A 144,179-nucleotide genomic window follows, 5' to 3' on the forward strand; every position below is an offset into this window, starting at 1 on the left:
CTCAACCCACAGATCAACAAATGAAGATGGAGCAACACATTCATTATAACCTTAGCAAGGTTTTCGCCTGTGGCCACAGACACTTCATACACGCCAACTAGTTCCTCATTTCTCTGACATATTGCTTCCTGCTCTTTTTCTGACACATCTTGTGTGCCTTCCATCATCACAGGAAACTGCAGTTGTGGAAGTGACCTGACGTTTTCGGCAGTTTCACGAACGATTGAGTTGCTGAATAAAATGTATAGTCATTTCAGGAACTCATCCCTTTGCTCAGGCCAGGGTCATCCTCAGACTTGTGTTTTAGTAGCTGGACAAAGAGCTATACTCTGCCTTGCCAAGAACTGCGCAGCACTAATTATTTTTCACAGACAGGTTCTTTCCTCCTCTTGCTGCGATGCCCATACATTAGAAAGTTGCACATCCACTGCTCTATCTTGTGACATTCTGATCTTGCATTTACTGCAAACCAAACAGACGACGATATGTACAAAGAAATTCAAAATTAGAAGAGAGATAATTAGAAGAGTAGAAATTATGAAATATTGGTGGAAATTAATCTCAAATTCACTAAGAACTGTCTCTTCCCACCCCCTCTAATGCTATAGACAAAATACATGCATGTTTTTTAACGCTGGGTAGTAGAATGTTTGCATTTGGGCTCGTTGCTCTGCACGATTTTCGCAAACTATTTATTGTAGCATGTTGCAGTGACTTCTCACTTTTGTTAAAATTCATCATGGTAGTCTTCCCCACAGTAACCCAGACCAGAGCTTGCTTGTAATTATTACAGTAAAGGCAATGATATGTTACTTATGGTATGCTTACTGTGTTCGTGGCTTTTTGTAACTCCATGTTCTGTAGTTTCTGTAACCTTTGTCCTAATCTAGGAGATTGCATTTGTTATTTCATCACCGAAGCCTCACGTTATATTAATTTAAAATCATGTGAACGATGATTATATTTTTCCCAGAGTTTCCCAGAATAGTACTCATATTCTTTACTTAAGCAGAAGTAGAGATTACTCTTTAACTCAAGTAAAAGTAAGAAAATACAGGCTCTGAAATGTACTTTCAAAGTAAAAGTTTTTGCCCTCATTGAAACACAATACACCCCCCCCCCCCCCCCCCCCCAAGTTCTCTCTACCGTCCCCTCACTCAGCTTCTTCCTGTGGTTACCTGCCCCCCTTCCCACCCCTCCCTCTTTCCCTTTCTAGTCTGTCTGTAGAGATTTTTTTACTTTTTATTTTTTTTAAGTAATGAGCCTGTTTTTACTATGTAAGGAGAAGAAAGTACATTTTCATTTATAAATGCAGGGAGTAAAAGTAAAAACTCGTCAGAAAAATAAATACTCAAATAAAGTACAGATAGCTTAAAAATCTACTTCAGTACAAGTATTTATACTTTGTTACTCGTCACCTCTGATTTTTCCCATATGCAGTTGTAAGCATATGGATTAACACATTGATTCTATTTATAATATCTTAATAGAATAAATACATGAAAGCACTTTTAATTAAACATTCATGGTAAGTTGTGTTGTGTTCTGGCACTGTAAGTTACATTTCTGTGGCACTAAAAATGTTTTTCATTTTTGAAGCTTCATGAGTGGCAACCTGGCAGAGTTGATCCCAACCTTTGAAGGTATGTAATCATATTTAAAACAAGTCCATTAATGGCAGTTTGTTGAATGAATGAACTAATACATTGAAAACAGTAAAACTAAATTTCTACACAGCTGTCTGAGTTCAGTGTATGTCATGTTGTGTTTTGCAGCTCAACAGATAGACAGACTCCTTTCTGCTGGATGGAAATTGCTTGACCTCCCTCATTACTCTTATCAGACCACCACTGAAATTTCAGTATCACTGAAAAATGTTGCTAGAGGTATGCCTTGAGTCAGTGTCAGAATGATAGGTTTCTGGTATTTTGAAATGAGTGACTTCCTCGTTCAAGTCGCCGTCTGTTTAGTAACTTTTCAAGATTCAAGTTAAAGTATTCATGGTATACTGTTTGTCAGTCTTATTTTTATAGTTTTGCCCACTATCAGATCTCAGTTTACATTTAAAGTAGAAATTAAGAGGAATAGCTATGAAGCAACAATGGTCATGAATATCAAATTTGCTCTCCCTGCTCTTTCTACTGCAATAATAAATATTTTAAAATGTGTGCATTGTAACACTGACATTCAGAGCACAATGTAAAAAATAAAAAAAAATGTTTAGAAAAAAATCATAAATACTGACATTGGAGACAAAGATGATGTTTGAAGCACTTTATTTTGACCGAAGCTGTTCATAGTAACTCATGATTGCTTTGCTTGCACTCACAGAGAGAACAGTTAAACCAAAGAAGCCTATTGATCCGGCCACAACAGAGATCATCGTGACGCGCTCTGCCCCTGCGGAGACAAGGAGATATTTAATCAACTCTGTGTTCAAAAAAAATTCTTACAAACCACAAATTGTAACCATTATGAGTCAACGCAAATGCATGTGACCATATTGTAAAGAAATAGATTTGGCAACAGATTGTAATACTGGAAGATAAACTCTTCAGGACACACAGGGACTCACAGCGAGACGGTTCCCCGGATTTCGCTCTTGTGTTGACCACCAGAGGTCCAGCAGACACTACAGCAGCATGTCTTCCTTTTCTGTCCATATGGCTCACCGACCTCTTGGGGCGCAGATGGCTGCTGCAATTCTGCAACACAATCAGCAGGAGAAAAAGGAAAAAAAAAACAAAAAAAAAAAAAAACAAATCAGGGAAGGATCAGGCTGGAATTGAAACACGCATTTACTCTCATATCAGGGGACTCCTTGGCTATTGTATGTCTAGAATTGAGACTGTGTTTGTTTCTTTTCAAACTCATTAGAAGAAAGCAAAACAAGGAGGTTTCTTTTCACATCTGGAGACAACTAACAGTCAATTAAGGTATAAAATTTGATGTTGAACTTTGCAATGTTTCTTCCTGATTAAAGGCAAAATAGGTAGTGATGTAAGAGGATTTTAATGCCAACACTGGCTATGTAGCAAAACTTCTAATTAGCTCCTTCATTAGCAGGTATAAACCCAAAAGCTTGTGGGTTGCATACCCAGATACACACTACATGTCACGTGTTTAGTCTACAATGCAATATGTTCATGAAAACCATCTCTTTAGTTTACCTTTGTACAGACTTCGTGGTTCCCACATACATTGGCCAGGCAGTGGATATAGATGGGCAACCCTTTAGGCATGGTGAACATCTGAACAGAAAATCTGCTACGCTGCGTCATGCCGTTAACAGAGAGCCATTGGAACGTGTTGTCAACGGGACAGCTGGGGCAGAGAGAGAGAGTGCCACATTCACGATCAGTGTCGCTCACAAACTAAAGCAGGTCAAACATATTACATGCTCTAGAGCACCTGAAAATTTTTACTACAGGTTTGGGTCACCATATTGCAGTTAAGTTAATGCCCTCAGAGAAGCACTACCTCTCTGCGGTAGACTGAATGCTACAGCGTCAGAAAAGTACAAGCTGGAAAAACTGGGTCTATCACCTGCCTCTGGAGACAGCTCTTGGCTGCTGAGTGTATGACAGAGTTTTGATGCTGAAGTGCCATTCCGTCTTGGCTGATCAGTAAAGAGCTTTAAATGCTCTTCTCAGCTGTGTAACAATTGTGAAACTTACAAATATGAAATTCATCCATAAAAATGCTATGAAACGGATTAACCGCGAAAATATGTGCTGATCCATCAGAGTCACATTGGAAGAATACAGTACCTATCCTGAAGAAGAACACCCTGGACGGTATCCTGTGGTTCAGTGCTCTCAGTGGCCCAGCATGACTCCACCTGCAGTACCACGTTTGAAGCAAAAGAGTTGTTGGTCTGCAGGTCAACCTGGAAGTACAGAGTGTCTTCAAGACCAAGGCTAATGGCATCGCTGTAGCTGTAAGTGTATGACTCATCACTGAAGAGGCTCATGGTCAGGACGAGCTCCAGTGATGAGTTGAACTCCACCAGGGAGAGGGAGGAAAGCCTGCAACAAGAGGAATGGAGGATTTGTGTATATAGTTCACATTGGGTGTCATACAATTACAAACAGAGACAGAATGAATATTCAATTCCTGACGCACTCCTTCTCCCATAAAATCTCTGCTCCTGGTGTACCTAGAAATTACTTGAATTGTATAGTATTGAATAGTAGTCGGATCAAGCTCACCACTCCATGTCCATGCTAACTTGAGCGTTGCGGAGGTAATGCCGAGGGTAGACACACTTCCAGACAACTTTCAGATCTCGCCGAGTGATCATTTGCTCTTTGGTCAGGGTCACAGTTAAAGTGTTTCGGAATTCAATGTGGGTTTTGTTTACCTGGACAACAAAGACAACACCACATGTTGGGTTCTTAGGGATTTAAAGATCAACTTCTACGTTAAGGATGATTAGGCTTAAAATTGATGCAATGTCTACTTTTAAATAATTCACTCAGATGTAGTTGTTTATATATCAGGTTTATCTGAATAATAAAAATACTACCTAGGGACTGACAGTGAAAATTATTTATTGAAGAATCTACACATGTCCTTCTTATACCTGCACACTCACTGTCCATCCCATAAACTGACCTTTTCTAAACTGACAGTCACTCACCCTCCTCTCCGTTCCACATTCAGATGATTTCCGTGTTGTGTTGAAGTAATAGAACATCTCATTCTCATCCACAGTGCAGCGCCCGTCGTTCAGCTTCACATCAACCATCCCCCCGATGTAAGAGGTTAGGTAAGGTTTAGCTATCCCACCAGTCATCACTTTGTCCAGACAGCGGCTGAAAAGGCCTTGCTCTGGAACAAAACATGTTAGGCTTAGGGATAACAGCAATGGAACAGAACAGGAATGTTTACACTTGTGTTTGTTGATTTGCTTATGTGTTTGAACTGAATGAACCAATTTGCAGCAAATAAAAGTATTAATGGTGTTAAGCTATATGAATGTATGCTGTTGGGACTGACGATAGGTACGATTGTTTAGCCTTGGCAGTTCTACTTTGGCGCAGATACAGCACCAAAAATAAGTGTGGTTTTGTTAATGCAAAAACCAATGTTGAAGCCACATCAACATAGCATGCACTTCCTTTTGTGGCAAATAGATCCAAATTCAAGAAAACCCACTCTGTATGACAAAACATTCAATAAGATTTTTAGGAAGCTGTTATTACAGATACAAATATTTCCAACTCCTCAAATAAAGGTTTTTCAACTGTAATTTACATGAAGGCGTCACTTTACCGTTGCAGACCGGATGCGAAGCCCCCGCAGGCTGGATGAAAGGACTCACATCATAGTACCCATGTTGGCACACACAGGCAAATGAGCCCAGAGTGTTAATGCACACAGAATTGCGGGGACACAAAGTGTGCTTGGAGAAAGCACACAGGTCGTGACCTGACAACACAAAACACAGCAAAATAAAACTCCACTGAACACAAGTTTATAAATGGACTAAATGTGTTATTTGTTAGACTGACAAGGATAATGTCTGAGTGAAGCTGAGATGTTTTTCACCATCACCTACCATCCCAGTGGATAACACCATCTCTAACTTTGACATTGGTTACATTCAGCGAGCCAATGTAATCCAGCAAATCGTCCACAGGCAGGAGCACATCCTCTTCAGCTTTGGAAGCATCAAAGGACATAAACATAACCTCTGTTTTTTCAGGCTCTTCTGCAGGTTCAAAGGTGATCAGCTCAATACGAGCTGGCTGATCGAAATCGCTTAGCAGCTCCTGCAACTAAAAGACGCACACAAACACATGAGGGTCAAGGACTTCAGGGGTTAAGAAATTGGCTGAGCTGAAATGTATCGTGGTGAAGAAGAAAATTGATTTGGTTTGGAAATTCAATGTAGAAGCTGAATTAATAAATAACTGCACCCAATGTATCATTTATTATTCAACGACAATACATCCACATGTCCTGTATTTTTAAAATAAATTGAAGTGAGACATGCTGTCACCTCATGTGGTAATGTTAAATGTTTATGCTACTATGTTTACGGGCTACTGTCAAAATGGTCTAATGTCTTGATTTTTGTTCTGTTTATTGGCATGCTGAGGCTGAATTTGATATGTAGCTCCTCAGTCCCAAGCAAAAGTACCAAATAAAACTTTCACCTGAGATAAGGACCAAATGAAGCTGATTGATCACTACAGTTCATCCTCCCTGAACCATGTGACTGACAACTGAACTTTTAGTCTTGTGGCTGCCATTATGCCAAATGACTCACTGTCAACAAAAATTAAACTTAATGATCCTGTAGCTTAGCCAAACACTACACCGTAAACTGTACAGGATAGTAAATGCTCTCCCACCTTATCTTTGAATATCTTCCCCATTTTTGCTCTTGGTTCTGACAGATCATCCAGCAGATCTTCAGGCAGTGACCATGGCACAACCATGGTGAGACTCACACTAGAGACATCTAACTCCAGTTCTGCAGTAAATGGGGAAAAAAGTAGATAAAGTTTGTCATGAAAGCAGCCATTTAGCATTTATACAACGCAAAGTGACCTGGTAATTAATCAAACAAAACTAATGACGCTCTAAACAAAATCATCACAGCTGCAGAAGTCTATTTGGGCTGCACTTCGCTCCCTCAGACTGACCTAGGTCCTGTCCGGAGGCCCTCACATGGAGCACTGACGTTGAATTAACTCCCTTAAACAACAGGTGAGAATGCTCAGACTCCCACAGCCCGCCACAATCCTCCCACACATCCAGGATGTAGGACTTCCCTTCCTCCAGGCCCGGCAGACGCAGCTTAGTGTCAGTAACACGGCTGCTCTGGACGGTGGTGCCGTTCTCCACAGACAGCTCATACAGAAAGGCCAAAGCTGACTGCTGCATCTTGGGTGTCCACAGGGCGGTGGAGTCGTTAGAGCGATACCTGAGCTCAGACACACCGTGAGGTCCTGTGCAAACACAGATTACATACAGACATTACACACACAAACAAAAAGCAAAGATAGATTGATACTTTATTAATCCTGAAGGAAATTCAAGGCGGAAAAATAAAAAATACTAACCCTAACTTTACTATTTGGCCACAAAACACAAATTAGTTTATCCAAATGTGAATTAAGATTCATCACCAATATGCCATGTATTGCACAACTGACCATTCTCTTCCAGGTAGCCTAAATATCACTAATAAATTTCAGATGCACCATTGTCTTAAGGACAGATGAGCAGCAATCCAACACTTATCTTCAGGAGGTGACTAAACCAGAGACTTTAACCATAAGCTCATTAGTAAACCATCTACTGAGCTGATAAATCATGGGGGCAGTAGGACCATTTCCACATAGACTTCAATACAGTCTTACTTCCTTTTACAACCAGTGGAGTCATGATGGTCATAAGATATAACACAGGTTACTCCACCTCTCTGCCCTATGCAGTCATCACTTTCTACATTACCTGTGTGTGCAGCGACGGTGGCGGTGTCCATTATTACACTGTCTCCACAAAGGGCCTCCACCTTGGCCTGGTGCTGCCGGCATGACTGCAGCCCCCCAACAGTGTAGCTGGTGTGCAGTGTGGTGCCCTGTAGTGCCCCGTCATGGTACACTCTGAACATGGAGATAGATGAAGTGTTCCTGACGTCCCACCTCAGGGTGTAGTTGTCAGGGCCAAACGATGTCTGACGCAAGGCCCAGATGTTGGAGTAGACTGAGGAACAGAGGGTCTGTTAAATATTAACGGCTTCTCTTCACAATGACAAATGAAGAAATCTTTAAATTCAGACCTCTGAGGCCTCCAGCCAGTTCAATAATTAAAACCATGAAAACAATTTGTTTCCTCCTTGTGCTTTCTCACATCAGCCCATGATGAGGAAACAGAACACACACAGCCAATTAAACATTGAAGGGCAGGCAGAATGTACTGAGAACGTTCTTGCTCTGCTAAAAACATGTTGAAAATATTCAGAGCAGCTCAAGTGAAATTGTTTTTCTAGTGCCAATTCAAAAGAGAAGGCAAACAGAGCCATTCTAATTCAGTGACACGCTTCCACTGAAGAGAGGAAACGTATGGGCAATGTCAATCATTGCCTCTCCAACACAAAGATCCAGTGGTTCAGGATCATTTAGTCAGTTGAGCATCCTGAGCAGGACTTACTAGTGTTTCCATCATTTAGGACCATCTTGCTGTAGCGAAGTTCTGTCCCCACCTGGCAGACAGTCTGAAGACCAAACTTCACCCTGCTGCAGGGCTGCAGGTCTGACAAGGTGAACGCAAAGCTGTCCTCCTTGTGCCAGAATGGCACCTCTTCCAGGACATGGTCTGTGCCATTGAGGTAGAAGGTAGTCAGGAGGAAGTGGGAGAACTTGTGGTTCTCAGGGCAGTCCCAGGTCAACGATATGGTGCTGCTGTTCCAGGACTTCACCTCAAAGTCCATGGGAACATCTGGGTCTGAAAGAATCACAAAATTCACAAATATGCTGGAGACAATCACCTCTGAGAGGACACTCAGGTTGAGCCTCAACCATCACATTTTTTTTCTATCTTTCATGAAGTCTGTTCTCTTTAATGAATTTAATAATAATAATAATAAACAAACTCACTGCTGCTTCTACAGGAGCAAGACCTGCTCCTGCTTAACACCTTAAAGACAAAGGAAATGATAGTGGATTCCCAAAGCCCATCTCCCTCTTCAGGAAGTTGACATCAAGGTGGTACACCTTGGCAGCAAATTGGGCTGTTTGCCCAACAGAGTACAGGTCAAAAATTTGGACACACTTTCCTATTCATTTGAATGAAAATGTGTGTCCAAACTTTTGGCCTGTACTGTATATTCACTGCAGAGCTACGTATTTACCTTAAGGAGGAGCAGATCCTTAGACAACTACATGAAAGTTGCTGCGGATGTTGCAGGAAACACTGACAACCTTTCCCTTACTCACATCGTAGTGGATCAGAGAAACCACAGTAGTGGAAAGTTAATGCAATTACGATGCAGGAGGGAAAGACAAAGAGGGTTACAGAAAATCCTTCATTCCCACTGCAGTCACACTTTACAACTCCTTGACACTTAACTCGGAGTGCATGTTCTGTAATTCAACCCAACACCAGTCCATACCAGTCAGAGCTGAGATGCAGGTGAAGGAGTGAGTGCCTGCAACTTCCACACAGGCCACATAGAGGCTGCAGGAGTCCAGAGCTGTGAAGCGGTAGTGGTTATGGATGGTGGAGTCCATGCTGAGGGTGTTGTAAGAGTCCAGCTCTGTGTGGTACAGAGTCACAGTGTGGCTGTCACTGAGACCTGGACTCTTCCCCACCCAGGAGATCAGTAACATGGAGGAACTCCTGGACTGCAGCTTGACAGGGAGATGCAGAGTGTGGCCTAGGATGAGAGGAAAACCATGGTAAAGCCATTCAGAGTGTTCAGGGCTGCAGGGCCTCTCTGCGTCAGAGGCATCAATAACAAACCCGATGAGATACATTTACTGAGATGGTTGCACTTATGACCAGGATATGGAGAGGTCAAGTTAATGTCAAGTTTGGACTGCAATATTTTGCCATTTTGACCAAATGACGTTGCTAGACAAAATGTCAAAGGTCACCAGACATGAAGATTCACTGTAATTTGAATGTGACGAATCTCTGTAGTCAGGCAAATAGAAAGGCTCTTATTTTTTTTTTATGTATAGACCCAACACACACAATCATCACATCATCTCACCAAAAGCAAGAAAGAAATTTTCATCCTGGTGGAAGAACAGAGTGCCTTTTTCACAGGGAAACACCTCAGTGGGACTCAGTGAGTCCAGGAAGACCTGAGGAGGATGAGGGACAACAGACAAAGTGTACAGAACAACATGGATGTACGAATGCGTGGGTATAAACATCAAATGTGACCTCACTGGAGTAAAACAGCAGCTAAATGATTGCTGCATCAGATGTACCTTAGTTGCATTTGTTGGACGCTCCAAAGGTTTTCGTACGCCTCTGATTTTGGTGAACTTTGTCCCTTCAAGCAAGATGAACTTAGTCATTCTGTGTTTGATAACTATGGCGTAAAATATCGAATAACGATGAAGTTTGCATGCTTACGTGGAGTGATAGTTAAAGTCCACTCGTCAACTGAGCCTCCATACTGAAGTGTGAGCTTGTTTTTCACAAAGGGGTGCACGGTCAGGGAGGTCAATTTCCCCTGCTTCCTGATGGATCTTAGAGATGTGTTGTTCAGCCATATGTTTCCATTTTTTCTGAATGAATGAAACAAACATGAAAGTGAACCTTAATATCAGGTCTAACACTAACACTGCTTTTTACCCTGGACTGGAATGAGCCAAGGAAAACCCAACTTCAGTCCGGCAGCCATCCGATACATGAAGTCAGCTGGTCCAAGGTGCATTACGTGGACAGTAAAATGTGGACAGATACTTAGTGATACCTTTTTCTGTGGGGTATTTCTCCAGCGTGGAAGATGCTTTTACAGCCTCATGTTCAACCATCACACGCAGCTTTAATGTTCCTAACTATTTACTCCCACTCAAATGTAACTATTTCATGGAGGAATCTGGGAGAAACATTTTGTCTTACATTTCAATAACTGAATTTATAGATTAGAGTTAAGCAAACAATCAAACTGAGCAAAAGTATTTTGAATATAACAGGACAATATAATGATCCAGAAAATCCCCGCAGTAAGGTTTGACCTGTGGTCGAGTTTTTCGGGTTGGAAATATTAATGCGTGTTTTTTTTTTTAATGAAGTTTTCTTCATAAAGAACACCTTTTCTCAGACCACTTCAGCACGAATGAATGAATGAGTGAGTGTAAGTAAAGCGTTAAACGGCTCCGTCGTGTGTTCACCTTTCCAGAGCATCGTCCTTCATCATCCAACATATAGAGAAGGATATCTGGTCGCAGCGTCCTGGAACAAAGTGGAATATAAAACATTGCCTCATTGTCAGTAACATGTCGGATACAAAAGAGCTTCTCACCAAACGATATGGTCCGCGGAACCAGGAGGAAAAAGATGAAGGAAAACTGAACTGATATCCTGAAAAGGATAAGAAACTGATTAAATACGCCGAAGTGCGGTGATAAAGCGAGAATGAACGAAGATCTTACATTTTCTTTGTCGTTCTAGCAAACAGCATGTTGTGTTTACTAGAAAAGAAAAAAAAACGAGAGCTGACTGAAAGTGACGCTGTTAATCAGTGACAGCTGTGTCGAAGCCGTCAACTCACCTGATGGACAAAGTTAGATTTATTGATCACTTCAGTACACCGTGAGGACATTAAAACTAGGATCCGTCTGCGATGTGCGGCCAAGAAAGTTAAATATGACAGAGTTTGGCTTCTTTGTCAGCGCACAAATCATACAGTTTATTTCTCTTTTGTGAGTTCGAATAAATAAATGGATCGATTAAAAACCAACAGCCGTAGTGATGGTTTTTGTTATAGCATTGGGGAAGTGATGTTTGTGGGAATCACTGCGCCGTATATTCTTTTCAGCTGAGTGATAAATAATTTGGTTTCCTCCGTTTGGATGACGAGCTGCTAGCTTGTGACGTAATGACGATGGTTGCTATGGAGATCACATATATTTCTCCAAGTCCTATCATTTCAAGACATTTCACACCGAGACTTTTGGAGGGGCGACGCCGACAAACTTTCTCTCGACGATTTCTGAACCATTCAAGAACAAAACTACCGAAAAAGGGAGCCACGCCGGTGAGGGCTGGCCCGTATCACAATGTTATGAAAAACGTGACAAAGTGACTCAAGTATATGAGTTTAAGTTGTGAAAAATACTTTTTTTCCGGGAGGCCTCGAATCGTCGCGATATCCACGAGCATATTGTAACACGTGGAGTGTCAACGTCACAGTTCAATACTTACTTAGGAAATAAATGAAAACAATAAAATAAAATAGTTAATATTCCACAACTTTTTCTTCGGCAACAAGCTGGCAACACGTTCCACTTTTGAGTTTGGAGCCATTACTTTGGTGTATCGTTTCATTGCTGTCAAGTTTAATGTGATTTTACAGCCATAGATTTATAAATAAGTAGAAAGAAAGAGAAAGGTTGCTGGCATTTAAAAACAGAGTAGACCCATATTTGTCTAATAAACTGATATATCATCAATAGATAGATACTGTTCATCCCCTCAGGGAAATTCTATGAAGTAGTAAAGTAGAAGAGAAATGTGACCTTTTTTTCCAGTTCAGTCAAATATAACTGAGTCTCCTCCTGACTGCATGTTGACTGTTACAGATATCTGTTCTGCCTTGTCGCCTCCAAGACCACAACTACTGAAGAGAGCGTGGCAGCGCCCACACCAACAGATTAAAACATCTTTCCTTACTGCCCTGGACACAGACAATGACAGTGGCTGTCCTTCTACGTTTAATTTTTCTTATTATGCTGGTTCTGATAGGAAATATTACTAACATTATCTTTAGTTTGTTGCGTTTTTAGGCCTAATTGTCGCTGCTGTTCAGAGACCGGTGGGTGTGATTGTATGATAACAGTTGTTGATGGACTGACTTGTAGAGTGACAGTGCATGCTGGAGCGTCACATGTCTGATTTCCTTTAACCATACTGTCAGTGGCGGCTCAGTGGAGCGGGCCGTTTGGTCGAGGTTGTAACTGACAAGTGAAGTGAGTAAGTATCTGACTCATTCATTCATTCATTCATTCGTTTACCATTTATCAATTTCCGGGTCAATCCCAGCTCACTCTGGGTGAGGGTGGGGTGCACCCTGGACAGGTCGCCAGTCCATCACAGGGCCTACACACTGAGGCAAAGATGGACGACCACTCACGCTCACACATACTGTATGGGCTTGTTCTTGTTTTCTTCTATCAACGCTGAATAGTGGGAGCTTTTGGCGTTGCAAATAGCTTGTTTTTATATGTTTTTAAAGCTTTCTTTCCCAGCTTGAGGAAATGTATCTACACTACTGGACCGCCAGTTCATTTCCAATTTCCATGATGTCTGCTTCAAGGCACAAATTTGAAAGCTTTACAATAGTGGCACCCTCCTCTGTTTCATTCCTTTCTTGAACACATGGAAGCCATAGTTTAATTCACAAGGTCCTCTATCGAATTCAATATGGGATTGTAGGAATTATGACTATTTTACTGTATATTCTCTTTAAATTTGGTCACAAGGATTTTCAGATGATAGCTGAATTTATTCCCAAGTGCTGAAACCAGATTTTGGTCAAGGGTTGATTTATAAATGGATTGAAATGTCGCAGCTACCCCTTCCCCAATGTACAAGAATGTGAAAGTTACAAAACTTAGGTGATTGGGGGACAGACACAGTTTCATTGTTCTCTATTCTGGACAGGTAACCGCTCTGACTGAGGTGCAGAGAAGAGTGTTAAACTGCAGCTCCACCTCCTGGACTGGATTTGAGAATGTCACGGTTTAATTTTCTAGTAATTTTGGTCAGATTCCTAGATATGACAGTGGCCCCCTCCATGGTGGGATGGATACCATCCCCCCTAATTACACCAGGTCTCCCCCAGAAAGTCTTCCTGTCGTCTGTGTAGCACACACATTGTTGCCTTACTTTACAATTACAATTACTTTCTCTTAATTCATATTTATTAAGTTCCTTCTTTTATTTTTTGCCTGTTAAGTTTCCGTTTATATTAAAGCTTTTTTTTAGTTTGTTGAGTTTTCTTTACCCCTCCGAGAATCACCACCTTAATTTGGTGGAGGGATTTGTCTATCCCATCGATCCTTATCCTATGGGAGCTGTGTTGCCGGGACGAACTGCACAAAGATCAGGTGAGGCACCAGACAAGGAGCTGTTGACACAACACAAAATGTGGCACCACAACCAAAAGCTAAGCACCTCGCCCACAGAAACCTTTGTCACTTTCCCTTAAAAGGAAACGAGAATCTTATACTTCCTCATGGTTTATATTAAATAAGTTTTATTTTCCTTTTTTTCTTGTTGGGTTTCCTTTTCCAAAACCCCCACAAAAAGAAAAACAACAACAACAAAAAAAGATTTTTCCTATATCAATCAATTATATTTTCATTCCTTTTCCAAAACAAAGGAAAATCTATTTTCACTTTATTTTTATTAATTAAATGACGTATATATAACGAATTAAGCTTGCAGGCAAGTTACAACTCCAATATAATCGTTGTTTCATTTTTAAAAAAAATAATAAATAAGAAAAAAATGCTCCTAGACTTCTGTTTTATTCTATTTTTTATTAGTTTTTGGGTCAGTTTTATTGCTTTTATATGAATAAAATGTGAAACACAGTAAAAAAAAAACACACACACACATATATAGAGATCGATAGATATATTAAATAGGGACCAGTAGTTGAACACTAACCAGACATCACGTGGTTACGGGAAGAACATTGCTGCGTCACTTCCGTTTCTAGTCAGCAATGGCGTCCTCCACGACGGGAGACGGCGTGAGTGAAGCACAAACAGGGAAAAAATCTAAAAAGACCAAAAACGAAGGTGAGCTATAAATTCTGCCGTGGTGGTGAGTGTTCCCTGAAGCTGAGAGGACGCTCACCGTGAGACCAGACTTCATACTGTCGGCTAGTGGGCTTGTTGTCATCTATAACCACGCTTGGTTTACCCCAAAGCTATCCACTTAGCTGTGCTACGTTGTAAACAGCAGCCGATTGTTGTTTTAAATAATTCGAGGAAACACAACCATAAATTAAGAACTGAGATACTCTTCTGTGTCTGGCTCTGTAGTTACTGTCGTTTTTAGCCTCTCAACGACTAAACATGTCAAACATAACCGATTTAATTCGTCAGGACTAAGCTCAGAATGTCCCTAAAGTTATTATGGAGGGAACCGTGTTGTGATGATTCTGCTGTCTGTATCACGCAGTGGATGAATCTGAGCTCCTGACTGTTCCTGATGGATGGAAAGAGCCTGCATTCACCAGAGACGATAACCCCCGCGGTCTGCTGGAGGAGAGCAGCTTCGCCACCCTCTTCCCCAAGTACAGAGAAGCCTACCTGAAGGAGTGCTGGCCGCTGTTGGAAAAGGCTTGTGGAGAAATAGTAAGTGTAGAGACCACAGAAATACACAATACAGACTATACAATTGAAATTACTTCCGAACCTGCCTGTCTAATTTTGATATTACAGTTGTGAATGTTGAATTTTCAAAACTCAGCAGATGTTTACAAATCCAATATATTTTGATCATCATGAATGAAGTGGTCAATTAGCTGATGTAGTTTTATCAGCCTCTGTTCATTTTGGCATCTGAAGTATTGATCAATGAAAACTAAAGGTATTTAATTTAGAGTTTAGTGTTTTCATTATATTCTTATTTTATTGTCTGTTGCCTCTAAGGCCACCACTGTTTTTAATGACTGTACTTGTTTCGCCCCACTCTGCCCCAGTATTTGAGAAGCACTGCCTTAATCCAAGTTGCAGATGTGTAATTCAAGTGTTGATTGTGCGTGTGTTTTTGTGTTGCTTGAGTCCTTTGTGATGTTGGTCTTGTTCTTCTCAGAACATAAAAGCCTCTCTGGACCTGATAGAAGGCAGCATGACAGTTTGCACCACTAAGAAAAGCTTTGACCCATACGCCATTATAAGAGCCAGAGATCTCATCAAGCTGTTGGCCAGGAGTGTCCCGTTTGAACAGGTACCAATCCTTGTCTGCTGTCCTGAAGGTCTGTAGGACCCCTGGATATGTTGTATGGCTGATTTATTTTTGTGCCTTTGTGCTTTGACAGATTCTTGGGGTCTTATGACAGCTGCAGCTGTTTCTGATCACCAGGTTTTTTTTGCTGCATGCTCACACTGATTTCTGCTTCCAGGCTGTGCGGATACTCCAGGATGACATAGCGTGCGACATCATCAAAATTGGGACCATGGTAAGGAATAGAGAGCGGTTTGTGAAGCGAAGACAGCGGCTGATCGGCCCCAAGGGCTCCACCCTAAAAGTAAGTGTACACTTGAGTAGTAGTTGAATAGTTAAGATTTGTTTTTTTTTTGTTTTTTTTTTTGGTGGTGATTGTGTTTGATTGTCAAGAATTCTGACAGTAACTTAATGTCCATCATGACCAGGAAACGGAAACACATCTAAGTCATAACCTTGGAAGAGTTATAAGTCATTTTGGGGTAATTTTCTATCTTTCCATCTATTTGGATAAATACAAGTAAAGCTAAAAAACGGGGGGAGAGAAAGAAGCTTACAAAAAATTGCTTAAAGTGGTGTGGTGCAGGTTGTTCTCAATGCCTCCAGATGGCAGTGTTGCTTCTCACACAAACCAATTCAAAGAGCTTTACAGATGCACAGGAATATAGTCAAGATGAAACATTAAGATGATTTTTAAATAGTATTTTAAAAACAAGTTTGAATCAATAATAATAAACAGTTCTGTCTCTTCTCTCCAGGCATTAGAATTGTTAACCAATTGCTATGTGATGGTTCAGGGCAACACAGTGTCAGCCCTGGGGCCCTATGGAGGCCTGAAGGAGGTAAGAACATACCAGCTCTTCTTTTAATCATAACCAGAAAATGAACTCTAACTAGTTATTAGTCCAATTCTGCGCTGAAAACATTTCTATTGAACTATAATCTGTATCGACTTTCCTCGACCTATCACATCTAAAACTCTAAGCCAGTTCCTAGTATATGTGAATATGGTCTGTGCACGTGCTTGTGTGTGCTTGTGTGTGCCTGTTTGTATGTGTTCTCTGCAGTGACAACCTCCTCTCAGGTCTAATTAGCCTCTGGTGAGCTCAGACAGAGGTGAAGTCTAACTCTAATGAGTCCTTTTGGGATGTATGGGTGGTTGCAACAGCAAAGAGCAGCAGATTTCTGTAGACAGAATAGAGCTTGTAGGTATGAAGGCCGCAAAATGTTAATACATTTGTATGCATGAACATAACTCATTTTCATAGCTACTTTGAATGTTGTTAATAGGTTATATTTGATTGATTTTAAAATGAATTTTTCTCATTTTAAAATCATGTAATGCAAGTGTTTTACAATTCCAGTAGCACAGGTCTTTAAATGTGCCTTTTTTTAATAATAAAACAAATAAATTGTATTGCGTAGGGGAAAAAAAAAAAAATCAAACATTAATTACCTGCCATGACAGTGAAATCATCATGTTATCATGATCTCACCTTTCAGCCAATTTCATGTCACGAATCTGAAGTTAGAAAGCTAAAGATTTCGCTGCTTAGTTGCTCTTAACCTAACCTAGTTGGTTTTGGTGGTCCCATGACCCATTTGGTCATTCCCCACTTTGAACAAGTGGGGATTTTCAAGCCCCACTTGACCCTGTCGCCCCAACAAAAATCGTGACAAATTACATTTCATTTTATAAAACATCAACACCAAGTTTAAAATGAAAATAAGAGTACAGTTGTGCCATCATAACTGATATCTTGAATCAAAAACAAAAAGTACAGTAGTCAAATAATGAAATAGTCCTTCATTTGCAATCTGTGCAAAAAAAAAAAACAAGAGAATTTTGCCTGTGGCTGCAAAGTGCCTGTTTTGCACTGCACATCCTCTCAAAACGGGGTTACAGGCATGAAACTACCACTCTCAAGTCATGCTCAATGTTGAGCCGAGATCTGTATTTCGTTTTCTGAGAAGCAACAGTCTTTCGTGTGTGGGTGTTCTTTTGTGGTCCGCGTCACAAATTTATCCATGTTGCTCACAGCTACCTGTTAGCTTGTTGTGCCACTGCAATTATCATCCCGTTACATTTTTCTCCTGGTCTCCTAATGCTCATTAATCGTTTTAGCCATTATTACTTTGTTTGTGTGTAGGTGTTTTGTTTGGAGTGATTTATCTTTATTGTCAATAAAGAAAAGCATTAACAGTAAGATAGGCATGAAATTGAAAATTTCCTCCCATTTGTCACGCCCCACCTGTCATGTCTCCATTCCCCACCAGTGGGTCATGGCCCACACTTTGACCAGCACTGACCTAGCCGTAATGAAAGTGTGCAAAGTTCTGCCGCAAGCAACAAGCTTCTAAATAACAAAAAGGATATAATATCGCTGTCTGTCTGTGCATGAAAACACTGGTAACAGTTTTTATGTTTTGGAATGTTTTCGTGTGTTTCTGTATTTGGTTGCGTGTCTCCCCCCCCCCCCCACCCCTTTCAGTTGCACTGTGCTGAGCTTTCAGGGCCGAGTCACAATTTGTCTTCCTCTGTCATTCAGGTGCGCAAAGTTGTGATCGACACAATGAAAAACATCCACCCCATCTATAACATTAAGGTATGTTCAGACTGCTGACAGAAACCTGGCCATGCCACAGATCCACAGCTGTGGTCCTGGACCGGCTCAAACAGTTAGACAAGCTGCCTTCATGCCCAGTGAAGATGTTTTCCATCCTTGTTCTTGATTTCCTGACTGAACTAAATATCTCTGGGTTTGGACGCCAAGGCTGGCTCAACCTGGAGCTGAGGGCATGACACAAGCAGTGATTCCTTTCATAGGCCCGATTTCATGACAAGTGCACAAGGTTTTTAACAGCTGCGTGCTAGGATCACCAGTCCTGAGCTGCGGGCAAGCACTTTACTCATCCTCAGCATATTACATTATATATGAACAGGACATCCCTCTGTAAATCAAATCTTACTAACTCTATTATATACAATTATTAAATTAAATCAAAGCACTTTGATGGTGAGGACCCATGTCAATAAAACACAGGCTGTCCACGCAGCACAACAGTGTCACCTTTTTGACAAATTTTCTTTCCCTTGCTCCACCTGCATCTAAATCCTGCGCTGGTCTGAATTCATCAGACATTGATGATCAAGCGGGAGCTGTCCAAAGACCCTGAACTACGGATCCAGAGCTGGGAACGTTTCTTGCCCAATTTCCGCCACAAGAACCTGGCCAAGCGCAAGGAGCCCAGGAAAAAGAGCGTGAAGAAGGAGTACACACCATTCCCTCCATCACAGCCAGAGAGCAAGGTAGGAAATGTGTCAAGAACTGTTTTTTTTTTTTTTTTTTTTAAACATGCTTCATAACTCATTTGTCAAACTCGAGGCCCACAGGCCACATCCGGCCCAGGATACAACTATGCCCGGCCCGCAAGATCACATCATTTGTGAAATTTGGCCCGGCACTATGAGGCACCTGCAACACTACAAATCCCATAATGCAGCATATCATGCCGAACAATAAGCTACCTGTGAGAACCCAAATTCCCGCCTCCTTGACGACACACTATCTGTGGATGTTTACAAATAACATGGCGATAAATGGCGAATTGACATTGCCAGTAAACCAGTGTGTCGTGTTTGTGGAGTTAATATGGCCGTAAATTAAGAATTTAACAATTACCAAATTTATTTATTTTGTACTAGAGTCTTTTATGGAGAACAAAATATGAATAAGTTCTGTTTCAATTCATATCAGTATTCAAAACATGTTTAGTTGTGGTCTGTTCAATAAATGCTCCTTCCTTTTTGGGGCAACGACCTAAGCTGTGCTTAGAGTGTTTTCTGTGATTGAGTTTGTGGCGCCTTCATTTTATTATTGAGGCATTTTAAAGAAACCTACTATATTTAACACTGACTTATCTCTTTCTTTGTAGGTTGACAAAGAGCTGGCCACAGGAGAATTCTTCCTGCGTGAAAGTGTGAAAAGAAGGAAGAAGATGGAAGAGATTAAGGTGAGTCCGATAAAATTCACGATTGATACCACAGAAACTCAGTCCGGCTAATTCCAGTGAACATTATAATGAATCATACTCTTGAAAATTAAACAAATGAGGAAGATGACATCAGTTTCTGAACTGAATATTTCATTGTGCCTCTTTCTCAGGTCAAACAAGCAGTGGCTCTGACCAAGAAGCAGGAGGAGCGGAATAAAGCGTTTATTCCTCCAAAAGAGAAGCCTTTGATGAAGAAGACCACCAAAGGTATTGATGAAGGAACATTAACATTGACATTACATAGCACAAAAACAGCGCTAATGTGTCTGAGTAGTGTGACTTACCCACATTCCACTTGTGTTGACATTGTCACAGCTCCTCCAGATGGAAAGCTGGACATTGAAGCTATCAAGGACAAAGTGAAAAAAGCCAAAACCAAGAAACTGGGGGCTCCACCAGTGAACCCAGCTCCTCCCAGCAGCACCACCACAGACAAGAAGAAAAAGAACAAAAGCAAAGGCTGACCACAGCCCTCTCTTTTAATGAGTGTAAAGACTGGAAGCATACGGGATGATGGGACCTCCAACAAACCATGTAGGCTTGGATCTGAATGAATTCCAAAACAAACTGTCAGATGTTTTTACCTGCTTTTGTTGTAAAGAACTTTGTGTTTGTTTATTGTAATTCACCTGGACGTGAAAGTGTGAACAGCAGTATATTGTGGTCTTTTTGTCTCACCTGTTGTTTCCTATGAGGTAAGATTGTCCAGATTTTGTATGCTCGGTATTTATAGATGACAGATATTCTTTATCGTCCTGATAAATACTGATTTGATTGTATCTGATGGAAAAAGAAACCTGGCTCTTACGTTTCTGTTGTTCTGCTACATAATTTTTATTTGTGACAATTGTACTGCAGCCCTGTACGGTATTTATGAGTATCAGTTCAGTATTTCATCTTTCAGCTTAGTTTTGGTTTCCTACACCAAAAAAAAAAAAAAAAACTAAATCCAGTATTTATTTTTTTAAATATATATTTACCCAGGTACTAATGTCATCTGGTATAGTTAGAGAGCTTGCCAAACTAAAACCTGAGAAAACCTATGCAAATAGAGAAAACACAAACAAATTCCCAAACCATCTTAATCAATTGGACAGCATTTCATGAAATACATACAACCCAACTAAATATAAACTGCTCCAAATACAGCACGGAGGAAGTGTTTCTAGGGAACACTAAAAGCGATGAACCAGGCTGGGATGCAACTGTTCAATGCTTTGTGAATTTGGAAATTAAACATACTGAAAGACAAGAGAATATGGAAGTATTAGAATAATTATTGTAATGCATTGATGTCATCACTTTTTGTGTCCCTGGAAACACTTCCTTAGTGTTGTGAGCATTTGCAGCTGGAGCCAATCCCAGCTGACGTGAAGTGAGACAGGCACATCCTAGACAGCTCAGCAGTTTATCATTGGGCTGACATGTAGAGACAATGAACTGTTCCAGCTACAGGAAATTTAATCCAAATCATCAGTTTAAAATTGCATTTTTGAGTGTGGGAAGAAGCTGTAGCACCATTAGAAAACATGCAAGCGCCTCACATAAAGTCCCCAGTTGCTACTGTGCTTCCCCACCAGTGCGGCGGGGTGACATGGCTGCTCCTGAATTTGTATTCTGTCTGCATGACTTTGTTGCAATTTGCTGAGCTCTCGGGGTCATTGTAGTTTTGTATAGTTGTTATATTAGTGGAGCTCTTTCGCTGATATTATCAACTGTAACTGAAGACAGCAGTTAGACTGAACATCAAACTACAAAGAACACATTTCACACTATACAGTCCATTGACCAGTTGATCTGCTCATATGAGGAAACTTAATGTTGCTTTGACCGAATTAACCCTAACTCTAACTCATGTTGAGAGAGCTAAGGCGAAAAACAAGCCAGATATTTAGTGAGCAATGAGTTTGTTTTTGAAGTGTTTATTTTTGATGTGTAGCTTTGGGACAGTGGACAAAAAATATTTATTCATTCATCTTCTACCGCTTTTTTGTTTGGGGATGCTGGAGCCAATCCCAGCTCAGATTGGGTGAGGGTGGGGTACACCCTGGACCGGTCACCAGTCCATCACAGGGCCAACACACAGAGACAACTAACCACTCACACTCAGACCTACAGACAATTTAGAGTCACCAGTTAACACAAACATGCATGTCTTTGGAAACTGGAGTACCTGGAGGAAACCCACGCAGGCACAGGGAGAACATGCAAACTCCACACGACCTTCTTGTTGTGGGGCAACCGCCAACCACTATGCCACTGTGCTTCCCAGTGGACATAAATAAAAAGGTTAAATCAGTCTCTTCTTCAACACTGAGTAAATCGGTCGAGGATGATCAGGAGAAAACATGATTTCTACTCATAACAGAAGATGTTAGGGTAATACCAGTGGACCCCATATGCTGTGATGAATGTAAAGATAAGACCAATGGGCCGGACAACCAGTATAATGACATAGTGGAAGTCAGCGGCTTGCTGGCTCACACCATCAGGGTCCCAGTCTGGGGTCCAGTTGTAGCCTGGAAACACAAAACGTGTTTTCAAATTCTGCTGGATTGAATCTTCAAGCAGTCTTAGTGTGTTTACTAAACACTTACTTTTCTGTGAATCTCGTTCTTTGTCACCTGAAGAGACAAACATGACACAAATGGATCAAACAATGGAATATGTGCTTCTTGTGATTCCTTCCTGATATATTTTTTAGGTGTTTATAAAGTGGCTTGTTAAAGCTAACATGTTTATCAGTAGCTGAGTGTTTCTTGAAAATGAAATCTAAATGAAGGACAGATCGTTTGCCTCAAAATAAGATAGAATTCAGTACTCACGGCAGAGGCGGTTGTCACAGGTGCCTGTACATCCGGAGCAGGCTTCTCTTCCAGATACGTACGGCCTGTTTCCATTCATATTGCCTCTGTACAAAGAACCATCAGAACATTCACTCACTCTACGCAGAAATCTAGACTGCAGCAGACAGTTTCCTTATATGAAACTCAAAGGATGAGGTTTCCATTGTATGTTTCTGGTTGTCAGCAGTGTCCATGGAAAGAGCAAGACCAACAATGTGGTGGATCAGGAGGCAAAGAGGCAAGTATCTGCGGCCTCCAAGACACATTTTACAACCACAAATATTAACCTCACATTAAGTCACTAAACAGTGCTTTCCTGCAAAAAAAGTCTGATTCTTTAATGTATTTGTCGGGGACTATTTTCTGCAGTCGGAATAATAAACATTTATCGGTCTGCTCTAACCAGATAGGGTGAGGCTGAATTACAATGAAGGATAGTCATGGGAAGTAAAACAATTTGTCTCACTTATGTGTTAGAGTTCTGTGACAAAGTCGATTTATCAGATAAATAGTTGTTAGAAGTACAGATGGTTTCTGCCCCTTCCTGTCTTTGACCTACACTCATGACTCAGTGACCTGAAAGCTTAAGATGTCTTTGTGCTCTTTGAGCCTCACCTGTGACACCTTCAACTTGTTCATGAGTCCAACTTACGCAGTAGCATAGTTGCAGACGAACATGACAGCCTTCCTCGAGTCAAAGTTCCTGACACCACCTGGGCACAGATGAGCGGCACAGCCGACCTTGTAGCTGCTTCCCCACACGACCTGAAACAACGAGAGCGTTCAATTACATAAGTCTAGACGGTGTCATTTTACTTCCACAAAAACAAACCACATTATCATTAATATGAAAACATGCATGTACCTGCGTATAGTGACCACACATTTCATTGGCGGTACAGGTGTTTTTTTCATAGTTGTAGTCTTTTTTTTCACCCACCCACCGTCCTATGGCTGTTGTCACATCAAATAAGGGTGGGTGGCCTGTCCATATATTCTCTCCTACGGACGAGAAGTTGGGATGCACCAGGCGGACTTCTCTAAGGCGGGGGTTGTGGTCAAACAAACAGTGCCTTGCCCAAGCTCTTGCTGTGACAGCTAAGCCTTCATCCCATGTCTGGAGAGCAGAGACAGAAAAATGAAGCAACATCCAATAATGAGGATTTCTCCCAGTACCCCAGAAGAACAGAAGGAAGTTAAATAAGAGTGTTCTTCCAAAGTACTTTGCCCTAACTAAGCTACAGAAGTTGGTATCAAATTTCTTAACGAACTGTAATTTTTCAGCAGCTTTTATCTCTGTAAATGATAATCAAATGGTTAAATCATTAAATCATATCATTTTTTTTTTTTTTTTTTACAAGGCTAATCACTGTAGTCGGTCAGTGAACTGAATTCAACATTAGCTCAACATAAGAGTTACATTTGTGTGACGGATGTAGTGCTTTGCTGGAGGAAGGAAGGTGTAGTCAGTTAATTTCTCAATTGTATGCTGTTGTCAGAGCTATTTGGTTGCCAGTAGAGCATATGAAGAAATTATTTCACTGTAAATTGAGGCTTTATAAATCTATACATTGTCTTATACATGATACAACAAAACTGCTATTTGCATCCATGTCCACTTCTCAGTAAGAGTCCTACTGTGTTTGGATCCCCACTGACAACAAAATGTTCTCTCAACTGGTTCAGCAATTGGTATTATGGCTAATATGCTGGTATAGCTTCCTCTTTTTTGAGTCTCTCGCTCTTCATTGCCTCGAAATCTACAGAGCAATGAGATGTTTTTGCCATTGGTGTTCACGTTCATGAAATGTCAATATATCAGATCTGTTCAGACAGAATGTGTGAACCTCTTTTAAAGATTGTTGTGACACAACATATATGACAAACAGAAACGGGACTGCGACGAATAAAACCAAGATCTGTTTGTATCACTGGGGGTAAGCATAAGAGTCACTTTGGTTTTGTTATTTGGGTAATATGGCTCTTTAAATAAAGCGTGTGTAAGTATTGTAACTCTGATTGTATTTTTTTAATGTTACTTCTTAGACTGTTTTGCTTACCATGTACAGCATATCAGTCGCAGGTGGATTGACAGATGACCTTGCCTTGTTGTGTTCCCTCAAACATTCGTCAATGAACTTCTGATTTCTGATCTCTGGCAGATCGGTTGAGCAGACCCACGAGTCCAGGATAATCCAGGCCCACAGTATCTTATCCACCCTGCTCCCCATGCTGGCAAGTATAAAACTCCACACAAGAATTCATAGAAGTTGAGCCTCTGTGATCTATATTTGCATCTGTTAAACTGACAGGAAATTCACTCACTAAAGAGGAACAGGATGCATGTGCTGTATTTTTGCTGCAGACTAGCTCTGGTTATAGTAAACATTTGTGTTCTGCTGCAAACTTTGTTCATCTTGGTCATGTTTTCTTTTACAGTTTTTGAAAATTCCACCTCAAGGGGTTTAAAGATATTTCAGAGGAAATTGGTTTTTTTTTCTTATTATACTTAACCCAATGTTAGTGAATGTGGGTTGAGGTGCTTCAGGCATTTTGAGAGGCCTGTGATGTGAGGAGGAAATTTAAAACAAGGTTAGAAATCACTTTAAACAGGGTCAAACATTGGTGCAATTCCCCTTTTCTGCTCAGATTTTCTTTTTAATCATGCCTTGGTTTTCAGTTTCTTGTGAGTTTAATTCACCTGTTTATGACTGAAATGTAACTGCTCTTTGGTTTTCCACGAAAAATTTGGTACTTTAGGTGTTTAAATCATAACGCAGTGTGCTCTGATGGGTTCCCCAAAAACTTATTGATGGGATAGTGCCCAGAGCTATTGCAGTGTTGTATTCATTTAAAGATAGTCACATGGGAGTTCACCAATCACATTTTATACAGAGCAATCTGCAGAGGGTGTGGCTGAGCAAACAAGCAAGCAGCAAACTGCCATGGGGCCGCAACTTATGTTTGTTCTCCCTTACAGTTCACTCCCTTCATTTCTACTCATCAAGTTTAGTGTTCATTGAAAGGGCATCAAATCAAATCCCTGTGTTACTTAAGGGGGCTCTAAATTAAACTATATTCTATGTTCTTCCAGTTGAAGGGCACCCAGACAAAACCTCCAGCTCATATATATAAATATAATGGCAGTCATTCTGCACCATATTGACTGAGGGGTGTGATCGAAAACCACTCGACCACAACATCCTGCATTAGAGCTCATCAACAGAGCCCACTGGTCCTATAAAATCCTGATGGCCTAACTCACTCCTCTGTTTGCACGTTTGCTCCTTTTCACTATGAAGTAATACACTTTGAATTTCTCAATTTGATAGGGACATGTACAAACCCTTCTTTAGAGGGAAACTTTGTAAATAACTAAATTGTCATTGTGCTACTGCTAACACCATTTAGTGTAAATCAAGCATCCCCCCCTTTCTGGCCATCCTTGAGAAAGACTGACCCAGGACACTTTCCCCATCAGTCTGTCATCTCTTCAGATGCTTACCTCCAAATGACGGACTTTATTTCAAAATAATACCGCCGGTTATTTCGTGTAGCATAGCACGTGTCAATTTCTGAGAACTACACAGAAAATCGCAATAAAATACGGATAACAATTAACAGACCCGTTCTAAGGCAGCTGTTGGAGCATTTTCCTGCCATAGGCCATCGCGATCTTTAGGCCAACTGTTTGAGCTTTTTCAGCGGCGGCTTGTATTGTGAAAGGTCGCGACAGGAAGCGGACAGTGTGTGGGTGTCAGCAGAAGGAGCCCAGCTGTCCGGCTGTAATGTCCCACAGTGTGTCTCCGTATGCTGGCCCACCGCCGTTAGTCTCCTGAGGTCTTCTCCCGTTCACACTCATCTTTTCTCGGCCCCGTTTCTCTCTCTCTCTCTCTCTCCTTTTTTTATCGGGCCGGTAATCCGGTGCAGCTCGTGCGTTTGGCTGCAGGATGGTGTTGTCCACATCACAACAAGTCGCCCTGGCGTTCACGGCCGTGCTCTTCACGTTCGTCGTTCTGCCGCGGTTGTTCGGTGTCGGCGGCGGGACCGGGACGAAGGAGAGCAGGTTTGACCCCCGGTACAGCAGAAAAGGTAATGGCATTTCCTCACAGCCATGTTTGTCCGTCTGCTGGCTCTCGCTAACCGCTCTGCCCTCGAGCGCAGCCGTTCTCTTCAGTTCGGTTGAACCCGTCGCGTGCGCAAGTTTTTGCCAAAATAAAAGTCGTTAATGTGGAGTTTCTGGTGCTGTCCATCTGCTGCAGCTAAACAGGAACACAGTAGCAGATTGCACACAGAGCTGATAGCTTATATGTCAGCTTGTTCTATTTGGTCTATTCTTACTGCATTTTATATTCTATTATATTTCTGCTGCTGTTTTGAGATTGGCCTGTTTTGATTCTGTTGATCTTTTTTCTGTACATGTGTGGCGTTCGCTGTGGTAAGCGAAAAAAGAATTTCGTCGTACAGGGAAACGTGTTTCTTTACTGCACACGACAATAAACACTTTTTAATCTTGAAAACACACGCTTCATGCACTGTGCAGACCACATCCGTTGGATCATTAAGATCTATTACACCTTCAACATCACAGTGGTGCCAACAGGGATCTATCCCCAACGATCTCCTCAGCTAGCTGTGCTTCAACAGCTGTAGGGCTCAATCAATTGGGCAGCTGTTGTCAATAGAGGGGGGACACACTAGCTGGGATTCTGTGTTCAGTATCAGAGGGAATGCTGCACTCATGCACTCCACATATTGGTCCAAGTTGGGAAGTCATTTTTCCTACTTTGCTTTACTCAAGTGCTTTAAGTTAACATGCGAAACAGCACGGATGCTACAAAGTATACTGTATTTCATTGGTTAGGGTGTTAAGATGTGTTGCCAGCTGTTTCTGTAACTGCAAACGCAACTTACGCACCTGCTTTACCCTGTGTGTCCCCATGTAGACAAAACTGACTGTGCTGAATGAGCACCGCGTCAATGAATAGTTTGATATGTTGTTATGTTTTGCACAATGCATCACAATTTCTGAAACGTTTTATTTTGGTCACTATGTTTCTGTGTATATGACATCATGAACTTGTTGATTCATGAACCAAAACTTTGATAGGCTCTGAGATGTTGTTACCACTTTCTGGGGCTTTCATTTACATTCAGAAAATTGTTTGTCAAAATGTTCCTATACAAAATGAATGCAGGGTAAGAAAATATGTAAGCTAACAGACAAAAATATGGTTTAAAAGAGCTTTCACCTTGTTCTCCTTAAATAGATAAGGATGACAGTTTTAATAAAATCTACTTTGTTTGACCAATAGTTATGATTGATTTTATGATTTTAGTGGCTCCTAAATAAACCTTATGATCGCAGGCACAACTCCTTCAAAAGATAGCAATAGAAATAATATAACAAAGATACTGATGTTTAAATGTAACTTCACATAGAAGAGCAATGTGCACAATAAGAGATTTTTTTTTTCATCAGAAGAGTGAGTAAATACATGTAATAATGCAAAACTAGACGTAAATTCTTACTTTTCTTAACCTTCAGACTCCAGCTAAATGAAAAATTAAATGGAAAGTCCATTTGTTTTTGTGGCGCCAGGTCCAGGTGCAGTCAGAGGCCAGCCCATCAGCATGAACGCCCCTGGCTCCCCTCAAACCCCAGAAAACATGCAACAGATGAAGAAGCTTATGGAGCAGGAAATGAAGACTGACAAGTACAAATCCAACAGCAACAAGGGCTATGTGTTCACACTGATGCCTCTCTATGCCATTGGAGTTGGAGTGTTTGCAGCCTACAAGTTTTTGAAGGTAGGATAGCTAAATAGAGAAATGCTCACACGAGGGATTTGTGTCACAGAGATGTGACAAACGTAGAATGCGACACAAAATTACATCCCAACAAGTTACATGCAAGACTTATAACACAGAATGACATCAGTCAGCAATCTCACTATTTGATTTCACTTTGATGCTACGTCTCAGGAGGCAGTCATATAAAATGCAAACTACACATTTCAGACATACGAGGCTCAAGGGTGGTGTGCTATTTGTTTATGACACACTTGCGGTTGTAACGCCAGTAGTTTGTGTTGGAAGAGGAGCAGCTGCTGGCCAGGCCGAAGTCAAACTGAGCGGGCTGAGCAATGAAAATGCAGCTCTCTTCACAAGTTTGCTATAAGAATATAGCTAAACTGCCTTTCGTCTCCAGTACCTCTATCCACACCAAACTGTCTCTGTTAGCTTTCTTTGGAAAAGCAAAGAAACAGTTAGAAGATCGAAGAAGAAGTGAGGAAGTTTCATATTTTAATGCAGTTCAGAAGTTACCTGCAGCTAGGTCTACTCTTTAGCATGAGCTATTGTTTTTATTGTGCATTACTCAATTGATGACTGACATTTGAAACTTAATCAATACTCCATATGTCAATATGAGAACCTATTCATTTGTTTCTATCAGCTCTCTTTATGACAGATGAAGATAAGATCCTAAGCATCCAACATGGCTGCCATGCCATCTATAGGACGAGTGAGCTAAATTTCCATCATGAAATTGTAACCCAGAGCTGTTACTAGACTGAAAATATCAACTTGTATTTGAATGCGTGGAGGTATAGTCGTAATTCTATTCACACCTTTGAATGGCAGCCATCAGTCAGTGCTGAGTGTGTTTGTTCTCAACTCCCAGATCAAATCTGCAGATGACCAGGCACAAAGGGACAAATTTGCAAAAGGGGCCAAAAAGTCAGCGGAGGCAGGTGTGTATTCCAAATACTGGGATTTCTGTTTGCATGTGGTTACACATATTTGATTAGCACAAGAAACTTTTATACAAAGTGTTTATCCTCGTGTTTTGGTTTTGGTTTGGTGCAGAAAACCAGTTGAACGAGCTGGAGCAAAGACTGGCGCAGACAGAGAGGATGCTAAACTCCATCCTCACGCAACTGGACCCACTCACTAACTGGTCAGTGTCAGTGTACTCATTCTCTCCTCTCCAGGTGTTCTTGTGCTCTATGTACATATTTACACTGCACTCTCTACAGCCTTTTTTTTCGTAATGAATCAGCTGTCTTTTAAACGCTGTATGTTCTGTGGAGCTTAATCCCGATTTCACATATTGTAATTAGGAAATCAGAAAAGGCTGCAATGTTGAAAATACTTTATGCAGCAAGTCAGACTCAGAGGAAAAGCATAGCTTTCCTCCTTGTAAAATATCCATGCTAAGCAATGGATAGAGCACGCCTGTGTGCTCCCCAATCAGAAGTGGCTCCAGTTGACTGTGTATACACCCATTTGGGAGATGACAACCACAAAAAGTATTCATGCCATCCAACACAAAGGTTGATCTGGAGATCAAGAAAAGTGCAATATTGAAGCTGTCAGTTTCTAGTTTCTGCAGCTTCCTCATTTTTCAGTCCTGGAACTTAATCAATTGTTATTCTTGTCCAAACACCTGCAGTTGATAGCCTGAAAGATACTGACAGCAGCTCACAGTCTCTCATGCATACATTTTTCTGCACTTTCAGTTGAGTGGCTTACGTGTCTAGTACGATCTGTAAATGGATCCACGAGATGTTCTTTTTTTCAGTCTGCCTTTTCATAAATTTATAATTTTTTTTTACCTGCCATATTATTTTCATTACTGGCATGTAGTTTATCTTGTCATAGGCACCTGTTGCAACCTTCATATAAGAGGGAAAGAAAGACTTATGAAGAAGCTTTTGAAATGGGACAGTCTAGAGAGTGGCATGGTCATTCTTTAGATACACCCTCTCAAGCATGCTCCTCTGAGATCAGCCTATTTCTCCTTCTCATCTTCATCTCTGCAGTGTGAAGTCAGTAGCCCAGGAGCAGAAAAACGAGATCATGTCCCAACTACAAACCATCCGTTACTTGATGAAGAAGAGAGGGATGGACTGTCCTCCCCTAAACATCAATGGTGGGCTGATTATTTTCGCTGTGTTCACGCTAATGGAATGTGGTAGTGCTGTGTACACTCACAGTGATCAGGAACATGCAGCATGCTAACTTCACTGCAGGCTGTATGACAAGTTTGTCACTAGTGTTGCATATCCTGTTATTATTAACCCCAATCTGAAATGCAACTCAAGCAGAACACAGATTTACCTGTGTAGAAACGTGTTTTGCATCTAGGTTTAAACCCGTGAATGTGGTTTTAAGTCAGAATTTGCATACAGCCAAAACACTGTCTTCCGTGGAGGCTGTGAAGTTTGACTTGTCAGCGTTTTGCATAAAGCCTGTGATTTGGTAATATGAGATTGTGTATAAAAAATAATGTGCAGAGGAATAAGTTGGATCACTCTGACCAGATGTGTGTGTGGAGGCAGGATTCCATACCTCTGTCACATACAAACATTTACATACTATGCATCTGCATGCACCTTCCCATTCTTATGTTACAGTGTTTAATAAGAGGTCTTTCTGTTACTGTTGTTTTACTTAGTTGGCCATCCCGTTTAATCCAAATGTAATGCATTTGCTGATGAACAAACTCAGCACTTGATGCGGGGTGTTTCACAAGACACATTGCTTATTGACTTTAACTTTGAAAGACCTACAAGATGGGATACTGATGCAAACCATAGATAAACATAAAAGTGGCCATAGATTCTGGTTCTGAAAACTATATAGCTAATATTTAAGTCAATGCTTTATCAGCTATCAGTCACTAAATATCTTCTCTTTCATATCACTTCTGTTGACTCTTTCAGAGGCTTCCTGTGAGCAGAACCTGGACCACTTAATAGAATCCCTTGGGGCCAACGACTCCTCAGAAGCTGGAGCTTCACCAGTTATGGAGCAGAGCTGTGGAGCAGCTGATAAAGTTGATCAGAGGCATTCAGGAGCTAAAGATGAGACTGAAACAGAAGGTGAAGAGTTGAAGGAGCTCGTACCAGAGGATTTTGATACGGAGGTGGAGAAAGGAGTAGATGAGCTGGAAGAAGAAGAGGAAAAACAAAATGAAGAAGAAGTAGAGGACTGTGAGCCCATGCCTTCACTAGAGGACATTCACGAGCCAAACAATGAGGAGGTGTTTCCTGCATCTGGCCTCAGGCGACGCACCCGGCCTGAATGAATCTACTCCAGGACAATGCAGGGAAATGTGCTAGATTATCATTATTTATTGTCTGATTAACTTTCCCTCCAAAATATTGTTATTTATTTTTAAAGGACGTGCAAGAGTGTGTGTCCATTTAGTGTTTTTCACATGCACAGAAGTGCTGGTACAGTGAGTTTGGGAGGAAGCAGAAATACTACATGGGTTTTGTTTCTATGACAACAATATCTTATTAACACTGCTATGAGAAACTCACTTTGCTTTTCGTTAGGATCAGTTTATTTTCTTAGCATGAGGACAGGGGGAGGCCTGTGTTTGTACTCTTTTCCCCACTCAGTGGAGGTTGTGGGTGTGTGACATGATCTATTGGAGATGGTGAATACTATTGTTTCATCTAAGGGCTGCTGTGAAATGGAGTCCTGCTGTAGACTTGTGTCAGCCATTACATTTTGTTGTGATAGTTCCTGTCTGACACCTGATACAGTTCTGGATAGACGGTACAAGCCTCAGTTTCATTTTCTTCGTTGAAGGAGCCACACTGATGCAAAAGTTCAAAAGTGGCTACACAAAAATGCTCTGGAAAAGTGGGTCCCTGTGGTCTCTTTTCATTTGGAACAATAAAAAGAGGACCTGGTGCAGAGAAAGAAAACCATTATCTGGACACACGCCCTAAAACATTAATGAATAACAATAACTTCACTGTCGACTTAAATGCAGGGCTGTATTTTCCTGTTGCAAAAACCAGCACAAACTAGATTATGTACACAGTCGGAGAGGAAATAGTGCATCTCCTCTTCTAAATGGCTGGTTAAAATGGATTTTGTCATTAGTCATCCTGTCTTATTCCCTTTGTGCTAATCACAGTTTCAAGTTGATTTTATATTCATAGTGACATCCAGGATAATAATGTGGAGCTGTCCACATAGTAACTTGATTCTAAGCAGCAGCACCCATTAATTTACAACCACAAATGGTGCTAGTCTGGTACAGTTCAGTACACTTTATGCCATTCACATCACTGATATGTTTGTATTAGATGTTATTTTGAAAACTCAGTTGTTCAAGCTGTGGGGCTCAGGTGTCCAGGGCTGAGTGGAAGAGTTGGAGAGGAGGTGAGGAATGGAGCATGCTGGCCCCTTAAAAACAACAGGAAGGAGGTAATTGTAATCTGACTCTTACAGTCAGATTCAGCCTGATACAATCTTGGAGCCACAGCAGTAGAAATCACGGCCCTACATGGAGGCATTATTTAGTCAAATCTGAATGCACACACAATACAATGTTCATCACAGTTGGTCTCAATCCTCTGCTGTAATACACATTCCTAAATCTGCTTCCAAAACAGATTGATGTGCAACTATACCAGCTAGACTCGAAAATGATCATGTAATCTTTTGCACTAGGCACAAAAAGACAGCTGATACAGATAGACCACAGGTAATTCAATCTTTGTGCTGGCTGGAAAATGGAGTCCTGATATCCACACCTTTCCTCTTGTCTTTTGTTTCGTAACACTAATTGAAAATGATCTGATTTTTGGAATGAAAATACTTTATGTTCAGTTTTGGTTACCACCACTGTCATGAGGTTAGAAAATACCCCTCCCCCCTGGAAAAAAAAAAAAAAAACGAAAAACGAAACACTGAGCGGGTGGTGATCAATGGAATCTGCCACTGCTAATTTGCCTTTACTGCTCCTTTATATTATAGGTGCATCTGCGAACACGGCTCTATTCCATTCAGATCCAGATACCGTTGTAAATAAAAGTTTCACTGACACGTCTTCCAAAAACAAAACATCAGTGATGGGTGATAATTACAAATGTCTGCAGTCATTGTTGTATCATAACCCCGCACCATCAACAGTTCACCCATAGGTATCAATGGAAATAATGTTTAAAAACAACATGCATGATGTTTTCATTTACTTTTTCACACAGAGAATGACAAATCATCTGATTAACCAGGGACTTTAAATTTCATTTTATGGTTTTTGGATTTTTTTGGATTCCTTTAAGTTGTGTCCATTTGTATTTATTTGTATTTATTGGATACCAATACCGCAGAAAGGAATCAGTTGACACTTATGCTTTATATTTCAGTCTTTTGATATTTTGATTTAGAATCCTTGTGGTGAGGCTTAAATGTTGTTTTCTACTTTCAGTATCTGCATTTAAATTTCCAAATATAATTAACAAATGTGTGTAATCTGTGCCAATGTCAGTTAACAACCAATGGCATATTCATGCCAGGAATAACAGCAACAATGGCAGTAACATGAAGCATTCATCCATGTACGTCACATCTCCGTTTTGCAGATGAGGTTTAATTTATGAGAATATTGTAATTTCATATAACCTTAAAGTATCTGAAAACCCAACTGCTGATGTCATAACAAAGTCATAACAAAAAGTTAATTTTTTTGCCAAAATTGGAATTCCCTGTAATATAGAATGTTGTGCAGCCCACATATCATTGCCTTGCCATTGCCAAATCATATTTTCTCTGTCTTCATTCTGATGCTTCATTTTTACACATTGGAATTGTTGCCAAGTCACAATACTACATGTCTTTGCCTTAAATGATCATGGAATAACTTTCTTGACTTTCTTTCCCTTTAAGCATAGTTAACTCTGTGTTCAGTGTGGTATGTTTTATGTGGGCTCATGAGCCTTAGTATAAAATAAAACCAAAAAAAAGTGACGCTTTTGGTCTTGATGAAAATTTGCTCTAAATGTCAAATGTATAGAATGCCAATACTAGAGGCATCTTCTTTACTATGCCATGTAATTTTATTTTTATTTATTTCAAGATTACAGAACCTCACACAGGTGTGTGCAGTGGTTTTCACTGCATTAAGGAGTTTTCACAAGTTGTTCTTTCCAGCAGCTCATGTCAAGCTGTAGCCACGGAGGGAAACTGAATTTCTGATATATATGCTGTAGAAATTTTAGTGTCTGATAACACACAAGTCAAAGCACTGAGACCCAAATTTCCTCCTCCGAACTTCAACATACAGCAGCTTTAAGCCAAGAGACGTAGAAATCATGAGGTTAGTGAACTCCTCGCACCAATAACCATTTTGCAGCCTGTGGTTCCATGTAATGGCTCAAGTGTTAGCAAACAGGTGTTTCCTGGGCAAATGCAGATAAGATGGGCAACATTGAAGCATCTTTATCATTCAGAGGTGCCACCCAACTCTTTTTGCTGCCGTTCACTGACCTAAACATAAACATTTTGAACACAGCCTCACAACTGGGAAAGCTGCAAAATATAAAGGCTGGATTCCATTTAGCTGCTTCAGCAGAACAGAACATTTTGACATATTATGCTTACAGGTATGTAGTTGCACAGGGAGTAGCTTCCACGAACCCCTATAGGATTGTTAATGTACCTATGCTGTATGACAAGTTAAATATCTGCTGTGGAAAAGGTCAAAGTTCACAGGAGCTGTCGGTTGAGACAGCTCTGATTAGGCAAAATAATGCTCATTTGGGGATTTAAAGAAGAATTGGTACACTATAAGACTCGGAGCATTCAATCATCAATTCAAATTATCCCTCCTTTGAAATTTCTGAATTTCAGTCACATGTCACAGTCAGCATGCGGTCCTTGCGGTGGGTTCAGGCAGTGCTGAAGCGCCCTCCTCTTACCTGCAGATGGCAACACTAGAACACCATTACAGCAAAGACACGAAGTGAGAATTTTATCTGGGAATTTGCTGGCTGGAGGTGGCTGAATAAGCAAAGATCAAAGTGTAATACACACTCTGTTCATTAACTCAAATGAACCTTAAGTATTTTGAAAATGTCTCCTGGCGAAATAGACCGCCCTTCTCTAATCATAACTTATAATTAGACATAGAGACTATGCAAATGACTTCCTCTCATGCAGCAGAGAAAAAAGATCTTGGATTCATCGTAAACTAGCTCAGTTCTCAACATTTAATCAACTCAGTTTACTTCCATTGGGATTCCTTCCTAATTCCATCTGTGAGCATGTAGTTAGCTGGATGATTTGTTTGTTTTATTTTTAATTCTACTGCATGGTAGCTGTAGATGGTGTTGAAAGTGTTGGTAGCAGAGCCTCAATATATATATATATATATATATATATATATATATATATATATATATATATATCGATAAAATTATAAAAATAAATTCCGTCCTCTGCTCTCCTCACGGCTGCATTGAACTTTTTGTCTCACCAAAATCGTCCCCAAGGGTGCATTTTAGTCTTAGTGTTATGCATACAGTCCCTGAAATGTTTAAGTCAAACAAACAAACAAACAAAACCCCAAACTAATTTACATTTTTCTCAGGTACACAGCAACATGTCCTTTCCTACATACACTGTACACTTTCTTAATGTAAGTGTGGAAATAGTTATGTGTGTGTTTCAAGGAAGAAGTGATTTATTGTTGCATCACAGGAAGTAACATACAAAGCAACATACAACTCAAATTCTTATGTCTTGGTATTTCAGCTATCTCAGTCAGAGCCCCAGCTGCTGGGAGTGTGGTGTGTGTGTCTGCATTGACACACACTCTTGGAGGGCTATATAACCCGCTCCCCTTCGAGGGCCTTTAGTTTAGAATACATTTTAATGGAACAGAACCTTCATGTAATGCCTTTCTTCTGATTGGCTGACCTAACCTATTGTTACCAGAGCTCCAGAGAAGTCTGAGAGTTTCCATTTTATTTGTACATCACTTGCTTGGAATACAAACGAGCGATTGATTGGATATAATATTCCTGTTAGAGGTAATGTGCGCAAAGAAAGGCCAGGAAGAGGACTGTTAAAGGTATCATGTGTAAAGAACACATTACTACTCATATTAATACTTAATAGTAAACAATAGACAGTCTGTAATTACATTACGTAATCACCGCTCTCTATAGTAACATTCATTGAGTGTGCCATTCCCTCATGATTCAGATTACCTGCCTACGCACAGCTGATTCACTGGAAACCATTCAGCCTAAAATTCAATATAACTTCATCTGATTTCTCAGGTTCACTGTTCACTGGCACGCAGCTGTGTCACATTATGTGCATCAGTGCTAGCCAATCACTTCCTGCTGCAGCACAGTGATTTAGGATCTTCTGTGTAGCTTGCGCTTTGACCTCTTTTAGTCTCTCTTTCCTCCATCCACTCTGAAAGAAGGAGAAGCTGTGCTAAGAAAGAGCTCTCTTTTTTATTCTACTGCCGCAGCGCCACAGAAGCGCTCAGCTGGTGAAGCAGCAGGTATACAGTTCAAATCAGACTTGACAATTGGGAACTGGTAATGTACTGAATGTGAAACAGTGAAGCAAAACAAGAGGAGCCTTTTAAATTTTAAATTTGTATAAAAATGAATGACCAGCCTCAAGGCTCACACAGGTTTAAACAATATAATCAGGGTTATTATGGTTTTCGAGGTTATACAGGTATTATAAACCTTCAGTTATTCTGAAGGTCTCAGCATGTAAGCATTTTACTTTTGTCATTACATGAATGGACATTGGAAATGTTGACTTTTTATTTTCTCCCGCAGCCATAGATTTGTCCTTAGTTCTGAGACATTTTCAATGTCAGCAGGATTATGTTGTCAGGCTACTGGGAGGAGGAGAGAGGTATTGTGCTCCATCAAATATAAACTCAACAGACAGTCTGTGCAGGACAGTGCAGAAAAATCTCCCTGCCCCTGTTTGCCGAGGGCACAGCTCTGTAGTTCAGTGCAAAAGATCCTTAATTAGCCACTCAAACTATGATACAATTCATTTATTGTGTTTGTTCTGTTGACCAAAATGTCCTTTGGCCCATTCTTTTAGAAAAATTAGAAAACATTGAACATAATCCTATGATTTACTATTCCTGCATTTCTGATTAATTCTACTGTGGACCAGAATTGGAACCAGCCAAGGCTGTCTGTCTCGCCTTCAGCCCCTCTGGGATGCATACTGTGGCTCTGCTCGAGAAAAATGGACTGGCCAAGGACCCCAGCTTTCCAACAGACTTTTCTTTCACTCTCTAGATCCTGATAAAGATCAGCTATCCACCTGTTCTATTTTTAGTGAAGATATTAAAGGCAAGGACAAGGGAAAGAAGCATCTGCTATTTTCTTCTTGTACTGGTCAGTACAAAGACAGCTGTTTCTTGGCAAAGACTGTGTTCATCTACCCCAGTCCCCAATATTCGTCTTCTGTGATGAATAACCTGATTAATAAAACATTAAAGAGACTTAGCAGCCCAATTGTGTAAATTCAACAGCTGGTTCATGTTCAATCAATGTGGAAGACAGCAGGTAATGGAAAATGAAAGATTTTCTTGCAGTCGATGCTTTTCCAAGTTCAAGTTTTCGTTCTAAATGACCCAAACTGACCTCAGCTGGTGATCTGTAAGAGTGAGGCTCACTGAAAATGTCACAGAGACACGCTGCAAGGTTCTTGTTGGATCTAGCAGGTCTCTTTGGGGAAGTGAGATGTCATCTTGTGCATGACAATAATGACTGTGTTCCTTCCTCTTTCTTCGTGTTTTTTTAAATAGCTGATACTGCAGGGTTTTGGTCTCCTCTGATGAAAAGACTTTCCTCGAGAGAAAGAAAGAAAGATGGCAGCCATTATTGTAGCAGTTACTATGCACGACTGTCCTTTGGAGAGGACACAAAACCTAGAGTAATTTAACAATAAAATATTAGGAAGTGGCGCACGCACCTTTATTTCACATTTGTTGATTAGTATTGATACTTTATTAGAGTCAAATGAATTGCATGTCAGCACATTCAGGAGCCCATGAAAAGCTGACGCTGCTGGCTCACAAATATCATTGTACATAATGCTGCTTACAAGTCCTATAGTAATTGTGGTAAGTGCCAAAAACCGACATCAAAATTTCCACTGGAAAACTGGAAGATTTTTATAATACCCGAGCTGCCGAGATGAGATAAACTTTGGCCTTTCAACATGGCGGAGCAACGAAAGTATTGTGAATGGTACGCATTGCATTCAGTTAAAGGCTATCTGCTAATGTCAGTGGGTTAGTTTCTAGCCTACATAATGCTGTGGCGTACAGAACTTAATAACATCGCCACTTTAAACTTAAACTTTAAATAGATGGAAAGGTTAGGGTTAGGTTTAGGAAGTCTATTTTACCCAAGTAACAGGTCAGGATAAACTGTGGGTCCGCCATGTTTCACTTCACTAAGACAACAAAAGCACTTGAACACAATGCACTCGTAATTTCCACTTCACAAATGGAAAGGTTCATCTTTACCATACCACATGAAGGCAGCATAAGAAGCCATCAGCGCTCCACTGTGATAAACAAGTGAGTTGGTCTCAGCAGCTGGCTAAAAGATGCATAAGAGAACCACAGTAATGTGGATATTTGTTTACAAAGAAAAATATAATACAGTAAATTTCTAAATATGATGTGGTTGGTATTTCAAATTTTTTACAGATTGCAATCTGGACACCACATATCGCCTTTTTTCATGACTTTCATGAGTTTTATTGCCCCCCAAAACTGAGACACAGTCAATAATGAATGGATATTGTAGTGATTAATTTAAATGAATCCACAGCAGCCATGAGACTAATCTGATTTAAAATTTTCAACGTTTGACAGCCCTAGCTTTGAGTTTAAATGTTATAGCGCCGCAGTCAGCTTTACCGCCCAAGTAAACGTTGTCATAGTTGCTCTGATACTGATGTGAGTAAATATTTGATGGTGCCTAAATACTGGATTAAATATCTGAGAAAAGCGACTGTACATCAATCTGATGTCATATTATTTATAAATCAAGTGTTAAATACTCTAAACTGTCCGTAGGTCTGAGTGTGAGTGTGAGTGGTTGTCTCTGTCTGTCTCTGTGTGTTGGCACTGTGATGGACTGGTGACCTGTCCAGGGTGTACTCCACCCTCGCCCAGTGTGAGCTGGGATTGGCTCCAGCACCCCCCCGCAACCAGTGGAAAAGTGGTAGAAGATGAATGAATGTTATGTTAAATGAATGTTAACCGTTTTAAAACATCAACAATTTGGCATATTCGACTCTGGTCCTGCCACTAAAAGAAGGCAAAGCGTTTATTATGCAAAGCTTTACTCTTAAGGGGAGGCTGATTATTTAACTTGAAATTTGGTATGAATGAAATTTGAGTAAACATTCAATAACAATAACTCGGTCAGTAGGTTATTGTTCCTTTACTAATCGTGAAGCTAAAAAAACCCCATCCTTAGCAGATTTGATCAAGAAGGGAAATGAGTAATTAGGTTACTCAGAGGTTGCAGCTTTACAAGGCAGCCTTACATCGGGGAATAATGATGCATGTAATTATAAGCGGGCTGTCTGCTGTGTTCCTGGCTGATTGAGCTGTGCTTGGATTCCCAAGAGATGTCACTCTTTCCTCCTCCTCGTACATCTGACGTGCCTTCTAGCGACTGTGTTTCTGCTCTGAGATCCAAAAGTACTTCCATCTCTTCGGTCACTTCTGTCATAGTGGTTGTGTCGCTGAACATCACTTGAAGCAAATACCTCATGAACAGATTCGGGAGGTCTGTGGTCCATTTTGGGCCCTTTGGCAGATTTATTAGGCTCTGCATGCCTCCAACTACAACTGCTTTAACTGCTTCTAATAATACTCTTGCTGGTGCATATACTGCCTGCCTCTCTTCTAAGTAGAAAAGTCACTGAGTAACTAATCAGGGGATTAGTACAGGCAAGAGATTCGATGATCAACATGGTCCAGAGGTGGGATGAGGAATTAAGAGATCGGAAATGTGCATGGGACCCATGAGTGGTACGAGTGAACAGCCTTGGAATGTTATGCATATAACTGTTATTGCGGTCTCTCTATTTCTTGTTCTGCTGGTAATATTTCTGGCACTAATTCATCAGAACACTGCAGTTGCTCCATTCATGTTTCACTTCAGTGGCTCATCAACCTGCTGACTAGTATCACTCATTTGCTTTAATGGACTTTATAGCCTATCTCCACTGTTCCTGCTGTTTCCCCACTCCAGCTGTGTAATGACACATTTAGTTATCTAGCAATAGTGAATCCCTTTACATTTAGTGCCTTTGAACGGTGTATGTGGTGTAATAAGAGCGTTATTATTCAGGCATAAAACTCGCTGAATTTTTAAGCTACAGCTCTTACATTTTTATACAAAATACCCACTTTTATTTACTACCAATGGCACCGATACATGTTCCGTCACCACTCACCTGACTGACTTGCCCTTCCTTGTGACCTCATCAGATGCTTTTTTAAAGCATCGGCAGGCACACCTCTCTCTGTCTTATGCTGTAAAATTAATAAAGTCAAGTAATTGTTTTCAGTTTTATGTAAACTTAAAATATATGTTAGTATCCACCCCACCCCTGTCAGCCATTGTTTAGCTTATTGTATTGGCATAGTGGTTTGAAATTAGCAGGGGGAAAATACACAACATTTTACTTGAGAAGCTACAATTGAATCTATTGGAAGTCACACGATTTTATCTGCAGTTGGGTAACTACTAAAAAACAACCACCATGTGAGATTGGGAATGAGGTGGGTAAATGCTAAACTGATCATATGACCTTTCCCTAATTTGTGGAATTGTTGATACAACTCTCCCCATGTAGCAACCTTACCCGCTCTCCCCGAGTAGAGACTTTATAGACTTATGCAGCCTCTCACATTGCTGTACCCCAATAAGATCAGAAGGACACATCACAATTACCCTTCCTTTCTGGCACAGGGTTAGGGTTCCTTGGACAAAAGCTTCTGGTTCAGTCAGCTATGCACTAACATTTCATGTGCATGCACCCACTTTGACACACATGATGTCACATAACATAAATTTAATTAAAGCAGACAGGGGGCAGTTATTCCTGACCCCATTTCTTTTAGAAATTTAGATGATCTGTTCAAATGTAAGGGACAGTTAGCCTTTCCTCAGCATCTTAACTTGGTAATTGTAGTTCTTTGCGATTGTTGTAGTTCAGCGAATCATGTTCATATCAGGATGGAAATTTCCCCTCTAGGTCGTGACTGGTTTATGTCTGGAGAAAACTTCGCTTTTTTTTCAAGCTAAGAAACAACAACAACAACAACAACAGCAGTGTGCAACGTGGGACTTGTTTTCCACACATAGCGATGGGCATAGAGCCGGCATTACTTTGTTTGAGAGGAATCTCGGATGTTACATATTGTGAGTAACGAGCCCGGCGCTGACGAGCGCTGGCGCGTCTTGGAGAGGGCAGGGACGCCAGAGACGCGCAACGGCGGCAGCAGCAGCGCAGCAGTCGACTTGGAGCCGCCGGTTGAAATCAATCCACACTCCAAGAGCAGCGACTGTCTGAGCTGACTAAGGCGCTCACGTCGACGACCCTCACATTTAGCCAAACAAGCGATGGCCATCCTCCTCGCACCCCGAGACAGCCACGAAAGCGTCGGGTGAGTGCAAACTAAGATGCTGCGCACCGCGGCCAAAATCCTGGAGCTCCGCTGAGCCGAACTGTGGGTGTGTGTGCGCGTCGGGATCGCCGTTACCTCCGGACTGCACTCGCCAACTTCCCCCGCTTTCCATCAAGTCATGTCTGATACAGAGCAATGGGCAAGTTTGACGACAACGAGAGGATAATCCTCAACGTCGGGGGCACCAGGCACGAAACCTACAAAACCACCCTGAAGACCCTGCCGGGGACGCGACTGGCGCTGCTCGCCTCCGACTCGGACATCGACTCCGTGCTGGATCAGCTGCAACAAGTCCCCGGCTTCATCGAGTACAACGCGCGGACCAACGAGTACTTCTTCGACCGCCACCCGGGGGTGTTCGCCTACGTGCTCAACTACTACCGGACCGGCAAGCTCCACTGCCCGGCCGATGTGTGCGGACCGCTGTTCGAGGAGGAGCTCTCCTTCTGGGGAATCGATGAGACGGACGTGGAGCCCTGCTGCTGGATGACATACCGGCAGCACCGGGACGCGGAGGAGGCTCTGGACGTGTTCGAGCTCAACGTAGACAACGGGGACGAGGACGACGAAATCGGGAAGAGGCTCGGCATTGAGGACGTTGCCGCCGACGGTAATGTCAGCCTGTGGAGGAAGTGGCAGCCAGTGATCTGGAATCTATTCGAGGATCCCTACTCCTCCAGGGCGGCGAGGGTAAGGACGAGCCGCTGAGTCTAGAGATCACCACACACCCCTCTTCCTCCAAATTCACGCCTTCAGTCTATAAACACAGAATAAAACTATTTAAGAAGTAATGTTATTGACAGCAAACAGTCTAAATAAAATGGTGAAGTCTTAAGAACTGAATTCCTCTATAAAGTGAGAGGTTTTGCTTCCCGTCACTGTCATTTTCTCATCATATGATCCCATTTATTTCGTGAAATGTCCAAGCAACCAGTCTTATTCTTATTCACCTCGACTTCTTTAGTGCTCTTATGTGAAAACAGTTGCAGCAGAATTTTCCACTCGTGAGCACACACAGCGTTAACTCTGTAAGGATGGATATTCATAGCAGCATTGTATTTTAGGCGTGTAGGTTTGTGCCAAAGAAAGGCTCTAGCCTACATTTGTTGCAGTCTGATGTTGTTTATTTGAACAGCGCATCCTATATCTGTCTTCCTCTAGTTTTCCCAATTCTGAAAAGATGAAGAGATATTTGGAGCATTTATCTTTTCCAAAATGAGTGCAGCTCAGCATGGAAGGGGGAGGAGACATGGAAACTTAGTGTCTGAAAATGTCTGAATGTGTTGTCACGTTTTGAAGTGTCGCCGCCTTGTCCTGAAATTAATGAAACACATTTTTCCCCTCATCAATCTACACTTCATTGTAAATGTCGCACTTACGTCGCACATAAGTATCCTGACATTTCGTTATGACACTTGCCTTCCATTCCTTGATCATCTTAGAGACGCTTGAACATCTTGACTAGAGTCCACATGATTGGCCACACTGTGAAAGAAACATACCTCTATAAGTTCACACAGCAGTGGAAATTTTTTTCCTGCATGAAAGATTCCTAAGAGCTCAGTGGCCTCGACCAAGACTCCGAGTAGAATAGGAACAACCTGGAAGAAAACAGAGCCACTAGGGGAGACGAGTTAGAGGAAGTAACCAAGATAGTCTTTCCAGAAGAAACTTCCAGACAGACAACCGTCGCTGTAGCTCTACGTTAGGCTTTTTGACATATCTACACAAAGCCTATCTACAGTCCAAGTTCGGTTCTGAGACGGTGTAAGGTCCCGTGGTCTGATGACACAAGACTGAATTGTTCCACCAAAACAGGCTCTGCCATTTCTAAAATACTGTCACTTTGTCGTTGTAGATTTGTGTCAGGGGAAATGAATTGTTAATAAAGGGCCACGTGAGGCATCATTGCCATTTTTACACACACGGTGGTAAATTCTGTGACAGATGACCAGTTTAGATTACCTGCCATTCATTCAAGTGTGGATGCGCAGATTAGATAGTGGGCTGTTAGAGAGTGGCAGCGCACAGAGAGCATCATCAAATCATCAGGGTTGAAATCAGCTCAAATTTTGTTACCATTAAATCAACAAGCCTTTCTTTTACAAGGCTGGATGCCTGCTGGCTATGATGGTATGTTCTGTCAATGGATCTCAATGCTGAACAGCTCTTTAGATGACTTCATTGTGTCGCAGGCAGCATGACGGCTGACACAAACCAATAACCGTTAAAGCCAACGCGTGCTGTGACATCGCTGACTGGGGTGTACCCAGAGGGAACCAGGCCTTGCAGCTTCTTATTTGCTGTTGACTATTGGATCAAATGTCGATTAACCCCTGAGGACCGGTGTATTTTGAATTTGGCATTTGATTTTCTCGTCTCGCAGCTTTTTCGTTTTGCAATGATCTTAATTTTGCATTGATAGATCTGAAAATAGTTTGAAAAATATTGAAATTGATTTACAACCTCTGAAACTGATAAACATCATTAAGTCCATCAGAGGACACTAAAAGTCTTCCCTAAAGGTCAGTCTGATTACAGAGGCAGTGGCAGGAGGACTTTTTTTGCTTTACATAGCAGTATGACCTGGAAATACGTTCAATATCAACAAGTGCACATCAGCCAGAATACCTTGTAAGGTCTCTTAGCATTTTGTTCATATATGGTTGAGCCCACAATCATTGGAGAAAATATTAGAAGCTGTAAACTATTGTAAACTTCTCCACGGTCCTGTCATTCAACTGGACTTCTACATTTGGTCCGGTTGTGGTGTTCTATACGACGAGGCACAATTAGGGTCACTGTCTTGCTGTAGTTCTTTATCTAGTGGAAACAGAGTTTACTGTCGATGAACTCCGCCTTTATTTGCCAAATATATTTTGACACACATTTTTGAGTAAATAAGATGAGAACGTAATGTACTATATATACTATTTAACGGCAGACTTTTCTTTATTCCACCAAGAGCTGAAACAAGAGGAGCAGCAGCACCAGAACTGTTGTCATTTGTGCTGTGATTACATCATCCCTCCTCCTCACTGTCTATGGGTGATTGTGTGAACAGGATTATGTGGACTTTTATAGGAGGTTGATGTTTGAGGAGAGAAAGCAGGGTTGGTGTTTTAAATTACACTAAAGCACAAAAACAAGTTCCAACACCCAAATCACACAGATGGATTTTTTTTTTTTTTATAATTTTTTTCTGGGGGTTGCGAAGGGGGGGCGGTGAGCATGAGGTAGTGCACATAGCAGTCTCAGTTTGGTCTTTTTCACGGTCCAGCAATCTTTTTGTTTCATGGTTGTATCCTCTTCTCATGTTTGTCCTTGAGTTGGACTTGGTTTCCCCAGAATTTCTGTAACTGTAGTTTTTGAGATGAAATGGTTAACATCAGTGATCAGCCTAGTGTTTATTCAATCAATATTTAATTGTTTCTGCTGTTGGCCGAACGTGGCTTTTCCCCTCTCAACGTTTCTAATGGAATGGGAAGGACTGCTCTGAAGGTGTGAGTGTGCGCTTGTTTGAAAGGTGTTCTGGCATTGACCTCGCCATGAATAACTAATTCTCCTCTCGTAGTCCATCACCAAACTATCACTGAAGATGAGGGCAAGTATTTGTCCTTGTGTTAGAACTTTTCAATGAATATACTTTTTAGTCTAATATTAAGCTATTCTGAAACCCGCTTGAACAATTGAAAACACAATACTTTTTATTTCATATTTTTAATGACAACAGATTGGTGAGGGAAGAGTGGCTTGCAGAGAGAACGCTGACGGTGGCAACACAAAACCACAAATTTCAGCAGGACTTCAGCAGTTCAAACAAAAGTTTAAAATATGGGACCTTTGTATTTACACCCCTAAAAAAAAATCTTCTAGAATTGTGTTGGTATTCACACACTTCAGAGGAACCAGGAGATAGAACAAAGCTGAATACTGAGTCAGTCTCAGCTATGCTACAGTGTCAGGGAGAACTTGATGGAGCTGAGCACTCACCCAGATTGGTTTCACAGAAATGAAGCCACACCACCAGAACGCAGAAGCATTAGTTTGTATAAACCCTTTCAACTGTGCAGGAGCCGTTGCAAATGATGCTCTGTCTTCAGACACATCAGGCCTAGTTTGGCTTTCTCTGTGTTGCTCAAATGTTTTCTCTTTTTAAGGCCATCTGGTTTTTGATTAACCTTTAATGCAAACCTGTGGACAGAGAACGGCTCTGTGTGTAGAAAGCAGGAGTGAAGCTGTGTATGGAAGTAAGCTTGTATGACTAAAGGAAGTCCATGAGGGCATTAATATGGCTCCTGATTAAGAATAAGCAGAGGGTAATGTGGAATTATCCTCTACGGAAATGAAAGGTGTGATTTCAGCTTGCCGACGCACACCAGCTAAAATCTCAGTCCTCTTAACACAGTTCACCTATGACCCGGACATCACTGAGCTGACAGTTTAGCTGTAAAATGCTCCTTAAATGCCAGGATCCGATTAATCATCAGGGTAAATATAAATATCCTGCGTGAATCATGAAAGGTGATCATCATGCAACAATCAGTCGCCGTTTTTAGAAAGGCTCCCTCGTATTATACTTACAAAGATGGGTACTAAAGACTTAAATAATCAAACTCAAGTTGACAGTGTATTGCTTCTTTAATCAGCACAACAGTTTTCAATTGTGTCATCATAACAGCACAAGAGTTTGTTTTCATGATCTGTTAACCTTGTAACCTAAGTTTGAATTAGGTAAAGCCAGTGGAACACAGCACTGTAAATGTAGGCAACTGCAGGCAGCTGACCAGTGATCAAAAACCAACAAAAAGCATCTCAGTAATTGTTTGACGTCACTGCTCCCGGTATTGATTCTCTGAGCTCTGCTGAACGAATGAAACATTCTTATAAAAGATATCCCTTAATTTGCTGGAAAGGTGATGACTCACAACAACTTGGTATTGATTGGCAGTGACCCACTCCCACTAAGGGGACAAGTGGACCCAAGTCATAGTGCAGCAGAGCCACCTGATCCCCTTACTGTAGAGGTCAAACATTCAGGCCAGCGCTATTCTCTCTGCTCACACACTTGTAGAGAATATGGTGATAGATGACTCATCTGACCACTGATCTGCCTTTTCCACATCCAGTGTCTGTGATGACTTTTGCCTCACCGAACTCACAGATGCGCAATCATTTTTGCAATGAAAGCTTATGGTGTCATGTTACCACAACATCCCTCTCTATATAACCATTGATGAGCTGTTGCCGACAGATCACATCCTGCATCCAGTCACCCGAGGAACATTTGATTGTCTCTTTTTCTTTGGTTTCCTTTGGTTCCTTTAGAAGGCACCGTCACATGTGCATTGACCACAATGTCTGACCCAGTTTCCTGACATCTGCATGCCAACAATGAACCCAATCTCAAAGACACTTGGATCATTTCCTCTTTGTTTGGTTCTAAATCAGAGTTTTCTGGGTCTGCACAGGATTTTCATACGCAATGTCACCCATTTAGTCAGGTTTTTTCTTTAATTTGTCAGCATCAGTGACATCGAAGCCGATTTGATTAATGACGGCTCCCAGAAGGGGGAAAAAAGCTTTCTAAGAAGAGAATATCATCCCCATTATTGAGCAGGGAAGCTTAGTTGTGTCATTTGCTATATCTTGCGCATGACAATAATGACTCAACACAACTGGAGAAATTAGCCTACAGGGAAGTGTTGAAGTGTGTATGTCTGAAGAGCTACAAAAAGTTACCGGTTGCGGTGATTGTCTCAACAGCAGGTGAGACAAAATATCAGGATAAAGATTTGGCTCGAAACATTTCAAATGTAACATTGAATAACAAGCGGAGCATTATTCTATATGAAACAGAATAGTCTATACTTGCTTTGCTGTCTTTTATGTTGTGTATAATATACTTTCCCTGTGCATGTGTATATAATACACATGCACAGGGAAAGTATCTAAAGAAAAAAGGAAGTGGCTGACAAACACACACAGAACCCTAACCCAAGTCACGACACTGACACCACAGTACCACCAGCAGTGCTAGAGTGCACATAGCAACAATAAGCTGCTGAGTCTGAGCTACTAGTCAGGTTTCTGATTATTGGTTTGTTTGACAGTTAAACAGCAATCAAAGAGCGCTGTCCTCTCACATCACAAGCATTCAGTAACTAATGCTAGCTTAAAAACTTGTTCTTCAACTGACATAAAGTGCACTGTGTATTTGGGGAATGCAGCTTTAATTTTGGATTAATCTGTCTTCATCACTGCTGCACAACTAGTTTGACGCCTCTCCATACACAGCTGTCTGAGCGGTGTAAAAGCTGACGTCAGAGAACAGCTTGGTGTCAGCTCAGTCAAAAACACTTTCATGGTTTTTTGTTTTTTTTTTTTTCTCTCCAGGTAAGCTGAAAAACCTCTGATCTGTCCCTTTAACCAGCTCATCTACAAGTGTTCGTGTGCCAGCAGTCAGCGGTAGCGGGCGTGTTTCTCTGGGCTCCCCACGCTGTTTCTATTGTTGTAGTCATCCTTTTCTCTCCTCACTCTCAATGCTGCTCTTTAATCTGCATGCAGTGTGTTTTAATAGCGGCTTCTGGTGTGTTCACTTGTCTGAGTGAGAGACTGAGCATTCCTGTTTGATTTACCTGTGTTTCTGTCGAGGAAAAGACTCAAGACTGTGTCTGTGTTCGTGTGTAAGTGTAAGTGTGTTATCTTATGTGTTAATCTATTTGTTTGTCCCTCTCATGTCTCTGTAGTTGGCCATTGCTGGATTGGGATGGTAACAAAAAAAGAAGTGAGAAAAAAAACAACACCAACCACCTTTTTCATTTCCCATGTCTGTGCTCTGAGGCAGCGGTTTAACTAATGCCTGACTTGGTAGCCCCCCCTTAACACAACTCACCACACCCACGCATCCCTCCCCTTCCTCCCATGATCCCATCTGAGACTGCAGCTTGCTTTCTGCCACTTAAGAGGTTAAAAACCCAAACCGTCTGGGTGCTGCCTGCTGCACGCCTGAAGATACCAAAGCCAGGCTGCACGCTCAGCCTGCCTGTTGTCATGGCAACATCATCGCTCATCACCACGGCCTGTTTTCATTGAAATCCGCCTGGTCTGTGAAACTGATTGATTTCAGAAACCTGCTCGACCATGAACCCTTATTGCTCAGTAACCCCTTGTGTGCTAGCTCGTTAGTCTTGAAGCAATGATGTAAAAAAAAGAAGGGGGGAGTTGGTGCGTCACTAACACAACTGATCCACGTGTGCATGTCCCTTTAACTGCTTTCTTATTGCTGTTGGAGGTAAGATATGGTGATATGCCTCTGCATCCTCACTTTTCGATCTGGTTACTCCAGGGCTGCAGGTGCACGAGGGCCTACCTGGCTCATCAGAAGGGCCATGCTGAATGACATTGTGCAGAGTGACTCAGGAGGCCAGGAAATGTGGCTGACGACAAGGCCATGCTGAGTAAACAGTCTGATGTGTAAACAGCAGCAGACCTGACTCTGGGTAGGAGAGCAGGGAAAATAGCTGCCCAAGTATGGGCGGTGACGGCACGCAGCTGGGCATGTTTGTAGCTGCTGCCAGTCATGTTAATATGCCCCACCGAATCAATTTTCTGTGCCGCTTTGGTTGACCATAATAGCTCAGTGCACAGGAGTCTCACGGATGGCTGCAGCTATGTTAATTAAGGAGAGAGGTTAGCATAAGTAAGACTTTAATTCCAAAAGGTCCTTTTGAACGTAATGTGGATTTTTTTTTTTTTTTTGAGAGAAGATATCCTGTCAAAGTAACATTCAAATGAAAAGTTGCACAGTATGGTTGATCTAGCAGTACTGGGAGCGTACGGTGGCTGATGTTAGTGCACTTTAAATACATGCTGTTGTGATTGCTCTCTAACTGTGCCATAGTTTTGGATAATGGATAAAGGGTTTGGTGGTTTCATCATGAGTAAAACCAGGTGGCAACATGCAGTATAGATGATGTGTCAGACAAAATATATGTACATGACACTTCATAATTGCATTTGTATTTTATACATTCAAGTTTCATTCAAGCCATGAAGCGCTTTTAATTTAATCCTTCCAATGTCTGTTTCTATGAGCCCTATGAATTTATCATTGATCATCCGTCTGACATTGGAGAATGACTGATGGAGGTGTTTTTCCAAGGATTTATGGTGAACTATGAGGGTGGAAATAAAGCTCGTGCATGTGTGCCTACTTCGCCAATGACAGAAATCTGAAAACAGACTTTACACATCCGGCACAACAATGCACATGCATATTTTAGTCATGGCTCAACAGATCAAGCATCTGGACTTACAGTTGTGTTTCATTTTCTTTGTCACGTTGATTCAAGAGAATCATGGGGACTGAAGTGAAGGGAAATACAAAGTTTTTTTTTTTTCTTTGAAGTTAACAGCAATGTAAACGTGTGTAGTTGCTTTGTAAACAATTTAAAAGAGACTTGATTAGGACTTGGCCATCTTGGCTTGCACTAAAGGGTGCCCTAATGGAAAGACAATTCTTATTTTCAATCTTGAATCTTACCATTATCTTCTGCCGTTTTTTTCCCCATATAAGATAACGTGACCATTTCCTCTATATTCTATACTGGGACCTCCAAATACAGCATTAAATGCTGATCTTATGAAGAAATGAAAAAACGAAGTGTGCATTCCACAAACGCTGCCTGTTGTACCCTGATGAAGGAACAAGTTCACCTTCAACCGACCAAAATTCTATTTGCGCTGCATAATTTCAGACTTACATATTTTAAGAAATCCAGCTGACTGATAACTTCTTTCAAGATTTCTGATCTTGAGGATTCATGTTTCTAGACCTATTAGACACATGTTACAGAATTATCATTTGCAATTGCTCTTTAAATAAATGGCTCATATTAATCATGTGATGTGTGGAGCAACATTGAGAACAACAGTTCCCAGTGGTTTCACAGCGTAACACAGAAGAAGAACTCATATTTGGGAAAACCGACACCTTGAGGTTGTAAAAAGACGATCAATGCATTATTTGGTGTTTGATCGGTCTAACCTTTTAGGCCAATATAATCATAACCAAAAGAAAAGAGGACAAGTATGAAAGGAGGATCCATGTTACAAGCAGCAATAAACAACCTCAGCCACCTGCACTGTTTGTGTGGTTTCATCACCTATATGAAAGCACCAGTGGATGTTTAGCCAAGAAAATAAAAGATTAAAAGGTGACAAATATTATATCTGATGAATTATTGAAATAGATGAGCAGGAAAGAAATGTATTCCTACGATTCAGTGAGCAACAACCATCAACTAAAGTGATAAAGTGCAGACTATATGCGCAGAGAAAAAGAGAGTCCTGTCGGAGAGTTAATGAAGCAGACTTGTTCAATATGCATGATTGGATCCCGCTCCTTAAGATTTCTTGCCATATCCAGAATCCCATCAGGCTTTGCTATCTTTGTCTGTCTGTTGGCCCAAGTGTTTAAACTCCCAACATAAACCTACGTTGATATCTTCCCCAAAATGAACAAGCTTACTGTCTTTGCCAGGCAAAGGACTCTTGAATTATTACACAGTTGATCGAAGTGTCAGACTTAGTGTACATTATGGGCTTCGTCTGATGCCTCCTAGACTTTTGGGTGGCCTCTTTGCGTTGCAGGATATTCAGTGTGTTTCTTAAACCCTGGGATGGCATCAGTGACCCAACATGAACCAATAAAACACCTCTAAAGCAGCACAGTCCATAAATTATTCAACATAAATATAAATAATCAGGACACTAAATCAAGACAACAGAATACACAATTAAATCAGAAGAGGAGCAAAACAACTCAGGCTGAGAGGCAGCAAGCACAACAGTCTCCATATCAGGAGCCTCTGTTTCCACTAAGGGTGGGACAAGTGCTTATAAGGCCGGCATACCTCCCCAGTTTTTATCTTGCTGATGATCAAAACTACAAGTAGACGTGACAGGAGAAAACTGAAGACTCCAGAAACACATAGGTCTGTAACATAGTGTAGAGAAAGATGTTTTAAAACGGGAAATGTTAGATGTTAAGGAGTTAAATTAGTTTATTTTGAGTTTTAAAGCCTTAAAGTCTTTCCTTCTAAAATCTGTCCTACAACTGCAGTGCAGGTCTGTTCATCTTTGGTGGAAAAGCAGTTTTGAGATGTTTTTTCTCCCCCCCCCCCCTTTTTGAAAAACCAGTCGGCATGATGCGCATTTGATTCTGAATGAAGCATTTTGAAGCATGAAACAAAAAGTGCATGTATGAATTTCCATGACAGCAGCACTCCTCTTTGCCTTGTTTAAGGTTTCTCCAGGTGTTAATTCAACAGAGCATCTGACGCGAGTGGTGCACTTATTAACCCACTGCCATCCACTGCCCTCCTAAAGCAGCTGGGCTTCTGCTGCCGCACATCTGAGCAAAGTACCAGCACACAGGATTAGTCGCCTGACCATGTTAAGTGTTCAAATGTTATGTGCACTGTATATAGAGGAAACACACGAAAGGAGCGTTACAGTCATCTCAGAATGGAAGACAAGGGGTGGGTTCGCAAAAAATGCTAAATAGGGCCGAGCTTTACTGCTCAATTTCAGATAGAAATTGATGTCACCTTAAATGGAGACGTGAAGAGCACTGCAGAGGTGGAACTGATCAAAGAAAAAAGATAGATCTCTCTGACAGATACTGGATTATACAGTAGGTAGCTGCGCTTCAGTCAGAAGTGCACTCAGGAATGGGTTAGATGAGAGTTCTGTATCATGCATGTATGGATGTAATGGCCCTCTAAAGGTGTGCTCTTCTCATCCTCGGTGCATTGCCCATCCACTGCCAGGAGGGGCCTGGTGCGGCCCCTGGGCTTCGTCTGCTGTAACAGATGTGACGCTTGTTTAGGTTGAAATCTGAATAATTAATGCTCATCCATTCACTCTAAAAGATTGAACTCTTCCCCAGGACAAAGGATTTACTGAAAGTTCTTTCTCTGGCACCGTTTGCACACCCCTGAGGCTCATGCATTAAAAGGTAATTAATAAATCAGACTTTCAGGCTTTTTTTTTTTTTTCTTATTCTTGACTCTGTGCCCCAGTTGGCTGAGTGTGGCTGAGTTGCCGTCCATGTGAATTTAACCAGGCTAAGTGTGGGTTTAACTACCTCAACCTTTGCGTTTCCATTATTTCATTTCATTATCTTAATTTGCTCTAAGTGCAGATTTTCCATTTTGCTTTGTGTATTTCATGATTCAAGTCCACTTTACTGGTGCAGCAGTTTGCTAAATAAGAAAACAGCGCAGAGTTGATTCATTCTATTCAAATTCCCTTGTAACTGCAATAAAAACAGCGTTTGAGGAGACTTATCTAGTAAGTGCTTATTTAGTCTTTGTGTGTTAACTAGCCAACAGTATTAATCCAAGGTCCTCTTGTTTGTGCTATCAGTCACATCATAAGTTCTTTGAAAAAAAAAAAAAAAAAAAGATTTCGCATGAAGAACTGTAGGTGACATCTTCTAAAAACTATACTCATAGAGTGTAATCTGTAGAGCAGAGCTTTTTTTGTTTTTTTGTTTTCTTTACAGTCGCATGCCACTCCTGCAAAAGACAGTGAGATTAGAGTAAAACAGGTGAAAACAAAACTAACATCTCTGAGATGCTAAAATGAACTGTGAAGCCAAGGGGAGCTGAAGACTTGATGATGATGATGATGAGCTTCGATTGGATTTTCACTGCAAGTGACACCTTACCACATACCCACATACAGAAATTTTAGATCATATTGATATTGCATTTCATGTCAACTTTAAAGGAATTTGATGAAACACATACTGTATATAATATATACATGTATCTCCTCTGCGGCAAAATTTCTAAATGTTATCTGGCATACCATTGTTCAAGCATATAAACATATATATTTTATTTATATAAGTAAATATATTAAAACATAGATACAACATCTATGTTTCACCCTTTTTTATTCAATTGTGTATGACATGAACATCTAGTTGGCTTTATTGTTACTTTTTTTTTTTTACATTATATCAAATTTTGTGTTCTATTTCCCACATGTTCATATTGCATTTGCACATCAATGTTGCAACTTTTCTAATTTTGCTACCCAGGCATGGTATTGACAAGACGATAGGAATGGGAACTCTGCGGTGTCAGTAACAGTTTCAACAGAAGTGCATTGACTATATCTCCATACAGCAAAATCCTGCTTCACACAACAATATGAAAACTAAGTTGTTGTTGTTTTTTGTGAATGGTGAGTGTTGTAGAGCAATTTTGACCTGCCAGCAATAGACACAATCATTAATACAGAAAAACACATAGATTCCTATCTAAGTCCTTTGTCTAGTGTTTGATAACCCGTCACTTAGCAACTGAAGTCTGTTGCAGTCTAATAAGCTGCGAAGCCTTTAGACTGCCTATCCTTTTAGCCAGAGTAAGTAAAAAAATCCTTCCCATTGCATAGATTCACTTGTATTTTAGAGAAATGTACCCAGAAAGCCTTCCAGACATGACAGGCATAGATCAAGCCACATTCTCACAGAGGTGTTCATTCTCCAACTTACTGCCACATTTATAGCCCACCGAGGCTCTTGGGTGACAGCTTTGCAGATTTGAAAACCTGTTCCCAGGTAAACATGGTGGGAAACTCAGATGAGGATCAGGCTGCAAACTGAAAATGTCAAACCAGCAAAGAGATGACAGGTGCGTGATGCTCACGGAAGGAGTTGTCAACTTGCAATAATGGTTGACTAGTTGTGGGCTGACCCTCATTGACAGTTCTGGTTGCAATTGAAGGTGTAAAATACGCCTCGACAGCGAGGCATGATAATGAACTGGATACTGCAGTTTTCTTGGTTTCTTTCTCTGATACTAATTGCATGCCTGGTAACCCTGCTGGGTCAACCCCTGGCTTTCAGCTCTTCCGCTGATCATTTACACTGGTTCAAAGACCAAGGTATTAAAGCAGATCCACTGTTAAATGTAGCCACATCTGAGTGAGCAGGGCTCAATTAGAGGGCCCGTTGAGCTACATCAACACACCAAGAAACAGTGGTAGATGGCAAGATGTGAACGGCAGGAGGCATAAATAGTGGAAAAAAGAAGGAAATGAAATGCAAGATAACATTTCTTCTACATTATTACTGGGCAAGAGTCTAAGTTTCCCAAATCATCTCAACACGTAGCTTTAAAACTTAGGGAAAAACCACAAGAAATGCTTTTTTTTTTTCTTTTTCAATGTGCTGTATAATCTTAGGAATTCTAAAACTCTATTTTAGTCTTATAATCTAAAGTTAGATGTCTTTGATAAAAAAATCAGGTCTAGGTCTAGGAGAGTAATCACCCAATATGAATGCATGCAGCCTAAAGAGCCATCAGGACCCCTCTAAATTTGTCATTTGTCATTTGAAAGTAGACACTACCCAATGCGGAAACCAAGATCAAGATACTAAATGTTTACCTGCAGTATTTTAGTTGATGGCTTGTTTAAAAAATAAGCAAAAAAAAAATAAAATAATAAAAAATCAGCCAATAGGAAGAGAGGAGATGTAAAACTACACTGAAATAGCTTTTGATGCTTGAAGCCACACAGCTTATTATGATTTGACCTATTAAATATGAAAACACTGGAAAGTCACTAAGTCACTATTGAAAAACAAAAGGATCTAAAATAATAAGTTAAACATGTGGGACTCCTAATCTTAGCTTCACTCACCTGATAGATGCTCTGCTAGATAACATAGGTGATAAGGCTGCTTTCAGACTGCGAGTGCTTACCTCTGCCACATCCAGTGCTTCTCATGTAGCTGTGGTGGTTGCTAAGGTACCACAGTTATTTTCCACTGCCATCAGTGGTTTGAACTTGCAGAGTTTGTCACGGTGACTTGTTTTGTGACTATGGCAACAACAGAAAAACTGCACCTAGTTAAATTTTAAAAGCATAATGGCAATCCAGCATCTAATGCAGATTAGCAGGGAATGCTACATAGGCCTACAAGCATTTACCAGCATATCGCTTTCTTTCAAGAACAGACTTCACATGTCTCTTCCCAGTTCAGCTAATGTTTACTTAAAGCAAAGAAAACACTCAGACTACATTAATAGTTTTATTTTCAAAACTAATAGATTTTGGTTAGTTTAAACTTGGCGTCATGATTGCACCAGATGATTTCTGACTATCATACGGTGCTGAAAGAAGAAATGGATAGTGACCAAAGGTCACTTAGTGAACAATCACAATGCCCAACGTGAAGAGTGTGTGGCTCATTTATTGCACTTTATCAAGGAAAAACAGTTTCACATTGATTTGAAATCGCTGAGAGTGAAATAGAAAATTGGCATAACCTGTCAGCACTGTCTTCAAATGTATCAACAACTGAATGCATTTCCCTTGCAGTGTTTAACTGTAACAATGGCATTTGTATTATAACATTACAGGCAAGACCAGCTCTATAATAACAATAACATTTTACAGTAAGAAATCATCCTGTTCTCTTTGTTTACGTCTAATTCAGCTGTGTTTTCATTCTTGACTTGTGCCATCCAGTGAGCATGAAAGACGGCGTGGCTCAGTGAAACAACATGAAACATTCAAAGCTCTCTGAGCAACCTCAGAGAACATGCTCACAAGCCCCAGCCTCTTTCTTATGGAACTGTATTTGTACTATTAATGTAACTTCTCTCCGAGCTGTCAGGGGTCTCTCTGGCTGATGATGATGACATATGGTAATGCAGACTCTGCCAGCCTGGTATCGACTGCAGTTAGTAACAGAAACCTCCCTGGAGGTTATCTCTGTGGAGAAAAAAAAAAAAAAAAAAAAAAAAAGTTAACTGTACAAAGAGTCAGTGTGCTCTCTCTGCCCTCTGGCATGAAAGCATAGTCAGTCTTAAAGTGGAGCTCTGGAAAATGTGCATATTTTTTTTCTCTTAGCTTTGCAAATTTCCAAGGGAGAAATCTGCAGGAGATTTAGAACATATATTAAAATATCAAGCATTACGGAAGTGTTAATACTGACTGAGATTTAGAGCTAAGACTGTGTGTACTAGCCTCTGTGCCGAGGAGGCTTTTGCGTGATGTAAACATCAGTTGCCCATGCTGATGAATTTAGAAGACATAATTTCTTCCCCACGTGCCTGCTTCACACTTTTCCTCGTGGGACTTGCAGCTTGTTTTATTTGAAGCAGAGGAAATTGCTCGGTGGATGAGCTTCTGAAGAATATTCCTCATCTCATCAAACCTCTCTTACACTGTGATGTCCACCCCAATGCGGTGTACTATCCACTGTATACTTCTCTGCTGTACTGAGCATCTATTTAGGGAAAAAATGCCATCAAATGGTCAGTGATATTTCTTTCTCATAGATGGTACAGCCTTCTACTTCTAATTTTTATGGGCCATTAAGCATGACACATACAGACAATAAAAATTAACACTTTGGGAACACAAATATTCACATTTGAACAAATATCTTCAAACAATTGTTATTAATTTGACTTAGCTCTAATTGCTTTTTCACTGTTAAAGCTAAGTTTAAATAATTTGAAGTCAAATATTCAACATAAACAAAGAGGCTAATGGAAGTTATCCAGTTACTGTTGCAGTTCATTTGTGTAGAAACATCCTATTGTAGGAAACAGAACCAGGAGTGACTCTTAATAAACAACACTGCCCCATGACTGCTCGACATACTCTTAAATAGAAACTAATCCTAGTTCTAGTTTCTAGAAAGAATGGATGGCGTAGCAATATTTATATTATAACGTGTTTTGTTGTCCTGCAACTGGAACAAACAGTGATGAGATTCAATTACACTTGACAGTATGGAGCAAATAAAATTAAATGTGCCATTAAATCGTAGTAATCTATAGTAATCCTAAAGTTTCTCTGTTCAGATGGTACATTTTGTCTGCATTATTTAAAAATAAAAAATGAACTTGATATGTAAGTAAAAAAAAAAAAAAAATGTCATGTCAGGTTCAGTTTCTCCTAAGTATTGAAATGTTTTTCTGGGTTGAAAGTCTTCGCTACAGAAGAAAAAAGTGAGTTCTTCATGTGGGGATCAGGGCTCGCAGTCTGAGGACACTGTGTGCTGAACATATTAAATAAAGAATATATCTCAGATTTATTTTTAATAGAAGCGTGACATCTTTCTATCCCTACGAGCCTTGGGAAGCCGAGCTGTGGCATTGGGCTGCAGCACGATGGTGCTTTTGGTTTCGGCTAGATGTAGGAACCTTTTTAGGAAAGATATGTTGTACTTGGGAAATACTGAATGTTTATATTTGAGGAGAAATTGCGCTGCCACAGGGGTCAGTTTAAAAGGGTATATATTTTTTTAACCTTTAAACTCACCACTAAAGATGAGGAGTCGTATTTCGAAATGAAGAAAAAGCTACACATTTTTTGTTCTGTTGAATCGGCTTTTGAGACCAACTGAAGTAAAAGTGAGCTGACCCCATCCCCTCCAGTGCAGCGCAGGACTCTTTGTCTGTCTAAGTCTTCTTCTCTGGTTCACTGATATCGACCCGGCAGAACCAATCCTATTAGTAATTCTCTGCTGGATTGAGGCTCCTGGGAACCCAGAGGAGCCCTCCATTGTCACAACCCTCCTCCGATTCACTGGGTTGACAGACAGAGGAGGATATTCACACCTGAGTGCTCTTGCTCTTCTGTAAGAACCACTGGGGGCTTACTGGTACAAAGATAGCTCCGTCTCTGAATGAAGAGGTTAAAGGGCCCACGCCGAAGGAAATTTTCCGCAGACGGTGTATTGTATGTATGCAACAATTGCAAACTTAAGGCAGACTGACATTTAACACTTTTAGCTCATGTTCTCATTATCCACAGTGGTAAAGCTCCGCGGACCATATTGTGTGTAACAGTCTGAAACCAAGAATCTAACACTCATGCCCACTGGAGCTCCTGTTTACTCCTGTCGATTTTTGCTAGAGCACAGGACTGTAAATGCCCAGTTTCACAATGGATTACATTTCCTTCCTCACTTACAACTGGCTATGAGTGCACTATAAACACTCTCCTTTTCTATGAGATCAGGTGACACGTGTTGCAGACCAGTTTTAAGCACGTTGTAGCTTTAAAAGGACTTGGTCCAGTTTAGGGAAAGATTGACATTGTGTCTGATCTAAACCACAGTTGACCGTTTTACAACATCACCTTCACTACTGAGAGAGTGCAATCAGCATTTTGCTTGGTTAGTACTTGGTAAGCCTACAATTTGCAGTGTGTCTGCCACCAATTTGGTTAATCAAAACCATATTTGGAGTGGAAGGTCGAGCTGAGGAGGAGTGAGGGCTGGTTTGTCCTTATTGTCAGGCAAAACAGTCTTTCAATCTCACAGTAGCCATGTTGTAGTGCGTCCTCTGCTTTCTGGCCTCTGGGACAATCATTTTAAAAATAGCTATCATGTTGTATTGAAGAAGACTTGAAGCTGGAGATTGAGACCATATTCATTCAGAAAATATTTACTGACCTAATAAAACAAAAGAACGTAGGACAATTTTCACACAGATTTAATCCAATCTATGATCTTCTCATAACACCAACTAGTTTTTGGATAGAAATCTAATCAAATGTTGTTCCTGTTGTTTGTTCGTTACCATGACGACAAACGCTGATTACTGACTCATTATAGGTGTTTCCTATGAGAGCCATAAAGGTTATTTATAGTTTCCAGTATTACTTCTCTGTCGTGAGGTGACTAAAGCAGTGCCACTACTGACTAAGACAAACTATCAAAATAACCAAGCTACATTGTCATGAAGCTAAATGAATATTACAATATTAGCTAATATTAATTACAAATGCCTCGGCAAGATGCCCCCCCCCTTCTGTGATCTCATGCTTACCAAAGCTTGTGGTTTTTTGTGTGAGTGGACAGCCCATGTCCATATTTTCTGAACCAGCACTGTGTACAGCTGTTACAAAAATAACCTGCATTATCGGGTCAGCAGCAGTTTGGGTGATACAAAAGTGACCTGCTTCTTCCACTACAGCAATGACCCAGTTAGCACAGGTGATTAGAACCAGTTTGTTTACAGTAACATCAAAAGCAGTGTGTAATTTTGTTTTTACATAGCTGAGAGGCTATAATCAGTAAAACGGTGGAAGCATCTGTCAGACCACTCCAACATGAACGCTAAACTCTCCCTTCCTTAATGTGTCACGTGTTTCCTGTTTATTATTAGCCTTTAGCATGAACATCATCCTTTAATATCAGAAAAAATACTTTAAAAATACTTTCAAAACATGAGTGGGAGAAACACATAGACTGAATTACAAAAACTGCCCTTTTAAGTGCATCTTGGTCTTAGCAAAAATATTTTGCAAACCAAAGTGATGAGAAGTACAGAAAAGAGGAGTGGGTTTTTTTTTTTTTCTTTTTTTTTTTCCCCGCATGTGTCAGAAGTACAATACTGATTCACTCCCACACCAGCAATTTTGTCATTGACTTACAAATCTTCAGTGTTATAGGAACCACGCCGGGATGAGAACATTACCCCAGGCCCTTTCTATAAATGACTGTAAAATTAACCTCATCTATTTGGTGATGATACTCTAAAAGTCATTTACCGGACAAATGCCTCTGTCCGACCCAGTGACGTCCAGGCTGCTGCAGGTCACTTCAATGATCTGTCCCACCTGGCTGAAGCTTTTCTAGTCAGTGAATCACTATCCTGCAGAGAAGAAATGTGACCACAGGCAGGGCAAAAACATTTGTTTACTCGCTCATAAATAGCATTTGGATATTACTAAATCCAATAACAATTTCTTTTGCTTTTTTCCCTATTTTGAGTCACCACAGCAAGTCTGTGAGATGCATGACTGATTTTGCAGTGGAAGCCCTTCCTGCTGAAACCCCCCCCCCAATTTACCCAGGCTTGGGACCCGCACGCTGGTTTGCGTTGTGGCTGGGGTTTTGAACCCCGAGCCTACTGTATGTATGCAAAGCATGCACTCTACCAGCCAAGTAACTATTGTAAGTATGAGAACAAAGATTGTCTAATGGTAAAAAGTGCTTATTTTAACTGAAAACACCATCTTTTCCCAAATTAACCAAGAAATGGGTGTCCTAGTAATCATGGCGACAGAGTGAGGTACACCACAGTAACTGTGACAACTAAGGTCTGGTAGTGCCTAGAAGCAGTGATATTTCATGACTTGTTGGGAACAAAGACCAACCTGACAGGCAGGAATACAATTTCACCTCAGTCCAAACAGGCAACTAAGCAATTAAAAATCTATTTCTATTAAACAGCCATAGATTCGTTAGGACAGAATCAGAAGCTCCTTGTTTAGAATGATGCAAGCAGCCTAAACTAAACCTCTCCTTGGTCTGGCTGTGTCTTGACCAAGAGTCAGATGTGCTTTTGATAGCCAACAGTGTTGATTTTCTTTTTCCCAGTATACTCATATTAGCCCACAGGCTTCACACAACATGTTGTTAGTATTGCAATCAACCAATTGCAGCTCTCAGAAGTTGCAGTTGTAAGGTTAACTAAATGCTAAAAATTGAGATGGAAACATGTCACAGGTCATCACAGTGACTCTCTGTCAATCTAAACCCACCCACCTCTTCCTTGAGTACTGGTTTGGGCCAGATACCCTGAATTCTGAGGGAATCCGATGGGGCCTTGGTTGAGGGCAACCAAGCATCTGCTCCTGCAGGCTGAGGAGCCATTTTAAGAGCTTGACTTTGGCGCTGCTCAAGCACAAGAAATGAAGCCTCTCAGTAGATCGCCTGCTGTCATCCAAGGATGACTGTCTCATGCTCTGCTCTGTGGAGGGACAATTCCGGCATGTGTGAGAGTCCTCATCAGAGCCAATGTGCGCCACTGTGTGCCAGCTACTAATACCTCCTGGCATGTGATGTGTCTTAAATTATCGCTGCTGTTTACTGTCAGTAAGGACAAGGATTGTTTTAAGTCAGCATGTGTCCCAGCTAAACGGCTGTTTAATTTACCACCTGGCTCCACAGTTCACTTCAGTGCAGGGCGACTCCAACGCAAACTGCTGTGGAGGAGTTTTTTTTTTTTTATTGTACAAGCACAATTCAAGTAGGAGTAAGTATTGATAAAACACAACATTAGATAGTAGTCTGCGGTAACCAGTGCTAGGGAGTGGCTGAAAAGATGGCTACATCCTGATGTAGAATCTATGTTCATCTTATTTCATCCTGGAGAAACACTGGTTTGCTGCACCCTGTCCTCCAGTTTAAAAGTTATATGCTAGACACATGACAAATCTAATTTGCTGAATTTGATGATGTGATAGTAATCCAAATTAAGTTGCTCTTTCAGTCCTCAATGGACTTCTCCTGGGGCATTTTATTAGACATTCTGTAGTGCAGTTCAGACCACCTTTGAGTGCTCCTTTCATTGTGTTTTCGGTGTGTGCCCTCAAAAAATTTCCAAACTCAGTACTGCCGCAATCTACGCTAACCTCCCTGCTTCCGCTCAGTTCAACAGCTAACACTACAACTGCTGAGAAAAACAAGAGCCTGAAAACACCAAAATGTGTGTTGTGGTTACTAGGTGACAGGAGCAGTGCTTAGTGAGCAATGGTTAGGGTAGTACAGCATGTAGCAATCCCACGTAGAACAGACCATTTTGATTCATTAGGTCTTTACCACATGCAACACATTTATTAACATTTATTCCCATATGTGTTGATGTGACTTTCAATTCTCAAGAGATACTAGATGAGTTTAAAGGTTCGGCAAATACCTTAAAATAGCACAAAGTGGTTTTAATCAGATGCTAAGCTCTGTGACTCAAATTTAACAGAACTTGACCTAAACCATCCCTGACTAAATAATGACCCTGAGGGAGAGTACAGTAGATGAGCCGCGACTCATGTTGTTTTTTCCTAACGCGCTGGAGCTCCATGTGAAGGTACGTGCCTTTTAGTGAGCACCGTCCCACTATTTGTTCAGTGAGGTTTTATGGAAGTGAAAACAATCAGGCACTGCGTGAGCTCTGCAGGTTTAACACCGGCTGAAGTGTCACATTTAAATGCTGTGGTGTGTCTGCACGCGCTCACAGCCCAGCATGTAAATATAACCTTCTCCTCTGGAGCACCCTCGTATTCCCGCCCTCCTCAGACACAGGCAATTATGCTATTCACTCTCTGCCAAGCTCTGCCTCAAACCATGACGCTCTACCCATTAGAAGTCACTCAAACAGTGTGCTGGAGGAGGGCAGTGGAGCTGCGGAGAGAGTCTTTTTCACAAGGAAGGACACAAGAGACCCACACTCATGGTAGTGTGTGTAATTGCCTTTTCCAAATTCATTTTAGCGAGAGATGAAGAAGAACCATCTTCATCTCACCGTTCAACTCCTGCCTACTTCACCTTTTAGCATGTGGTTAGATTGCACACAACATCGATTCATACCATCTCTGTTTACTCTCCTGCTGCTGCATTCAGAGATGATTAATATCTTGATTTACTGAGTTCGTTTTTGCGAAGATAAACCAGTTGATAAAATGTAAACGTAGTAAGGTGTTAATGAAATTTGAGAAACAGAACAACAGCATGCTCATTGAATCCTTTTCAAAGTAGAAGAAAAATATCCCTCAGCGTTACATTCTACACTCTTCCCTTTAAATGCATTTAAATCTGTGATCCAGTCTGGCTTAGTCTTGACATATTTCTGATGATTCAGATGTTTTCTGGTTTCATGGTGCGCGATTGGTTTCTATCCAATGCATTACCGGGATGTCTGTGACACCTGAGACCTACAGTACAGTAGATAAGGTGCTACATTTTTATTGATACTGATATAGAAAATAACTGCAACTATAAATTGGATGAGGCTTTATTTGACACAGTAACGTTACAAATTCAATTAGACTTCATGGTTTGTCATGAAGATGGTTTGACATGTACACCTTTTTTTCAATTGTTATTGTAAACCCTCAGGAGAATGCACTCAATATATATGTTGGTATAAAGTCAAGAATTGTGATAGTAGTCGTAGTAAGTTCATTTATATACCACCCGTAGAGGGTTTACACAGTGCTTTGCCACATGAATCAGACATAATAAAATGCAGAAATAATATTACATAAAAAATATATAGGAAAGAAAAAGAGAACAGTGAAAAGTTGAGTAAAATGATTAACTTGAAAGTCTGTAAATAAAGTCTAGAATAGCTAAAAGAATAGAAAGAAGCTATTAAAATATAAAGACTGAAATAGATTAAACATACAAATCCAGAAAACTGGTCACATTATTGTCAAGGCATTGCTGAAAACCATATCATTAAGTTATATCATAAGTTATATATATTTAAAAGTGTAACATAGAGTTGGGTAGTTTGTTTTCTTTGCGTGCAACAATCTTTAATGTCCCAATTTGGACATAAAAATCCAGTGAAATTCAGAGTGACTTTTATTTATAATTTATTTATGGTAACGTTATATTTTAACGTCACCATGTTTGGCTCAAAAAAATTTACAATAAACTCAGGGTTACAATAATCATATTAAAATGTGTTATCACATACAATGACCTGTGTCATGTTTGTGTTTGAACATATGTATATACACACACACACACACACGTATTTGTGTACACATAGGAAATCAGCTGGAAACAATTGAAATAACGTGAAGTAAAATTTTGAAAAAGCAGCTAATAAGTAACTATACGGCTCCTCTCCGTTAGTCATGAAAAGTTAATGGACCGATAAAAAGAAACCTTTCTGATTAAACATTTGAATAACTGTGGTATTATTGAAAACTTGTGTGGATGATCTTATTAATAGGTTAGGGCAAAAAAAAAAACCAAAACGTTATCTGCATCAATCTCCTGTTAGCTCAATCGTTCTACGTTCTATACAAAAAGATAACAACTTCCTTCATCTAATGGATGAAAAATAGAATTCCTGTAGTTTATTACTGTTTGCTGCTTATCGTTTGCACGTGATCTTGAAATTGATTGACTGGGACAGAAACACCACGACTGAATCTCTTCCTTCCGTCCCTTGCAGGTGTGTAAACACCTTTGTACTCCGCTCGACCTAAGAACAGGGACGCGTGTGTATCATGTGCAGCATCTCCCTCTCCCTTTTGATCTCTGCTCCCCGTCTGTGAGCGCTGATGGCAGGAAGGCTGTGACACTGGAAGAGCCCTGCCTTGACACCATCTGTGCAGCTCTGGCTCTCCCTGCTTGATGTCCCCTGATGACACAAACGTCACTGAGCCGCCTTCAGCAGCAGACAGGCGTGCGTTTACAGTACACGTAGGCATTTACAGTACATGTAAATCACATTTATGGAAGACCAAAACCAACTTTCAGCCTGGCCCTGTATGAAACATTAAACAGCCACTTCATATAAAAGTGCTGTAGATGGGAGTGTCAAGTCAAGTCCATTGGAGCTGCTAGTTTTATTCTATACGATGGGCTGCTGCCGACATTCAATATAGCCTCAAGACCATGTGATATTGGTTAGATGGCTATTTTTGACTTCAACGTCAACTTGTATTTCTGCCTGTCATATGCCTGTCTCAGCGTTTAGAGCTACCAGTCCTCTAACCTGAACAACCACACAAATAATGAAATAAGGCCGCTACCAGGCGTGTTGGACCTCAGTTGCCATGGTCATTATGATAACATCCATGGTTAGAATATAGGATATAGGAGTTCAAATGGTTTACAAATAAAAGATGATCTTTCCAACAGTGGCAGACAACCAGAGCAAGCAGAGTCAGAGTGAATCGGACTAAAGTGACAAAAAGGACAGAAGATTCAGACAGATTTAAAAGCTAGTGGCTAACCAGTTAGACGCTTAGACATGTTGGAGGAGGGTGAGGCAAGTCAGTATACAGTAGGTGCTAGCTGGAGAGTCACCTGATGACCTTAAGTCTTTGTCTTTTATCCAACCTTCATCACCACGAGCAGACTCCTAACACTGAGGAGTGCCTGTTCATTATCCATATGCAGTTTCTGCTCCAGAGGTTGAGCAATCAAGCATTTAGTGAAGGTCACAGTTTTTAAAAAACCATCAGCTTGTTTTCAGTCACTGAGGTTTGGGATTTCATGGTTCAAAACTTACTCAGCAATAAAAAAAAAACAAGCAATCAAAATGTTGTTTTCTCTCCTACTGTAAATGTCTCACATTTTTCTTTGTTGAAAGATGAAATCTATGCCAGAGTTTTCCTCTCTGTGAATATATGGGGTGAGTCATCACCCGTGCCTTGCCAACTCCTAAAACATGACTCAGTTTGGTGTCCCATTATAGTCAAAACGCTTTCTTGGAAGTGTTTCTATCTTGACGGGAAAACACTTCTACGGGAAACATTAGATGCTTCAGTATTAAAAATGATTTTTAGCTATTTAAAATATCAGTTTTACTCTTTTACATTCTAATGTCCTCACGTCACACACGTTGGATGTTGAGCCTCCATCAAAACAAACGAGAGAAATAAATGCATGCCTGCCAAATGTAAATAAGACAGACATTGTCATTTTCATTATGCACCTCAAGCCTTTGGAGGCTCCTGTTGCTTCGACAAAATTTTGTTCCCATCCTTAATTAAATGTTAATTATATTCCTTTTTCTGTGAACAACAACAGCAACAAAATAAATTGAATCATGTCACTGTATTACATGCGAATGAGGATTTAGAAACGCTAATATAAGCAGGCCTTGATTCTGCGATGTAACATGGACTTCTTACCCTTTTTGCTTTGTGTATACGCATCAGTCCAGTCAGCTCTTTGACCTCAGCACACTTTCCAACTGTGACAAACTGCAGGCTGCCACATGTAAACATCCCTCTCTGTAATCCCATAAACTCCTGCACCGGGGAGGTGTTTCAGCAGCTGTATCTGCTCTATTGCCACTGCTAAAAAAGCACAATCGGCTTTAGGAGGAGACTGATACTTCTTTTCTAAAGTATCTGCATTACTGAGAGGCCAAGTTGCCCCTTAATCTCTGAAGTTTAGTTGCGCATTCAAACCGCCAAGCCCCGAAGAAGGCTCTTTGAAAGTTGTTCTTTATGGACTTGCTCATGGGCAGAGACAAGGGAAGTTACTCAGCAGAAAGTGGGAAAATGGAAACGCCCTGGGCACACTGACATTCAGCAGCCCAGTAAATCAGGGGACCGACAACAGGAAGAAAAGTTGTTTTCAGACCTCACAGCTGCAATGCATTTAAACTCCTCAACTCTGCAAATCTGACAAACAGAAAGGCAGCATTTCACATTGGAAACTTCTACAGTTACGGATCTTTTATTTAGATTATTTTAGATGTAGATAAAACATCTACATTTTATTATTTATTATTATTAATATATAATTATATTATTAATATTATTATTAATTGTGTATTTTGTGCTTAAGTAGGGCAGCTTTGGGTCTGACACCTCTGCATTAATGGTTTCTATCTAAAACGTGGTGGACTGAGATTGGAGGGTGAACTCTGTCACAGCTTTCAAGATCAGGCTTAAAACTTTACTTTATGACAAAGGCGACTGTTAAAAATTAAAGTTTTAATTAACCTTTTTCTTTCAGTTGTGCTACTATAGGCACTGACCCCCCCCCCACGCACCCTCTCTCTCTCTCCCGTGCATGTACATTACATCATTCCATGTCTCTAACTTTGTTTCTTCCTGTAGTCTGTGTTCTGTCCCTCCTGTCCCTGTCCTACAGGTGCTGAATCATCTCTGATCCATGATTCTGCTCAGTACCTGCTGCTGCCAGAGTTTCCTTTAGTTATTATTACACTCTACTGCTCACTTCCCATTTTAACCTCTTCTTCTCCTCTACTGCTAATGTTTACTTGCACGCATTTCGAACGACAAGGTTGCAATTTCTGTATGTTTTCTGTTTGTTTCTTCTCCTGTTCTTGTTCTCTCTCCATCCCTCTACCTAGCACCCCCCCGCTCCTCTCCTTTGCGATCGTCACTCTGCTCTGCTTCTCTCTCTGCCCCCCACCCCCACCCCCCTCTTTCAACCCAACCAGTCGAGGCAGATGGCTGTCCCGATAGCCCGGTTCTGCCTGAGGTTTCTGCCTCTAAAAGGAAGTTTTCCCTTCCCACTGTCACCTAGTGTTTGCTCTTGGAGGGATATGTTGGGTCTCTTTAACAACTCCATAAAGAGTTTGGTCTAGATGCACACTGTGTGTACAGTGCCTTGATGTAACTTGGTTATGATTTGGCGCTATATAAATAAATTTGATTTGATTTGACTTCATCTGATGATCCAATGAGGTGACATATATCAAATTTTTGGGTGTTATTTCACTTTGAGTCTGGCTGCTTTCCATCTGTCCAAATCCGTGAATACTTTCCTGCCCTGGACTAAAAGAACAGCGGCATTCAGGTGAGACTGCAGTTGATCCCATGTTAATATGTGCTAAAATACCACTGAATTTGCATAGATATTACTCCTTTTTCTCCACGGAAATGTGCCTTTCGGTGTCACGCTAGCCATTTGTATCTGTGTGGATGCTGTCAGTCATAGTGACTGATTGGTTTGCAGCAGCTCATAGTTCAACATAGAACATATAAGATCACAGCAGCAAGGTGGAATTTTTCTTCCTCGGTGTATAATGTCTTTCAGACAGTGTGTGTGTGTGTGTGTGTGTGTGTGTGTGTGTGTGTGTGTGTGTGTGTGTGTGTGTGTGTGTTGGTGAACTGTTAACCAAAAGCTTTAAGATCAACTCCCAAAATAGTGTTGGTATTAAGTAGTTCAGGAGGACGGGGAAATAACCACAGGGCTGAAGAAAATAGGGACCCGTAGACCCAGTTAGGCCAGAGCAGAGGATCAAGCCAACATACTTTCCAGTTCAGCCTGTTTATGTAGCTAATACATTTGATTCATCACTTGAACCCCCTATTTAGTCTTCTCTGTTGCAGTTGTAGGGATAGTGTGTCACCCACTAAATCTCTCTCATGCAGTTAAGTTTTAACAAGGGATTCAATGGGACTGACTTCCAGTTAGAGCCAGACTCAAGTGGACATCAGAGGGACTACAGTGTTCTAACCTGGGGGTTGCGGCCTTGCTCAAATCTGCTTAAGCATTGATTCATTCATTCATTTTCCAAGGCTTATCCATTTTTCCGGGTCACAGGGGTTGCTGGAGCCAATCCCAGCTCACACTGGGCGAGGGCGGGGTACACCCTGGACAGGTCACCAGTCACCAGGCTTAAACAGATTTCAGAAATGCAATGGACTGTTAAAACCATCTGCATCTCAGGGGGGCAGTTTTGGGATCATGTTTTCATAAGTGCGTCATTATGCCACAATGATTTGAGCTGAGACATGCTGTTCTTTCACATTAAAGTGGATAATACTTTAATGAAGGGTGAAGGGTTGAAGAGAAGCAAAGAAACGATTTGGATACACTGCTGCTTTCTCTGTGAATGCTTATCAATGAATTCTCATCCCCCAGCCGTACTTGCTTTACTCCCATTAACTACATTGTGTGCTGTTGCAGCCATTCACAGCACCTGACTCAGATGTTAAATGCTTGCATTCCCAAAGAGGAGAAATATAGGTGTGAGTTTATTCCAGTGAAAGAAGGATGTGACCAGTGAGGTGCAACAGATTTTAGACAGGGAACTAATGAATGCAACTCAAATGATTATCAAATAATCAGATGAATATATAGACTATATATAGATCACCTCTATATTTATGTATACATAAAATAAAGAGACTCTAAATCACCTTCCACACAATCCAAGGATCTTCTTTGTCGTAATGATTTCTTTCATTATTATGGTTTTCAGTAATTTTTATTCCTACAAGGGGAATTTTTAAGGTGATAAGGTTGATGTCAATTTTTATATTTCAGAAATATACAAGCTTCCATGTTGTGGTTGTTCTTTGTTTTTTCAAACAGGTTTTAACAAATATTCAGTTTCAGTTTCAAGATATTGATTCAGTAATCAATATCTTGTTGTCGTGTTCCTTCTTGATCTTCCGAACAGTGACTTTGACCACAGGCTAGGACATTCTCTTGCCCTTCATGTGTGTTCCCCCCGCCCCCCACCCCCTTTTCACTTTGCTAGTCTGTGGTTATGCATGTCTATTGTCCCTGAACACAGTAAGGTGTCAGAAGGGACGTGTAAATCTGTCATACTGGAAATAGAAGGCACCTGCCTCAGAGGACAGTGATTAGAACCTCCCAAAAGGTCATTTTTTATGGGCCCTACTTAAACCCCTCCAAATAGAGGTTATTATGGAGGAGGGTGCAAATCCAGCAATTCACTGTCTGACCACAGTGACTTGTGTTCTTCTCAACCTGACACTCTGATAATAATAATCACATAGCCTTTTATTGCTTTGACACCAAAGCTGAATGTATCATCTATTGCCTGTTTATTCATAACACCTGGCTAAGACTTGTGCAGCAGTCCTTCAATAAACCCTCCTTCATCAAGGTGACAGTGTCCAGTGTGTGTTGGAATTGTTGACCTCTACTGCATTACACAGACAGGTGCTTCAATTGTTTAGTCCCCTTTATTTCAATCAACAAGGGCTTGGTTAAACAACAGAGAGCAGCAACTGCAACACAAACTGCAGCTTCCAAACTGATCTTCCAGTTGAATCAACAGCTCTATAACTGTTCCAATAAACACTAGGCATAAAATGAATGATTTATTGCATGACTCGTTTACCTGACTGCATTATTATCAGCCAGGAGACAAGACAAACAAACGGTGCACCTGTTGTTATCGGCAACCTGTTGTGTTATCAGACATGAGTGAGAGCAGGAGCTGATAGGTTGGCCGGTGCTTTCGGTGCTGTGCAATTCGCCTGTGTGCTTGTTGGAGATGATTTGAACCAGTCTTAAATTGTCCATAAAATCTAAACTCAACGAATTTCTTCCCAAAGATAAAGACTTTTCCTAGCTGAGATTCATTATAAACTGAAAATGCCATCTCCGGACTTATTTGGACCTGAGATCTTAAATTTTATTTGGCTGCATCTCTTCAGGAGCGGGATGCAGTTTGTGAAGATTTGAGCCCTCGTGTCATCTGTCGGTTATCATGACCTCATTATTAGCTTTTGGTGCTAGGCAACGTCTTGTTGTTGTGATAATGATGACAGGAGCAAAGGGAATGGTGCAGTGCACATTTTACATGGAGACAAAGTCCACATCAGGAGGAGGCTGGGGTGGATGGATGTGCCAACAAAACACAGGAATATGACAGAGGAGAGTGGCATTCACTTCTGATGGAAAAGAAGCCGTTTCTTGTTTCTTTTATCCATCACTGCATTTCCCAACATGATCATTATTATTATTGTTCATTCATTCATTCATCTTTTACTGGATTGCAGGGGGTGCTGGAGCCAATCCCAGCTCACATTGGGCAACAACGCGGTACACCCTGGACAGGTCCCAGTCCATCACAGGGCTTATTATTATTATTATTATTATTATTGGAACCATGAAAATAAAAGGAAAATGTTCATGATATACGCAAATTAGCATCCATGACAGTTATAATAGTATCCATGGTAACAATTAGTGCAATCTGCATGTTTATTACTGTAAATGTAAGTCCGGTATTCCTGCTACTGCTCTTTCAAAAGACAGTCCCATTGGCTGAATCAGAGGGCTGAAAAAAACAACCTGGTGTGGTTGTTCAGGTTTGGGATGTGTTGAGAGATTTTCTGACCTTCACCATTTACCATCTGTGATAAAATATTTCCCAGGTGGGGAATTTGGTTTGGTTTGGTTTGTTTTTTGTTATCTCTGATATCACGTCTTCCATTTAAATGAACATAAATTAAAGACTCCGGAGAGCTAGCTTTGATTTGAACCAGCATCTGAGCCACTGTGTACTTTGGCCAAACGCAAAGTGCAATTGCAAAATAACACTAGTGTTTTCACCTTGAACCCCAGTCCTGGATTCCTCGTCTGTCAGCAGCTTCTAAACTTCCCCCTCTGGCCTTTCCGCTTAATTCAGGATCATTTTATCTTTAATGCCACATTGGCAGCCTTTAGGTTTGGTGTTATGGCTGCAGAGATCTTTTTCCTACCATGGATTAAGTAATTAATGGGTGATTTACCAACCTGTAATAAGAAACAGTAAGGACTGCAACATCAACAGAATTGAAGGTTCCAGTGGGAGGGAGATCTCAGAGTTTTACATTGACTGCATGGTGCTGAATTAACACATTGGCCAAGTCGTACCATTATCCAACATGATGTCTGAAACAAGATTTTAACGATGTGTCTTTGTCCTTAACCCATTAATTGCAAAAATAGAGCAATACATCTTCAATACAGTCGTTTTGGTTATACAAATACAAAGTTTAATAGTCTGAATCAATGACCATGGAAGTGGTCACTATAGTGGTTATATGCTTTAAATGTGGTTAGGGTTAGGGTTAGGGTTCTCCCCAGGCTGTTAAACTTTTCCAACTCTGAGCTGAATGCACACTTTGTAGCCACAACAGGGACTGTCAAAAACACTTGTGCTCAACGCACTGATGGCACAAGTGTCTAAGTTAAGATGGAAGTCACAGCTGACTTTAGGAGACATTTTAAATCAGTAGTTCATTTTTTATTTTTATTTATTTATTTTTTTTAAGGTAATGTTAACGCCAACCATGATCCTGTTGTGAGGTCATTTTTCATTTTATTGCTCTTTGTGCATTTAATTGCCCTTTTGTAAATTTTATTGCTTTTTGGGGCCATGCATTCATTGCCTGGAAGCTCTTTTGTGCATCCAGGCAATCAAGACACAGGTGGTGATATGCATGCCGATAAATTCGGTCACCTTGTTTAAAAGTCTATTTTATGAAGGAAGACATCAGTGTCTTCTTTTATTTTAAAATGGGATGCTTGAGATTTATTGGCTGCCGATCATTATCGGTTGGTTTTCACTCAAAACAGGTATTCAATTGAAGCCAAATCCTGGGTCTCTGCATGCAGGGAAATCAGTCGGCATAAGTTCTCCTGTCATTCGGTTTTTCAAGATATTAGTAAAAAGACAACAAACTTGCTATACGTAATGAAATCCCTCATATTGGCTTAAAGCCATCAACAGCATTTATAACATCAGACATCTGAGAACTGATCACCCGACAGAATCTGACAAGTATGAAAAACAAGCCCAGGCAGAGCGAGTCAAGTTTGTCTCTGCTAACTCTAACTCATCCATCCATTATTAATGAAACCTGAAGCTCTTTTACATTTTTTCTGGATATTTTTGAGTACATTTAGATTTATTTCTTCAAGTGGTGTTCAGTGCTAGACAGTATACAGGGGTTTGGTAACTTGAAACAAAGCAGTTACTGTCCTCAGCCTAGTCTCAAGCCCCATCCATCTTTACCTATGTGCTAGCATGAAGCCTGTTTTGTTTTTGGTGGGTCACTTAGAAAATAATCAGCAGAGAGTCTCAGATACTGTATTCTGATTGGCTGGCAGAAGAAGCCTGAGAGCAGGGATGTAAAACTTTACTGAGATTTTTGGACCATAAAAACAAAAATATATCCTCTCACGGTCTTCAGCATTTTTGATACACATACAAAAATACTTTTAAAACAGCAACTCAAACAGATGCCGTACTTACTTGCCTTTTCTTTTTATAGCGTTCCAAAATGTAGGGTTCCAAAAAAATGCTCTCCAGTTGTGGAAATTAAACCTGATTTAAAGTTAATGGACTAAATCCTGCAAAACCACCAGCATGATCTTTTAATTGGTGCAGACATTAACGGAGGAAGTTAAAGTGAGATGTAAATAAATTATGGCGAGCAAGCAAGACATTACTAGCTCTGTAGCAAAGTAATTTGTCAGAACTCATTAGAGTGATGGAAGCTGGTGGGACAGTCAAGTTTTGTGTGGGAAACTGGCTGGAGAGAGGACCTTTGTGGAAATGTCCCACATTTTTTTAGTTCCCCCTGTTTCACTCATGACTGGGCACAATTGCTATCTACTACCCTGGTATAGCCCCACATTGTTCTCCGTGTTGTCACGGCGGCTCAAATGTATTATCAGCTCAGGTACTGGTGAGCGCAGTGGAGCAGGTGCCGTTACCTGTAGAGGAAGCAGGGGTAATCAGTCAGGAAGAGGAAGAACACCATCGCACAAAAGACAGACTCACAAGGGACAAGTCTCCTGGTATTCTCTTTGTGTTGTCTCACTGACTTTGTCCTACATTCACAACATTTTACATAAACATGATATACTTAGACGCAGTCTATCCCTAGAACATCATTTTTTAGGAGGGGAATCATCATAGTGTGTTTCTCAGTGGACACAATTTTCCAAAGTTTTAAGTTAGCAAGCAATTGTTTCTGGGTTTATTTCTCACATGAGAGCCCTTTCTCACATCTTCCCACTTCCTGTCCTCCCCTCAAAAGGGTTTTTGTGGCGCGTTCGTTCATTGAGGAAGTGATAATATGTGACAAAGTGTAAATGGTGGACACTCAATGACCTGATCAGTGAATTGCTGCTAATGGTGGTCATTTTGTGTAACCCCTCTTTGCTTAAGGACAGTGTTGCCATTTCCCCCTGCCAGCATCTGTAAGCACAGTCAGGGATGCACATGGAATGCATCATTCAAAACCCATCTCACCCCACAAACTTCCACTGAACTACTCTCTTTGCTTCGTTTGTGCTCTTCTCTGTCCTCCCTTCTACCCTCGTTGTTCTTCCTCTGTGTCCCTTATCTTCTGTATAATCCTCACTGAAATGGTACACACTCTCCCACCATGGGAGGGTATGTAAGACAAGATGGGTGGCAATATTGCTCTGAGTCTGCCTGGCATTGATCCCGCTGGCAGAGCCTGTTCTTCAGTCTCCTTTGAAGGAAAAGCTTTTGTACACTTTTTAGCGAGACAGTGTGGCTCTGCTTCCCTCCCTGGCTGCACATAGACACGTAAAAACACCAAAGATTCCTGTGAGGACGCTTGTTTGGCTGTGTCTTCCTGCTTCACACAGCATGATTCTTGGATGTATATCCAAAAATCCTTTTTGTGCTTTTTTTTCTTCAGTTGTTTGCTGTTTAACAGAGCTGTTCCGCTCACATGGCTTCTCTGTTTTCACACCTCCGTACCCCTGGAGGTGTGCTGTTGTTTGATTGTGGGTATTTTTGGAACATTAATGAATTGAGTTAAGGTGTAAAATGGCTGCCACGGGAGGTCAGACACTGGTCATTTGTCATCAAGATGAAGTAAGTCAGCTTGAAAGACGGAAATAGCTTTGTTTTGAGTGCCAAGTCATCTAAAGCCAATCTACTAAGGGACTGGTATTTTGCAGGCCAGGTTGAGGAGCCAAGCTCTCCATCTCCTCTAGAGTCTCCTTTATCATTTCCTGTCACATGTGGCCCTAAGGCACTGTCCACCAAATGCAAGACATAAATATCCTCCATCATAAGAACATGTCTCTCCTGTATAATAATGCCTGTGAGCATTGTACAGTGGTGTATAAAGTACCACTGGTCCCCATGGTTTCAACAAGCCTCCAGCAAAGCATGTTTTCCTTTTTGTCCAACAGTTTGCAGGTATTCTACCCGCTCACTTTTACCTCCCACAACCAGTTACTGCAATTGAAAGTCAATCTTTAATGTTTAATAGAAGACAAAAGACGGGTTGAATTAAAGGGCGCATTCACAAATGATGAATTCAGAGTAAACACAAGAAACTTACCCCTTGTAACAGACAATAGCAATATTTTATAATATTATAAGTGCAGAATTAAGCATACCTGCACAATAGTACAGTTTTTTGTTTTATTTTTTTTGCCAAAGAGCGTTTACTACATTGAAAAAGTGTCCCTGTCACTAAAGAGACACACTGGCAGCATTTGACCTCAAAAATCTCCACGGGGCTATTTGGAATCGAATGGCTCCTGTTTTAAAAGTCCAACTTCAGATGTGGGAATTATGGCTGAGTGGAAAGATGATGAGGCGAGAAAAGCAAGACCCAAAGTTTTGATGGAAAACAAAACAGGTTAAATGTAAACTCTGTGAAATCGATCTGTCATATCATTGTCACACTACAGAGATGCATGTGCACCTCAAACACAAGCAGCCAGGAGCTGGGGTGTCACGCGTTACTGTTCAGGATCCCCACAGGCATCAGAAAAAAATAGTCTTGACCATGACAAAACGCTCTGTTAACAAAGTTAACTCCTCTGTCCTCATTTAGAGCTAAACTCAAACTAAATTTAACTCTAAGCAATTTCTCGCACTGAAGGAACTCACTTTAGGGAAATTTCTAACATCAGACATTTGACCATCACTAGACTGACCATTTTATTGGTGTACCAAACAGATCGTTTGCATCACCATCCTTGCTAAAAGGAACCTCCCAAATCAAATCATGACCTTGAAATCATGAATTGAACCTGACACCCCTCAGCATAAGAAAAACAAATATTGAAGAAATAGCAGAGGGAATTTTGAAACAGGAACAACTTTTTTTCCAACTTTAACCTGTTCCTGTCAATGATCTTTGATGTCTGTACACAAGACTATATGAAGGTCACATGTCACAACTTAGTGTCATGGTGCTGCTATTAGCCAAATTGTGAAACATTCTTAGGATTGCCTTGCCTGTTTTGTCTTTGGATTCAGATTTTTTTCGCTTCAGATTTGTGGTATGACTTAATTGAAGATATGGCATAATCTCATGACAGTGAGTCCAGAAGTGGCCATAGAAACTGGACAGGACAGCCAGGCTACAGTGCAGATGGTATGCAGATGGTACTAACATCCAGAGCGCGAATGGATGAGGAAATGAATGAGATTGGTTGAGCTGAGAAATAAGATGTTTATTGCCAAAATAATGTACATTCATGCCATGATGTCATACATTTGCATTCATTTGGTGGCGCTAACGTAGCGTCTGGTTGCTATGGGTAACTGATCAATATTCTCCCTCAGTCATCCTGTAGGTCAAATGTCAAAGGCAACAATGATGAAAGAGACTTCATGTAAAAAAAAAGAAGAAAAGGAACTTGCTCTTCTGTTTACCATCACCATGGCCACAGCCCTGGAGGGTCTTCTCAGCCTTGCTTAGAAAAACTGCATGTAATTGGAAGGAAACCCAGAGGAGCTAGAAGGGGATGATTTGTGAGGTATTTTGGACTCCAGCTGCACTGAAGCGCAGAATCCGCTCCACACCGTATACACATGGAGAAGCCTTTTGGTTACCAGTTATTTATCATGTTATGCAGTCTTAAAGAACCTGATTCCTGCAACAAATGGTCTCCTGACACCAATCCTGTCCCTCGCTCCTTCCACCATCATCCCTGCGCTTACTGCCCCTGATGCCAGGTTCTCTGCTGTTGGAACTTCTTCAAGTAATGTTGTGATTCCATCCTCAGTGTACGTTTTCAGTCATTTAATTATGACTCCAACTACTCCGACCATTACTGCAGCTGCTATGAATTTTGTTGTTACAGCTGCTACAACCACTACAGCTGTCTCCACAAGTGCACTTGTACACTTTAACTGAGATTACATTTTCGGTGTTGATATTCATTCGTGGTTTTAGGAAACAACGTTTCAGTCAGCTAATCAGGCAAGAGAATCAGAGCCTGTCATCTTTTGACAGTTTTCTGGATGATGTGTATTTGTGTGCGTGTGTATAAAGAGCAGGTTGGATGGTGGGTCCAGGTGGGTGGGTCTTGGGATATTTCTATAGACAGCTACCGTTGATGGATGAGTTTCTGAGTACAGGCTGTGTGCATTTCACTAAGTATTAATGTAGAGGACATAGACCTGCTTTATATCCAACAAAGACATTGCCACATCACTTCTCACAAAATGGGAAGCTTTTTTTTTGTCTAAAAGTCTTAGACTAATCTTTCAACTGGTCTTTAGATTTTTAGAAGTTTTAACAAAACTTTCAACTTTATCACATAATCCTCTCTAGTAGATGAAGTTTGTCGTGCGTAACACGACTACAGTTTGCATTCCATGAAACTTCATCAGTGTCTAATTATCTTTATTGCTGTTATACTTTAAGTTAATTTGGAATTTAGATTGCTTCAGATGAACAGTTTTATTAATTCAAATTATTGTCATTATTGTAGTTGTAAGATTGCTGGATTCAATTTGTCAATCACCATCATCTTGTAAAACACTGTAGCACGGTCATTGTGAGAAAATAAGTACCTGATAGGAAGTATCCACTTATAAGAGAAGCACAACTCTCTCCAGAGTTAGTTTTCTCCACTTCATTGTACTATACTTGTTAACCTTACATGAAAAACAATATCTTTTAATCAATTCTGAAATGTATTATTTCTCAAAATGATCAAATTCATTATGGAGTATTTATGCAATAGCACTTCCACTAATAGAAAGCTTTTTTTTTTTTAATCTGCCTCTCATTTGCCTCACAGAAGAGACAGCTGCTTAAATCTTAAATCGCAACAATCTTAAGTTTATTTTATCAATTTATTTTGTTTGTTTGTTTTATAATAACTTTTTAAGGCGTTAGGATCTACTATTATCGATCAAGGCTCCGAGGTTTATTCCCCTTGCCCACTATGCAGGACAGAGAACTAAGAACAGCCATCTTATTTTCTTCCAGAAAATTCCTCCTGTAGTCTACTTGAAAACTACTTTCATCTATTCCATCCTTTTGTTAGCCAGCCTGGTTAATGGAGGTTGAGTTAGTGTGGTTCATATATCATTGTCTTGTAGCTGGAATACTTTGTTATGAAAAAGCTTTAAGTTAAATGGAATAAAATATGAATGCATTGCAATTTTTTTTTTTATTATTATTATTTTTTTTTACTTTTGTCTCATTGGAAAACAATGATCTTGTCCTGATCTCCATCAATATGGAGGACAATAGATATATAACCGATAAAGACCAGACTTTAGGTCTTTATTGGTCCTTAGTCTTAGTTCAGCCCAACCACCCTCCCCCACCCTGTGGCCATGAATAGCAGTCACCTTGAGGAAGCAGAGTTTGGAAATCATAAACCTGTTTGAGAGTCGAGGGAGGGATGGATGTCTACAGTTTCTGTACCAGATCTCAGGCCTCATTTAGAAGTTATGGAGTGAGAAGAAGGGAAGTGTGTGCTTTCATTACAGAAGATGATACCCAAACCCACTGAAAGGGGAGAGAAAGACAGACAAGGGGAGTAATCAAAGGCAAAAAAAAGATGTCTGCAGGATCCCTGATGGCGGATATGTAATGTGGGAATATTCTTGTTGTCTCCCTTGCTTTTCTTTTTCTAACTTTAACCTCTTTGTCCGTACTTTGCCCTCTCCTGAGTTACACACAAACACAGCAGTGATATTCTGATTCCACCGTTCCATTTCTCCACATCAGTGCCCAACTCATTCTCCAAGCTGACCATTCACAAGCAATACATGTACCCACATATACAAATGCTGACACACACTACCACAGCATCTATCTCTGCTTGATCTCTTATCATATCCCAGAACAATATATGGTTTCAGTCCTTCTGGCAATTCATTTCATGTTAACCCAACATCAATCTGCAGGGCTGACCTCTCACTCCACACATCCATCCATTGCAGCGTAGCTTATCTCAGCCATCTTCAGGGAAAACAAATGATGTTTTTATCCATCCTGCCACGCCGCTTAGAACACCTTTATCTGACTGTGTGTGTGTGGCTCTTGCGGCAAGCAGGCTGCCATACAGTAGGTGTAGGCAAGGACTCGATCTGTCCTGCCTGTTATAGACGTGATAGTATGGAGCCATCATGTTAAATGTTCATCCAATACCATGCTGCATGAAGGTGTGTAATTTATTTTAAGTGCTTGAACTAACGGGCAACAAGGAGGCATAGTGGTTGGCACTGTTGCCCCATAACAAGAATGTCACGGGTTCGGTTCCCAAACCTGGGGCCTTTCTGTTTCCATGTTCTCCCCATGCTTGCGTTGATTTCCTCTGGGTGCTCCGGTTTCCTCCCACCGTCCAAAGACATCCACGTGTGGGTTAATTGGTGAATTTTCCAAAGCTTGAATGTGAGTGTGAGCGGTTGTTCATCTCTGTCTGACTCTATTTGTTGGCACTCCGATGGATTGGCGACCTGTCCAGGGCGTACCCGGCCCACGCCCAGTGAGAGCTGGGATTGGCTCCAACACCCCCCCGTGACCTAGAAATGGATGACCTGTACAAGATGAATGATTGCTTAAATCATCCTTCTCATTCCCAATTACAAAACACAAATCTACTGTACTTGCAGATGCCGAAGACAGAACTTCACGTTAAATCAGTTCATCATTAAAATCATGCAAATCTTTCTGTGGCCTGAAAGATTATTGAGGCTTGTTGAAATTTCTCCCACACATATACAACGAATATAAATTTACTGAAATGTATTTTCTTTTATTTTCAATTTTCCAGATTTTTTTTTTATTCATTTATAATGCCAGTACAAGGCTGATAATATCAGGTCTTAAATGCCCCATAATGTATAAATGCAGATGTCCATGTCTTGATTATAAATCAGGTTATTTTGATTCTGAAAACCACAAATATCTCTTCTTGCAGACATCAGTACTTCAGATTAAGCACTAGAAAATGTAAAATATTGGACCTTGGTTTGGTGGGAATATATTAAATCCACCCACCAGCCCAAGAACAAATAAAACAAGAAAAGAATATTGCAGATGAGGCAACAGCAGGTTGGAGTTGGCAAAAATCTGATTTTTAAGTGCTTGTGTGCTTCTTTAGATCAATAACATAGAAGTTGTTCAGTTAGAGGTTAAATGCTGACTGAGTGACATTCAAATTCAGGAGCATATTTTTATTTTTACTGTTAGATGATGAGGTTTTCGGGTTCTGGTGGTGTGTGTTCTGTTTTAATCAATACTGCAAGGTTTTCTTCAGTGCACTATGTGCTATTCCTCTCAGTACCCTTTTATGCAATGGCTCCTTTTACTCCCTACAGGCTAATTGGCCCTAACTCGATCTGAAACGGCATATAGGCTCACCCATAATGCCTAGCGCTGATTTCTATCTGCTGGTGGCTTCGCTTCTGTGTGTGTGTGCCTGTGTGTGTGCCTTTGGGACTGAGAGGAGGTGGCAGTGAGATGAATGTGAACCTTGGGTGTGTGTGTGCTGGTTGTGAAGTCATTTTCGTTTGTGTGTGTGTGTGTCTGTCTACAATTGTGTGCCAGAGTGTCTGCATGGTACAGTGCTAATACATCGAACGTTGGCTGCTCCCAAATGTCAGTTTGTGCCGTGCAGGTTGCCTGGCAGCATGTTGAGGTTGAGCGAACTAGCTAATTTGATGAGATGCCACATTGTAGTGAATCTGATGAATATTTTTCCTTTCTATCCAGATGATCATAATTCAAAACCTTATTATGTAAGATTAATATAGGAAATCATAAATTACATTATGTTAATTGCTGTAGTCTCAGTGCGTCTGTCACAAATAAAAATAATAATATTATTATTGCTGTTCTCATCCAACAGTACAGTGTTTTCACCAACTATTCAGACCTTTCAGTTTTGCAGTTGTCGTTTTTTCAGTCTAGTTTATGTGCATGTTTATGTGCTGTTCATAGATGTATTCATTTGATTTAATTCATCTGAGAAATATCAGTTGTTTTTATAACTCAAATGGTCATATTCTGTTTTTGACATGAGGCACGTGAGGCATTCAACAGTTTTACTAAGAGTTCCTGATGAACATTTTGGCTAAAACTGAACAAGTCAAAATATTGTTGAGGTTTTGAGGCATGAAAGTGTGAGACACTGAAAATGCTGCTTTGTGAGCACTGAAAGCAGCTGAATTTAAAGTCCATCAGTGTTGAAACCATGAAAGCAGCTGAATTGTCAGTTAATGACAGAGGTCTAGTTGCTAAATTGATGAGTTTGATTGAGCCAAATTGCCTGGATGCTTATTTTAAACAGAGGCAAATGTGTTTTACTTTGGAACAAATAATTCCGTAAAAATTAATACCTGTATTGTATTAAATGAGATTCCTGTTTCTTCTTTGATTGTTAATCAGGTCTAGGTTTTATATTAATACTGTGAAAGTGCCAAAGGTCTCAGTCCACAGAGAAATGCTCTGAGTCTGTTTTCAGAAACTGAGCCTTAAGCGGAGCTCAATCCACCATCTAAACTTTCTGCATTTGGTGTCTGTTTATCTGAAATCTGCCATATTTTTATTAGAGCACTCATAATATTACAAATATTTCCTGTATTGAATCCATAGAATTCTTCAGAAGCATACCACATTTGTGGTTTTAAAAATCAATAACCATCTTAGTGTAGGTCAGTGACTCACTGACTTATTGTTACTAGAGTTCCAGAGAAGAGCTGTAAAGCATTTAAACATTTTAAATAATGGACCTTTAAAATCCAGCAACCAGAATCAACCACAATTAGTCTGTGTTGAAAATGAAGACTTCGTCGAAGATGTGGAAACAAAACAAGACGAAAACACTTGAATTTGAACAACTCTTGCTTCTTCTGGCCAAAGATTTTCCGAAATTCCAGAAATTCCATGACCGTCCAGGCACACCTGCGGCGTCTGTGCTGTTGTGTCTTTGTTGGACAGCATAGTGGACAAACAGAGTGAAGGTGAAATATTTGACCTTGCTTGTGTATGGTGTGTGCAGATGGACCCACCTTTCCGCCAGAGCTGAAGCCTTTTTCCTGCTAATAAAAGTCAGAGCCTCACAACTGTTGCAGCTCAGCTTCACGTCCATCCCTTCATGTGTTGCTCATGGTTTCTCAATAAGTTGGTGTGACGGTAATGGGAGTTACCTCATTAATCATTAAACACATTTTTTTCCACAACAGAGTGCGATTTGGCTAAATGGATGTGGGGGATGAGAGCTTTTCCATCTTATCTGTATTATTTAAAGAGGAATAGTTGGAGAATAGCTAGCTAGGATCATGTCAACCAAAGCAAGAAGCCACATTCATTATCATCATCCCCTGCCTTTCTTTCTATCTCTCTGTTTCATCTTTCATCATTTCTGTTGTCTTATTTTTCACTCACTCTTCCATTCTTCATGCCTTCCTTTTCCCGTCAGTTGTCATTCCTTCCTGCATGTGCTGTTCCTTTTTCTATGGCTCATTCTTTGCTTTTGCACCCAAGCGGTTTCTATCTAATCAACCTACTGACTGAAATGCAATTATTGTGCTAGTGGTATATTTTTTCCCATGGAGCTTTTTGGCATGTTGCCATGACACCGAGGTCTAAAGTTGCTTTAACCGTAAAGCGTGACTCCAAATTTAGATCTAATGACCCAAAAAGTAGAGGTCCAAAGCCTTATAAGTGGGCATTTAGACCTGAATGTAGTGCTTAATCTGCTTAACTACAAAATGTCAAAGAAATGTATTTGCAGCAATGCCAAAATATGTTTTCTATGAGAGTGAAATGATGAAGTTCAGGCAATATACAACTATTAGAGGGTGTTTTTTAAAAAATGCATCCTGTAATTCACCTTTACACCTCTACAATTCAGTGAGGGCGTCAATCTGACAGTGTTTCCTTAGTGATCAGTCGGGACCAGAATACACATCTGATATGAATAATTCAGCAGGCAAGCCACAAATAGATTTACTGTAGTGACAACAGACGTAAAGTCTTTGATCCTTTTTTTGAAGAATAACCAGCTGCAAAAAAAAAAAAAATGGTTGTTTCATCAGACATCCCATAGTATTACTGATCAGCAGTGCTGTTGGAGGTCACCTCGCCTGAGCGAGCATTTTCAACATTTTGCCATTGAATTGTCTTGATGCATTCAGAGCATTGCTGTCAGATCACCATGTAAAGTCATTTATTTTAGTTTTTTAAAATGATTTCCAAGTGAACCACCAAGACACTGGGCTTATATTGATGAACTGGTGAATACCAGTCCCATAAAATTAAGATATGCACCCTCAGTGCAAGGTCTTAAGACACCACAACAGATAAATAATTCATCTTTTGGCCAATTATTTAGCACATAGCTCCCATGGGTGGAACGCAAACTGAACGCTATATTTCGTTTTGACACAAGAAACGAGGTGTCTCAGATCGAAGAGAAGGTGTTTCACATTTAGCTTGGGGCCTCTCATCAGTCACAAGACCCAGATTGGAGACCCACACAGGGCTGAATTATGTTAAAAAAAAAAAAAAAAAAAACACGTCTTGACCTTCACTTGCTTTAACATGCAGGTTTCTAGGCTTCCTGTCTGCCTGTGTCAGTGTGTGCATTCCTGGGGCTGTTAGAGGTGATAGGCTGGTGTGTAAGATGAATTTGTTAATTGTTAAGGCTGTTGAGCCCAGGAGACCTGCAGAACCAGTTCAGGCCGTCTTTATTTGGAGACCTCAAACTCCACTTTGGAGAAAAATTTGATTCATGGTGGTTGACAGTGAAAATTTGCGTCATACTAATAATTGTATCATTACAGCTGCTGTGTCTGGATGTCAGAGTTGACCTTTATAAAGTCTGAAATATGACCTCTGTCACATGCGGTGTCAGAGTAATTTGATTATGCTGGGAGTGTACGGAATACAACCTGGAATTCAGCGATTATTAATGACAGGAACATTTACTCCAATAGAGAAGTTCGTTTAAAGGTTCATTTAATTGTCACGGGTCAGGAGAAACAGCTACGCTTAGCTGAGAAACAGGATGCCTCGTGTTGTTTTGAAATGGCATCGACACATAACGTAGTTTAGACGTGAGGATTTGTTGAAATGCAGATGGCACAACATGTGGGTGTGGAAGCTGCGCAGCTTTTAACAGGCACCTTTAATGTGGCACCTACTGCTGGGCGGTCTGCGACAGTCTTTCGAGATTTCTGTTTCAGTCATTTTATGACAAAGAGTCACAGATTTAAAGAATATTCGTGTGCAGTCCCCGTCAAATGTTTGGGCAATGTTTAATTCAATTTTCCCAGAACAGTAGGTTGCAGTAAACAAAGCAGCACAATGCAAAACTACTAAAATGTATTTTAATAAATAGTATACTATATCAGCTATTATCAACAGTTATGGTATATTTATATAAAATATGATTCTACCAAAATATATCTAGAGATGTCAGACTGATAGTAACTACAGTTTTACTAAATGAAATATTTGTACTTCCAATCACATGCTAATTTTTCCAGATGTGTTTATGTGTTTATTCAACACATAACACATTAAGTTGGGCACAGTTCCTGACTGTGGTTCTTCTCCTAAACTGTGAGCGACACATCCAGTCTGTCATTTGTCTGTTTTTTTTTTTTTTTATTATTATTTTTTTACTGTGTGTGGTACAGACTGTCAAAGACACAGTAGGGTTAGTTACTCTGCTTTATGGTCTATCCATCCATCTTCTACCACTTTCTCAGTTTCCAGGTTGCGGGCCTGCTGGACCCAGTCCGGGAAACGAACCCATGACCTTCTTATTGCGGTGCGACAGCGCTAACCACTATGCCGCCATGCTGTCCTGCTTTATGGTCTATTTTCCTCTAAATGGGAACATCATTTTAAAAATAACCAACCATCATGTAGAATTAAAATAGGCCTTGAATGAGAGACTGAGACCATAAACTCATTAGAAAAACATTTACAGAGTTAGTAAATCAAGAGAGAAATGGGGCCCTTTTCCCAGAGACTTCAATAGAATTTGACTTCTTGTTACAATCAGTGGAGTCGCCGCCTGATGGTTATTTGACAGACTGTTTAAGGCTCTTCAGCATTAACTTCATTTTACAAGTCTATGTCAGCTTTTATAGTCTGGTTGTGACTGTGTCAGTATAGTCCTGTGAATGGGAAAACTGGCTCCCTCCCACAGTCTAAATCCATGCAAGTTTGTCTCTGTGGATCTCAATGATACAATAATCACCTTTAAATAAAAGATTCTCTCATCTTCATATGTAAAACGAGTGGAAAACCATCTCAACCATCTGAACCGGTTATTTCGGCTTGTGAATGTTACTTTTCTGTTCCACATGGGGAGTGTGGAACATGATAACGCATGCATTGAAAGGAATGTTGGAAGTTGTTCAGGCTTGTATTTTAATCTGGCATCAATAGTGAAACTCAAGCTAATTATGACACTCTATATACCGCCTGTATTATATTCCTTGTCACCTTTAGGGGTCAGCAGTAAATCCAACCAAGGGTTATATCACATACCAGACTGCTCTATATGGCGAGCTCATAGCTTGCCTGTGGGAGAACAATGTTGCTAAACATAACAGCAAAGAGGGGCTTGCAATTTCAAGTTGCCTAAGGAGTTGGAGAGATGGTAGCACAGCAGTGAGGTCTTCCCTGCAATCAGCCTTTAGGAGGGTCCCCCTGCCACAGTCCAGCTGGGGACGCACACATGAAGGAGCGAGGCGAGAACAGCAGTAACGCTGTGACTGGTTTATCGCACTGATTGTTGTAGGATATTTTCCCTTTGTGGCTTCAGAAAGGAAAGATGATCAGTTCTTCCGCTTGTTCACGTTATGTATTGTGCTTTGACCGTTTCACTCCAATTTAACTCCTTCAACTGGATTTAGAAAATGAAGATATTTAGGTGGTGACACTTGTTTTGTGTTGTTTGTTTTTCATTGTTTGCTGCTGAACTGTTTTAGTGTTATTTGCTGCCCCTGTTTTCATTTCTGGCACACATTGAATCTTGGTTAAGGGCCTATCCATCAGCGCTGCCATTGCCTGGGAAAAGAAGATTATACGCTAGATATTATTATTTTTATAAATATATGATTATTATTATTTAGTGAAATAGACAAGCAGTCAAAGTTTTGGCGTAGAAGATGCCCCTAATCTGTTGTGGAGAAACTACCAGAAGTTCTCTGAAGCTGTCCAACCATAAGGTCTATAAAGGAAGTACACTGGTCTCCTAACATTGTCACTTATGCCAAGATTCCCAAGTATTAAACTCCTTTCTCCAGACAGCTACGAATGGCGACTGAGTACATGTGACCACTGACAGTTTGTTCACTCGCTCACCAAGTGAGGATTTATTGTTGTCATGATAACACGAATCCCCAACATTGTTGTTTCAAGTCAAACAAAGATTTGACTTGAAAATTTTGAGCAATCCGTAGCATCAGTACATATACAGTACAGGCCAAAAGTTTGGAGACACTTTCCTATTTCCTATTCATTTGAATGAGAAGGTGTGTCCAAACTTTTGGTTTCCAGTTTAAATGGACAGCATTTTCATGCCATAAATTTCACACGCAGCACTGCAGTTAATGGGCTGCAATTATCTATACTTATATTTTTTTGGGCTTTTATTTTGGCGCAGACTGTCATATCCCCCACACTCAGTGTCCAAATGTCTGGATGCGCTCTGCTTTTAGTGACTGTAATGGGCACCGAGCGCTGCCAGACATAATGAGAGCAAAGCATCCCAGGTATGAGTCTCTGCTTGAATGTTGGTTTGAGACCGTTGTGTTGTCAAAACACATCAACATTCAGCTCAGGGACGATCAGCATGGCGTTGTCAAATCTGGCCTTGTCTTTTGTCACAGTGCTTCTCATCCGCCAATTTCACGTTGCCTGTCACCATGGCAACAGTGGCTTTCCCTACCTCTTATTTCAGTGAGAGCCGCGGCCCTGACGATGGTGAATAATGCTGATCTGCAGTGGGGAATTAGAGAATGGAGCAAAATGAGATAGCCACAATTCAGCATGATTCATTTATTTTCACCAGGTTTCTTTAATGGCTGATGTCATGTGAGTTTTTTGTGCTGAAAATAATGACACGCACAGAGATAGGAGCCTTGGGATGCAAGTTCATATCATGAACTCACAAACGTTTGCCGTGAACAGGCAAATTCCCAAACAATGAATCAGTGCTACATAGAGATAGCTGCTGCCAAACATTTATGGATTGCAATGAGAAATGCTCAAATCTATTTATACGCATTGCATTTGTTTGTTATAGAGTTTCCATAAAATCAAGGGTTTGATTATAAATCTGCCTGAAGAACACATGACGTACTTGGAAAAATTATGTGACACTGACAATCCTCATCACATGTAGTATGTTTTACAGTTTATTCTTGACCTTTAAAACTGCAACTTAAAGGTCCATACAGTGTAAAGATAGACCACAATGTGGTCTTAGATTATAAGTGAACTCCAGGTGCTATTTTGTACAGTAAAAGTATCAAAGGTCTCAGTCCACAGAGTAAATGGCCACAGCCTATATTCAGAAGCTGAGCTTTAAAAGCAGCTGTCAGGACCTCTGGGACTTTTCTGTGACGTCACTGCAAAAAAACAAAACATCAACAGATCATGTCTTGTCCTTGGCTGGGTGACCTTTTATTTCTACGATGCCAGAGCGAAGCCTGAGAGATGAGATATAAAACTCCACTGAGATGGTTTTTTTTTTTTTTTTTACTTAAAATGCACAGGAACTTTCAGGAAAAATTTTTTTCAGTTCAGGAATTGAGCCAAGGTTGTCAGAGATGATGATCTGGCTCTGCTCGAAAACTGACCTTTAACCTTCCACCCTGTTATTCTACTGTTTCACAATCACACTACTCCTTGTCTCGAGTCAAATCTAGTTTATTAATATGACTACTACAAAACTGCCTCCCTGCTACAGAACTTTCAGCTTTGACCTTGAGCCAGAGAAAGAGCTTCACCAACACTGGGTTTGAATATCAGCAGTCTGGCATGACATGTACCATAACATGGGAGAACCTTTTACCCAAACTGCTCTGTTTTGGGCGCTGGTCGCCCAGCCATTTGTGTGTGATTCACTTTTAGTGCAGCTTTTGGCTAAATTAAGTCAATGAAATCTGGAACAGGAAGCTCATCAGAAAACCGATAACAGACTCATTTACTGGGGAAGACACAGTTGTGATTTGAAGGGACTGGCTGCAGATTTCTGTGGGAGCTTATCTGTATGTGTGTGGAGTTGGTCACACACAAAGCTGGTATGTATAGCGGTTTGACTGGGCTTGTCTCTCGCTTTTATTCCCACTCTCTATATAATTGCATGTTTGTTTCTTTTAAATGACAATAATGTATTCATGTATTCAGGAAATCTTGGGATGGCTGAGCAATTGCCTGCCAACTAGGCTTTTAATCACAACAGGAAAAAAAAAAAGCCCAGATACTGACATCAATTTCTCCACTCCGGCACGGAAGCAAATACACACGCGGTGCACAAAAACAACATGCACACAGATCTATGTTTCCCTCTACTTGTGTACAAATGGATATGAGAATGAAGGAGCACTCCACCGTGTATGCTTCCGAGCTGAACAAATGACCATACAGCACCCATGACACGGACTCCCAACATTTTAGGTGCACCAACTGTTACATGTATTAAAACTGTGAAATTAGGTGTGAAAAAGTAGACATATAAAGAAGCCAAACAGTGAAAAGGTAGGCCTCCATATTATCTTTGATTATGAATCAGGCATTGGTTCTGTATTAATGCGGTGGAATTATCATTGGGGAATTATCGGGGGATCTGTTGGGTCTCTTTAAATAAATTTATAAAGAGTTTGGTCTAGACCTGCTCTATATGTAAAGTGCCTTGATGTAACTTTGTTATGATTTGGCGCTATACAAATAAATCTGATTTGATTTGATTTGATTTGATCATTGGTTTCAGTCCACAGAGAAATGCTCACATCACACAGATTAGGATTTGCAGGATCTGGTTGAGTGTTGAAATCTGTTATATTTTTATTATCTGACTAAACCAAATAGAGGTCTAGTAAAAATGTAGTTTTGATAATCACATTCAAAGTTAATTATAATCTTTCCAGTATCTGCAGGCTGACCATTAAACTCCCAGTGGAAGTTTGTTTTTCTTTCTGTCAAGTCAAAAGACATTTAAATGCTTTGTCCTAATACTATAATACCAAAGTGATGTGCCTATGTTTTCTGTCTTACTTCCGTCCTACTTTCTTGTTCCATATATATTTCTCGATGTACCGAGAGGCCAAAAAAAGTCCCTTTGACCATGTAATTTTCTCAGTTCCTGATTATTTATTTATTTATTTATTATTATTATAATTTTTTTTTTTTGCTAAACTCACAAATGCGGAGCTTATTCATGTCAATCTATTGATCGCTGAATTTGATCCCTTTTTTTTTTTTCAGGTGACACAGGTGTGCTTCGTACGCATCATTTTGCACTCATAATGAATGTGTTCTTTTTAATTTGTATTTTGAGACATGTCTCTTCTTTCAAGCAGATGGAAACTTGGATCTTTTCTGAGGTATTTCTGTTTGTTTTGATGGGACTAGGTAGTCAAAGTGGTGAGGGATAGAATTTTATGCCAAAATCAATCCTCTTGGAAGTCTGATTTTCACAGCGTGTCTGACTCACCTGGTTGTTCAGTTTGTCAATATTTTCTTGACAAAATAGTCAATGTTCAAATAACCCAAAATAACTCACCCAAAAACGGAAACAAACTAAATCTGCTTCACACGTTTTCAGTAAAAGCTGCTTTTGCGTGTCGGCCTTTCCTCACCTCAACCAGCACAACAGATCCCCTTGTCAAACTGGGCTTCCTAAGCTTGAGAGACAGCCGTGCCCCGGGTGCTTTGTGCCACACTGAATCAAACATGTCGCAGGCTATGGAAATATCAAGGCTGTTGCGTCAAATGAAGCTATTCGTTGTCCATTCGAGCCTTGTCTTTCTGATCCTTCTCTGCTTCAGATTATCATGTCAGGCCCTCAGATGTGTCCCAGCCTTGAAATATAATTAGCGTCACATTTGGTCTCTGAGGATTTGGGAGTGGGGTTTCAGAGTGGAAATAAAGAATTGCCTTTTATCGGGGAAACGAGCAGCCACTATCCTCAGTATCTAGGGCATTTTTGGTCTGTAAAGATTAGGGGAGATTTTGGATTAAATAATAACTTCAAGTTTTAGGTGGCTTGGGGACGGGGATTCAGGAAAGTAGTGATGAAATGTTGACAGACTAGATTTTGGGGCAATCCAAAAGTTATCTTACCCAACAGTGACAGCATCTTGACTCATTATTTCGCTGACTTTTACTCCAAAATAGAATTTGAATCCTATAAAATCATTATATATATTGCTTTGGAGAAAAGGTGACGGAGAGTCCCATCAGGTCACCTTTTCCTCTCAGAGGGAGAGACAGGGAAAAGACCAGAGACTGCTGCACCCAGGTTGAGCTCCACACACCTGATGGAGACCTCTGATCCATCCACCTCCTGCCCAGGCTGAGGAGAACAAACAGCTCCAGAAGTGGGAGTGTCTGGTTTGAGTTTAGGGGGCGAGTCAGCCAGAGCTGTAGTGTGTGTTTGTGTGTGTGTGTGTGAGTGAGTGAGATTGCCCCCCGAAACCAGCCCAATTGTTATCCATCCACCCAAACCCATTTTTTCCCGCAAAAAAGATTGCAAACCAAACCCTAACCCAATCCGGCAACCCTGCTGTTCGACGTGTGATCGACTGTGACTAAACAAAAAAGCTGCTACGTAATTCACACACTGTTGCGGGGATGTGTAAAAACATTATAAAGAGGTTCTTTTAACTTCATATGAGAGGATGGTTAGTGAAAAAATCCACATCGGCCAATTATTGGACTGCTTAAAGACGTCCGGATGATTTCGTGTTCTGAAGTCCAGACGCACAACCTATTTCGTAAGTTTTATAGACGTACGGATCTGGGGCCTCATTCTTAAAACTGTGCGAAATCTTTACTAGAAGTGTACATACGCCCAAAAGCCAAAGTTTGCGTACGCCAATTTTTTTTTTTAAGATTTATAAAACCCTGCACACTTAAAGCAAACTTTCCTTTATAAATCACAGACTGACTAAAAGTGCTGTCTCGGCTTCATGTCACGCCCCGTACGCGCCCATTTTTAACCATAAATGGCCAGTAAAAAGCAACTCATGAATGCGGCCTGCATATAAAATAAGACTCAGATACAAGTGTTATGTCTTGTTGGAACCGATGGCGGATGCAGGAAGAAAAAGGTTAAAAAAAATAAATAAATTCTGAGGCAGAAGTCGGTGAGGAGGAAGCATTGTTCGGAGGTCACAGCGCCGGAATCGCCAATGTTATTTATACTGAAGTGTGTGAACATTCCCCTTTTCTTTCTGCCTGGTTTGTTATGAAAAGCATCCAGTGGAGCTGACGAGCTGAGAAATATAGTATCACGAATGTTAATGGCTTTGTTTTGCACACTTAGGATTTCATTGGCATTTGATTATGTGCTCACAGTATCGCAGGAAAATATTATGTTATTTACACACGTTGGCAGATGCTTTATTCCATGCAGCCGCGCCGTCCTCTCCTTCTGCGCTCCGAGAGTAGACAATATGACGGAGAGACGGTGGTGATTAAATAAAGAGAAGGGATTTTGATTTAGAATTTTCGCTTAGATTCTAAGGAGATGTTTCCGAGACAGCTGCTAAGTCCAGTGCGTTGAATTAAATCATTCTGATGACATGGCTCCAGCGCATGATGTGAAGGGCAATAATAAAAACATAATCGTTCTTCCCACTCTTCATTTCTTTAATCTGACTTCAGTTCACCAAACTGTGCGTACGCATGGGTCAGAGTTTGCTTAGTGGTGTGCACAATTTCTGTCAAGTCTGGTTTTTTTTTTTGTTGTTTGTTTATAGAACACAACCTTTGCGTAGAAATGACGTACGCAAGTTGGTCCCGTTTTGTGCGTAACCTACGCAACGTTTATAAATGAAGCCCCTGGTCCTGGACCAACCGACGCTGATTTGGCGGTCCAATAGACACGGATGTTTGGTGGGATGTCTGGCAGAGAAAAGGAAATATGTGTGAAAACCATGTTCAGACACTGGGCAAATGATTACACGTGTACTAAGACTTACAACAGAGGATAATAGTGGTAGGCCTACTGTGAAAATTAACTAAATGAAAGAATAAAAAAAAAAGAAAAAAGTTTGGTTTTGCAATCAGGAGCCGAAATGCCTCCTCACCATCACCATCAGTCCTGTCATTCCTCGCTGACACACTGTTTATGAAAGGAGTTTCACAAAGCGCATCAGCGCAGTCATTGCTAATATTGATGCTGCCTTGCTGCAGACATCTCTTTATAAACATCAGCTTTCATGAGTCAATGGCACATCTGAGCTATAGGCAGAGCGCTGAAATATTGATGGGCAGATGAACAGATGAGAGAGAGGCATGTTGGTTATACTTAGTATCACAGTCTCTGTGGGACCTTCAAGCAGGACTATTTTAGTCAGACCGGAGAAGCTGAATATGGCTTTTGTTTTATTTTGACTGATGTTACGATAAGATGCTGCTCACTCTAGTCTTTGTCTTAAGTTGTTTGCTCTGTAGCAGGCAGTTTTGTGGGGAAAGGCAGTCAACAGCAAATGAGGAGTAACCGAATTACATAGGACCAGGAGACAGGAAAAAGATATTTATGAGCTACTTTCCGAATTGTTAGTTAGGAATATTGCTCATCCTCACTCCTGACTGCACATCCTGGCACTGGCTTTCACTGTCAGTGCAGCAAGAGCGTGTGTCTCAAATGGTTTAGACAGGTCTTTGGATACACTTTTCCTCCAGAACACCAACCTGAAGCCAGGCTTCAAATCAAAAATGCTGAAGCTTCACGCACTACGTTCAGGCTGAATAAGAGATGACACCCTGTTTCCATTACATATTTATACACAAAAATGTAAACTGGAAACAGCAAAGGCTGAGTTGTCAATTTTGAATCCACAGGATGAGCCACGTTTCAGAAATATGACATTTCTGTATTGCCCAGCCTCTATGTTCATATGCTGCTCATTTTGAGGAAACTCTAAAGCAGCTCAAACTGTCCATACAACTGATATCTCTGCCCACCCTCACATGCGTCAGATATGACAAGCATTAATTTGGATTTAAGGATGCTCCGGTTATACTGAAGTCAGAGTTCACAGTGTTATCACAAAACATACTTTTGGCCTTTTGGGCACGAGGTTTCAGTAACATTTTGGCAGGACTTCTTAAAATTTGGCACACATTTAGAACCTATTGTTTTAGTGGTTAAAGGTACGGCAAAGGGGACTTCTCAACACACTTAGCTGTTAATGAAAACATATTGGTAATTCTATTTTTCTTTTTTCTTTTTTTTCATCGCAAAAAACATTTTTATGGATGTAACTTAGAATAAGAAAAACCAAGGTCAGGGTTAAAAGCCAGAAAATATTTCTTATGTTCAGTGGTTATGATCAGCCTCTCAAAGCTAGTTCAGCTGGGCTAAAGTCAGGACAGATTGTGTTCTTGTCTAAATATTGACAACAGCAGCATTCAATATCTAGAAGAAGATAAAATTTAATGGAAGCAAATCAAGTCTCAAGTTATGAGCCAAGTCAAACATAAGCCGAGTGTTTCATCATGCAAATGTAGTTTAAAGTAAATGTCACATCCTCACATTTATGACTCAATTGTGACATGAGTCATGGGACTTCATAGATAATTTTATATGGTTAGCACTGTTGCCCCAAAATAAGAAGTGGAGTTTGCATGTTCTCCCTGTGCCTGCGTGGGTTTCTTCCAACATCATGTTTAGGTTGATTGGTGGCTCTAAATTGTCTGTAGTTCTGAGTGTGAATGGCTGTTGGTCTCTGTCTGTCGGCCCTGCAATGGACTGGCAACCTGTCCAAGGTGTACCCTGCCCTGACCAAGAGTGAGCTGGGATTGGCTCCAGCACCCCGCAGCGACCAGGGAACGGATAAGCAGTAGATGATGAATGAATGGATGCACAAGCCGTTTAAATAAATCTCCTTTTCTCTGGACTGGTCTGGGGCTAAATGAAGACAACAGAAGCTGGCACGGATTCATCTGTCTTCATCTGTACCTCAGCAAACCCCTACACTGCTCCTTTTCCTCCAACACTGATTTCACTGTCACTTGATGTGACAATGAATTATTCAAATTTGGACGCATGGGAAGTTTTGATAGGTTATTTTTAGCTCCAGCATCTGGCTGGTTGCCAGAAGCTACGGGTTTAGCAGGGTTCCCCGAGTGAGCTTGCTGCCATGTCACAATGAGCTCTATAATGAGGATGGTTAGGAAATGTGCGCGTGAGCGGAGGAGACAGTGATGGACAGAACGAGGGGAGCAGCAAATCCTCCTGTCATCTGGAAACGCTGCTTTGTTTTTGTTCTGCCTTTGGTTTGGAGTCGGGGATTCTGTTTTTGGCAATGCCTGTCCACATCCGTCCTCTGTCATTCTAATTAACAAATAAAAAGAATTAAGTGAATATTAACTGAATAATTCGTTGAAACCTTTATGTCAAGAGACTTATAACACATCATGGTCTTGTTTTGTCATCTATCTGTGAGAGACAACATAAAAAATTGCTCCTGCCATCATGTTCAGGGGGAAGGGCACAGGGAGAGAGAAAGAGGGGAAACCCTCTTCCCTTCCAAAGAGCACATTTCATTTCCCCTCTGCTGCCTCCTCCTTCCTCCTCACAACCTCTCTGACTGTCTTCACACGTGCAATTCACCAACCTTGGCTATTAAAAAAAAGGAAAAAGGTGCCGTTTCCATGGTGGCAGCTGATCAAGGAAATAAGGTGCAGCACTGTGTTCAACAAAAACATGCTTTTGTTTGGGGACTTCATTGTAATGTAGGGCAATTCATTAGTAGCTTCCTATTCCTTCCTGTCTCTGATATTCCCTGGGACTCATCACTGTCCTCCCAGGCAGTCACTTTATTTTTATCTCACTTTGTTTAATAAAAGAAATATCATCCAGCCTCGTCTCTATAGGATAAGGCTGAGATGGAAATCAATTACTTGGTGGTATAATTATGTATGCACTATGATGGTCTTTAAATGAGCCATTCCGCTAACTACACTGCATAATGTTGATTTAACCACTGTTTAATTTGAGAATGGGGAGCTTGATATGACAGAACTTTCAAATGCAGACATCATATCACGCCACGCAGGATCTCCAAGCAGAACTTCTATCTTAGATGTGGATGAAGCTAATGGCCCCCCAATTTTAAGAAGACAGCAATCAAAAGATGCAGTTGACCTCACAGGACACGTTAACAGGTTCAGCATTTTTCTTAGCAGATTTTCTTATCGTGGGCAAATTAGACTAAGTGCACACCATAAATAAAAAGAGACCACAACCATTTTCTCTTTCATTCACAATGAAAAGGTCAAACAACTGAGTAAGCTCTATGTCTGCCTGGTACACGTTGTTAATAAAAAAAAGAGAGCCCCCCCGACAAAACCCCTCAGTTGATAAAGAAGATCCAAAAAAGAATTAAGACGGAAACTTTTGCCCTCAGATTATGTCTGTTTATCTCTGGTTTATCGCCGCTATTGCTGATGGCGGAGAAAATGGTGATTTCCTGCACCGTTGTTGAATGATGGTGATTCAGAGAACCATTTACACTGTTTAGACACTGTATGTAGTGGTAGCCCCAGGGATTGAAAGCTATTAATAAAATGTGTGAGTGTGTGTGTGGCTTTCATCACCTCTTCCCTGAGAGTGTAAGACACATGCAGGTGACAAAGACAACAAAAGAAACGACCATGTGACCGCAGCTGTCAGTCTGTTTCTTTGTGTAGATGAGTGGGAGGCTACGGTCAAACCTTAAAAATTGTTTTATTTATTTTTATTTGAATTCACTATTGCCTCCTACAGACTGCAATAAAACACGGATGGTTTGTACATTTTTTAAATTGAGGAATGAAGGAAATGGGTCACTCTTGTGTTTTATTCGGTAGCAAATCTGGGGCAAATGTTATACTGTGAACGTATCAAAGCAAAACCACCTAACAGTCATATGTATATCTTTAAACAGATATTTTAACAATAAATAAAACCCTGTGACAGAGTAACATATGGGACCTTTAACTGCAGTGCTTGCATAAACAGAAACACAAAATACGCTAATCCCACTGTAGTTGAAAGCAGACATTGTATCACAAAGACAGATATTCTCGGAAAACATAATCAGAGAACATTTTCCCGATAAGTTCATAATCAACATTTTAAAACTGAAAAATAATTGTACATTGTTACAATTATCAGGTCGAATAACAGCTCCTATCCATAAAAGCCTCATCCATCTTTTGAGAAAGCCACAGTGGTGCAAAAGGATCATCACTGTTTGATTTTGCATGTCCTTTAGGCCCATGTTTGTATCTTATGTCTACAATATCGCCTGCTCTTTACCCAGGTATATGCACACAGGCCTGAGTATATGGGTCAAATATCTGATAAATTTGAGCTTAACTCTACCAGCAACAAAAACGGTTAATGGTAATGAAGTCTAAATAGCTATTTGTCTTTGGTTTAAAAGTGACAATTTGTTGGTTATTCAGCTGCTTGAGGACATGGAGGGTAGACAAAAGTATTGCATGCAGAGGAAAAGGGAAACTCTTGCTTTTAAGTAGGTGATCAGTGTCGCTTCCTGGTGTGTGTTCAGTAACATGACTCTATTAAGCCAAAGACCAAAGGTTATCGCTGCCTGCAGTTACAGCTGAAGTCCATCTGTGGGACAGACAGAGCGAGGACGAGATTAACTTTGCGCAACACAATTTCTTATTTAAAAAAAACACCAACCTCTGAAAACAAATCATTTATTTTTACATTTGCAGACTAAAGAAAGATTAGAACTTCCAAAACGTTCATGGCAAGGCCAGGCAAGTTTGTTTACATAGTTTCATTTCATACACAACGGCAAGTCAATGTGCTTTACTTACATACATACAAAAAACATACAGAGAAAAGCAGGAACAGTGACATGCATGTTAAAGTAGTTAATATCAGTGGAAATAACTGACAGTAAAAGTAGTAAAATTTGCACAGTATCTTTGATGTCTGTAAATTATTAAAAATAGAATGTTTTGTGCGCCCTTTAAACTAACTGAGACAAACATCTTTAGAGTGGAATGTATCTTGTCTCTTCTCCTCCTCCTTTGCTGCCATTTCTGCAGTTATTCATATTATGAATTAAAATTCAGGGGTGCCGCTTTGTTAAGAGCATGAGCGCTTGCGGCTTCTCACAACCATATTTCTGTCAGAAAAAGAAAACCTAAATAGAGCAGCTGGCAGGGGTAACACTACTATAGCGGGGACCCTATAGCATCATTGCACGTAATCTTTGTTTTAAATTCTGCTGCTGCTCCCTGAACATCCTGTACATCCTCCAGTGCCCGGCGCTGCCAGGACAGATGACTGAAGAGGGGGGTGCCCTGTGTTTTTTGGGAGATGGTGGTTGCTAGACTCCTGACTGGGATAATCCTGTGGAGACCTTGAGTGATGTTGAGAAGAGGCTCAGGTCAGGGGGGAGAGCTGCAGGCTGTTTGTCTCTCCACAGTGTCCTTCACTCCTCTCTTTGGAGCCATGCTTGAGCTTGCCATCCCAGTAGCGTGATGTAAGTTTGCAGCAAGTAATCTGCATCCAGCTTGAGTTTTGGACGTTCCCCCGTCAGGTCTGAAATGTTCTCTAGAGTTCCAAAAGATACTGAAGTCAATAAGCTTTATCCAATGGGCGATGCACGCAGTTGACAACCATGTGTTTAGGCCGAGAAGTCTGCTGAAAGGTTAAATTCCTTTACCCAACGTAGGAATGCTGCCTGAGAATGACACATGATGTGCTTCACAGTGTCGCAGTCAAAGTGAAAAGTCTTTCTTAAGGACCTCAGAGCCAGTTTTCCGTCTTTTTTCTGTCCGTCATGCCGTCTGGATGTCTCGAATGAACAGCCTCCAATATTTTTATTTTTTTCCATTCTTACATGTCACAACAAATCAGTTTGCTCCCTTAGCCACGCCCCAACCAACCCACCATCCAGCCATTCTCTGAGTATTTGACCAAAATCAGCTATATTTTTTATTGGACCATTCATAAAACAGCCAGGTAAAGAGAAGACTAGATCCTTTTTATAATTGACTGACTGACCTGTTGTCAGTAGAACTAGTGAGAAGCCAGAGAGAGGAGATGTAAAACTGCACTGAGATGGCTTTTGGTTCTCTCTCTCTCTTATCTATGTCTGAGCAGTTAAAATATGGACCTTTAATATGTCATAAAGAATTTATTAATTTGTTATACATCAGTTTATAAAATATAATTAAAGCAATGTCAGGTTCCTGGGTTGAGTTTATTTGATTTATTTTTTATTATATCAAAAACTGACTGGTAAAATACATCCACACTCTAATTAGCCATCGGGTCTGCTGTTCCAACTGCTGCTAAGACATTAATAAGGAGCTACTGTTTTATCCAACAGCAGAGGCTAATGTCTGTAATTATAAAGCTCAGCAGAACTGTCCATCAAGACTCCATCTGCAGTGATACATGTTAATAAGATGCCAATGATAACTGGATTGCGGTGCAGATACTCAGTCGACCTTTTTCAGAAGGTCAGTGGTTCATTGGTGAAGCCCAAAGAGAGAGCAAAAGACAAAGCAAGTGTCATGAGGATTAATACCCAACTCCTGCTACACAAAAATTATTAATCACTTCAAATTTGAATGATGTAATGATAATAAAATCTAGATATTGTCTGGCCTGGAAATAACTGACTCAAGGTGGGTTTACCCTCCACACAGTAATAATGTGTGTAGCCTGCATATTGAGCGGAGCGGTAACAGCTGTGTTCATGTGAACGTGCAGTTGATCACGTCTGCAGACATGGTTGTACACAGTGGAAAAGCCCTGAATCCAGATTGAAATCATAAACAAGCAATCACATAGAAACAGAAGGCAAGCTACATACAAGCTCAAGCCCCCAAACCCCCACAGGTTTAATTATATCTGTGTGTGTGTGTGTGAATGACTTGGACTGTGTTAGCACCTGAGGGGTCTCCTTGGCTTGATGACGTCACGGTGTCTTACAGAGGGCTGGAGCAGCATGGCAGTGGACAGCGGGCTCAGGCCAAGAACGGAGTGCACAGCTTCCACTCAGAGTGTCAAACAGATGGTGGCAGTCCCAAGAGGTGGAGAGAGCGGGCACTCTGATTGGTTGAGCCCACAGGGTTGTTTCTGAACCAGAGCCTGGGCAGAGTGGTGGGCTGACTGCTTTCATGTGCGCGGGGGGGGGTTTCAGTGGGAGGACACCAAGGTTCGCCGATCCAATGTGTTGCTGTGCCAAAATATGAAGGGATGTATGGAAATATGTGTGACCCACCAGGGTCATTCTGTTTTTAGCTTTTTGAGTGAGTGCCGGAGCTACTGCATTTAACCATAAAATGCTTCAGACGTTGGTTGGATTAAATGTAGGATTTTGGCAACAAAACAACTCCAGAGTAATTTTTGTTACTGAAGCATATATTTCAACAGTTTCAAAACACATCATCCCTATTCCCAATCAGTGTTATTTTAGATCCAGTTCCAGTTTGGCATATATTCACATTTCAGAGAATCTTCACACCATACTTTCATATTGATTTAATAGAATTATTTACTGTAGGCTGTAGCCAATAAAGCACAAGTGCTTAGATTTGGTTAATATTTCCACTGTCACAGCACAAAGGCCACAGGTCAGTCACATTTGCTTTGTCTCTGATGTTGACAGACCTGTTCCACCACTGCAACCTTTAAGCCATCAGGGATTTCTTTTCCATTTGCATCACAAGGTGGCACCCATGCCAGTGTATCAGTTACTGCATAGCTCCAGTGTCAGGGCTGCGGCCGGCCGGCGACTCTAGGCCTGCTGGGGGATCGTGTGATCGAAGTGGTTTTATTGAGCAATTTGCTCATGTTTCCTCTCTTGGCAGGGGACAGGGAGAGATCCATGGAGTGGTGGACAAGTTTCGGAAAAAAAATATGTGGTTATGAAGAAAGCCTCCCTGCTTAAGGACTGTAACTGTGATCGCATTCCATCAGTGCATGGGCTGGCCACCGGGCCGCTGGCTGAATCTGTTAAGGCCTAATAAATCCCTCTGTATGGACCGTGCATGTGAAGAAATCCACTGCTCATCCAAAGTTATGTGCTGTTTATTTGTGTCTACATTAATTTTTGATTTCCCCGTTACAATGCATGTCGTGCTATCACCTGGCCCTGGCTCTCCTGGCTTACAAAAACTGAGACAGGATGGCTGTAATTATAATATCCAAGAACTGTGTCTATCATATTCATTATTGATTCTTTCTTAGAACATACCTTCCTGTGGGTGTGGACTGATTACACAAATATGAAAACATTCACCTCAGGCATGACAAACTGATGCTGCAACAGACATCAGCAAGATCAAACGATGGTTTTATTTTTTTTGTGTTCATTGGGAAACATGGTGCCAGTTGTAGTTTACAAATGAATGAATGAGAATGAGCAACAACAAATTGATTATTCAAAGGCGGGAGGGAAGAGCCTAATTCAATCATACTTAAAGCAACACTTAAGTAGAATACCTCAAAGACTCAGATATAATTTTCAGATGGACTTCAGTGATGTAACTGACTTTTTACTCTAGCAATACTTGTGGTAACGTGAAGTACTTTTACCAATGTGCTCTACTTTGTTGGTGGGGGGTGCAGCTTTGCCAAAATAAATGCAACTTAAGCCACCATGTAGCTTTTTGTATGCAGATGGGTGACACAGGCACCACAATGTGATTAGCAAGTGGTTCCTTGTTGGCTAGGTTGTATTTATACTTACGCAGTCATGTAAGCCTTCAAAGCGAATTGAACTGGGACCACCCATCGAGGTGCAGCTCAAATCTGATTTGTATTTTAGCGTGGTGTTGCTTTTTGAAACTGACTTCAAGGAGTGAAACACGTACTCATATACTTGTTTTTTCTTGGCTCTGAAGACCAATCTATTTGTTATTCTATCCTCACATCCAGTCACATTAACTGGGGGCTGGGAAGGGAGGAAGGGAGGGAGGGAGGTTTTACTGAAAAGGAAAGCTGAGGGCAGCTCATTACAACATGGAGAAAGGAAGGCGAAATAGCTGATTTGAATTGGTCTGAATGAATTTTGAGTTAGTTCTTTCGACCTGCGAACGTACACAATGCTGGCCGTGAAAACAACGCAGTGTTCCAAAATGATTATCAGGCTGTTATCTCCAGGGGACTACTGACAGCCACAGCCAATTTAAATGCCAACCCTACCAGTATTTCTTCCACGCTCTGGACCAAAATGTCAAACAGATCTACCATCCGGAATTTTCCACCCTTAGATTCTACATGAGGCTGAGAAGTACTCACCCACCTCCACGCCCACTGTCTGTCAGCTACTTCACTGGCCTCCGGGTCAAAACAACAGGCTGCTTTCTGTTTCTGTTCACTTACGGTAATCAGTGAAATCAGCTGCGATGATGTTGTTGTGATTGAAAACCAGGGTGCACGCAGCTCTTCACAGCAAAGTGAGAGTCAGACAAGAAGGTCACAGGGTTGACCTCCGTCACAGCCACCTCGACAGTGCCAATGAGAGAGAAACTCTAAAGCTACAAGCCTGACACATTATGAAAAAGATGGCTGAAGAATGAGGTGTGTCTTCAGGGTAAATTAGATCTGCATTGTTCAGAGATAGACTGCCTGCGCTGTATCAGCTCTGCTGCTCTGCCTTCAAAGAGCGATTTATGGAAGTGCAGGACTTATTTAGCATGCAGAGTGAGTGTGCAGGAGAGGCATGTGCCTGTTGCAATCACATGGTAGGGGAGCAACTTTGTATTTTTAATGGCTATCATAAATAACCTTATGAGGCAGTGTGTGTGTGTTGTGTGTGCAAACATGGGCAATCAGTGTGCGCACTTCTGCATGTGGGTGCATGATGCTTGGTGTCTGGCTGGTTTAATGTGACATGATTCAGTTGTTACTAGCTCTTGTGCATGGGAGAGATGATATATCCCCTACTCAGCAGACACGAACACCAAAAAAAATTACAGCCCAGCACGAGATGGTCCATTGTCATTAGCTGGCACAGCATCCCAACAGCCAGCGGACACGGCTTCAGCAATCCTGCTGGTTGCTTCAGCCAGTGCCGTGACGAGAAATATATGAGATAAAGATACAGAGAGGTCACAACTCCAATAGGAGTCGAATGAAATACACTTCCTTTGGTCACATCCTATGTTTATGTTTCGATAGCACTGTGCATTGACAGCATAACTACATGTCCGTTAACTAATTTAACTGCAGCCTTCGCCTCAAAGGAGTCATCCACACTTGCAACCTTGTTGTAGCAATTTCAATTTTCACTGACAACCTCAGTGTGAGGCTGTGAGATCGGACCAAAGTAAGCACAAATCCAGACCAGAACAGTTCAGAACTTTATTAGCAATTTTCAAGAGTCATGGCAAACAGTAATCAGGATGCCTAATCAGCAAGCACAGTCCAAGTACTGAACCTGACAGGACCCTCCATAGAGGGAGTCCAGGCAGGCAGAAGGCAGGTCAGGTTACCTGGGCAGAGACGAGGGGAGCTGGTCCATGACAGGCAGGATCTAAGCCGAGAGATCTGTTTGGGGAAAAAGGCTTGAAAGCTTCACATACTGCAAAAAGACAATCTGGCAGAGAGTGAGTGTGGAGGAGCTAGTTAAGAGGAGACTGGGTGATTAGACGCAGCTGGGAGGAACATGTGAGTCCGGTGATCAGGTAGAGCAGGGAAGTCGAGGGGAAAGCCAGGAGCGGACTGTGACACAGAGGTTTCCAAGTTCTGACGACAGTTTGGACATTGGCATGAACAAGATACGCATATTAGAAAGTGACCAGATGTACACAACATCAGTTCTGTAGACTAAAAGAAAAACAGAGATTTCAGCTGTAAAGGACTTGACAGAGACTGTCTTGTTCTTATATTTGATTGGAGCTCTAGTAACACCAGGTCAGTCATCCAATCAGAGGAGAGCCGCTGGATCCACTTTTTTTGATTGGTTGGCTCTTTTGTGAGCAATCAAGTACAGATTTCAGATTAATTTCATGTAAACTTTCAGAGAAAACATCCTGCAAGATTAGATGTTGGGTCGAGGTGGATGGGGCTTCTGGTGTGGCTTGCCTACAACTTACTCTGAATACAGACTGTGAACATTTCTCTATAGACTGCGCTCTTTCGTACTTTCACTGTATTAATATGAAACCTAGATCTTATTTATAATCAAAGAACAGCTGATAGAGCACATCTACCTTTGGGAGCCACCTAGTGAGCCACTAGTTTGTTTCATCAAAGCAACAAGACAAATGGCTAAAGTCATTTCTACACATATCTAGCCTCAGATAAGTGCAGCATTTATCTGATCCCCTTTCAGCTCAACAACTGAATGATTTGTGTAGGCGAGGGAGTACAGATCTGTGTGGAGAGCAGTGTGTTAGCGCCCATGAAGCCAATATCCCACTTGTACTATGTAAATTTAAACACTATTTCCCATAAGACATTGACACTTGGGGGCTAAACGTCATGGATTGGCTGACAACACAGATCCAGCATCTGCAAGTGTGTGAGCTAGATCTGCATTTTCAAAGATACGTCTGCAACGCCAGCTGCATGGGTCTGGTATGAGATGAGTGATTGTTAGCCAGAGGTTACTGTGGAACTCCTTCTGACAGCACATTCGGTTTAGCAGCCGTGCTCTCATTTAATCAACAACCAGAGCAAATGTTCCACACTATAACAAATGAATTATGAAATAAATTAGTTATGAAATTAGGAACCAACCTAGAGTAGAAGTTCCCTGTTGATATCAGCTCATAACAATCTGTGTGGTTTTGGCAATTAGAACAAAGTGAAATCTTAGCAAGTTAATTTCACCAAATGTAGAAAACTTTTTTTGAACATTTTAACATGTTACAGATTATGCAGCATCTTGTCCTCATATGTCTTAGTAAAAACAAATATATATATATATATATATATATATAAGCTGTCTTGTTTGCAGGCTCTTTAATCAGTGTCAGATATATAATGTAACGGGACAACTCAAATGTCTATACTAGCAACAACTGCCGCCTTATATTGGCAGCAGTTTCACAGGACTGGATCCCTGATTCGGATTCACTAGGGCTGCCACCTGAAAGTTGACGAGACCGCATTTGTCAGAGAACCATCAGGTGACTGAGATTCTTCAAGTTCATATGTATGGGGGGGGGGGGGTGAGCCAAGTTATAACTGCTCTGTCAATGCCATTAATTTATTCTGACCAGTTTAATTTGTATAATGAATTACACTTTTTTTTTGTTTAAAATTAAATACAAATAGGCTATAAGAGCTTGATTAGAACAGATAAAAATGGGTGACTCATTAATATGACAAATCCAGCTATTGGTCAGTAATTCAAATAGGCCACAATTCAATTCAAAACTTGCATCACCAGATTTTCTGCTTGCTAGATAGTCATTCATTCCTGCATTCATCTTTGAGCGCTTATAAGCTTCCGGGTTGTGGGCGGTCCTGGAGCCAATCCCAGCTCACATTGGCCGAGGGTGGAGTATACCCTGGACACATCACCAGTCCGTCACAGGGCAAACACAGAGACAGAGACAGAGATGAAATACCACTCAAACTCAGAGCTACAGACAAATTAGAGTCACCAGTTAACCTAAATATTCATGTTTTTGGACAGTGGGAGGAAAGCGGAGTACCCGGAGGAAACCCATGTAGGAATTGGGAGAACATACAAACTCTGCACAGGAAGGCCACAGGAAGAGAACCCACAACCATTTTATTGTGGGGCAACAACACTAACCAATATCTCCCCTGTTGCTCCCTAGGTACTAATGGCCAGTAAAACTTTTTTCTATTTTTTCTATTTTATTCTATTCTTGTGATACTTTCACACCACGTAGACATAATAATTGGAGGCTAAAGGCAAAAGGGTCAAATATAGTGTTGTGTACTAATGAAACTGGGTTAGAGTGTTGTAAAATAACTGGAAATACATGCAGCGCTATAGCGATCTGTACATTTTACTGAAGAAACTTAAGAAATGCCGCTGAAGTCATTGTCTAGCATGTATTAAGTGTCAGTGAATGACCAGGATGCATTTTTAGGATAATGAAGACATGTATATAACACAAATGCATGCTCAAAGTAGTAGAGTTTAAGCACGCACACAGTTCAGGAGCAGGGTGACCCAAATAGTGGCAATATTTTAAGAGTGTGTGAGTCATGCAGTCCAAAAACAACCCAGGGTGTAAAACGACTTCTTCAGAGATCAGTAGGAAAAGCATGCCAGTAGATGGATAGTGGGAGGAAGGTAAAGTAAGAAGCATAGTAGGCTGCATGTGTGGAAATCTGCTCCGTCTAGCTCTGTGAAGAAGCTGTGGATATTTGCAAATTCAGCCAGAGCAGCATTTAGGGAAAACTGGAATATCTTGGGTGTCAGCTCAGCAGCTGGCAGGCGTTTTCATAAACACCAAACCAAAACAAGATCTAGAACAAAATAAAATCTGGTCATTCAATTAAGTTATCACACAGAATTCAATGCATGGTATCAACACACTGCTGTTTTCCGAGCCAAAGACAAAGGTTACTTTATCTGCTTGATAAGACATTGTTCACCTAGTACTGTTTTATGAATATCAGTATTATTATCATCCCTTCAAAACTGAAATAGTTATTGTTATCTGTTCACTTTTTCCCTGCCCTCCCTTGTTGCCAATTTAACAAATTGAATTTTCTATGACATCACTTTGCCTCAAGCTTTCCAATTAAAAGCGGTTTCTATGTATTGTTTCATGTTGGCAGTAGGTATAAATGGAGGGGCAGGCAAATGGTAGCGAAGAGGACAACTTACCAGACACGAGAAAAATCAGTTGAGAAAAGATGGTTTTCATTTTAAGCAGATTTAATGCCATTGTGTTATACAGTACATGGAGACACAGATAAATGATTGCAGATGGTGTTGAAGATGATTGAAAGCTGACTGTAATAGTAAAAGTCTTCTGTACGCTGAAGCAGTGTATTTGTGTCTGGAGGATTTATCTGGATTCACTCGCAAGCCACACGTTTTTCACTGAAACATGTCAGACATCTGTGCTCACTTTATGCAATAAAATCCATCTCTGTTTGTCTGCTCTGCACAGCTGACACACATGATAAGTTGTGTGCACGAGTACTTTTAAGCAGTTACCACTTAATGAATGAGGAGCTGGTTACTTATTAATGATCACCTAAATATGAAAATATTTTTGACACATTGACGTACAGACAACTTGAAAGGAGTCTCAGGGGCATGAGAGTTGTTCATTTGTTCACCTGTTCCCAACTAAAGCACGTTTCCAACCTATAATGACTAGATGTTCAATATAAGGGTGTCACCATGTGATATTTGTATAATATTCAAATATTATTCTGACGAGTCAGCTATTAGGGTATTAAAGGGTATTAAAGTCCATCTTCTCTGCCTTTGTGTTTGTGATATCTAATTCTGATTACAGTACGTCATATTTTCTGAATATTTTCTCAACACGCAGAAGTATGGGTTTTGTAAAGGGTCACAACCGCTGATTCTTAAGGACACAGTCACACACAAACTATCGATAATGGCAAATTTGAACACTAAGACATTTCATTTAAATTTAAATGCACAACTGGCAGAAGCTCAAATAAATACCTTTTCTCCATTTCCAAATGTTTTTTTTTTTTTTCTCGTTGTACTGCTAACTGCCCAAAATACCAGAAACAGTCAATTAAATCTGATTGCATCTGCATTCCCATGTCATTTCCGGCAGGATCATACAAAGTGTGTGTTTATTGGTTGTTCCTGCTAACAGATTGCTTTTCTCTCAGGAGTCCATTCAAATTGATGCAAGTTAATTAAACTTGTTTGAGTTCAATCTCATTCTCAAGGGTAATTAACTGATTGAGCTAGCTGTTGTACACAGGCCAGTATAAAGAACGTCATGGTTTATTTAACCATACATGCCATGGGATGGATTGACTTGTCTGTAACATACTATTTCCTCTTTTCTGTTTGTCTTCTCTTGTAGTTTATTGCTTTTGCCTCTTTGTTCTTCATACTGGTTTCCATCACCACGTTCTGCTTGGAGACTCATGAAGCTTTCAACACTATCATTAACAAGACGGAGCTCATGCGGAACAGCAGTGTGACGGAGTCTGGGCCTCAGTATGAGATTGAAACTGACCCTGCTCTCACCTATGTGGAGGGTGTTTGCGTCTTCTGGTTTACCATTGAGTTTCTGGTGCGTGTGACCTTCTGCCCGGTCAAGTTGGAATTTGTTAAGAGTGTCCTCAACATCATCGACTTTGTGGCTATCCTGCCTTTCTACTTGGAGGTAGGACTGAGTGGCCTTTCTTCAAAGGCTGCCAAGGATGTGTTGGGTTTCCTCAGGGTGGTGCGCTTTGTTCGTATCCTGCGTATCTTCAAGCTAACACGTCATTTTGTGGGGCTAAGGGTGTTGGGCCACACATTGCGGGCCAGTACCAATGAATTCCTGCTGCTCATTATCTTCCTTGCATTGGGAGTGTTAATTTTTGCCACCATGATTTACTACGCCGAACGAATCGGTGCCAAGCCCAATGACCCAACTGCTAGTATCCACACCAAGTTCAAAAACATCCCCATTGGCTTCTGGTGGGCTGTGGTAACCATGACTACACTGGGCTATGGCGACATGTATCCGAAGACCTGGTCGGGCATGGTGGTGGGCGCCTTATGTGCTTTAGCCGGCGTGCTGACGATAGCCATGCCTGTGCCGGTCATCGTTAATAACTTTGGGATGTACTACTCTCTGGCTATGGCCAAACAGAAGCTACCCAAAAAGAGGAAGAAACACATCCCTCAGGCAGTGCAAGGAGGGTCCCCGACCTACTGCAAAGCTGATCTCAACACCACCTGCAACAGCACTCAAGGTGACCTGTGCCATGTCAAAGGGAGCAGGGTACTGGAACGCAACCGTTCAGGTAAGAACATATGGTCAAACAAAGGCCATAAAATTATAAGCAAACACCTCAGTCGTAAAATTCGTGTTGCACCGAAGGGCATTATTCATTAAGTGCCAGCGAGAAGAATCCACAAGGGACCACATCTTGTATATAGAGCAGCAGCCATTTGACAGTTCCCCCTTGAGACAGATTCCCCCTGAGTTTTCCTTAGTGACTCACAAGCACCACAGGAGCTCCCTTACAGAAGGCTGAGCTCTTTTTCCCCGCAGCCTTCATATCTGGTCGCTGTACAGAAGGCAATGAGAGTAGGAGATGGCTGTGTGAAATAGCTCCCGCTGAAAAGAATTCACAGTCCTTATGCGCAAGCCTTTCTTCCAGGAGGTTTTGTTCATTTACCGTTCGGCAATTTACTCTGACGCAGCTGATATCGATGGAAATTAGTGCCAACCTCCGTACACAAACTTTCTTTGAATTCTATGCAGACTTTCCTGAGGGTACGTTAGGTGTGCGCTCTGGGTTCCCCACACTGTGTTTGTTTATTAGGTCTCAAAACCTTGTATTTATAGGCATAGAATAATTCATGTCTGAACTGAATGCACAAACAGAGGCAGCCTGGTTTATTTGCCTCTTTGATTTCCTTAGAGGTCATTTAGTACGCGACGTATGGAAGATTGCTTTCCTCCAGTGTCCTTAAGATTGCCTCATAATTTATGTTGAAATGTGAAAGTGATGGTTTATCACCAACTGTGTGTTTATCTCAGTCTACGTGCGTCAGCGAATGCCAAGTTCTTATATATGTTGATTTGATCTCAGTTTAAAATATATATATGAGAGACCATTCATGTAAAAGCTTATAAAGTTATCTGCAGAAATGAACTGTCACATTACATATGTTTATACAATAGTGTATGCACTGGACTATTACGGTATCATGACATAACACTTGGTATAGCCTTTCCTGTTTGCCCCCAGTTGTCTCATTACAGCAAGTATGAAGTCACGGTGGTTTTGTTAAGCTTTTCTCCCTGTCTAAAAGTAGTTTATATTAAAAGTGTTTTGTTTTTTTTTTTCCACCAAACTAAATCTAAATCCAAAATCCATTTTATCTTTTAACATTATCATGAGCAAGTCGGAGTCAAATCTTAAAATGAAATGCTAATCTCATTTTAAATTACTACTTTTATCTTATCGTATTATAACTTGCCTCAGCGGGCGGTGCAAAACAATTGTGTTTCTTTGTTTAGGCAGGAACCATTTATTTTTTTCTTTGTATTGTAGCGTTTTGAAATATCAAATATATTTGCTGTTCCAAATAAGATGATTACTTGATGTGGTTTGTGTCGAAATCACTTTTTCAAAATTCACATTTCAAAGAGAAATTTTGATTTAATGTGTATTACTGTATTGCCATCCTCTATCAGTCTTGTCAGCGGACTGCAGCGGGGGCAGTGACCTGACCTTGTCTCCAGAGGAAAGGGTCCCCATGCGAAGGTCCAGCACCAGGGAGCAGGACCGTCGGAGTGAGGGAACCTGCTTCCTGCTTGCTGCTAGTGACTACACCTGCCCTGCAGATGGAGGGATACGAAAAACAGGTAACCTGGAGAAACTCCACTTTCATTAATATTTTAAAGTATGGATGGACTTATTATTTCAGTCATTTCATTAAAGTTTTTTTTAAAGCTGTTCTCTATTTTCTTGTCTTGTCAGTGTGTGTTCATTTTTGATGAGTCCTCGTCCAGTTGGTTTTTCACCGTGTCGAATGGTCTCATGTAATAAAGAGAGTTCATAGTTCAGTTATTTTACAATCGATATACAGATGTCAGAAGATGTTTTCAAAAAGAGCTTAAATACCCACTAGACCAAATCCTCATCAGCTGATCCATATTTCTAGCAACTGGGACACCAACATCCCTGGAAGAGGGAAGGCTGTTTGTTCAGGCCTAATCAGATAAGGTAACGTAACCTCTGGAAGTGCTGACGTGCACCGTACAACTTTTTTAGCTTTTCTGGGGGCCATCAGTGTCTATAGAGCTGGCTCAGAATTGTTGCTTTCTTCACAATTTATTCATGGTTTCTTGTTGCCTGGAAACACTTGAATAAATTTCTGACCCCGTGCCTCAATTCTTTGGCTGTTGCCAGGTTCATTGCTCATCTCCAGCCCCCAGATAAACTGCCGGTGTATTGTCTCCCTCTAAGGGGATGATACAGGAGCAACTGTGTCATAATCAGAGAAGTTGAAATGCTTAAAGGGATAGATTTTAATCCCACAAATTCATAAGCATTTTGACTTCTCCATTAATAATATCTTGTCAGGCTCACATTTGGTGCTACATAGAAACAAAAATGTTTGAGCTAAGCAACAGTTCAGAGTTATGGAGACCTACTTATTTCTCAGGTATTATTTTTGATATATTCACTTCTGCAGTTTTTTTAATAATACAGACAAGGAAAAAACTATTGAAAGGAGAAACCAACAAATAAGTGTGTATAATAAACAAAATAAACCCTTTGTTAATAATCAGGCTAGATATCTAGCCTTCCCAGAAGTATTATGTCCAAGAAAATGGTGTGGACTCGAGCCAGACTCAAGCTGCAAATTTGAGACTTGACTTGCACATGGGGAAATTACTTGCGATATGATGACTTCCTGTATTTATTGTTGATATAAGCGTGAGCCCGACCGCCTGTGTGTGTGTCAGCCACAGCAGCATTGTCTCCACAGTCAAGTGGAAATGGCTCTACACAAAAGCATCAGTAAATGTTAGGGTTCCAAGATTTGAACGCGGAGAACAAGAGAAAAGCAGTGAGTGAAACATGTGGGTCCAGAATTAAAGGCTAACAGTCCACCACCTCCAACTTTGTGCCTTGTGAATATGAATTGCACACAAAGCTATAAATGTAATAAATCCTTCAATGAAATGAACCCAACTTAACGCAATCTAAGTTGTGACTTGACCTGACTTTACTCAGTGTAGTTTGACTTGGTACTTGACCTTTTGACCTCTGACCCACTCGGTTCCCTACTGACTAATCAGCAAGGCAGACTAATGGCAGTAGATGAATTCCTCACATACCCATAGTGAAGTCTGCTTCAACCTACCATTACCTGTTTCTACGATATTTTGATACTGTCAGTCTTTAAATAAATAAATGAGTTATCAAAGGCTCTGGTTGGAGCCATTAGGATGACACAATTCTTGTCTCCGATTGGACAATGTTGAAACCTTACCTGCAAAGTTTCCCACCCATAAGTCTGGACGAGCTATCAGGACAGTGTAAGTTGTTTCCAATGAGACAACATTTCACCCCACAATTCACTGTCAGACCTTCAAACACTTAATCATCACCTTCGGTCCTGGGGCAGCGCGCCGCTAGAAAGGTCAGACTCAGACAGTGCACGACCTTCCAAACTCTTTGACCCAAGCTAAAGGTCATCATGAAGTTCACATCTGCTGAACTTCCACAGAGCCTTGTTGGCTCTCTATACAATTTCAAAAGTGGTGAGAGGGAAAGGTCATCAATTAAAATGTATAAACGGGGCAGTGGGAATGGTTTGTACTGCAGCTGATAGATTTGGTGTTTTCACTGCAGCACTAACACCTTCAATTAGTTTCTATTTGGCCAGTTGAAATGATACCCGCACTCACAGGTCAGCTTGATTAATTCCTCCATTTTATCTCAAGCATCATGAGGCATTAAATTTGTGACTGCGCTGTAACAGTAAGCGTCTGCTAAGAGCCCCTTATGGAGACCGGATGACTTGCTCTTAATATTGCTCTACAGCCTTGTAGTGCTACTGTACACAGCACAGGCACATCAATGCAGTCGTACCATTAGAGTGCCACTTGTAAATTGGACTTTTAGTTCATTTGAATTTCAGGCCCCACACCAGAAGAATCCTGGATTCATCCCGAGCTTTATCGGGAAATGAATATAAAATGTAAATGCTTTCACTGAGATGATCTATGAAGTTAAATTACTTCTGGTCTTGAGCACGTCACAGCAATCTCTCACAAGAGACATCTCACCAGGCTTTTTTTATTTTTATTTTTTATTTTTTTGAGGTAGGCAGCTGAGCAGCTGTGCCTTCGTCTCGGCTGCTTCAGTCAGCGGTTGCAGTTGCTGCCGCGCTGATGCTCATGCATAAAACATCAGGTCCTTTCTAGTCCCTGCTACCTGTTGGCATAGACTCAGGCCGTCCTTTTGTTCTGCCTGCCTGGCTGGTTCTGAAACAGCCCTGGTTTCATTTACAACCTGAAACAAATGGATGCGACCCCGTTTCCATTAGCTGCTCCTCGTCAGTGTTTACGCCAGCTGATTGGCATGCTCACTGAATGATCTGGCTGTTTTGGCTCGCTTGTTGATTTTGCACCAAGTAGTGAATGCTAATTTTCCAGCATGTATGACATGCTGCATTTTTAGACAGTTTAGCTGTTGTTCAATGGGAAAAATCACAATTAATAATCATGGTCTATTTAATCATCATCATCATCATCATCATCAGTATGTGCCAGCTACAACCTGTTTACATCAACACACAAAAGAAAACACATATTTGATGGGTGACCTGCATGCTGGCAGGCTTGTGTTTGCGTGACTGAGCTTTGCGTCTCAAGATGAATGTTAAATTTATGAAAATGTTCCCAAACTTTGTATTTATTTATTTTTTTTTTTTTGTTTAAAAAGTTTCTTGAGAGCGAAAATACAATTGCAAAGAGCTGAATGTATTTTCGAACAGTAGTTTATGAGTAACAATACTGATGATTTGGCAGTTATTTAACAGCTTTGCAGGCTGAACTCGGGCACACTGGAGTTTAAATAGCACAGAGCAGCTCCATTCACAGGTGGAGCTGCTTCGGAGGTTAAAGCTGGGTGTTAATACGAGTTCTGAGCCAGAGAACTATTCCGATGACACCAAAGACGATCAGAATTTTAAAAGTGAATTAAAGTTATGATTTCTAACCATGACATTCATCAGGTTGGAACATCAGCATGAAGCTATAAGTCTAACTACAGCTGATAAAAAACAAATATTTTGAATATTTGACCTTCCAAAATAAGTTATAAGTAAGTTCTCACTCACTCACTCACTTTCTACTGCTTATCCATTTCCGGGTCACCAGGGAAGCTGGAGCCAATACTATCCAATGATCCGGGTGAGGACAGGGTAAACCCTGGATAGGCCCACCAGTCCATTGCAAGGCCAACACATAGAGACACTCACACTCAGACCTACGGGCAATTAAGATTCACCAGTCAACCTAAACATGCATGTCTTTGGACTGTAGGAGGAGACCCAAGTACCTGGAAACCCACACAGGCACAGGGAGGACATAAAAACCACACAGAACGGCCCCAGGCCTGGGGAATCGAACCAATGACCTTTTTGCTTTGAGGCAACAGTACTTAGCACTATTGCATGCCTCTGGGCTGCCTAAGTTATAAGTTAGAAGATTTATAGACTCAATTTATAGACTTCAGGTCTCTCTTTTGGTAAAAAGCACAACATCAGGTCTGGGTGAATACACTTAATATATGAAATCTTATTTCATATGGGATGTGCTTAACAACTTGAGTAGGAATCCTGGCACGAAATTGGCTTTGTTGTTGTGATTCTCTTGCTCTCCTCTGCTGGTCTGTCACTCACAGACAACACGCTCATCTAACCATTCAGACTCTGGAAGCAACAAAGCTCACCTCAGGTGGGGAGGTTGGCATGGATGGGTGGGTCAACGAAACAACTGAAATGTGTAGTTTATGTTGTTTCTTTTATAAACTACCGTTCTGCGGTTAACTGTGTTTTATTATTGTCACCATAACAACAAAAAATTTCTGATGTTGAGGAAGTACTCATACCAATGCCAACTGGTCAAGGCAGTAATGGGATAGTGTCTTCTCTGGTCAGATAGGGTATCAAGACACAGTGTCCAGGGTTCCAGCCTCATAAGCTGGAAAAATAGTGGCTCTTTGATTCTACCTGTTCATCCCCTCCAATTATTTCTCCTACAGAGCAGCTCCAGCTAAAATATTTGTCCAATCTGCTTTTCTGTTAGTGTAAAGAGATTTGCTGTGCATGCACTCAACATTGAGTATGTTACTGTTGCTCTATCTCACTCCTGTCTCCTGTTTCGGTTCACTCGGCTGGCTCGGACTCGGATCGTTGCCTGCGTGCGTGCCTGCCTGCCTGCCTGCCTGTGTGTGTTCATGTCCTGTTCCTGCACAACCACCACCTCCACCTCCACCACCACCTCTCTGTCGCCCCCCCCACCTCATCTGAAGGCTATGAGAAATCCCGGAGCTTAAACAACATAGCGGGCATGAGTGGCATGGCTGGTAACGCCCTGAGGTTGTCTCCTGTGGCCTCGCCCTATGGATCGCCCTGCCCGCTGCGGCGCTCCCGCTCCCCTATTCCATCCATCCTGTGAGACGTTCAGACCTTGGCCTCTTTGGCCTACTCCCCCGTCCCCAAACAAACCACCTCCCTTTGGTATTCTATTTGAACTGCTAGATATTGTGACAAGTGGATAAGTACTTAACCTTGTAGCTAAAATGAATTTTAGTGGCTTAGCCAACCCGAGAGGCTCACTCTCGCCTTTTCCTTGAAGGTACATGTGCTTAGCTAACGTGCTTAAGTAACTAGTCTCAGTTCTTTGTGAGTTCCCTTTAGATATTGTCGTACTTGAGACTTGCAATAAAAGAACTGTGAGTGATGGCTTCAGAAAAGTAGCAGCCATAACATTTAATAAAGGACATATTAATAATCAGGGATATTAGATGTTGCTTTATTTCGATACAATGAGAAAGATGGGCTTCCAAAAAAAAAAAAAAATTCATGGAAAAAGAAAGAAAAGATGTCACTTCATTCGAACCTCATACAACTGTGACTTTGTCTTTTGTTTTACTACTTTACTTTTGGGATGGAGAACGAAGGGACGGCTGTCAAGATGGAAATTTTTGTGGTCCAGGACTGTGTTTTGACTCACAGCACAAGTGCACGCTCAGCCTGTCACTCTTCACCTGCTGCTGGGCCTGCTCATGTTTTTGCATGGGTCATACTGTATTCATCGTCTTCGAGCAGTGTGGCGAGGGGAAAAGAGACAAAGAGAACTTAAGGCTATCAAAAAAAAACAAAAAAAAAACAACCTTTATTTCATATGTTGGGGTTTGATGTTTTGTATTGTGTCTCATTTTTCCATTGGCTTCACCAACAATCCAATAAGGAAACTGAAAAAACAGGACACCAGCTGGGTGTTTGTTTCTCTCTGAATTTGGGTAGTTGCTTGTCTACTGCTATTCCTGATTAACTTACTTCCCCTCTCCTTTTTTTTTTTTTTGTCTTTGATGGAGCACCACCAAAGCTGTTGTGTCTCTGGTTGTTTACTCACAGATAACTGCAAAGAGGTTGTCTTTACTGGTTTCACACAAGCAGAGAGCAGCATTCTATCCTAATGGCTTTGGGGGAAGGCACTGCCATGGCGGAAAGGTAACTTTGTGAACAGGCGTGGGGGAGGTCAGATTTCTCAGCAGGACCCTCTCACCTTCTTGGTTATGAATTTTGATTTGTGTTTTTGTGTGTGTGTACTAAAAGCTGGGGTTATTCAATAATCCTCTGAGAAATCTATATATGTTGCAAACAAGCATTGACTCTTGATGGCACCATTAAAGGTGCAGCTTGTAGCACTGAAACCATTGAGACAGAACTATATTAACTGTAAACAAATTATTTGATCTCGGTGATGGATTTTACATCACATGCTGCCAGATTATGTTGGACGCGTGCACAATTTACAATGATTTGTCATATGTTATGCAAGTGACACATAACTTTTTGAGCACAGTTTCACTTCATATCAGCCGTCTCCAAGGGCTATTAGCTGCTCTTAGATCCACGATGAACTGAATCAACTCAGAACAGCATCAGAAAATCTCTCATGAAACTGACACAGCCTTTTTGTTTTGCTGAAAGGCTGTGTGATTTTCTTTTGTAATACCATGGGCATAAATTGCCTGTGCACCAACAGGTGTGGGAAAGCAGACATAACCATGCAGTGATGTGCCTCACCCATTTCTACAGTATGTCTATACCAGTAGCAGAGGGTTGCCTAGCAACTGGCTCCCAGCTAGATGCATCTTACATACAGCAAAAAGTGAACCGATTAAAAAAAAAAAAAAAGAACAAGAAAAAAAAAAAAAAAAGAGCTCTTTCAAACGTCTCTGTGTCTTTAGACAAAGTTATTGAATCACCCCAAAATCTCTGCACTATACAACATAGCTTTTATAATTCTGGCTACATCTTTAAAGAGAACTGTGGCTTTATAAATGTTCTCATTCTGTGCATATATTTCAAATAGCCAGTGTGTGCATGGCAAGGTTGTCTGAAATGATGCTCAACAGAGATAGATTATGCATATGTGATATATAGAGATGTGTTTATATTTTATTTAGACAATTCATTTCCTATTTGAATGACGGGGGGACAGTCATCAGTATGAGGACCTATTGCAGTGGGAGGACCCCATTTGAAGCAACTGCTACAGGCCAACATGGATGAGGACGCTTGTAAAAACCATTGACTGACAGCCAATACTCAGTGCGCAAGGAGAGCAGCTTTATCCTCTAAAGACTCTGATAAGCATTTACCTTCTCCTGATTTCTCTGTTTTTGTTTTCCTGTTTTCAAACTCTGGAGGAAATATGAGGACCTGGACATGTCCTGACCAGAGATGATCTACTGTAAAGATTCTGCTGCTGTAAATAAAACAACGACACAGCACATCTAAAGTGGCTCTGTCCACACATCTGTCTTTTGATGGCGATTCAGGTAACAAGGTGGTTGGTTGCTAAGTTGCGCCGTGAAACTTAATGTGAGTCACTTTTCTTGCTGTGGTATCCCTCCTCGCAATAAGTGTATTAAGATGTATCAGTTGAGGCACTTTGTGTTCTAAAAATGGGTTGTATTCATATATGAAATTCTACATACAGTATATACAGTATAGAGAGACAAACGTGCTAAGTTGAATAAATGTGACATCTTGCTTTTGTTTCCCTTGGTAATTTTCAGTAGGTTAATTGCTCTGCTGTGTGTTAATGTGTGTGTGTATATTCTAAAAGTCCAGGGTAAGATCTGCAGTTTGAAAGGCCAGGTCAGTGGACACTTGTGCTTTCACTCTTCTGATTAGTTGATAGCACAAACCCTGAATGAGACAGAGTCCCCCTGTGATGCAGTTGCCATTGTAGAAGTCCCCCCCCCCCCCCACCATAACGTGTATTAAAACATGCAACTACCCTGCGTTGCTGCAGATGTTTATCTCCTCACAAACCAAATTCTTCTGGCCAGACTACTCCTCATAATTTCTGGTGGCTAAAAAACAACTGCATAACTTGATTCTTCCAAACTTGTGGAGCAAAAGTGTAGCAGAAGTTTACTAAGTTAAAAGCGGGACTTCTAGAATGGCCACATCTGCAAAGTAGCAAACCCATGAACCCAAACAATCAGATTGGATCTGCAATAAGCATCCAAAAACAAAACGCGCCGATCCACACTGTGATTCCAGCAGCCTGTTCAAACCAGAGCAGAAAGGAAACTGGGCGAACGCCGATGGAGAGGACTGGCAGGCAGCACCACTTCTGTCATGTTTGTTGCAGCCTGCACAGTTGTCGGCTTGATGTTTAAGTGTCACCCTGTACCCACAATCCTCCTCGTGTAGTACACACGCTGCTTTACTCTTTGAATCAACAAAGAGGTACCGTTCTTTGTGTATTTTTAGAGTGGCGTAATTTAAAAAAAGGTGTTTATTTTTTCTAATCCAGAATATGTATTTTTGTGTCTTATTGTTAAGTACATTGCTCTTACCTGTAAAGTCATGGTAATCTGCTGCTTCTTCATTGTGTCCTCAAACTGTCAAGCTTTTGATCCGAGTTCATGTTTTGTATGTTTTATTGTGAGGAAAATTCTAGTTTAACGTCTGTATTTGTGGAGCCTTTTGTTGGGATTCTAAAGTGCATGCTGAAAAAAAAAAACAAAAAAAACAAAACATGTCAAATTGTAAAAAAAAAAAAAAAAAAAATCCAAAACAAAACAAAAAAAGACATACTGTATATCACAGTCAAAAAAAATGTGTATAGAGGAAAGGTAAATGCTATGTGAAAGATTCACATAAACTATTTATCTTTTAATTGGTTGTTTTTTCCTTCATTTCTTTGTCTCACCTGTTTCTTCCTCACTTTGATTTTAGGTGACAGCTCACAGTCTGAGATTACTCAAAAGTAATAATAGTTTCAAACATAACTTGTTTGCTTGATCAGCTGATGACACGGATATCAGAGTTTGGTAAATCATCTCCAGATTCATGCAAATTTCTTACAAGTCCATGCCGTCTTAAAGTTTTCCTGCATATTGTCGTTGATCATAAATCAGGTGTTGGTTCTGTCAACAGAGAAATGCTAACATTCTGCGTTTAGAAAATGAGCTGTAAGACAGGCCATCGGACTTCTGGGACTTTTTATTCAGCCAGTCAATCAGAAGAGGTTGAGGGTCTTTCTTCTGACTGGCTGGCTGGCCCTTTTGTTACTACAGCCTGAGAAAAACCTGGGACAGGAGATGCAAACTATACTGTGATTATACTCGCCAGCTTAGAAGAATAAAATACGGGAAATTTAACACAAAGTTTTTTAAAAGCTTTTTCAACCTGTATCATGGTTTTCATCCTTGGCCACAGTTCAGCTCATTTAGGGCTGAAAACTTTTCGCTGACAGAGGGAGAGAGAGAGAGAGAGAGAGACTTTGTTTATCCTGGCAAGTGGAGTTAGTATTAATATTTATACACATAATTTAGAATTTTTTGAGTTAAGTTTAGTTAGTTGTTTTCCATCAGAAAGTCCTCCATAAATAACATTTATTAAACTTTTATTAAATAACATAAATCACTTTTTCCTGCTCCTGCTGTGATTCAGATGAGACACATTGCATCTCTGAAAGAGTTCTGATCTGGACCTATGATTGTGCTGCTCCCTGTATCTCCAAGCCCAAACCAGGTACCGGAGCACATTCCATTGCTATGTAATATTTGTCACTAGGACTAATAAAGCCACAAATAATGACAAGCGTGTCGCAGCCCACTCAGCAGAGAGGGGACTGTTGCAGCTGTGATATGATCATTCCTGCTGGTTTTAGCCCAAACATCATGTCTGGTCCGGCTGGACTGGCTGTTTCTCTTTGAGACACAACAAAGCAGCTGCTGCCAACAAACAGAAGCTTCCTCTATCTGGTGGCGACATTCGTCTGTCCCACAGGTTCAGTGTGGGGCATGTCCTGTTATTTCATTAACTCACATCCAGTGATCAGCACTGCTCGGCACTGCGCTGAACCAGCCTCTAAGACATCCCAACTATCTTTACTCCTATCACCATGGAAACAGCCACAGACAGCCAGACCCCCCGCTCCTTCCCTTTCTCCGCATCACTGCCTGGGGAGGGGGCAGCATCAACCTTATTTTCAAACACGGAAGTAAATAGTGATGAACTACTGTGTTTTTGTGTGGCACTTCCGGTCAGCCGCTTCCCCTTAACGGTGCAAGCTAACGTTGAATAGAAAAAAACCCTAACCCCTAACCTAAAATAGCAGAATTAATGAAAAATAGAGGTGACAAACATGAACTGTTCAGAATAAAGCGAGCTCATTCAAGAAACACTCTTTCTCATAAATTGTAATTGTTTAGTTAATGTAAACATGCACATTATAGATGTCTGTATTTCATATGTAAAAATGATAGCACAATCAAGGCACAATGGTCTGTAACTAGATAAAAAGAAACAAAACACAAATATCTCTCTGTAGCTGCGGTAGACACAAGTTACCTAATAGCCACACTGTGGTCAAGAGTGCTGGACTGGAAGTGTCGCACAAAAAAACGGAAGCTGGCTGCGTTCTGTCTTGCCTCCGTGCTTCCGTGAAAAATAAGGTGAATACACCGTGCCAGCTGCTGAATAACCCAAACAGCAAATTGGTGACATGAATATTGCATCAGAGGCTGTTATCAACTGATTCTCGCTCGGTTCACCCAGACAACCAACAGGTGTGGGATTAGGAATAGCACAGAGCAGGATTAGATAGATTGATGGATAAACAAACAAACAGCTAGATTGATATTTTATTCTAATAGGACACCATTAGTTAATCTCTTTTTGTTGTTGTTTGTATATTTATTGTTTTTTAACTAACAAATTTAGATTAATATGAGTTTAAAGTTGGCAATTTCGGCAGCTGGTCCAGATAGTGTGTCCCAGACATTAACATTAAGGTAGTGCCAACCTACAAATATCTGGAAGTACAGGGTTAACATGCATTCACTCTACAGAAAGGGGCAGAGCCACTTGTTTGTCTTAAGGAGACTCAGATCCATTGACATCTCCAGGAAGATGCTGATATTTATCAGTCCACAGGGCCGGGTTTATTCTATGATGTTGCAGTCTGTTGTGGAGACAGCATAACACAAAAGGATGCAAGGCAGCTGGACAAACTGCTGTAAAGAGCTGGAACAAAATTAGACTCACTGACGGCTGTGGCGGAGCAACGCACATATAGGAAGGTAGAGACCATCTTAAAATACTCACAACAGTGGTTAATCCATCTCTGAAAGATTCAGAAAAACATTAATTCCTACTGCCATCAGACTCTACAACTCCTGAACTATTAGAAAATAAACTACCAAACAGCAAAATATCCCTCTGGGGATTAATAAAGGGTTTCTGATTTGGATTTAGATTCCAATTCATAAAAATGACTAAACAGAAACTGATGTGACTACAACAGAAAATTACAGGATTAAAGGTCCATTACTGAGTGGAAACACTTTGATAAAAAATATATACAACAAAGCAAGGCTCCTTTGAGATGTTTGAATAAAAGCACACCTAACATGACATCTCTGCATATTTTTACACCCTGTATAAACAAGGAGATGGGCCCTGAAGCTGTAGAACTGCAGCGTGGCATTTAAATTCTGATAAGTGCCATGTAATGAGACTGGCGTTGTTGACGAGGGCAGAGTGAGTCAGGTGGAAGAGAGGGGGTTCCATTTACAGGCTTTGTTCCAGGTTCGTACTCAAAAAGCCACGGGAATGCTCTAAATTACTCACACGAGCATGGATCCCTTTATCGACAACCTCGAGGGCAGCGAGAAGTGGCACACAAGCGCTCTGAATACCAGCATCAGCTCTGAGAGACAACAGACAAATAATAATAATAAAAAACAAACAAACAAAAGAAAGCAAGAGGAGTGTTTTACTGGAAAGACACTCCAACTGCAGTAGAAAGTGAGTCCACACTTTGCCTGCATAGAAAACCCTCAGCCACGCTGTCCGCCACTTCACTGCTCTAAGTATGTGGGATACTGATGTGCACTGCTCTGTGGTTTAGTTTTCATCCTTTATATCACTGCAGGAGGGCAGATAGAGGAAAGCTCTGCTATAGAAATGTTCTGCATTAAAGATGTCTCACAACAATGGTTGATATTTTAAAATTCTGAAATTTCCATGATCCCAGATCAAATATGAAAATAAAGTGTTTAAATCGTCTCATGTGTTGACATTGGCCCTACACAGCTTTATTCCATCAGCCTAAATCTAAATATATGTGATAAGGATCTCAAAAGGTCAATCTCAGAGGTCAGTTAGAAGACTCATGTAAAACTGCAGTCCCTGGCTGCTGAAGTTTGTCTCCCGTGTGAACCCAGTGTATTGCCCCACAGCAGCTGTTTCCAGTCCTGGAAAAGCTTTCAGTGCAGCCTGACACCCGAAGACACCTCTGCAGCCTCGCATCACAGTCTTTTGCAGTGTAGGTTTGGTCTTTCACCATAGCTTTATGCTTCAGGTTTGCATGAAGAGGTTTACCGTATGAAACCTGCCTCTGACTGAGGTGTCACTAACATGAGAAATGAACAGACGGACGAGAACTTTATGATCAGCTAAATGCCTGTTGAATGAAGATGGGTCTGTGGATTAACAATTATCAATCAAACATGAACCTTGTGTGCTGTTATACTGCTGCCAACATCTCTTTTAAATGCCACTGCCGAGCAGCAGCTGAGCTCACGCGCTGATTTACAACACACTGAGTACACACAGGGGTTTCTCAGTAGCCAGAGTTTTCCGGGGAATGAAACACCCGCTACACTAAGCCACAAAGTCCTGATGGTAAGCAGATGGAGAGAGTATTAAATATTTTATATTTCCATTGATCATCTAAAGCCTCTTATCCAGCTCAACTGCCGCCATGTCATTTCAGGCAGAGAGATCATACGCTGTGTGCACCCAGCAGTGTGCTAATGAGCCAGTCGGGCTAAGGTAACTGCGCAAACTGCTGCATCAGGCGCCGCGAGTGGCACTCAACGGGGCAAACTAAATTTAGCATGGTGGATTTCTGGTAAAGCGGAAGTTGATGAGCATTTCCCGTTGTCAGAGTTAAGCTGCGGCACATTAGCCAGCAAACCAATTTCATAATATGCAGACTGTTCAAAATGGCTGCGTTAGTGCAAATTTGAGGAATTTATGCTCCACTCACCCGCTTGTTAATCTGTGGAGTGACTTCAAGTTGCAACCATAAATCTGTCCTCCACTGAGGGACCACAGGTAAACCAGGTGTTCAAGAATCTCAAAGGAAATGTGTTGGAGGAGGGATTCACCTGTCAGAACAGGTAGAGGAGGCTGACCTGGTTGTGATTCGCATGTGAACCATTTCCTTTACTTCCTTTTTTTTGTTTGTTTGTTTGTTTGTTTATTTATTTTTACACCAGTCAAAACCATATTTAAAGGAGAATGTGGAGGTGAGAAGGAGGGAGTGCTGGGTCTGACCTGTTCTGTACTCTACTAACTGCGTGGTGCAGTCTGTCAACCACACTATATCCACAACGCCTAGAACATAGCCTGCTTTATGTTATATTTTCCTCTAAATGGGACCAACGTGTTAGCATATACTTCAATACAATATGACTTGTAGATTTCATGCTGTTGATTCAGCTTCTGTGTTTCATGTCATTTATCCAGGAAACTTACATTTGCTGCCATTCTGTTGTCTTCTTAAAAACAAATTGTAAACATTGCAAAAGTGCGCATCAATGTTTCATTTTCTTTGGCAAATGTTAAACAGCTAAAATCCGAAGCTGAACGACTTCCCAAGGATATCATCACCAACAAATGCTGGCCCAGACATCTCTGCCACCTGCACTTTGATGATCACTGAGTAAACCAGGACATAATGTGCAACTCTGCTCACTAATTAATCTGCAATGCCGGTGTTGACAGATCAGCCTGATATCTGCAGACAGCTGTTCGACAGATAGAGTAAAGAAGAATTTCTTGTTTCCATGGTAAGTTAAAATCTCGTCAGCAAAGCAAAGACACTGGTGGAGTCTTTGCACAGTGTCCTTGTAGATAAAATCTGTTGATTCACTATGACACAGGCCGTTACCTATTCTGAGACTAAACAGTCTGCCCAGACGGGACTCACACAGCTGCCATTAACATAACCTTGTCGCTTTAAATGTCTTCTTTGGTGTACTTTGTAATCACCAGTCCATGCAGGCCTGACTGATGTGTGCTTTTAAAATAACGTTGATTTGCATTCATTTGCAAGCGCAGAAATTAACAGGGTTTTTATTTATCCTCAAAAAAGGTACATTCTCTGACCCATTGTGGAAGTTAAACAGCTTCGGGGTGTTTCAATACAGTAGCTTATGTCCTAATGTATCCAGACATTCCCCTAATGGATTTAGACTAAAACAACAGGCTCTGTGGTTCTGGTTGTTTGTTTGTCCTTGGCAGAGTCAGTATTGATAGTGTCCATCCTCAGTTTATTTGACTCTCAGCTGACATGTAATGAACGAAAAACATTTCAAATCCAAAGAAATGAGAAGGCAAATAACCAGGATGGCCCCTACCTCAGTTGTAAAGGGGCTACAGCAAAATGAATTAATAAGTCAATAAATATGTATAAAGATTAGATTCAATAATTGGTTGGTTGTCTTCTTTCTTTGTGGTTTCAAACAGAGTTCATGGATTCCATGAATCACTGTTATCACATCACATTACAGGATGGACCCTGCTTGACTTCATTACTGCTGTCTCTGCCCAAAGATGTGATAGAATGTGTGGTGGAAGGTGATGAAAACAGGCACAATCTAATTTATCTAGTCTTGTTCCTCATTAAAGGTTGATGTCCTCTCACAAAGAGAAGAGAACAGCATTTTCAAAATGTTCAGCACAGACTAAAGAGGCAGCATCTCCATTCACCACAGGGCCTTAACCTCTATCTGCTAACAAATGACATTTTATCAATCCTTTCAGGCTGAACAGAAATTGTAAGGATATACAAAACACTCAAAACTTCACTGAAAAGTAGACATTGGGCTGATATGACCCACGAGTGTCAGGTGAATAACACTTCCAAGGTGGCAGGCATACTGGATGCTGGTTGTCCTGGTTACAATGATAAACTCAGAGTGGGTCGCGCCTGTAAGTCCTCTGACTTGTTCTTGTCTTCTGCAGCTTTCCTTACTGTGGTTGCTCTAAAAGCACTCACGGGTTGGCTAGATTTAGGATAAGATGGTTATTTGGGTTAAAGTCATACTTTCTCAACACAAGGTGATCGTTTTTGTCATGGTTTTCCCGTTGTATTTATTACTACGGCCACTAGATGTCGCCTGGCAACAAAACCTAGCTATGAGCCCATAATACTTTTGCTGGCAAGACAACCTGTGGGCTCATTCCTTAAGGGACACTGACGTTTTGAATTGGTTGATCTCCTTAGCTGAGTCATTCCAAATGTCTAGGAACCAGAGGGGTCTGAGGATCACACAGAGAGAGAAGAAATGAAAGCTCAGAGCTGTGTCTTGTGGGGTGTTTCCTCTTCGGGCTTTAATTCTGTAATCAGTTTTTTGTTTATTGTCTACATGATATGAGGATGCAAGCAGTGTCTCCAAGTTACAAAGTTCTGGACAACAGTCATATAGGGGTTTGAACACATTCTTGTTCCAGATAAAGTCCCTGCATAGACGGTCAGAGGTCACATCTCCCCCAGGTTTAAGTTATGTTGATTAGCATGAACCTACCTCTACACTAAAGGTACAGACGTTTCAGATAACATACAATCACATAAGTCACAGTAGCATGAACCAAATGCTTTCCCTTGTTTTTTAGGCAATGAAACAGCTCCAGTCAGCGTTGCTGTAACAATATCCAGCACTGTGCTGTTACCCCTGAACTACTGCACTCAGAGATGGAAGAGTGGCCTGCAGCCCCAAAAGTATCTTAAAAACACAGTCACCTTTTTGCACAGCAGTTAGCAGCTCACTCTATTTGTGTGTGTGTGTGTGTGTTCTGAACAGTCAAGGGCAAACATTGGAGATGGCGTAAAGGGGGTTGATTGACCTTTTCAGAGGGTTTACCTTTGTCAAAAAAATAGAAATAAAAGTAATAATAACCCTCGGCTCTCACTAATTATAGTATAAAATTGTATAAGTGAAAGCAAATGTCTGTGTCATTTCAAAGAGTGTCAGTCTTTGTAATGTGTGTGGTACTGTCAATCAATCACTGAGGCCATGCCCCCTGATTAATCCCCTGCTTTCTGGTCCATTTTCCTCCAAATCGATCCATCACTTAAAAAAAAATGACCATACTTTTATAAAGAACTACAGTAAACTCATTTGGAAAACATTTACTGAGCTAATAAATCAAATGAGAAGTGGGGACATTTTCCTATAGATTTCAATACAGTCTGATGTCTTTTTCCAGTCAGTGGAGTCTCCCCCTAATGGTCATCAGATAGAATGAAGGTGAAAGCCTCCTCAACACTTTCCTTTTCAGACGCCAATTTTTTCTTCGAGAGTCTGTGGTGTCTTTGTTTGATTGACAGGTGTCTCAGCCTGTCACTTTGTGCTTTAATGCCACAAACTGAAAAAGCTGTTGAGCATAAAATCAAAGATTCAAACATCCCTTCAGCAGCTTATTGTGGACCTGACAGATGCCCCATTAAAGTTTGTTGCAGACTCGCTGCTTGAGGCCACAGCCCACAGACTGTCAGCACAGAGGAAACAGATCTCTCTTTTCATTATCTGTTCGGCTAAGTTGGAAGCAGTCACGGAGATAGACTGTAATGTACTGGATAGTGTTTTGAGTCTTATGCCAGGTTAAAGAACACTAATTACAGCAGAGAAGCTCACCCTTTTCCACCCAAACCTCTGGGAGTGTGAGTAATTGAAATGTCCATATAGATACAAAAAACCAACGAACTTCCTGTTCACATGGCCAAGTCTTTACGTATTCTTTCTAATTGTCTCATCATTAAACCACATTTCCACCTTATACAGGGACATTTCCTACAAATAGATCACATATGAGGGAAAATATGAGAAAAAAATGACGGTGGCCTAGTCATGTCACACTGCAGTGTGAAGGAAGGGGGGGCTTCTGCAACCAGAAGACATCCTACAATCCGTTCAGAGTAAGATGCAAGCAACTAAACAAACATTGAGTCACTCTGGACTTTTGGATCAACAAGCCAGCTCTGCTTCCATCCACACATACAAAACATTCATGCCTGCAGCTCTTGATGACAACAGAACGGATGCACATGAGTCACAAATTAAATCAGTATATGAGTAATCCAAATGAAGATCAGATGACAAATACACATACATATTAGGGGAGAGTAAACAATAATCATCACCCTGTTAGGCTAAAGCCTAAAAATACATGAACTAGACCCCAAGTAGCAGCACAGGACTTAAAACAGGGAAGGAAAGCCTTAATGCAGTGCAGGTTGGCTGGTGGGTGTGTGAAGAGGAGGATGGGGGTCGGAGGACACGCCCAGCAGGAACACACACACAGGAAACACAGGGAAGGACGGAGAAAATCCCTAACAGACCCTCTTCTATTCTTTTTCATGAACAGACAATCAAGACATGAAAATAAAGAAGCTTTATATACGTGAGTGAGAGGCGGGTGTGTGAGACGAGGGATGGGGGCTGGGGTTATTGATCCTGAGCACCAAGAAACCCTGTTCTCCCGTTTCCACTGTAATGTAACATAATCGCTTTGAGAGTTCCAACTTTGCCTCACAGAAATCTTCAGATAATCTGTGCCTTTCTCAATTGGCACTTAGTCAGCCTTTGTGTGTGTGTGTGAGGATGGAAAAGGGGGAAAAAAGAAAGGAATACAAAGCAGAAAGAGATGAACAACCACTCACACTCAAACTCCAAACTTCCGGGCAATTTAGAGTCACCAATTAACCCAAACATGCATCTCTTTGGTCGGTGGGAGGAAAGCCACGCAGGCTGATGGACATGTAAAACATGTACTGCACAGAAAGGCCCGGGAACCAAACCCAGGACCTTCTAATTGTGGGGGCAATAGCGTTAACCACTATTTTGCCATGCTCCCACCATTATGGATAATTGCGTTTTATAAATTGTCCATACGCACTCTACTTGAAGGTGAACACAATAACAGAAAAAGAGAAATGATGGCGAGAGCGAGAGAGAGAGATACCTTTAATAAATTAGCTCAACTTTCTCAGCTGCTGTCTGAGCAAAGTGGACAACACGAAGAAAAAGCCGGTGGGAGGCTGAAGAATGACCACAGCTGCCAGGCAGAGCCACACTATGTGTCGCTGAGCATTTACACCCCATTTATGGAAAAGGACAGTGGAGAGAAAAAGCAATCACTGGGCAATTTTGCAGTCTTTAAGCTGTCTATTGTTGGTTGTGGGAAGCAGAGCAAAGCGAGCAATGCACAGCTGGGTTCCTCTCTGATCTGATACATACATAACCATTCCTCTGCTTTCACAGCTCTGTTGTCCTTGTTATAGGAGTTGGGGTTGGTTTTTCTGTTTCCTGGTGATGCAAAATGAATTCATACACATCAATTAGATGCAGGATCTGGTTTACTGATAAAGCTGTCCTCTGATCAGAACCTTTATTTCCTGCTCCAGCACCAAGCAAAACTGGAGTCTTCAGAAACTTTGAGACGCCCAAAGGCCATGGAGAGCTGTGCAGTTGCTGTTGTTGCCAGGCAACACAAACTTCAACAAGTTGCAAGATACATGCAATTAGGGTTTCACTAACAAGTGCAAAAGCAGATGATGATGTTGGGAGGTAAAAAGGCAGAGGATGGAGAGCGAGCTTGTACTTTTGAAGTGTTGGTTTAAAGGTGCAGCTCACCCACAACTAGGGATGGGAATCAAAAACCGGTTCTTGTTGAGAACCAGTTCCCAGTGTTTCAATTCCTTGGAATAGTTCGCCAGGTCATTCATCAGTGCAGCCAGCAGGATCCATGGTGCCCAAGCAGCACAAATGCACGAAAGTTTTGTTACATTTCAAAACAAAGTATGACATATAGGGCAACTTGGAAAGTGGATATTTCATTAAAGGGAGGAAATACTGTGAAAAATTAAATAAATGTCCCTCTTAAGACCTCACTGTTTAGTTTGTAAGGTCATGTTACTTCTAAACTAAACAAAGATTATGTTAATCGACCTATTTGTTGTTGGGTTTTTTTTTTTTTAATTTTTTTTTTTTTTTTTATGAGAATCGATAGAGAACCAAATCATTGAGCAGAATCAAAAATGGAATCGGAAAAATCTTATCAGTTTCTATCTCTACCCAAAACAAATTGTCATTTAACTGTCATATTTCTCTTAGCTGCTGTGAAATATAGGCTGATCTATCTCGAAGGTTTGTGTATGATTTACTGAGGATTATATAAAGTGACATTAGCTCATCCTGTTAGAGTGGAGCCTAATGGCATCTATTGCAGCTACATGTCTTACATTGTGACAGCAGACAAAAGTTGTTCTTTACTTAACAGCTACACTTATCCAAACACAAACTTAGTTTTATGGTATTTTTTGTGAATTTTAAAAATAAAATCCATATCCACCCACACAATCATTCTGGATTCTTATCAGAAATCACGCTATATACATGTCAAATAAAGGTGAATGTGCAGTTGCAGTTAATGGCAATGGTCTATAATCTGTTATCAGTGTAATCTACATAAACTAGCAATACCACAATTCTTATTTTACCGAATAAACTGAAGTGTATGAACAAAGTGTGATGCAGTACCATTCAGGTGATTGTGGATACACTTCCTGTTCTTAGACATTTAGAAAGAGCTGCACTGTGAATAAGAGACAGAGGTCGTCACCACTGTGTCCGCTCCAATATCAACCCAACTACAATTATCCATCGCTGCAAGGAAATAATAAAATCAGGTCATTCTTAGTTCTCATTTAAATAAGTTGCAGTCAGTCTGACTAAAGGGAAGTTTTCTTAATGATTCCTGACAGCCATATCGTAATGACGCCAAAGTGATTGCTGGCTCAGTGGCTTCAAGTTAAACACTTCTAATCTCCATCGCAGTTCTTCTGTACTTAGCATATCCATCAGTTTAATTCCTCTCCATTCACTCTGCCATGTCGGCACCGGCTGTTAACACAGCTGAGCACCGAATCCTTTTGTCATGTTGTCACCAAAGAGTAACAGATCTGTCCTTAAATCAACCTCCGCGCGCTCATTTCCTTCATATTTTGTCATTTTAGCAGCTCAAAATGTTATGAAATATCTACACTTCAGGTATTTCTTAATGCAATAATCGTGCAAATATAAAACGCACATTAGTCTTCCACATATAATTTAGAATTTGATGAAGTAGGTTTGGGAATGGAGCTGTAGTAAGTCTTGTGTAAAGGGAAACTGGTGGGTGTGGTCAGAGAACACCTGTTAAAAAATAATTCCATCTGCAAGCTCGTCTGTACTCTACTGAAAAATCTGCTCCTGCTTTACCATCAACATTTTCTGTAATGAGAAAATTAAAGTGAATTCATGTCACCGCACGGCATATCTAGACATGGATTCCACCAGACTTTTCAAGGTGAGCTGAGTGGACCGAGACTTTCGCAGCAGATCAACATGTTCAGGGCCAACACCAAGCACAAAAAGGAAAATATGACCACAGTTGTATGTAGACCAGCGACAGGAGGCCAATATGCAATACGGTTCTTAAGGACTAGTCATTGAAGCCATGTCACTTTCCAAGCGAAAGCACAGCCTCAAGCCTTTCCATTTGTGAGACAGGACCTCCATGAATCAGATGGGCGAAACTTGGCAGAACACTGTCCGAAGCATTGCATTGTTTCCATCAGCTTGTCCTCTTCATTTAATCTCCTCTCCATTGCCCTGTGGTCTAGGTCTCAAACCCTCGTGTCTTGTGTACATGAGGATTTCTGGTAGAGTTTGGCTTAGATCTGTCAGGTTTTGGGTTAAAGCTGGGGTTGGTGTTCTGTCCGTGTCACTTTCTGTTTTATTTTGTAGTCCTGGTCCCGGTTATGTTACTTCCTGGTTGTGTCCCATGTTGATTGTCTTCCCTCCCCTGATGTGGATCACCTGTGTCTTGTTTACCACTGTGTATTTAAGTCCTGTTTTCAGTCTTGTCCTTGTTGGATCATTGTCGCTGTCACTGTCGCTGTCACTGCCGTTGTCGCTGTCCGGTCTCCGTGTTGTGGCCTTGTCCATGCCTTGTCCATGCCTTGTCCATGCCTTGTCCATGCCTTGTCCATGCCCTGTCCATGCCCTGCCTAGTTGTCTTGCCCATGCCCTGTAGATTTTTTTGCTCCTTGAGTAAAGTCCTTGTTTCCACCTACCTGGTTTCCGGCTCCTGCATCTGGGTCCTACCCGCAACACGCTCACCGCGTTCTGCCCCCCCAGTCCTGACAGATTCTGTCAGGACTGGAGGGGCAGAAAGCTTTAACCCAAAACCTGACAAGATCCTTTGACCGGATGCATCAAACCTCTCATACATTATGCAGAACAAAGCTCTGATTTCTTTTGAGGGACTAAAGTCCCTTTCAGGCCATTTAGTTCAACTAACTGCTGTCCGTGTCAAAGGGGTTGGACTCCTCACCCACTCATGTCTTACACATATTAGTCTTCATGTTAGCACTCAGCTGTGCTGCAGCAGTGTGTTTCAATGTATGACTGTGACACACCATGTCAATCTGTTATTAATTGTGTATGGAGAAATACTTTGTTCAGGAAACGCTAAGCCTAAACCGGACACAGCCCAGTGACTAGAGGACAAGATGCACCGTGAGCACATGGAGCACACAGCACCCAGAGAATATGGGAAAAGACTTCAGAGAGCGCACACCCTGCATCCTTACTGGTTACTCAACAGAACATCAAAGGTAAGAGACCTCAAGTAAGTCCGCAGCTGAACAAGAACGTGTATTCCCACTTGTAGTTGAAATGTGTTGAGAGACAGAGGCAGCCAATTAACTTAAGCGGCACATTGAGCAAGAGAACTGAAGAACTCAGTCCCAGCAACTGGATAGATTGTTTTCCCGGGAGCAATTTTCAGACAAATCAACAGATATTGCCAGTGCGGCTCAGCAGATTGGTTTGGTATTCGTGGGAAAGGAACACATGCACCAGCATGGACGTGCCTGGCAGGACAGCGGCAGAGGAAATATTCATACTCCTGGATGTTTTCACAAGTGAAACAGTGATGACATACAGAAAGGTTGGCAGGGTTGGCTAGAGGTGAAAGACCTTTAGGTCGTAGTCACATAGGGCCTGATCTACTAAAGGTTTGCTCGTATTAAAAAAAAAAAAAAGTGCAAGCTGATCTACTAATGGTGCGCACTGAGGACTGCGTCTTTGAACTGAGCAAAATGAGACGCGATGTCCATTATATGGGGCGTTTCTGCCCAGGTGGGCAAAATACTGGGAGCAGAAAATGCAGATAAGAAATATTAGCACACGCATTACAATTTATGAAACCTGAAAGTAACTGCGGGGATTGTGAACAATGAACGCATACCCAGAGAATGGATTTTTCTCGTTCGTGTCAGTATATTTGGGATGACAGAAGAAAAAGTTATTCAGACATATTGCCTAACCAGCCATGCCGTCTTGGAGCTGCTGAATGACTTAAAAGCTGTTCTGGAGCCAATAACAAGGAGGCGTCACGCAATACCTGCCATGACCAAACTTCTGGCAGCTCTCCATTTCTTTGCATCTGGTTCATTCCAGCGCACAAATGCCATTTCTGCCGGGGTCTCAAAAAGCAGTTTGCCAGTTATGTTCTCAGATGTGCTGCAGATTCTGCTATGACACGCAGAATGGGCAGGTACATAAAATTTCCATCCACATGGGAAGCACTGAATGAAACCAAACATGAGTTTTATGCGGTTGTTGACTTTCCAAAAATAATCAGAGCGGTTCATTGTACTCATGTGCAAATTGTTCCCCCCTCAAACACTGAGCATGTGTACAGGAATCGCAAACACAGCCACTTATTAAATGTGCAGGTCGTTTGTCACTCCAGAGGAGTCATAACTAATGTTGTGGCAAAATATCCTGGGTTTGTGTCGGACTCATTCATCAGGAGAAATAGCAGAATATTTTCAAAGTTAGGAGATGGCAAGTATGGTGATGGGTGGCTGTTGGGTGAGTAGTTTCTATACACTCTATGTTATATAAATCATTTCTCTCACCGAACAAAATTAAACCTCCATTTTCATATGTTTCAAAGGTGACAGTGCATATCCCCTCCATCCCTTCCTCCTGACTCCGATACTCAACCCTACCACTCCAGGAGAGAATCGACACAATGTGGCCCATATACGCACATGGAACATAGTGGAGTGCATGTTTGGGGTGCTGAAAAGCCGGCTCAGGTGTTTATTTGCCTTCTCTACAAGCACTTCCAATCAACTGAATCAGATTTCATTTCACGCTTTCGCTCTCGCTCTTCCTGGCCATGATGAAAAGGGTGGCAGCGTGCAAACTTAAATACTGCTGTTAGCACCTGTAGTCACTTTGGCAACTTCTCTTAGTAGATCACCTGCAAAACGAACACAAACCAAGCGCACAAATTTAGCACCCCTTATCTGGGATCTTAGTAGATCAGACCCATAGTGTATCCCAGGCAGCAGGTTCTCCCATCCACAGCCATGGAACCATAACTTAACTCAGTTTTGAACACAGTATTTGCTGTTGTGCCTCCTTTCTGAAATTCACGCCACTGCAGTCATACATTTGGACAGCTTTGTAAAGAGTTGGATGCAGTGAGTCATCACTCTGAAGTCCAAGGGTTAGCTCACGAAGTTTTGCAGAGGCTGTTTAAGTAACGTAGAGAGATGTGTGAGTTTAGGACAAACCAGAGTTTTGTTTTGTTTTGTTCTCAACTTGGGGAGTGAAGTCAAACATGTGATGAACCCCTGTATTCAACCTGTTCAACAGTCTCCGCATTCACCACCATTCAAGGAAGTGATGCTCCCAACCCTGCGGGGCAGACACAGACTCCAGTTTCACGAAGGAAACAGCTCCAGACAGCCTGGGGCAGCTGTGAGATGGGCAGCCACCTCTCGCCTCACTGCATTGGGCCAGCACTTCGGCTCACACCTCTGAGGCCTGGGAAGGAAGTGCTGAGGTAACGGGCTCACCCGTCTCATCAGTGAACTCGTCTTGGGAGCTATTGCGAATAACTGTGAGACTGAGACGTACCATCCTGGTGAAAAACTCCAATTAAAATGTTTTGTGACTATTTTACATTCATTCAGTAACACAATTGTAATAATTTCTGGTTCGATTGGTATGATGGTTCTGCCAGTTTATAGAACAAGGAGCAATAGGATTATCATATTAAATTTGAAGCACTTATGCCTCATTTGTGCCCCCCCCGCCATATTTCTGATATTGTACCCTCCAGTCCTTAACCTCAGGGATGCTCAAACAAGGCATAAATGAATATCAGTTAATGTCAGGCTCACACTATATTTACATACTGTTAGTGTGTCAGTTGTGATGAACTCTTTGTTGACAGTCGTGAGGACAGCAGAATACTCCTGAACTCTGCTATTTTCAATGTCAAATTGCTCACCCTCTCTCAGCGCCTCATTACGTTCGCGCTTACCCTGCAGCTATTGCAACACAAGGATAATGTTTTCCATCGCAAAATTCATTCCCCTTACTTGTTTTATTATCTGAATTAAGAACGGCTTGCCCTCCAACGGACAGTTCAGGCAAGGTAATTACTTCCATTAGCCCCTTTTCACCTTCTCAGATAGCTGAGATTCATTAAGTTTATCAGTTGATTAATCCACATGTAATTAAGTGCTGAGGACCTCCCGGGTCCTGCTTAACAAAAGGGATATCACCTGTCCCCTTATTGGCTGGTGACATTCGTTGAGTGTGACTCTATATTCTGACTTACTTCAAAGAACAGGCAGGCAGGGTCAGCGTCTCTCAAACACCCAAGTCAGAGCAAACTGGGGTGTAACGTAAAGTTAATTAAAATATCTGCCAACTCGTGTCTCTTTTGAACCAAGCAGCTTCCACACACTCCACACAAACAAAACTTATATTCACAGGTCACCACAAGACTTACCTCCACTTCTTCTTGGCAAACTGGCTATATTGGCTCATTCTTCCGCATTATAATTTTGATCATTTATAACTGTTGGATTGTTCAGAACAAAATATTGTAAAATATAGTAAAATGGATCTAAGCTAATCAAAATTAACAACACTTTAGTCCATGATAAATAGCTACTCTCAACTTTTGGATTGTTTTGGGTGCAGCACCCCAGTCCTCAAAGTCTACAGTCTAAAAGTCTTATAATAATCACAACAATGTCAGCCTGGCGTTTGAGCTGCAGTGTGCTGATTTTTTTCCTCACACATTGTAATTTCTCTTAACAGTGGCCAGTAGAGGTTTCTCCCCTCCTTCCCTTCAGCTCTGATTTGGGGATTGCTTTATCTTCTCGGTGGTATGTGCTTCTTTATGAATGTCTTCCAGGTTACATATACTGTTCATCCGGTCCGGAGGCACGCAGTGTACACTAACGTCAGTGTATGCTATGTTCTTACGAACAACAGGCAGAGCAAAGCACTGGAGTGTCTGGTGCGAACCTGAGGCACCAGCTACACCACTTGCCGAAGCTGAAGCAGATGACAGGCCTATCACCTGCAGTTTCATGGCTGGCTGTCAGCTGTTGGTAATCCAGTTAACATGTCTGCTTTGGATGTTCTTTTAGCCTGGAGCTTAGTGGGCTTGTCACACGGGTTCCTGTGGCGCAGTGGCAGAGGAGTCTGAGACAACACTCTACTCACTCTACTCTGTACCAACAGTACACGAGGGACTCAAAGCGTCCTCAAGGTTAATACACAATTATTAATGATGAGCTTTAAAATGCATTAATTAGGTTGTTTGTGCAGTTGATCGTTGAAAGTAATTGCTTTAGATTTGGGAAATTTTAAGCCAACTATCAGAATCTGTATTTGCATATGCCATGTGCCATGACATTAATATAATCATTCATTCATTCAGCTTCTACCACTTATCCATTTCCAGGCAGCTGGGGGAGCTGGAGCCAATCCCAGCTCACATTGGGCAAGGGCAGGGTCTACTTTAGACAGGTCACCAGTCCATCACAGGGCCAACACATAGAGACAGACACAAACACAGACAAACAACCACTCACACTCAGACCTACGAACAATTTAGAGTCACAATTTCACCTAGACATGCATGTCTTTGGATGGTGAGAGGAAACCTGCGCAAGCATGGTGAGAAAATGCAAACTCCACACAGAAAGGACCCAGGCTGGGAACTGAACCCACGACCTGTATGTTGTGCAGATTGATATATAATTCCATTTAATGTTTCATGGTCACGGTGCAAGATGGATTTGTTTCACACATATTATCTAGATTAAACAAATCAAGGGTTCAATGGAAACTTGTGGACAGGCAACATCCCTAAAACACGGTCCAGCACCAGGATACTGTATAAAACTGTTGTGACCAGTTCATACATGGCCCTTGAGGGCCATTTAAGGAAAAGTCTGCTGCACTGCCAGGAATGTTAGTCTTCACTGAAGCTGAAGCTGCCGAGAGTCACTGACTGAACCATCACCTTGGTAACAGAAATAAACCCACAGCAGGATCCGCCTAGAGACGGGCGACAGTCCACAGATACAGCTCACCTCGCAACATGACTGAGTTGATGTCAGATGAAACAATATACTAAACAACATTTATCCATCTCTGTAATTTGTTTGGTTGTTTGTGTTGGAATGTCATTATATTTTCCCTTAAGTTCACACTAGCTTCACAACCACACAGCATAGTGAGCCTCTGCTCCTCCCACGTCTCCAGCATTTATCAGCATTTTTTACTATTCTCAATATATTCCTGGGCCACATATGAAGGACCAATTAGGACATTGTTGTTGTGATGAACGTTGTTTTCACATGAAGCCTTTGAAGGGCGTGACTACAAAATCAGGCTAGTTATTTGACTGTTGACGTCTCTTTATGGAGCCACGTGAAATGTAATAGCTAAATTTGGTCAATGAACATGAAAAAAAAAAACCACTTGGATATATTCACATTATTACCAAGTGGTTAGCCCTAGTACTAACCCAAAGTAGCTTTTTTTTTTTGCTGTGTTATGTATTTGTATAACTTTAAATGAGCTGAATTAATTATGTTAGTATTACTAATTTAGTCTTTGATGCAGGATTTTATCTATATATAAATAAAACTTGCATTGTTCTTTTTTGCCATGAGTGCCTTATGCCTAAGTCAGTTTCCCAGTGAAGCTGGAGTGATGTCCCTCATGCAGTGAACATACCTGGTCCAGTCTGGAATACAAAACTCTCCTTACTCTCCCACTGTTCAGCCTATGAAATAATAGAAACAGACATACATTCAGACCAAGGGTCAAATGGTTATCTGTAAAAGCATGCAATCAGGCCTTATGAACCATTATCAACAAAAATTCATGTTACACACCTGACCAAATAGAATTAATTTGCATGGAGCAAAAACTATACTTTACATGCCAATTACATTATAAAGACACTCAGTCAAAAGGAAAGGAAGGAAAGGTTGAAATAAATCTTTTAAAGTGGGCCTATGTGAACTCATAAATAACACAATCACGTTCTGAATAAAATATGGTATATGAATGAAATAGCAAGATATGAAATGCATCCTTACTTGATTCACTGCAAGTTTTTTGCTTTTTTTGCTTACAGTCCTTTGTACTGACTGACCCCTAGCTAATGATCTCTAATCTTTAGGAGGCTATCACTCCTCAAGTCACATCACAAATATGAGTTTCAGTCTCTTTTGTACTCGCTACATTAGACATATATATTATGTAACATGTATGGATTGATTATATCCTCCGATCGCAAATCACCTACTTAGTAAAGGGCATATAATGGGTATTTTTTGTTAAACCATGTATTGAATGACAATGTGTGCAGCTTCTCACACTTTTAAAGGAACATTCTATACATTTTTGGATTATAAATCAGGTCTAAATTCTATATTTATACAGCAAAAATATCAAAAGGTGTCAGTCCACAGAGAAATGCTCAGAGTCTGTATTTAGAAACTGAGCCTTAAAACCAGCTGCCAGGACTTCCATCAGTTCCTTCTACTGCACTGGGGGCTCACTGATATGACTGAAAGCAATGTTTCATCATCTGTGAAATGTTGAATAAAAAAAATCAGTTACTGCAACAGCCTCAATAGAATTCTAAGGGATGAAGGGGAATATGTTCAATATGTTCTTTATTGTTGGTTAAATTACTGTTATGCGGTAATTTGGAGATTGGCAAATAATATCAATGATTCTGAAACTGATTATAGATATGTAGAGTTTTACTATAAGTAGTAAATATCGGGGCACCACCCTGTTACCAAGAACCAATGCAAAATCAATATCAAGTCTCAACTGGGTTAACAGAAGGAGTAAATCTGAGCACTGGCTGTTATAAATCCAGCAATTGTCACAATTATAGCCACAATAATCACAAACAACGACGGCTTAACATAACAGAATTTATTCACAGCAATAATTATTCAAAATAACATCACTCTGGATAAATGGCTGTTATAGTTTGATTATTCAATGACACATTAGCTACAAATCTACAACAGATAACACATGTAATAAGAATGGCTCAGCTATAGTGATGGTGATAGCTGCAGCGGTTACAATAGTAAGAGCATATGCAGAAACACTCATAAATAATGATTGCAATGACCATCACAATAGCACAGCAACCGCACCTGTCTATCTATGTATCTTGAGGGTGTGTGTGTGCGTGTAGAGACGGAATGTGTGAGCGTATGGGGGAGTGGGGGAGAGTGTGTGTGTGTGTGTGTGTGCGTGCAGTAAAGATGGCCGGGGAGTCACTTGAGTGATGGCGACGGATTGCCATCGACGAAGCACGCATCGGAGCCAAGATGGCGACTGGTCGCATGTGAATGTGTGTGAAGGGAAGAAGAGGAAGGAGAATGAGATCGCGGAGGTCGTCACCACAGTTAATTGTTACAATAGTTCACAGGTCGGGTATTGGTCCTTTAGCTAGTGATATTGCGCAATCATTTTAGAGCACGTGGGAGGCGACCCCCAACATTACTAAACATGGTTGAGCAAGAGTCTTCTCGTTTTGTTAGGATCCTAATTTAGACTCACTCTTTATGATGTCAGCTGACTTCCCCCTACAGCCTCTCACAATACAATGTAAATGTGGTATAGTCTAATATACCCAGTTGGTGCAGTAGAATGCCAAAGTAATGTTTGGCATGGTTGCCTTTTCCACATTTAACTGGATATAAATGTGACACGTTTGTGAGTAAATTGTCCCAGAAGAAACAGAGTATTTCATCCTGCTGTGTTCCCTCTCAGTTTGGATTTCAAAGCATAAACTTGATAGATACTAGATTTTGTTAATTCACCTGTACAAGCCAGACAAGAAAAAGTAATATAAGCCTTGCAAAAATGGAGCGAAAGGAAATGAAGATTGTAATATTAGAGAAATGGCTCCAAAAGCCGTCCCTTTTCCTTTCTTGCTTTTGGCTGCAGGGCCTCTGACAGCTCGAAGAGTCATGAAGTGATGAGTTGCGTTATCAGCTGAAGCGGGCTTCTGGCCCAGAGGCGCTGCAGGCCTCTTTGTTTCATTAGCATCATTTGATTACTAGCGTCTGAGGGCTGAGTATATCTGGCATCACGCTCACATCTCAAAGCATCCGTCTGGCAGTGAGTGGGATGATACTGGTAGGAATGCAGCTCAGAAATATCTCAGGCATGCATCACAACCTGCCAGTGTCGGCGAGAATGCTCCTTCCTGCAAATGTCAGCTTTCAAGACGTGAAGGGAGACAGCACTGTGTATTCATCAGAGAGGGGCCAAGAGGGCTACTGGAGGTCAGAGGTCATTCACTCCCCAGGAGAAGTTCGTAATTCAGTTTAAAAGAAGAGATGGCAAACATCCAGACTGGAGTCGCATGGATGTGACTGATCGGTGACATGATATAATGGTAGAGAACAAATTCAAAATTTATGACCAAGTTCCAAGAATAAACTTTTATTTATTTGTTTGTTGTTTTTCCAGTAGTCTCAAAGACAATCAGCTGTCAAACTAGGTCCACTGGTCCAAGAAATTCAGATCCGCTCCCATTTTTCACTATTGTGTTTTAGATTTAATTGCAAAAGTATAGCCAAACATGTTAGTTTCCTGCAAATTTATTATGGGTTTAAACACAAGCATTTTGTTTTCTGACTCTTAATTTAGTACTATGTAGAAGCTGTTTACCTCCAGGTACAGATTTCAGTCTTCTTGGATTAGTCCTCAACAGTTTTGTACATCTGGACTGGGCTGTGATCAAGGCTGTAGATCACTGGATATGCTAATATATGGATTTATAGCAGAGGAAACCACCATGGTAAAATGTTTGCATGTACACACAGTATATAAAAAGTCAATATGATGAATTATTATATGGCCTAACATGTTGAGTTGCACCATTTCATTGCACCCTTCATTTCAATTGAATTCTCATTTTATCTATATTCCCTTTAGAAGAATTTAGACTTTTTCTTTTGTGTTATATGTTAAACATGTCCACAACACAAGCATACAAACTTATTTGTATAGACTAGACAGTCAAAATGAGGATTTATTAAAATTCTAATTGGTTTCATATATAGTTTTTACATATGTGCATTTAATGCTTATGTAAATATGCAGTATGTTATATATGGACTATCCTGTTTGATGGCTAAGTTACACTAACCAGCTGTAGCCTGTAGCCTCTAAATTGAGGATTATGATTGTTTATCTCATCATGACTTTATTCTTACATGTCAAATCACTTGCAACCTCAAAATATAAAAAGATTTCCGGCATACAAAAATCCCCCTTCCCCCCTCAGGCACAGGGAGTATCTCCATCCTTTTGAGCAGACTTTCAAGCAGACATATTTGAAGTATTTCAAGCGGCAGCAGGCCTGCACTAGATCCATCAAGCTGACAGAGTAAATACAGCAGCCACGCACGCAGCTTGTAGGCAGCAGCTTGTTTTACAGAGTGAGGTTGTGCAAGGCCGACAAGTGACTACAGAGCAGGGGCGTTAACACACCCACACTGAGGTTAAAGAGAGAGAGTGACCTGTGAGGAAGGAAGATACAAGAAGGATGTAAATACATAAAACCATAGAGATATAATGGGTAGACTATGATATTTGGCAGCACTGAATGGTCCATCCTTGAAAGTCTTGAAAGCTACCTGGATATTTATTCTCTTTTAAAAACACAGCCTCATCTAATTACGAGTCCCGTGGATGGGGACCGCGGTGACAAATATGTTACCTGTAAAAGCAGGTGAAGAGCGGAGTAATGAAGACACGATGCGTATGTTCTCTGTTTTCCTCCAGAATGCGTCTGAGTCTGATTTATTTTTCACAAAATAAAAGCTATGTAAACACTAAACATTAGTCTTCACTATACCATTCAACTGGTTCTTTGTTCACATCACTTCATGTCACTGCCGCCAAATTGTGGCTTCAGGTGTGGTGGGGTCATTCACTGTAAGGGTTAGAAGTTGATTCATAAAATCTTCACAGTCTCATGTAAATATTAACAAGTTCTGCTCAGAAGCCATTAAGTTGCTGCTGACAGATGGCGAGCTACTGCGGGTGTGTCTGTGCATGTGTGTGTGTGTTTTAATGAGAGATGTTTGCTTTTTGAAGTTCATTGTGTGTTGTGTGTGTTTGTGTGTGTGCACGCGCGTCTGTGTGCATGTGCATCCTGCATCTAATGAAGGAACAATGAAATCCGTATCAGATATCTGAAAGCAGGATGTAATTCTTGTTATTATGCATTTCAATGCTGGCTGTTTTGGTAATGGCGCTGGTGGAGCTGTTATTAGGAGGAAATGGCAAGTGAGAGCGGATAAAAAGGAAATCAGGATCAAAACCACAGAAAACTTTTCTTCCACACGCCAATCAAATAGGATAAAAGTTTTGCAGCATCATAAGCCTTGCAATAACACGTTTTTGACAATTTGTTCGAATGTCTCACCACTTTATTTTCTTCAAATATGTTATTGGAGAGGCAGCACGAGGTGTACCCAATGTGAGCTGGGATTGGCTCCAGCACCCCTGGCGACCTGGAAGCAGATAAGCGGTAGAAGATGAATGAATGAATGTTATTGGAGAGCTGCACAAGTTACATTTGTGTTTTGGCAAGTTTTGTAACATGATGCTATAATCTGAGTCAGAAATCCCTTTTTAAACATTTTTATGAAAACAAAATTTTAAAAAGTGACAAAGATTTTTATAATTCAGTCTTGAGATGCAAACTAAAAAAGTTTTGCTGCTTTGAAGTTATTTTTTAAAACTTTTAGAATTTAAAATGAAGAGGTGTGCTGAACGAGAATCTTGCCTGGTGTCTAGAGTTGACAGCAGGCCCCATCTGATTACACGTGTTTGTAGAGTTGTGCACAAAAACCTGCTGATTTCATGAATTCATATAGCACCATGTGCACATCGCTTTTTCTGAACTCCAGGCGTGTGTTTTCATTAGTATGTGTTCCAGTCAGGAGGACACAATGAATCAGTAGCACATGGCAGGAGACTCAAAGTTCAACCAAAAAAAAAAGATTTAACGCAAAAAGTGTCAAGAACTACACAACAAAAGGTGAGCATGCAGAGAGTGGCAGGAAGCTAGGACAAGGACAACAACTAAGAACAAAAAGAATGCAGAAGGCAGCCAAAAGGATTTTCTCAGAAAGGCTTGTAATGTGGTACTACAGAGTGGGACGGAATTATCTGGCACTAGAGTGAAGTATGAGGCTGGCTGGCTTATATGGAGATGATTAGTGCATTGTCACCAGGTGTGAGTCCAGCAATGTGTGTGTGTGTGTGGGGGGGGACACCAAACCACAGTAAACTCCAAAACTGCCAAAATAACAACAACAAACCATACCACAACAGTATAGACATTGCAAAACAATATGAAAACACCACGACAGCTCTTGCGTTCACGCCGCATCCCCAAAGTGTCCGGAGTTGCCTGGCAACAGGCACAGAGGTAAATCGCAGCGCTAAAATAGTGGCCTCTTTTACGTAGAAAAAACAACCTCCCTGCACACAATGATGACTTTTGGGAAAAAAACAAAACAAAACAAAAAACCACACGCCATATAGTAGCTCCCAGCTGAATACTGTGAACACTGAGACTTCTGGGAGAAAATGAAACGTGAATGAATTATTGAAATCAGACTCTGGAAACATGAATCTTGGCTGGAGTGCAGGTTTCTAATCTGCCCTGCAAGTATTCATGAAAACAACTTTGAACCTAAGTTCGAGTAACAACGGTAGGCGAGCTTGTTGGGAACGATACACCCATGAAACTGTGATGACTGTGTATTATGTGTTTTATATTGTACTATTTATTTTATTGTCAAACCAAATTGCCCTTCGCGGACATTAAATATTTTCAAATCAAATCCAATCCCTTGAATGATATGGATTAGCCATGACAGAAGTCAAAGGAGTTTTATCAAAATGCTGTTCAAAACTCCAAAACTTAAGGTGCACTGCAGAGGTTTTCTTTACCAACAGCTTTTTGTCATTGACTCTCATTTCTGAATCATTTGAAAACGCTGCTGTTTCCATTTCCCTCAGCCTTCTTCCCTCCTGCCTCCGCAGATCACTGAGATGATGTGAACCATTTGCAGGGTGTGTACACAGTTGCATCCTTACATGTGAAAAACAAGCAAATGGGAAACCTGGGCTGTGTCCAGAACCACCCCCTCACTCCCTAATCCCTACTCCCCATACAGGGAGGTGGATGTAGTGGACTATATATTGAACTCATTCACCAAATGAATGATCGCTTTCGGACAGTAGTTTTGGCACCGTTAAATGTGCCATCACTGTCACGCAGTTAAAACGTAACCAACTCTTTCGTTAATTGCTTTTGATAATCTCGCATTGCACTGTAATTTTTATTATCTTCTTCTTTATTCTTCTTTTATTATATTTTATATTTTTATATATATATATATAT

General features: G+C 41.0%; 4 protein-coding genes across 9 annotated transcripts; 3 read left to right on the forward strand and 1 right to left on the reverse strand.

Annotated features, from left to right (window-relative positions):
• Window positions 1–14,393: 14,393 nt before the first annotated feature.
• krr1 (KRR1 small subunit processome component homolog) lies at window positions 14,394–21,279 on the forward strand. The gene is made up of 10 exons (XM_029495100.1): window positions 14,394–14,504; window positions 14,890–15,065; window positions 15,526–15,660; window positions 15,836–15,961; window positions 16,416–16,499; window positions 18,207–18,263; window positions 18,797–18,967; window positions 19,594–19,671; window positions 19,824–19,920; window positions 20,029–21,279. Exons 1-10 carry the CDS (start codon window positions 14,429–14,431, stop codon window positions 20,175–20,177), a joined length of 1,149 nt encoding a protein of 382 aa, XP_029350960.1. The 5' UTR covers window positions 14,394–14,428; the 3' UTR covers window positions 20,178–21,279.
• Window positions 21,280–21,881: 602 nt separating this feature from the next.
• glipr1a (GLI pathogenesis-related 1a) lies at window positions 21,882–26,958 on the reverse strand. The gene is made up of 7 exons (XM_029495403.1): window positions 26,186–26,958; window positions 24,620–25,121; window positions 23,425–23,676; window positions 23,212–23,324; window positions 22,539–22,624; window positions 22,311–22,337; window positions 21,882–22,232 (listed from the first exon to the last, which is right to left on the reverse strand). The coding sequence occupies exons 2-7, from the start codon at window positions 24,788–24,790 to the stop codon at window positions 22,069–22,071; spliced, it is 813 nt and encodes a 270-aa protein (XP_029351263.1). The 5' UTR covers window positions 24,791–25,121; window positions 26,186–26,958; the 3' UTR covers window positions 21,882–22,068.
• Window positions 26,282–33,298, forward strand: LOC115036962 (protein RIC-3). 3 transcript variants are annotated; one of them, XM_029495402.1, is made up of 6 exons: window positions 26,282–26,657; window positions 28,162–28,370; window positions 29,245–29,314; window positions 29,430–29,520; window positions 30,386–30,495; window positions 31,289–33,298. In XM_029495402.1, the coding sequence occupies exons 1-6, from the start codon at window positions 26,510–26,512 to the stop codon at window positions 31,651–31,653; spliced, it is 993 nt and encodes a 330-aa protein (XP_029351262.1). In that variant the 5' UTR covers window positions 26,282–26,509; the 3' UTR covers window positions 31,654–33,298. The 3 variants fall into 3 exon arrangements, with proteins under 3 accessions (XP_029351262.1, XP_029351260.1, XP_029351261.1); XM_029495400.1 differs by having other exon boundaries at window positions 26,283–26,653; window positions 28,158–28,370; XM_029495401.1 differs by having other exon boundaries at window positions 26,283–26,651.
• Window positions 33,299–41,900: 8,602 nt separating this feature from the next.
• kcnc2 (potassium voltage-gated channel, Shaw-related subfamily, member 2) lies at window positions 41,901–118,926 on the forward strand. 4 transcript variants are annotated; one of them, XM_029495292.1, is made up of 5 exons: window positions 41,901–42,771; window positions 107,836–108,769; window positions 110,173–110,343; window positions 116,139–116,234; window positions 117,197–118,926. In XM_029495292.1, the coding sequence occupies exons 1-4, from the start codon at window positions 42,217–42,219 to the stop codon at window positions 116,198–116,200; spliced, it is 1,722 nt and encodes a 573-aa protein (XP_029351152.1). In that variant the 5' UTR covers window positions 41,901–42,216; the 3' UTR covers window positions 116,201–116,234; window positions 117,197–118,926. The 4 variants fall into 4 exon arrangements, with proteins under 4 accessions (XP_029351152.1, XP_029351150.1, XP_029351151.1 ...); XM_029495290.1 differs by lacking the exon at window positions 117,197–118,926 and having other exon boundaries at window positions 107,836–108,820; window positions 115,031–116,947; XM_029495291.1 differs by lacking the exon at window positions 117,197–118,926 and having other exon boundaries at window positions 115,031–116,947.
• The last annotated feature ends 25,253 nt before the right edge of the window (window positions 118,927–144,179 follow it).

Source organism: Echeneis naucrates, chromosome 23 (assembly GCF_900963305.1).
Source record: "Echeneis naucrates chromosome 23, fEcheNa1.1, whole genome shotgun sequence".
In the NCBI taxonomy this organism is placed as follows: Eukaryota; Metazoa; Chordata; class Actinopteri; order Carangiformes; family Echeneidae; genus Echeneis; species Echeneis naucrates.

What these genes read in the sequence shown, in the direction of transcription:
- glipr1a (XM_029495403.1), bottom strand. Translation starts at nt 24,790, where the DNA reads ATGGGGAGCAGGGTGGATAAGATACTGTGGGCCTGGATTATCCTGGAC. An exon ending in CGACTGATATGCTGTACATG is followed by an intron (nt 23,677 to 24,619) that starts GTAAGCAAAACA and finishes TCTGCTCTCCAG; the next exon opens with ACATGGGATGAAGGCTTAGC. An exon ending in CTGTGACAACCGCCTCTGCC is followed by an intron (nt 22,338 to 22,538) that starts GTGAGTACTGAA and finishes TTGTCTCTTCAG; the next exon opens with GTGACAAAGAACGAGATTCA.
- krr1 (XM_029495100.1), top strand. Translation starts at nt 14,429, where the DNA reads ATGGCGTCCTCCACGACGGGAGACGGCGTGAGTGAAGCACAAACAGGG. An exon ending in CCTATGGAGGCCTGAAGGAG is followed by an intron (nt 16,500 to 18,206) that starts GTAAGAACATAC and finishes TCTGTCATTCAG; the next exon opens with GTGCGCAAAGTTGTGATCGA. An exon ending in CATCACAGCCAGAGAGCAAG is followed by an intron (nt 18,968 to 19,593) that starts GTAGGAAATGTG and finishes CTTTCTTTGTAG; the next exon opens with GTTGACAAAGAGCTGGCCAC.
- kcnc2 (XM_029495290.1), top strand. Translation starts at nt 42,217, where the DNA reads ATGGGCAAGTTTGACGACAACGAGAGGATAATCCTCAACGTCGGGGGC. An exon ending in ACTCCTCCAGGGCGGCGAGG is followed by an intron (nt 42,772 to 107,835) that starts GTAAGGACGAGC and finishes CTTCTCTTGTAG; the next exon opens with TTTATTGCTTTTGCCTCTTT. An exon ending in TGGAGGGATACGAAAAACAG is followed by an intron (nt 110,344 to 115,030) that starts GTAACCTGGAGA and finishes CCTCATCTGAAG; the next exon opens with GCTATGAGAAATCCCGGAGC.
- LOC115036962 (XM_029495402.1), top strand. Translation starts at nt 26,510, where the DNA reads ATGGTGTTGTCCACATCACAACAAGTCGCCCTGGCGTTCACGGCCGTG. An exon ending in CAGCCTACAAGTTTTTGAAG is followed by an intron (nt 28,371 to 29,244) that starts GTAGGATAGCTA and finishes CTCAACTCCCAG; the next exon opens with ATCAAATCTGCAGATGACCA. An exon ending in CAAAAAGTCAGCGGAGGCAG is followed by an intron (nt 29,315 to 29,429) that starts GTGTGTATTCCA and finishes GGTTTGGTGCAG; the next exon opens with AAAACCAGTTGAACGAGCTG.